The following is a 121,212-nucleotide window of genomic DNA, read 5'->3' as shown; positions in this document are numbered from 1 at the left end:
GCAGGCGGGTCCTTTCCCCCTCCTCGCCCCTGGTCCTCGTCGGGGTCCCCACGGGCTGCAAACTTGGTCCGGGTGCCAGACTGGAGGGACCGGCCCGAGCTTTGGAGACAGGCTCGGGTGCAGTCCTGCAGGGAGGGACCCCGCGCAGCACCCACACTCCTGGATTTGCACTCTGCTCCCCTCCACCGCCACCAGCGTGGTTCAGGGCAGGAGAGGCACAAGACAGAGGACCAGCAAGAAAGCAGCTATGACCAGCAGGAGAACTGCAAGGTTCTTGAGGTCCCAGAGATTCAGCCTGCGGGCCCTGGAGGGAGTGCCCCAGCTGAGACCTCCACAAGGCCATGTGCCACCGGCCCTGAGCAGGAGAGCCAGCCGGGCCAGCTGATCGGTCGAGCTTGGCAATGTGACACCGAGGGAGAGTGGGGTCACTTATGGGAGCCCCAAACGTGAGGCAGGGCTGAGCAGTTGTTCTTGCTGTAGGTGTGAGACCTGCCTCCCACACAGTGCCAGACCCTGGAGGCTCAGACCCACCCCGCCTCCAGACTACCGTGCCCTGCACGTAGCCAGCTCTGCTCGTCCTGGCTGTGAAGGGCCCCAGCACCCAACATCCCTGGGGTGGCCCCAACCCCTGGAAGTGTGTGGAATAACACAAGTGGGATGGCCACAAACACCCGCCACTGCAGGCCCACTTTTGCCATTGGGCTGGGTAGGCAAAGCTGCAGGAGGGACCTCACAGTGCTTGGGAGATCCCCATAAAAGAACTAAGAAAAGTGCATCCGATGAACCACAGGGACTAGAGAGAGTACAGCAGGGATTCTGTAGCCTTTCCTCTACACATGGCCAACCCGGATTCAACTCCCGGCATCCCGTAGGATCTCTGAGCCTGCCAGTAGTGATTCCTGAGCCCAGAGCCAGTAGTAACCGTGAGCATCATTTGGTGTGTGTGTGACCCCAAAACAAAACAAAACAAAAAATAGGGGCCGGAGAGATAGCATGGAGGTAAGGCGTTTGCCTTTCATGCAGAAGGACGGCAGTTCGAATCCGGGCATCCCATATGGTCCCCCGAGCCTGCCAGGAACGAGTGATTTCTGACCTGAGCGCTACCGGGTGTGATCCAAAAACCAAAAATAAATAAATAATAAAAATAACCCGGGATAGGGGCTCTGCAGCAAAGTCTCCTTCATCCTCCACGGACAGAAACGCTCCCTATTGCACCCCACACAACGAGATCCTTCAGTCCTGTCCTGGGACCGGTCCCAGGCACCCCAACAAAGTGTGACATCTCAGTCAGCGTGACGAGGGCAGCCTGGAAGGAACCCGCTTGCCTTTTCACAGAGACATTTGAGGACTCCAGGGCAGTGCCAGGGTTCAAACCAGGTCTGCGACCTCGGCCGAGCAGGAACTGCAGGGGAAGAACACGGGTGGGGGGAAGGAAATGACTCAAGTTGTGCAAGAGCCTGTGATTTTCGGTATGTGCTGAGTCAAGGGGGCCAGGAGGCACCCAGGAAGTCCCGCTCCCTAGGGTCCTTCCCTGACCGACCCAAGACACCCCATCCCCATGTAGTTGGGGTCATTCCCTCCTTGCCCACTGAAGAACTGTCTTTGGGTTCCTTTTTTGTTTCCTTCCCCACACAGGAAGTGAGCAAAGTTCTCTAACCAAATGCCTGGTCTTCAGTCGGTGAACATTGGGTCTATGGGCTCTATCCCCCACCAGGTAAACTCTGACCTCTGGCCCCACCAGATGCACTTTGACCTCTGGCCCCACATCCCACTAGGTGGGTTCTGAGCTACCCCACCATGCCCTGGAACAGAGACCCTTGTGTCTTCCTCCCTAGGCCCTCCTGCCCTTTTTGCTCCTCCATGTGTCCCCGGGGCTGGGAGTACCCTTGTGTCCTGCTCTGTTGGTGTACCTATCTGAGACCCTGGATTTGGGTGTAGCTACCTAAGACCCTCCCATTTCTGGGAGGGGTCTTGGGAACCAGATATTAGGTGTAACCTTACCTGCAAAACCCCGCCCATTCCTGGGAGGGGTCTTGGAATAGGTAGATAAACCCTGAAGCCAGGGAATTAAGGGTCTCTCTGGCCTGCTGCGCTCGCTGGCTTTAGGTTCTTTGCCTCTTTTGGTCTTTGACCAGGATGGAGGCCAAAGGAAGATGGCTGAATTATAAGATGCAGGGCTAAGAATGGCCGAATGCTTGAAAGGTTAGGAGATAGGCCACACACCTGTGGTGGTCAGGGCATGAATAAAGATGATGCTTCCTAATGCCTGCCTGTGAGTGAGTTCTATACCCGCCATTCACCTGGGCCTGAAACCTGCCGGCTGGATGGGGTTGCGGAACCACATGGCCTGGGATGGCAGAGAAAAATCCATCGCCATCCACCGCCATCCAGACCCATCGTTAATTATTCGATACTACACTGCTCTCTAGCACAGAGGCTTCCAGTGGGCTTGCCCAGAGGGGTGAGGTGGGGGTGGGAAATAGGAAGGGAGTGGTGGAGTTGGGGCGTCCGCCCAGAAGGGCTATCTGGGGCCTGGGCACCTTTCTATGGTGACCTGACCTGCCCCAAGAGTGGGCCTCCTGCTAGGATGGGGACTCCAGGTGCTGAGCTCCCCATTACAAGGAAGACCCAAGAGCCTAATCAATGCACCTATTGCTAGTTCAGGGGACCCTGATCTGCAGCAGACAGGAGGGACCAGCAGGGAGGGGAATCGAGGCACCCAGAGGCTGTCCAAAGCCCCTCAGTGCCTCCCCGTCTCTGCAGCCGTGGGACTTGGTTCCGGGCTCTGCCGCTATCCCTGAGCACGTTGGCAGCACCGACTCTGGGGACAGGACAGTGACCATTCCCACGGCCAAGCGGGGAGGAGGAGGCGGTGTGCGGCCTGGCCTGGGGCTCGGCTTGGCCGAGGGCTGCATTTCTCTTCCATGAGTTCAGTCCCTGGAGAACCGGGGCCTGGGGCCCGGCCAAGACACAGCTGCCGAGGCCAGGCCTGTAGACTGGCGGGAACCTGAGAACACGCCGCAGGTCGTCCCTCACACGCATTTCATTTCAGGGCCGGAGCAGTGGCCAGGCGGGAGCACAGGAAGCCGGCTCTTGAGCACCCTCTGAGCTTCGGCAGGTACCCGGCCGTCAGCTATGAGAAGCATGAGAAGCAGCTCCCATAGGCCCCAGTATTGCTCCTGCTCTGCTCCTGCCCGGCCTGCTCACCTGCACACGGCCACTCTGTGCCCACAACACGCTCATGCACGGAGCCTAGCCAGGCTGTCGCTGTCTGCAGGTTCTCAAAGTCGGCCACCAAAGGTCTCGATGGAAACCAGGTGCTGGAATAACAACATTCTTCCCTTCTGAGCTGGAGAAACTGCACAGGAGGGACGGTGCTTCCTGCGCATGCAACAGTTAGCGGTGCCCACACAACCCTCCCCCGCCACCTACACACACCCTGGACCATGTAAGGTCCCCTGAGCCTCGCCAAGGATCTCTCCTGAGCACAGAACCAGGGCCAGCCCTGGAGCACCGTTGGGTGTGGCCCAAGCCCAAAGCAAGCAAACAAACAACAAACATCTATTTGGTCAGCATTTTTTCTCTCTAGGAGTCCAGACAGTGGACGACCCATTTGGTCCCAGTCGCGCTGAGCAAGTCAGAACCTGGGCCATGCTGCTCCAGCCTGGCTCAGGGCCTTGGCCCCCCTGGGCACCTCAGACCCCTGAGGATGGCAGAGAACAGAGAATGGTCCTGTGGTTCCTGTCCTGCTGGGGAGGCCTGGACCACAGCAGGAGGCTCAGCAACAAACAAGGCAGGAAAACCAGGAGCATGGGGGCTGCCCAACTCAAGGAGACCCTAGACAGAGTGGGGACAGGATCCCTCCTTGGGGCAGTCAGGGACAGGACTCTGGGCTGTGGGAAACGCCAGGAGAAGCCCAGGAGGGGTGAGTGCCAGGGCACTGGGTGACAGGCACACAAGCAGCCAACAGGGTGGGAGGTCAGGGTTGCACACGGCCAAGTCCCATGGCGCAAAGGGTCTGGGAATGGATCCTGGGCTCAGTGCAGAGTGTGGGTGGAGAGGTGGGCGTTAGCTTCTGATCTAGCAGATCTTTCTGGAAGCCTGGGCAGGCCTCTGAGGACAGACTGGTCTCTTCCACGGCACCCCTGGCCTCCCCCCTCAGATGGGTTCTGGGTGCTGTCATGCCCCCAGGTGGTATGGATGGACCCTGGTCATCAGAGTATGGAAGGCTCTAGTTGGGAGTGCTGGAGTGAGCTGGCCAGCAGCTGGAGCAGAAAGTGGCCCCGGGGCCAGCCAGCCACACACACACACACACACACACACACACACACACACACACGGAACGCAGGTTCACACATGAGCATACACACATACATTGCTTGTGTGTGAGGTCTGGACTGTGTGTAAGGGAGGGAGGCCACAGTGGGCTTACCCCAAGGAGCACAGCAGAGGAACAGGAAGGACAGCTAGAGAGAAGATTGTCAGCAGGAATGGGAATGAGGGGTCGCCAGACCACCCAGGAGTGATTGGACCTTGAGGGCCGCACCTGAACAGCATCTCACCTCGGCCATACCCTGCGCCCCTCGGGACCACAAGGTTCCGATGGCATAAACTAGCCAGTCCCAGCGTCCTCCAAAGCTCTGGGCACGTGCTCTCTGTAGTGTTTTTTGCTTTAGGGCCTGCTTCTTTTTGGGGGAGGGTGTTGGGTCACACACGGCAGCCCTCAGGCGTTACTCCAGCTCTGCGCTCAGGAACCGCTTCTAACAGCTGGCCTTATGGGATGCCAGGAATCGAACCACTGTCCATCCATGGTTGGCAGTGTGCAAGGCAAATGCCTTACTGCTGTGCTATCGCACCCGCCCTAGGGCCTGCTTCTGAGATGGGAGCATTCCCCCTGGGTATGAAGTTTCACTGAAAGTCCCCGGAGACTGTGGACAATGAGGGCTGTCACAGTGCCAGGGGAAGGCAAGGGCTCCCTGACTCCGTCCCTTGGTCCTAGGCTGAGGCCTGACCTAACTGCGTTTCTCAGGCCCCGCCCATTCTCCTCCCTGGCCCTGACCCCCAGCAGACCCCTCCACTTGGCTCTGTGTCCCAAGGCTGCCCTCTGCTACTAGCATCAATGCCCAGCCTTGTCCGTGGGGCCTCCAGGTGGGGCTGGCCAATAGGAGGCGCCTGGCACAACATCAAACTGGGTATCGAACCTCCTCCCTCGCTCCACCCGTCTGTTGAGTGGTTTTCCCCCTGACCTCCTAGAGCGGGCAGAGGCGGGTGGGGAGTGGAAGGATGCATGGTGATAAATGGTTGCTTAAGGTGATGGTGATGGCGAAGGATTATGGTGGATGGTGGGAGAGGATGAATAAATCTGGCGGACAATTACGGTGGAATGAGATGGTGGTGGGTGGTGACAGAGATGGATAATCACGGCGGGTGGAGACAAATAATTGTGGTGGATGGTTGCAGTAGGGGTGATCATGGTGGGTAGTGAAGGTGGATAGTTAGTTACAGAGGACAGACCGGGACGGTGCTTCCAAGTGTCTCCGGGTGCAGCTTTCTCAGTCTGAGCCCTGTCTGCCAGCTTCTGGTTTGTTCCTCTCCCAGCACCAGGAAGGGGACCTCATCCCCTGCTGCCCACACCATACCGTACCGGCCTGTCCATCGGCCTTCCTCAGGCCCAGTTGTCCCTCTCCGGTTCTATGCTGACCCCAGCAACCCCGAGACACACACACACACACGCACACCCCATTCGGGGGTCTCTCTGACACCCTGTCATACAGGGGACCACGTTCCCGGCTTGTGGCTGAGAACGCTCTGCAGCTCAAGCCCAACCTTCCCTGCCTCGGAGTTGCAGAAACTCTTGGACCTCGTTTTGTCTTGCCAGATTCAGCTTCAAGACCACCTCTTCCAGGCAGCCTCCCCCTCCACGAGGCACACACGGACTGGTGCGTCTGCTGCCCAGGGGTCCTCCCCACCCAACCCACCCTTCTCCTCGGGCCAGGTTGGAAAGGTGCGCCAAGGAGCAGCACCAGTGAGCGATGGGGCAGGAGCTCAGGAGGACGCCCGGGTGGCAGCGTCCGAGAGGGTAGCAGTTGGGTGGGTGGGGTGGCTCCGAGTCCGAGTCCGGAGGAAGAAGAGGCCGGGCCGGGGCTCGGTTCAGCCCGACCAAGACGCGCCCGGATTGGCCGGAGAGGCGGCCGGGGCGCGCGTGACGGCGCCTTCGCATCCCCTGCGCGTCCCCGGGGCAACCGTTCGCGGACCCCGTCGCCTCGGCAACGGCCCTGGCTCCCGTCGGCCTCCTCCCGGGGCCCCACCGGTCTCCCGGGCAACAGCTGCCCGTCCTGGTCCCGCCATCAGCCCATCCCCCGTCCCCCTGGCAACCGTCGGCAGACCCCGGCCCCGGCCGCCCGGTCCTCCCGCGCCCCGGTGGGCTCCCTGCGTGGGCGCTGCTCGAAATGCAAAGCATGTCTCCCGCGGGACCCTCTCTGCGCGCGCTTTCTCCATGGCCTGCGCAGCCCTGCAAGTTAAGGGGACGCCACCGAGCCCTGGACCTCTCCGTCTGTCCCTGGAGGCACACTGGGCACCCAGGAAGGACCACAAGGCGTCTCCGAGGGGGGCTGGGGGCCCCCCTCCGAGAACCATCCCATTCTGAGAGTTCAAGTCCTGTCCCCCCAAACGGAGGATGCTGAGATCGGTGGGGCTTGGGGACCCACTGCCTCCCACCCCCATGTCCACCGCAGAAACCGGGGCTAACTTTGGAGAAGACTCCAGGGCCCTGAGATGTGGGCTTCAGACCCTCTGGGGCCAATCTGGGGGGCAGGAACCCCTCAGTCTGCGGCGCCCAGAGCTGGAACCTGAGACCATCAGCCCAGCAAGGAATGGACAACTTGACCTTCTGGGTTGACCTCTGAGACCATGAGGCCAGAGTCATGGGCAGGGAGGGAGGGGGCAAAGTCTGGCCCAACAGCTGCTCCTTGGGGGGATGTGGCCAGTGCACCCTTAACTGAGCTTTGCGGCCGTGTCCAGTGGAACATTCTAGGCCTGGAACACAGCCAGGGTGGACTTGGAAGCAGTTCTTTTCTTTTAATGAGGCCACAGGCAAGTTGGGATGTCGGGTGGGGTTGCCCAGAGCACCACCCGCCCCCTTAGCTAAAGCCTCAGTCTGGGGGATCTACGATGATGGGAGGGTGGGACTGGGGGACTGGGGTAGCTGATTTCCGTGGAAAAGGGGAAGGGGGCAGATGTTTGGCCTCTTCAGCTCCAGGAAAGGCACGTCAGTCCCCAAAGTCAGTGCATGTCTGTGCAAATCACATCCCTGGAGGCTGGAGCGACAGCACCGCAGGGAGGATGTTCCCCTCAAGTGAGGCCAGAAGACCCAGGTTGGATCCCCCCAGAATCCCATGTGGTTCCTCCCAGCCTGCCAGGAGTGATTCCTGGGAGCAGAGCCAGCAGTCAACTCGGAAGAGTGCTGGGTGTGGCCCCAAACAAACAAACAAACAAACAAATCTTGTCCCTGGGCAGGATAATGCCTCAGGGGCATGTGTGAGGGCAGCACAGAGCCACTGGTGGCCCCCAGGAGGACAATGCCAGGGGGTGGGCATGTGTGAGCAGCAGGATGATGCCCTGCTGGGCCCTAATCTATCAGGTCTTCCAGGAAGGCCCACATGTACTTGTGCATTTCCTGAGGGTGACTCTGGGGGATCCAGTGGCCTGCTCCGGGCAGCACGTGGGCCTGCAACCGGCCGGGCACGAAGCGGCTGCTAATGGCCTCCACCAGCCCCTTTTCCAGATAGGGATCGTCCTCACCCCACAGCAGCAGGGTGGGCATGGCCAGCTCCTGGGGCTCCAGGGGGACGTTCCTGTGTGGGTGAGAGGACGGGCGGAGTCTGTGCTGGTCCCCTCCCGAACTCTGCCCGTCCCGGGGTCTGGCCTCACCTGAAGAGGTTGCGGTAGTAGTTGAGGGGTCCCGTGAGACCGCCAGGCTGTGAGAAGTGGTACAGGAAGGCCTCCAGCTCGCAGTGGTTCAGGTACGGGATGCCCTTCTTGCGGTGACTGAGGGTGTTCCTGAGGATCTGGGCAGACGGCAGGGCTCGGGTGTCTGTGCCTGCTTGGACCCCCGAGTTCCCCTTCCCCCAGCCCGGCCCAGCCTCCCCATGACCCTGACCTGGAAGTCAGACATGGACAGTAACTTTTCGGGCAGCCAAGGAAGCTGGAACAGGAACATGTAATTGGAGCGGAAGAACTGGCGCCAGTGACGTAAGGTGTAGTCTGGGACGGAGGGACACACATGAGAGTTCTGGCACAATGCTTCTGGGTACTGGGCCCTGAGTCCAGAGAACAGGGGACCACCTGGCTCCGGGACATCCTAATCCCTCTCTGGGCACTACTCAGTGGGCATCGACTGAGCTATGCACAAGGGCAGCCCCGACGGAGAAACCGGAGCTATGGGTCACACACCCCCTGCCTGGAGGAGGCTGCCAGTCTACAGACAGGGACAGGCAGACGGGGACAAAAAACAAGGACAGAGACTGAGGAGAAGCCACAGAGCAAGAGTGGGTCAGGGGCTGGAGCGATAGCATAGCAGTAGAGTGTTTGCCTTGCACACAACCGACCCAGGATGGCCGGGTTCGATCCCCGGCATCCCATATGGACCCACAAGCCTGCCAGGAGCGATTTCTGAGTGTAGAGCCAGGACTAACCCCTGAGTGTCGCTGGCTGTGGCCCCCAAAAACAAGGAGAGTGGTACAGAGCAGAGGGCAGGGTAGTGATGGCTGGTCAGAGTGCAGTGCAGGAGGGAGAGCAGACAGGTAGTTCTGGCCAGTTTCTGCTCAGTTGTCTGTTTTCCTGCCTCAGCGTCCAGAGCCGGTCCCCAGAGAGGGGTGTTCATGCAGGACCCTTGCCCGCATGGCTGTCCCCTGTAGCCTGGCAGAGGGTTTGTGTGGCAGATCGGGGGCTACGCTGCCCACCGCAACGCACCTTGGTACACGGGCATCGGGGCGCCGCTGACCACCACCATGCGCTCCAGGAAAGACGGGAAGTAGACGGAGAAGTTCCAGGCGACCAGCGCGCCCCAGTCGTGCGCCACGAGGACGCACTTGGAGTAACCTGCGGGCAGTGCAGAGGGGCGTCAGTTGGGGTGGGGTGGGATCCCCTGGGAACTGGGGCCATCGGGGCTGCAGGGCCTGCGCGCACCCAGGCCCAGGATGATGTCTCGGACGTCGGCCGTCAGGACGTCCATGGTGTAGCAGTCCACGTCCTGCGGGGCGTCGGAGGGGCCGTAGCCCCGCATGTTCACGGCCACTACGTGGAAGCGGCGCTGGAACTCCCGGAGCTGGTAGCGCCAGCAGAACCTGTTGGGCCAGAGGGCGAGGTTGAGTCAGGGTCCCCAAGCCCACGGCTTATCCCCACACCCATCCAGGGGCCCGTGGCCACCCCACCTACCTGGCCCCAGGCCAGAAAGGAGGGGACTTCCCGGGAAGGGAAGGGATGAGGCCCGCAGACAGGGGCCCTCACGGAGGGCAGCGCCCAGGCCCGGGCCCCGCCTGCTCTGCCAGTACCCCCGGGCACCTACCAGTTCTCGGGGAAGCCGTGCAGAAAGAGCATGAGGGGTCCATTGCCCTGCCCGGCCGAGACGTAGTGCAGTCGCAGGCCCGAGCTCTGGGGGGAGGGCGGGCGGGAGGGGCAGCGCCTGAGACCCGCGGCCGGCCGGCGCACGCCTCCCCGGGCTTGCCCCGCGCGCACGCTCACCTGCAGCGCCAGGCTTCCGGGCTGGCCGAGCGCGGGGTCGCGGAGGCAGGCGGGCGGCGCGCGGTGCGGGCGGCCCAGGCAGCCGCGGCGAGGCCGGCACAGCACGTGGGCGAGCGCCACGCAGGCGTAGCCCAAGGCGGCCAGCACCGCCCCGCTCAGCACGGCCGTCCACAGCGCGAGCCGCAGCAGCGCCAGGGCGAAGCGCGAGGGCGCCAGCAGCGCCGTGACCACGGGCTCGGGCATGGCGATGGCCGCGGGGGGCTCGGCGGGAGACGCGGGGGCCTGTCCGGGGAGCCCGGCGCTCCCCTCGGCCGACGGGCCCGCCGTGCTGTCGGACGGGGCGGCGGGAAGCGCGCGGCGGCGGAAAGGCGGGCGACTCACCTGGACGCCGAGGAGCGACGAGCCGAGGCCGAGCTGGGCAGCCGCCGTCCCGGGGAAGCAGCGCGGGCTGGCAGGACCGCAGGCGCCGGGCCCGGGTCAGGGAGCCGCGAGGTGGGCGGGGCGTCGGGGCGGGGCTTCCGGGCAGGTGAAGCGCGCGATAGGCGGTGCTCGGGAGGTGGGCGGGACCTAGACCGATGTGAAGCCTACAATGGGCGGGGCGTCGGGGCGGGGGCGGGGCTTCTAGGTAGGTGAAGCGCGGGGGCGGGGCCGAGCCCTGTGTGATACCTACAATGGGCGGGGTGTCGGGGCTTCCGGGCAGGTGAAGCGCGCGATAGGCGGTGCTCGGGAGGTGGGCGGGGCCGAGACCTGCGTGAAACCTACAATGGGCGTGGCGTCGGGGACGGGAAACAAACGAGAGGCCGGACGCCGGGTGAGGCACGCCAGTGGGCGTGGCTTTTGCCGGGGGCGGGGCCTCCGCCCTAGCCAACACTCGATGAGCGGGGCCTGCCTGCAGGACGACGCCCCCCCCCCAAAAGAGGCCGGATTCGGAGTGCGGGCTGGGGGTGGAGCCTAGGGAGGCGGGACCTCGCCTGGAACGGGCCAATGAGCGCAGGGGCGGGGCCGTGCCTAATATGGCAGGCCAGGTCGGCCCGGAAGCGGGGGCGGGACGGAGGCGGCGGCAGCAGCGACAGCAGCAGCAGCAGCAGCAGCATCTTCCCGCAGCCGCCTTCCCGCGCCCTCCCCGCGCAGAGGGGTTGGCCGGGCGGCCTGAGCCTGGACCACGCGCCCGGAGCGCGGCCTCCTCCGGGGCTGCTGCCGGGGCCGCTCGCCCATCGGCTGGCTCATCCCCCCGGGCCCCGACCCCGGCGCCGTCCGGACCGTCCGCTGGGCTGCAACCAAAGGTCCCAACTCCTGGCGGGCGCCTGCGGGCTAGCTGCTCTGACCCGCCACCGGCCCTGCGTTCACGGCCGGTCTCTACGGGCTTTCTGCACGCAGCTCTCCCTCGGACCCGTCCAGTGAACCTGACTTGCGGTGTGGCTCGCCCAGGGTCCATGATCAAAGGAAGGTCAAGATAAAAAAAGGCAGGGGCCCGAGACAGCACAGCGGTAGGACGTTTGCTCTGCACGCAGCCCACCCGAACACATCCGAGTTTGATCCCCAGCATCCCATAAGGTTCCCCCCCCCCAACCTGCCAGGAGTGGTTTCTGAGCTCAGGGAGTAAACCCTCAGCGCTGCCGGGTGTGGCCCAAAACAACAAAACAAAAAGCAAAGAAATTGGAACAAGGATCTAGGATTACACCGGCGAGGTGATATCGTACACAGGTTTGTTCTCCTTTGGGTTTAGTTCTTTCTTTTTAATCTTTGGGCCACACACAGTCATCCTGTCTCCGAACTCGAACTCAGGAATTCCTCCTGGTGGTGCTCAGTAGACCATAGGGGATGCCGGAAATGGAACTCGCCTCTGCCACCTGCCCTTCCCACTCTAGCCCCAATCCCATTTTTCTCTTTCTTGTATTCAGAAAATGCTCCTGGTAGGCTCAGGACCCTATGAGATGCCAGCAACTGAACCGAGGTCTCTCCCTGGTCGGCAAGTGCCCTGCCGCTGTGCTATAGCTCCGGCTCCACCAAGCCCACTTTTCTTTTGGACAAGATCAGCTGAATTGGAGCTTTGGCTTCCTAACAGCAAGACCCTCTCCCTCCTCAGCTCTGACCTCAAACAAAAGGACTGCAGTCACAGGGCGATTATTGTAGATTCAGTACAAATGTTTATTTTTGCAATGAGAACTAAAAAAAAAAAAAACAAAAAACAAAAATGAAAACGAAAACACTTTAGTATTTAACTTAAAGTTTGTGAATTTCCTTCTACAAAGGTCTAGTGTTTAATACACATTTCAGAGTCACTGACATCATTATCGGCCAAGCGATCTGTGCAGTGGGCCAGGCACACCTTACTCTCCTGTAAGATTAATCCTGGGACTGTGGGTGGGGAGAAATGAGTCAATTCAAGTTATAATCACATCCATTTGCCTGCCAGGTAAGTAAGTGAGGGGCGGGGGGCAGGACCAATCCAACCATTTCTCCCCTGCTCACCAGCTCCACCTGGTCTGGGGACAGCTTCGCCACAGAACATGGAACCAAAATAACAGGGCAAGTGGAGTCATCAAACTGACAGAGCCTCAGACTTGGGAGCTGCCCAGAGGAAGCCAAGCAAATGAGTACCATGGTGGCAGCAACACCCGGGATGTCTTCAGTGCATTGTCAGGGAGGGTGTGGCAAAACCTGAGCTGGTACCCGCACCTTTCTGGTTGAACAAGGAATGGGTGTGTGGACAATGAACCATGTACATTGTGCGGGTGTCAAGGACACTCCCTGACACCCCCAGGCCCTTTGGGGCAGACACTGCCCAGCCTTGCTACAACAGAGGGGCCAGCTCATAGGCAGGGTAGTCAGCAGGTGGGTTTCTGGCAGGAAGGGACAGTGGGGCAAAGACACTTCCAAAGATCGGGTTAACCCTGAGCTTAAAATAAATCAAAGTTGGGGGAGGTGGGCACGGCTCAAAGGGAGCAGGGAGGGAGGAAAGGAAGAGGGGGCCAAGGAGAAGAATCCCGTCTGTGGAGTGGCCAGGCTCTGAGGGAAGAAAAGGGAACCTGGGACTCTACTCAGAGATGGTGGATGTGGGACAACAGGCAGTCCAAGGTCTGGGGTGGGGTGGTCCCCAAAGAAACGTCAGGGAGACGCCAGCATTACAAAAGAGAGATGTGTTTATTCCATGATCAGTACAGACAAAATGCATCTTCACCATCAAAAGTCACACCAGTGAGCAACTCCAGAGTATGGCCAACACTGAGGCACCAGCGTTGTGGGTGTGGGTTCTCATGGCACGGCTAACCTTGCTCAGGGCTCCGATTATAAAATTAAAAAACAAGGGGAGGTCATCTGGCTGGGGGGGGGGCACTGGTATGTGACCCCAGCACCCACCTAGGCCCTTTATTTCCTGGTTAAAAAAAAACACACAAAACTTAAAAACAGACCTGACGTTAAAGAACAAAGGCCAACAAATGGGGGTGGTGGAGAAAACAGTCTGGTTCATAATTAAAAATTAATAAAGTTCGAAACTGAGTAAAATATAGAGTCCCCCCACCCCCCATTTCGCATTTTGTTATTTTTGTGGGGTTTCCGAGTTTCTTTTTACACCAGTTTGGTGGAGCCCCCGACAGACGTCCAACAGAGATGCCCACTACGTTCACTACACAGGACAGCCACGCTCACATGAACCACGGCAGTGGCAGCCGCCGCCCCAGGAGGGGACGTCCCCATCAAACCTTTGCAGAGAGAAGCAGTGCCAACTTGTCTAGAAGAGTTAAAAATAAAAATAGTCCAACAACAAAAAATATATATATAGGGAAAAACGAAAAAGAAACAACAACAACAACAAAAAAACCCTACGAGCCAGAAACACAGGAAGGGAGGAACTGACTTTGGTTGGTGGCCGCTTCCCCGGGGGACCGGCCCACACGTGAGTCACCTCGCTCTGCACGGCCATGGACACACACCTCCACGGCACTATTCCCTTTTGCACAAGCGAACACTTACAGAGAGCGGCTCTCGATTAAAGGCTTGTGGGGAGGGCGGGGTGGGGCTGTTCAAGGCAAAGTCAGTGCCAGCGAGGGCTGGGCCGGTGGGGTCGTCCTCCTACGGGCGGGACGTTCACAGACGTCACTTTCTTGGGGATGGAAAACCAGTCGGGTGGCGGTGGCAGCATCCTGTGTACACTGGACATTTGGCGACGAGACGGGCCAGTCCCAGACGCCGGGTGCGGGCTGGGTCCGGCCGGCACTTGCTCTGAGCAGACGTCCGTGAGGGCGGCGGGTTGGAGGGACGTCTGCTGGCGGTAAGGCAGACAGGCTCCGCCGTCCCCGGCTGCCCGGCAGGCCTGCCCCGGGCACAGCATGCAGGAACGCCAGACCCGGACGTGGCCCTGGCCGCTGCTAACACTATGGACAGTCAACGCTTTGCCAGAAAACCAAAGTCCAAAGTCCTCAGAAAAGATTCTCCTCAAATATCGACAAGAGATCACTCTGGAAATTCATGTCAATCGTAGCTGCCATCTGGAGGGAACAGGAGGGAAGGAGTAAGGGGGACAGGTCTGGGCTCTGTTGCTAGCCCCACTTGTCCCCCAGGCGGGCCCCTTACGCACCGCCTCTCGGCGCCTCCGTTCCTGCTCCCGCTTCCGCGCCAGCTCCCGCTGCTGGTCCAGCATGGACTGGGGCTGGGAGCTCTGGGCCTGGGGCGCTGCCACGGCCGCTGCCTGCTGCTGCTGCTGCTGCTCCTGCCGCTGTTGCTGTTGTTCCTGTCGCCTGCGCACCTCCTCGTGAGCACGCCGGGCCTGCTCCAGCGCATCCTCGTCCTCTCGGCTCCTGGGCAGAGCAGTGAGGTCCCACATGAGACAGCCTGGTGGTGTGGGGCTGTGTCCACCCCTCGGGCCAGGACCCCTGCTCACCTCATACGCTCCTGCCGCAGCCGCTCCTTTTCCTTCTCGGCATGCTCGGCCTGGGCCTTCAGGGCCTTCTCCCTCTCCTCCTTCTCTCGGGCGGCACGGCGGAACTGCTCGAAGCTGTCGCTAGACGCCTTGGCGGTGGACGATGGGGTGGACGGGGGCTTCTGCACTAGACTGGCCCATGAGCCCATGTTCTTGATTTTCAGGTCCTGCGGCACAGAGCGGGGGCCAGTGAGGGGCCGGATGGGCGGGAGGCAAGGATGCGATTGGGGGCCGGGGGGCACTCTACCTTTTTGGGGGCAACTGGTGTCTTGGGCTCCTGTTTCTGCTTGTCCTTGTCAGAGGCCCCAGGAGGGGCTGCGTTCTGTTCAGGGGGGCGGATCACTGGCCTCCCGATATCCACGGGCTTCATCTCTGGCCCTGGAATACACAGACCCTGGGCCTGGGCTCCCCTCTCCCGAGGGTCCGCTGGCGGTTCAGGCCGGGGTCGGACACGGCACTCACGCTGGGGCAGGTGCACGGGGGCCTTGTTCTCGGGGTGCTTGGGGGGCTCTGGCCGCAGTGAGGGGCTGAAGGGCTCGCTGCGGACGACAGGCGAGTGGGTCTTCTCCTCCTTCACCGCCACCAGGGGCTGGGGCTGGACCACAGGTGCAGCACGCAGGTCCTGCGTGGGCACAGGCACCGCGGCAGGTGAGGTGGGCGGGCACCCCCGGCCCCGGCCCCGGCCCGCCCTGCCCTGTACCTGCTTTTTAGGCTGCACAGTTTGCTGAGGTGGTGACTGGTGAGTGAGGCCCTGGAAGGGCGGCATTTGGGGGGAATGTATCATCAGCGGGGAGGGGGCTTCTCGGAGGTGACCTAATGAAAGGAAGTGGAAGGAGCAGGTAAATGAGGGGCCCTCAGGACTCACCTGGAACCTGGGTGGCTCCCGCCCCTGTCCCAGGAGGTCGAGGGCCCCCAAGGGCTCTCGGGAGCTCTTGAGAGCAGCCTGTGCCAAACTGGGCCACAGAGTCGGCCAGTCCCCAACATCCACGTAGGTGCATCAATGTCGGACAAAACACCAATTTAAGTGTCACAGTGTCAGCGGCAGAGGCTGAGTGTCAACATCAACAAGTCCAGAGTCTGTGTCCCAAGGCACCCAGATTAGCGTCACAGCACAGGACCCTCAGGCCTGAGGTACCAACTGAGCTGCCTCAACCTCAGCCCCTCTGCTTGTGTCTGGCCACCTCCCGCGGAGGGGCTCGGGGTGTTGTGTGGCTTAGACCAGTTCCGGGATCAGAGGCAGGGACTCACCTGCCGAGTAGGGGTCCGACTTGTGGTGCCGAGGCGAGGGGTGGTGCTGGATGACCTGCTGCGGCTTGGCGGGCGGTGGTGGCTGCGGGCCGGGCGGCGGGTGTGGGGGCTGCGGGCCGGGCGGTGGTGGGGGCTGCTGGATGTGTGTGGGAAACGGCAGCCCCTGCAGGTGCACGGGTCGGGGAGGGGGCTGGTGCTGTGGCGGGGGTGGTGGCTGCGGCTGGGGGGGAGGTGGGGGCGGGAGCTGCTGCACAGAGGGGTGTGGTGGGGGCTGGGACTGCACCTTCACGGAAGGGAGCAGGGGGGCAGGCGGCTGCACCTTCTGCAGCTGCTGCAGGTACAGCTGCATCTGCATGGAGGTGAGGGGTGGGGCTGGCGGTTCCTCATCCTCCTGCAGCAGCACTTGGGGAGGCTGCGGGAGCAGGGGGGGCTGGGTCAGGGCTGGGGACACGGCTGGGGGCCGGGAGGGTTTGGGGGGCAGGGCAGCGGCTCGATTGCTGGGCCGCGACGGTTGTTGGGGCAGCGCGTTGTGCAAAGCTGCAATGAGGACTCGAGGTGAGTGAGGCCGGAGCCTTCCTTCCCGGCCCCTCCAGCCCTCCCCAGGGCCTCCCGTGGGCGGCCAGCACCCCCAACGATGCCACTGACCCAGACCTCAGCTGCCCCCCACCTGACTCCTGGAGGGGCCCTCTTCACATGCCAGGCTTGGCGCACTATCCTGGTACACGCGTGCAGGTGGTGCAGACGTGTGTGCACGAGTGTGTGTGGTGTATGTTATGTGCGACGCTCAAGATGTAGCCCTGGTCCTGCACTCAGGAATCAACGCTGGGTGGGCTTGAGGGATCATTTAGGGTGCTGGGTCAGAGGTGTGTGTGTGTGTGTGCGCGTGTGTGTGTGTGCGCGTGTGTGTGTGTTACACATACATGAGTAAATGTGCGTGTGCCGACATGTGCGTGCACCCATCTTCATGTGGCACCTCCTCTCCCTCCCTCCCTCTCCGGAGGCAGAGCACGCGCTCACCTGGCGGGGAGACCACCGCGTGCTGGTTGAGATGAGGCGGAGTGCTGTGCTCGGGCGCCGGGGGCAGGTGGGGGGGCAGCTCGGGTTGCGGCAGGTGCAGGATGGGCTGGGTGAAGTGGCTGATGGGGTCGAAGACACTGCCCGGGAGCTGGGGCTCGAGCACGGGCACCTGGGTAGCGATGAAGGGCGGCGGGGATGCCTTCAAGGTGGGCGCCGGCTGCGGTGGCAGGGAGGGCGGGGGCGGTGCTGGCGGCGGTGGCGCCTGCTGCTGTGGCGGTGGTGGCGGCGGCTGCTGCTGGGGAGCTGGGGCTGCTGCTGGCTGCTGGGGGGCTGCTGGGGGCTGCTGGGGTGCAGGGGGTGGGGCCGGCTGCATCTGCGGATGGTGGTGGTGGTGATGCTGGGGATGAGACAGGACACAGCGATGGCCCACGGGCTGCACCCACGGGGCCAGACCCAGGGAGCCCATCCTGGAGGTACACACCTACCTTCTTCTGCTCCCTCCCAGGGCGCCCCTTCTTTTTGGGCCTTGGAGCCATGTCTGCAGAGGAAGAAAGAAGGTGGTAAGGAGGGGAGGGGCGGTGAGCCAGAGCAAGGAAGAAAAGAGCGGGATGAGGACCCCTCCAATTCCACTGACGGCTAGTCCCTGGGGGCACCAGGTGCTGAGCTCTCGGCCCTCCAGGCTGCTTCACTAGGGTGACGCTTGCTACAATCATGTCTACTGACCCGACGAGCAGTGAGGCCCAGAGTTGATCACACTTGATCTGGGCCACGAGGCTCCAAAGGTACAAGGTGGTGCAACCCCCCCCACCCCCAGTACTGCCCTGGGGCCCATTTCAGCCCCCCCCACCTCCAAAGCAAAACGGGACCAAGATGGGTTGGGATCAAAGCCACTGGACAGGTGATCTTTGGGAAGGCTGTCCTGCACTAGGGAAGAGGGCAAGTGACCCTTGCCGGGATCTTGGGTCCTTTGGCCCAGTCACTGCTCATGTCTGCTTCTTACCCCCTCAGCCCACTCTAGGGATCATCTACCGGCCAGAAGCCCCTCATCAAATACCACCCCAGAAATGCCAGGAGCTTGGCGGTGGTGCCCACAGTGCCGGCTGGACTCACTGCCCCGACTGAGTTCCTGGCCAGGCACTGGCTCGCTTCTGGTGCTGGGGGTGACTTGGTTGCTTCAAAGTGAGGCCCCCCCCCCCCAGCCACATGCAGTGTGCACCAAAGGAAGGGAAGGGCCCTGTGTGCTCACCACTCCATGCAAGAGACAAGACAGTGACAGAGCACAGCAGCAAGACACAGCCCGTCCTCAGACACTGCACCAGGGACATGGGACCAAGCCCAGCCCGTCCCACATGGGGAGCCTGGAAGCTACGACCGCCGGGTGCCATGGACCTCTTGCAGGGTGAGCGCGAGACAAGGGATCTGGGGCACTTGGGACCAATGTGGCAGGGCTGCACAGACCAACTGTATCAGGGAGGACAGCCGAAGCTGAGAGCCCTCCAGGACGGGCTCCTTGCCCAGCAGTGCAAATGGCAGTGTGCGGTGGCCAGGGGTAGCTGCTGGCACGCCAGGCGCTGGGCAGGAAGCTGGGGCCAGGGTAGTCAGGGGAGGGAGAGAGAGGAAGGAGAGGGGGAAGTGAAAGGGGCAGAGATCAAGTGAAACAGAAAGGGAGAGGACGAGAGAGGGAGAAGGAGGGAGAGTGTGCAGATGTGAGTGGTGGGTGCCCGGGTGCCACTGTCTTGGAGGGTGGGTGGGGCTGGGGCTGCCGGAGCTGTGGCCTCCCCCTCCCCCAGGAACGAGGCCCGGCGGCCCTGAGCCCTCACTAGCTGCTCCAGGGGCTGTGAGCAGAAGGCGCTCCCACAAGCTTGTGTGGGACAAGGTGTGGTCCGAGACCAGGGTGCCGGAGAGGAGGGGACAGCCTCAGGAGACAAGACGGGGAGTGAGCGCACAGCTTGACACACCAGCCCAGACACCCCCACACAAAACTCTCTAGAAAGGGTTACATGAAGATGGCCTCGAGTACTATGTGATCTTTATTCCATGAAAATCTTGAACTCAACACAAATTTTGTCTTTACATAGGATGGTAATTGTACAAAGAATTAAAAAGTCTCGTAAGCTCTGATTAAAACACTGATTCCTCCCAGCCCCTCCCCACGTCCCGACTCAAGGAAGGAGAAGGCCGGAGAGGGAGTTCAGGCAGAGGTGTGGAACCCCTCCAATCCAGCTGACGGGGCCGGCCCCCACCTCGCCTCCTCAGACAAGCAGGTGCTGCTCCCTGCAGGGGCGCAGGTGACAGAGCGCAGCACAGTGCATGCAGCTCAAGGGCCGCCAGGGTCTCTGCTATAGCGAAGGAAGCCAGCCCACAGCAAGAAGGGAGTCCCTGACAGGGAAGTCTGGCCCACACACCAGAAGAGCCTCGGTGGGCGTGAAGCCCTCCAGTCCCGGCCGGGCCAACGTGTACCAGCCTGACCGCAGCCCCCAGTGTTTAGCAACTGGAGCCAGAAGCCGAGGACACGGGGCCTGAGTTCTCCAGTGTCACCGCAGGGGCGTGGGAGGCCTGGCTAGAGCCCACGCGCGGCCCGAGGAGCTGAGGGTGGCAGGCACCTTCCTCGAGCCTGCTTCCAGCTCTGGCGGACGGTCAGGCTTTTCTTAAGAAGCACACACAACTATACTTTTAAAAAAAAAAGCTCCCTACGACAGATGCATTTTCTCGGGGGGATTTTCACGTCAGGCAGTTTTTGCTGGGATGCTGGATTCATGACCAAAAAAGGGCCGACAGCTATGTTTCAAGAGAGAAAGCCTGCTGCCTGCTTGGGCCTCCCGTGGAGGGCCAGACGTGGGCAGGGCCCTCCATGGCCGCCCAAGGCCCAACCCGCTGGTGTAGAAACCACCCTGCCCGAGCAGTCTTTCCCCCATGGGACTCTAGGAGAGGCTGGTGGAGCTGGAAGGGCCCTGGCTGCCTGTGGACTGTGAGGACAGGGGAAGACTGGCCAGGGGGGCTGAAGACAGCCTCTGGCTCCTGGGTCTCCCAGGTCCCACAGGAGCCTCTCCGCAGCCCAGGAACGAGGGCTCCTCCTGGTGCGGTGGGAGCTCAAGGCTCTGGAGTCCCAGAGCAAGGGCCGGGGCGCAGCACCATGTGTGCGTGTGCAGGGATTGTCACAGCCATCCCCCGTGGGGAGGCGACCCACCCGGACCACCCCGACGGCCAGGGAGGCTGGGCAGGGCTGCCGCAGTCTTTATAGGGAGCTCGCGCCCGGCCAGGCAGCCTTCCCGGAGGCGGGACTAGGCGCGAGCGGCTGGACAGGACTAATCCCCCGGGACAGGCCCAGGGCTCTGAGCAATTCCATAACTTGATGGAGTCCTGTCCCTTTCACGGAGGAAAATGGACTTAAGCTATAGCTTGCTGGGAAGGAATCTGGAACTGAAGACGTTTTATTAAGAGTCCGTGTCCAATGATTAGGCGGGACCTACATAGAGGGAGAGAGAAACCAGTGTGAGAGAGATGGTGTGGAAGGCAGCCTTCAGTCAGTCACAAGAACAGAAGCAGACGAGACGAGCCAGCCTCCAGTGCCGACACAGGGTCCTGCCAGGGCGGGCGGACACACCGCGACCGAGAGGGGCTCTACACACGCGCACACCAAGACCCTGCAAGCCGCTGGCAGCTGTGTGTATCGAAGGCTTCTCCACCACAGACGCCTCAGCCCTTGAGACCAGGGCGTGTGGGGTCCACAGCTCCGCACTGACACCCGAGGAGCTGCTTCCCTATAGTGTGTGTGCGCGAGTAAGCATGATCTTGTGTGAATTTGAGTATGGGTGAAAGGGCGTCAGTGCGAGTGAGGGAATGGGGGTGGGGGGAGAGAGAAAATATGCTCGACAGAAAGAGGGAGAGCTCTCGCGTGGGTGTGTGGGTTGTCCCTTCCATGCAGGGTCCAAGGAAGGGGCTCTGCGTTCCTACCAGCCCAGCACAGATCCTCACCAGAAGGAAGAACCAGTCTTACACAAGGTTAGGGGTGTTGGAATCTCGAGGAGAAAGCGGCCCTTTCCTGGCAAGGCAGGCAGAGGCCCTTGCAGCTGCTCCCGTCCCCGGCCCCCAGCTCATGTGGGAAAAGCCCGCCCATCATGTTGGTCCCTGGGGAGGGAGTGGAGGCTGCCGGCCTGGGAAGAAGGTCTCAGGCCTCCACCCACTCTGCAGCTCAGCTCTGTCTGTCCGTCGGTCCTCCTCCCAGCATGCAACATTCCTCCCCCGACTCTGAAATGCAGCACCACATGCCGCAGGCCTGGGAAAGGAAGCTGCAGCCACAAATAGACCGTGTGCTGACCGCCCCAGCTCCAGGCACGGCCCTCCTGGGACTGCCCGGCCAGGCATCTGCTGACCCCAACCCTGAGTCAGTCACGCGGCTGGAGAGTTGGGAAAGCCGTCCTGTCTGCGGCACAGGCCCCATCCAGGGAGCCCAGGTACCACCCCAACTTCCGAAGGTTCATTTTGGGGTCTCGCCAGCAGGGATGCCCAGCTCCCATGCCCCAGCCATTCACTGATCAGCTCGAAGGGGCAGCATAGCATGCCCAGGAAGCCTGTATTCTCTGCCTGATCTAGAAACCCCCTCCGAGAGAGGAGGGGGGGAGAGGAGAGACAGAAGAGAGGAGAGAGGAGAGAAAGGAGAGAGAGAGAGAGAGAAAGGAGAGAGAGAGAGAGAGAGAGAGAGAGGGGGGGGGGGAAGAGAAAGAGAGAGGAAAGAGAGATGGCGGAGTCTAGAGAGAGAGAGAGAGATGGCGGAGTCTGAAAAGGCCTGGGCTGAAGTCCAGATGGAGCCACACAGAGGCAGAGGCAGCTCCAGTCGGGGGTGGGTTGGCCCTTCTGCCAGGGCAGTTGTTCCCAGGACTCTCAGATTACTTGTTGCACAATCTCTCCACTCTCTTTAAAGGGGAAACACATGAAAAAATAAAGAAAACAATCTGGGTGGCAGCAGAGAGAGCTACTGGGGAAGCCGTCAGGGCAGAGGGCTGAGGACAGCGGGAGCGGAGTGGTGGCACCGGGGCGAAGCACCCACGGGGCACCTCAGAGCAGCCCACTCAAGAACCCGGAGGCCCAATGCCGACCTACGGCTGGGCTGGCACTGAAAGGGAGAAAGAAGCCAGTGGCCAGCGGGAATGTCAATTGGACTCAAGAATACAGTCATTCACACCCTGCTGGAGGAAGTGGGCCCTGGCCAGCCCTTCCTGGTACCCCCTGCTGGCTGACTCAGGAAGGTGGGGGTGGGCAGAGCAGGCCTGTTTACCCCACCTGCAAGAGGAGCTGGACACACAGAGCTGCTGCGGCTCCTTAGTTCAGAACCACTGAGTGTGGAGCCCTGCAGTGGGTGTCCCCGAGTCTTGCTTAGAAGCGAACACCAGGACGGACAGGTCTGTGAGAACACGCCGGGAGTTTGCTGCCCACACCCCCCATGCCAGCACCACCCACAGTGCAGTCAATCCCAGCCTGTCCACCATGGTGTGCCCTGTTCTCCGCTTGCTCCCACCAGGCTCCCTCCACTCAGACAAAGGGACTGGCCCTGGGACAGAGGTGCCTGGAGGTTTCAGGGCCCAACAGGGTCAGGGTCAAGGTCAGGGCCCCCCCCCAGCCCATGACATTACCTAAGTACCCCACTGCTGCCATGCTGCGAGGGTGGGCCACAAGCCCAGCCCAGGACACGGCGCACATCGGTGTGTGTGACAAGGTGCTAGAGCGTGTCCTGACCTGTTTCTGAGTCTTCGCTGTCAGAGGAGCTGGACTCGCTGCTGCTCTCTGACTCCGAGGACGAGAAGCCCTTCATCTTGGAGGAGCCAGCCATCACGTCCACCTTCTCAGCTGCGAACAGAGCAGCAGGGCAGTGTCAAACCGGGCGCTGGTCATGGGGTTCCCTGTGCTCCTCCCTCCCCAGCCCCTGTCCCAGGCACCTGCAGGCTTCCTCTTCCTGCGCAGGCAGGAGGTGACGTATCGCTCCAGCTCACGCAGCGTGGACGGCTTCAGCGTCTCAAAGTCTATCTCGATCTCATCAGGGTTGGAGTTCTTGAGCGAGGGCTCACGGGACTGGATGATGTGCACCACGCGGCCCAGCTTCTCACCCGGCAGCTTGTTGATGTCCAGGCTGAGCTGCCGCTTCTCCTCGTACGACATGGGCTTGCACTTGTCCTCCTCCTCCGACTCATAAGCGGGTGGGGGCTTGCTCTTCGTGGGCGCCGGCTCCTTCTTGCTATGAAGGGACCGTGGGGCAGCGTCAGTGGGGGCCACACAAGTAGCTGGTTGCTCCCCCACCCCCCCATTCCCGGTTCTGGCGCCACAGACCTGGCGGTGCTATTGCTGCTGTTGTTTTTCTTCGTCTTTTTGGGTGGAAGCTCCTTGGCTTTGCTTTTCTTGCTCTCCTCCACCTCCTCTTTCTTTTTGTGCTTTTCTTTCTTCTTTTCCTTCTTGTCTTTCTCTTTTTTCTTTGGTTTGTTCTGCTGGGGCTGTGAGAGGGCCGCGAGCTGCTCGTGCACGGCTTTGAGCTGTGGAGTAGATACGAAGCCCATTACAAAGGGGCCTGCGTGCGCCCTGGCATCCAGGTGGGGCGCCACAGGGCCAGAGATGCCAAGGCCTGTGCCCCGCCCAGAGAAGGGCCAGCTTGCCCCCCCATGCCCCGCCTGCTCCAAGAGTGCCCTATCACCTGCTCTTGGAGTTCGGCCAGCCGCTGGGCACGCTCCTCTTCCGAGTCGTCAGTGGAGCTGTCACTGTCAGAGGAGCTGTCACTGCTGCTGTCGCTGGAGGAGGGGGGAGTCGCCACCTTTGTGGGAGGCGGCACCGCAGGGGAGGATACAGCCACCACAGGCTCCTCGGGCTCATCCGGCATCTTGGCAAAACGCATCTCGAACACATCCTGGGGTGGGGGGGGAAGCCGGGCCCAAGAGGGCTGCTCGGTACCTGGGCTGAGGGCCCGAATATGTCTGACGGGCGTGCCCCCATCCAGGTTAAGGGCATGATGCAAGGTGGCAGAGGGTACCTCAGGCTTTGTTCCCACGAGGGGGGGGGGAGATGGGCACACACGAAGGGCCAAAGGCCTGGCCTTCAAGGTTAACACAGACTCAGGTCAGGGCAGCATCCCACCAAGGCTGGGGTGGAACTCGAGGCCCACTGGCCAGGCAGCCCCTTGCATCTTGGTTACCCAGCCCAGTGGCTTCTCTGCAGCACTTCATCCTCCCAGCAAGGGTCAGAGAGCAGGAAGACAGAACCCAGGAAGGTGGCCAGAGAGCAGTCTGGACCATACAACCCAGCAAAGCCCTAGCTGAGGATCAGGCTAGGAGGGAGCCCTGAAGGAAGAAGAAGAACTGACCCAGTCTCAAGGACAGCCCCACTCCTCCTTCCTCTCTCCTCCCTCTGGTGACGGGAGAGTGTTTTGCTCCCCTGGCCCCAAGTCCCCCTATCTGAACGGAACCAATGTGCCATGAATGGTGCATAGCCTGCCTTAGGGAGCACCCAGCGGCATCTGTGGGGAGCATGCGTTTGTATCCACGCAGGAATGGGGCCTCTCAAGTGACCACAGGCCACCCCTCCTTCTGTATGACATGCAGCTCTAGGGACCATAATCAGCTGGACCTGGCCTTTAGAACTGACAGTAGGTAGTAAGACGGGGAAGTGGGTCCTATTCCACATGCCTCTGAGTAAGCCCCAGCCTCGAGGTACCACTGCCTGAGGAGAACGCCAGTCCCAGTATCTCACAGAGGAAAAAGGGTCAGGCCAGGAGAGCTCAGAAAGAAAAAAGAAACATGAGCTCACACGCAGACACTGTCTGCCTTACAGACAAGCCTGAAAATGCAAAAGCCTGCTGCACGGGCAGGGACACAGTGGCCACCCAGTGAAGGTGGGCCCCCTGATGGCGAGGACTCTGGGCCACCCTGGAGCTGACATGCATCAAGGCAGGGTGGTGACAACATCTCATGGCCTTTTCTGTATCTGGGGTGGCTCATTCCACCCCTAGGAGGAGATAAAGAAAAAAGAACAGGGGCTGGAGAGATAGCATGGAGGTAAGGTGTTTGCCTTTCATGCAGAAGGTCATAGGTTCGAATCCCAGCGCCCCAGATGGTCCCCCGAGCTTGCCAGGAGCGATTTCTGAGCATGGAGCCAGAAGTAACCCTGAGCACTGCTGGGTGTGACCCAAAACCAAAAAAAAAAAAAGAAACGTAAAAATGGCAGAAGGGATGCTAGAGAGAGTGCAGAGAAGAAGGCATTTGTCCTGCACAAGGCCAACCTGGGTTCCGTCAATGGCACAGCAGGGGTCCCGAGCCCCCCCTGAGCAGAGCTAGGAAGAAGTCCTGGACACTACTACTATTGGGTGTGGGCTAAAAACCCCAAAACTAAAACTAAAACAGGCAGACTATGAACATGCCTTCTTTATTTTCTTTTAAAATAAAGTAGCTCAATGGGGCCAGAGAGACAGCATGGAGGTAGGGAGTTTGCCTTGCATGCAGAAGGACGGTAGTTCGAATCCTGGTATCCCATATGGTCCCCCAAGCCTGCCAGGAGTGATTTCTGAGCGTAGGGCCAGGAGTAACTCCTGAGCGCTGCCGGGTGTGACACAAAAACCAAAAAGAAAAAAAAAAAGTAGCTCAAGATCGACAACTTTGGTGCTAGCAGTTAACTACTTCAAACTGCAAGCCAAAGAGCAAACATAGCTCAAGGGGAAGGTCCAAGGCAGGAGCCCGGGGATATACTGCCACCTGGTGGCCTCATCGGAGAATTGCAGTAAAATTGCAGAGCCTTACACAGGACCAAAGAATACAAGAAAAAAGTGAAACCCAGGAAACTAAGCAACCAGCAGTAGCCCAGTAGGAAGCCCTTCAGCCTGAGAGTGCATTTGGGTGACAGTGCTAATGTTAGAAATTAATCCCACTTGCCCCCCCCCCCCCTGAACTAAAGGCTGTTTCAGATCCAAATCTATAATGGGGCTGGGAAAAAAAGCAAACACCTTTCCACCCCTTCGGCCAGGGTTCTGCAAGTCCTCAGTACAGTGCAAGTAGCTCCCCCCAAATGACAATCTGGTCCCAAAAGAGGAAGGCCAGCCAGCCTATGCTAGAGCGGGTCCAAGTGACCCAGTCCATCATCACCCTTGAAAGCTCCTCACCTCCCCCAGTCACACCTTTCTGAACCCCAAAGCAGAAACAAGTGAGACAGATTGGGAATTTTCATCTTACATATGCTATAATGATAAAATAAAAGCAGCTGATAAAAGTACTAAACATTGACTTTATTATCCATTTTTAAATGTAAAGCTTTGTTCTTTGGGGTGTCAAAGATGGAACCCCCAGTTTTGGGACATGTAAGGCCTGTCCTCAGCCAAATGAGACACCCCAGGCCCTGGCTTTAGAAAAGTAGAGGCTGTATGTGTGTCGTCCCCCACCCCTCCCCCGGCAACGTAACAGCTTAAAAGCTCAGTCTGCAGCCCAGCCCTGTGCGTCAGCCTGGAGGGGGCAGCACTCCTTTAGGGAGTCTGGAGATGCCAGGGCAGGCTGGCAGGAAGGAAGGCAGGAAGATAGGCAGCCCCCTGCAGCCCAGAGGCCTAGGCAAAAAGCCAGGCCGTCAGGGATCTATCTGGTGGAGAAACAGTCTCCTGTCAGGTCAGCTCCCGAGCAGGCCCCAGTGGTTGCCTGTGAGTGCCCTGCCCCCTGGAGGAGAGACCAGGTCACAGCACAGGCACTCTTCTGGCCAGGAAGCCAAAGGGTGGGTGGACAGACAAGGGAGGCTCTTGATGGATGGCCTCAACCAAACCAGGGCCCCTGACTGAATTGTGACACTGATCCCCAGATCTAGTGACGAGAGTGGCCTTAGGTGCTGTTTCCCCAGAAGAAGGCTAGGAGTTGAGCAACTGTTCTGGAGGTGGGCAGAAGACCAACACCCAGGAACTGCAGGAACTGCCATGTTCCCACAGGGGCGGTGCCCAGGCCCTCCCTCACCTGCCACAGCAGCCCCCAGAACCTCACCTGGAGCTTTCGGGCCATGGCGACCACCTCATGGTCGGGGGGGTTGTACTTGTAGCAGTTGGAGAACATCAATCGGACATCAGCACCAAATTCCTGAGCGTCGCGGTACTCGCGGGCCTCCAGCTTCGACTGCAGAGACAGGCCAGGTCCCGGTGAGCTTGCACATGTCCCCGGGACACTCAGCAGGGGGTCTGAGCCTGTGTCACCATGCGTGGGAGCACACGTGGTATCTGCACGTGTCCCCGGGACCCTTCCCTGGGGGTCTGAGCGTGTATGGCAACTGTGCAGACGTGTTGCCTTCCCGTCCCTGAAGCAGGGACACCCCAAACCCCGTTCTCGGCCTTGGGGTTCCTCGCTCACTCCCAGTCATGAGAGCCGCAGAGAGAGGACTGGCACTTCTCTGGGCATGCAGGGACGCTGGCGCCTCAGTGGGCTCCGGCAACGGGACCAAGCTCACCTTGATGGTGCTCATGTCCATGGGGTGCTTGATGATGTCGCAGTAGTCGTGCAAGCCCAGCGCCTCCACGTCCACGGGCTTGTAGAAGGGCCAGGCGTAGGCTGCGTGCTTCTTGGCGAACATCTCCTTGAGGATGCCGCTGCAGCACCGGAGCTGCTCCGACACTTTGCTGCTCCTGTCCGGCACCGTGGGGTGCTGCTGGGAGTCCGGCGCCTCTTTCTTGGGAGCTTTCACAGGCCGGCTGCTCTCCCTCCGGGGGCCCAGTTTGGTGGTCTTGGGCTCTGGGGGCAGCAGGGGTGTCTCGTGAATAGGGTCGATGGTGGTGGGGGTGGTGGTGTCTGCTTTCCTCTTCACTCCTTTCTTTGTCTGAGGAAGAGCACAGGAGCGAGAGGTGAGGTGTGGAGGCAGCCCCGGGGGTCACAGCTGCCCTGCGAGACATCCGGAAGCAGGTCTGCTGCAGGCCGTGCTTGGCCGAGGTGCACCCAGGGTAACACCCCCCCCCCCCCCACCGCCAGCCTCTGGAGTGCTGGTCCCCAGTGGCCTCGTACCAAAGGGAAGGGGCAGGCCCAGCAAGGCTGCTCACCTTCAACAAAGGCTGTGGGGTGGCTGCAATGATGGGCGGGTGGCTCTGCACGGGCTGGGGAGCTGGAGCAGGTGCGGGTGGTGGCTGCGGGGGCACTGGTGGGGGCGTCTGCAGGGGCTGGGGTGGCACCACTGTCATGACGGGCGTCTGGACGATGAGGTCAGGAGTGACAGCGGTGGGGAAGGGGTGAGGCGTGGCCTGCACGGGCGGAGGGTTCTGCTGAGGGGCTTGGGTCTGCGGTGGTGTCGATGCTTGGGTCGTGTTCGGTACCGTAGAGATGCCAGGTTTTGCCGTCCCTATCACAGAAGGGACAGGGGGTGATACGAAGCCTGAACCATGTTGGCCAACTCTGGGGGCCTCGTGTGCACTGACATACCCCAAGACACAGCATCGACACAGAGGACGAGGCACCCCTAGGTGTTCAGTGTCCCAGCCTAAGCATTCTGCCATCTCAGTTCTGCCACCCACCCGCCCCAGTGCCAGTGCCAGGGGTCGGGCCCACGAGCTCATTGGAGTGGGACTCTTGTCCCACCACACACATTGGTTCACAATCACCACTGGCTCTAAGCAGGAGCAATGCTCAGATCCCCAAAGACCAGGAGACGAGGGCATCCCAACAGCCCTTCTGGGGACTGTCGTGGGGCTTGGGGCTTCTCCAGGAACGGAACAGACACGCAGAGGCAGCTGTTGGGGCTTCCTAGACATGTGCCAGTAGTGTGTGTGTGCAGAGCACGCTCAGGGTTGTGACTGTAGTGGTGGTGAGAAGACACCAGAAGACAGAAGAACAGTTGTGCTATGCTGAGCTGGGCTGAGTTTGGGCCAAAGTGTGGACCCTGTTTGCACATAAACACAAATGCAGGGGGCCAGAGTAATCGTAGAGGGGAGGGTGCTTGCGCTGCATATGGACAAGCTCAGGCTTGATCCCCAGCAATCCATATGGTCCCCTGAACATCATCAGGCCTGAGTCCTTTTGTTGGGGGGTGGGGATGAAGGGCCTTAGACCCAGCAGCGCTCAGGGGTCACTCCTGGCTCTGCACTCAGAAATAGCTCCTGGCAGGATCGGGGAACCATATGGGATGACGGGGATCGAATCCTGGGTTCTATGCTGGGTCAGACAGGGACAGCAAAACCAGTATGGCATTTGCTGTGCTATCACTCCAGCCCCCAAACAAACAAAAAATTAGGAAGAAACGGGCAGAGTAGCTGATACAGGAACTGGTTAGACCCAGGCACAGCTGCCTTCGTGGTCCTCAATTCAGCCCCAAACCCCGAGCATGGCCTGGGGAGATCACCTAAAGGAAAACCCCTTCAGAAAGAAATTGTGAAGACCGTGGACTGCAGGCAAAGACTCCAAACCCTGGAGAGCACTTTTTTCTTTCTGGCCCATGTTTAACTGGTAGTCCCCATGTGCCGAGGCCTGGGAAGGGTCCACAGGGCAGGCCACTCCTGAGCTCAGGGGCACTTTACCTGCTTCTTTCCGCCCACGGCCTCTTCCTTTCGCCTGCACTATCATAATCTCAGTTTCTTCTGTGGGCAGTTCATTGATTTTCTGCAAGAAGAGCTTTTCCAGAGCTTCTGCCATTAAGACTATGTCATCTCCAGGCTGAAGAAGAAACAGCTGTGTGAGTCGCAAAGTCCTTCCCGCTCTCAAGAAAGGCTGCGTCCACCAGAGGGTCAGTGCACTGCTAGCACGGCATCTCCCAACAAGGACGCAGGCAGCACTTGGACAAGGTCTGGCTCTGAGACCCACTTACCCCTCTCTTATCCCTCACTCCCAGGCAGCGGTCCCCACACTAGCCAGCCAGGCAACAGAGGAAGAACTACGCTTAATCACAGGTGTGGTCTGACCTGGCTTCAGGAGGCTACTTCCCCCTCCACAGTGAGGCAGGGGGTTGGCCTTGTCTTAGCATTCTGCAGCTCTATTCACAGGGACGCAAGCCCCTCCAACCCCCAACCCCAGCCAGGCCCCAGCTCTCACCTTGTTATAGATGTAACAATTTGTAAACATAGTGTTGAAGTCCTGGATACATTCCTGAGCATTCCAGTAATAGTTGTTTTCCAAGCGCTTCTTTATTGTTCCCATATCCATTGGCTGCTTGATGATCTTGTAGTAATCCTGCAGCACACAGTGAAACAGGCCAGGTCAGCACGGTCACCTCAGCCCTCATGGTAGACAGGCTGCAGCTTGCACCTAAGTCAGGCCACAGGCACCAACAAGCCCTAGCCAGAAAGAATCAGAGCACGGAAGGACCCTAAACACTAGGTGGCAACCCGAGAAGAGGGTGTCAAGCAAGCAACCCTCAACTCGGGGTACAGTGTGCTCTGACCTTCCAGAAAGCTGCCCACAGGCTGTTCTGATCCAACAGGGCCCACTGGTGAGTAGACTGCTTTCTCCCCACCATGAGACATACACCATGTTGGTAGGACCAACCCTCAGCCAGCACACAGCACCTTAGCAGTGGGTCCCCTACAGGGTCCTTACCCCTGCGCCCTTGAGGCCTCCTGGGGACATTTCTGTCTTTTTCTGGTTTTGGGGGTCACACCCAGGAGTGCTCAGAGGTTACTCCTGGCTCTGCAATCGGGAATCACTCCTTGTGGTCTCTCAGGGGACCCCTGAATTGAACCTAGATCAGCTGCATGCAAGGCCAATACCCCTACCCCAAGCCCCCTTTCTATGGCTCCAATCCTGGGCCATTTTCCTCTTGCACAAGCTCTGGCAGCAACCAGGATCCCTCAGCATCTACATGAAGCTAAACTATCAGGCTAACTGCCAAGCAAAGGGTCTGGATGACTTCCCAATCCCCCGGGGTTGCAGGCCCCAAATGACCTATTCTCAAGGCAGGGCCTAAGAGGCGGCACCAGGACCTTTGACACGGAGTCCTTTCCTCTAACCTAATACCTGCTCCTCTCTCCACTGCTTACCTGGCCCAGCTGCATAGATTTGTACAAATCACCACAGGAGGAGATACTGCAGGCAGGGCAGGGAGCAGCATACCAGACTGGGCCTAGAGACTCATCAGACCCCAGTCAAGTGGGAGCACAGAGGAGAGGCTGAATCGTGGTGACATCTACAGAATGGGGCACATGCCAACAGCCTGTGGACCCCTGTCAGTACTCCCGTGCCCAGGTCTGAGTGACACTCGTGTGAAATCTACACTCATGTAAGTTCCATGTCCCTTACATCCGTGTCCAGAGGCGCAAGGAGCGAGAAAAGGCAAGTACCAAGAAAAGGCAAGTACCGTATTTTCCGGCGTATAAGACAACCCCCTCATCTTACAGTTAAAAACATAGATTTAGGCCTTTATTCGCTGTATAAGACAGAACGTTCCTGTGCTGCAACTGTATGTACCACAGTGAGCCAATCACAAGCAAAGGTTCAAAGGTCATGCTGTAACAGACTTCCTCTCTGACTCTGGTCAATCCGAGCAGGCTTTGGGGACAGAACATTGTCTAATTTGTATGCATCAAAAGCCTGCTTGGATTGGCTGAGTTAGAGGCGGTCCGAGCAGCCTGGCAATGACTGGTGCAGGATCGAGTTGGAAAATTCGTTTTGTGGCAATATCCAGACAATTTTCGTTTAGCGACATATTGAAACGTTTTTTGGGATATACTCAGCATCTAAGACGACCCCCGATTTTCGGTTGACTTTTTTCGTTTCAAAAGTCGTCTTAGGGGCCAGAGAGATAGCATGGAGGCAAGGCGTTTGCATTTCATTCAGAAGGATTGGTTCGAATCCTGGGATCCCATAGGGTCCCCTGAGTCTGCCAGGAGCGATTTCTGAGTGTGGAGCCAGAAGTGAACCCAAAACAACAACAACAACAACAAAAGTTGTCTTATATGCTGGAAAACACAGTACAGACAGCAGAGAGCAGAGAAAGGAAACTATCACCACTGACCCAAAGGAGGGCAGCTCCCACCTGCCATCCTGAGCGGCAGACCCTCATTCTTGCCAAGAGGCACAACAGCCTCTGGTCCCGAGAGGACAGACACACCACACCACGGCTTCTCTCAGCTCTCCCTGCCTGTCCTTCGGACAAACCCATGTGCCTCACACGTGCTGCCCCCAGGAGGACAGACGCACCACGAGCCCTTCTTGGCCCTCCCTGCCTGTCCCTATCCCCGAACACATGTTGGCTATGTGCTGTCCCCTCAGTGCCAAGTAGCCTGACACAGTGGTTCCAGGTCCTCACCTTCTCACTCCCACGGGTGCCAACGTGGTGTCTACGCCTGTGCCACGCCTCCCTAAGGTCACCAACAGGAGGGTCAGGGTGGAATCCTGGTCTCTGTGCCCTCCCTCGCCTCCCTATGCAGGTCGCCTCCCTTGGCGCAGCTCAGCTCTCCCACTCATGGCTCTGGCTCTGTGCTACTCCCTCAGCCAGGGACCCTGCAGACAACCTGCAGACAAGCGCACAGTGACTCCCCGAGGCCCTTTCTGGAGCCCAGGCACACAGCAGAGCAACCTCGGAGAGACAGAGAGCACGAAGGCAAGGCGTTTGCCTTGCATGCAGAAGGACGTTGGTTCGAATCCCGGCATCCCAGGTGGTCCCTGAGCCTGCCAGGAGCGATTTCTGAGCGCAGAGCCAGGAGGAACCCCTGCGCACTGCCGGATGTGACCCGAAAACCGAAGGAGAAAAAAAAAAGACCACCCGTTGGCTATGCACTGAAGATAGCAAAGGATGACAGCTGGTGTGTCTGCTCCCAGGGAAATTAACAGGAGCAGGAGCCAGTCAGCAGCGCAGTCACAGTCACAAAGGCCTGGTCTGGCCTTGCCCAGCCAGTACCAGAGGAGAGCAGGCTCACAAGGGTCCCGGCCCCCAGCACCTGGCTTCGAGCTCACATCACTGAAAGCTCTCCAGCACTTTTCACCCTGGCCGCTTCCCCTCAGCTGCTTCTCCCTCTTTCCCTGTCTCCACGCACCACGGCTGCGGCAGATGTCCCCTGACCGCGGCCCAGACCCTTGTGAGCTACTCACAGGGAGGTTCAACTTGACGGCATCCACAGGCTGCTGGAAAGGCCAGGCGAACTGGTGTCTCCATAGCGTCTTGAGCACCACGCGGAGAAGGTACTGCAGCTGGTTGGTCTGCCTCTTGGGCTTGTTGGGGTTGGAGGTCTCTGGGGGCGGGGGGTTGGTGCTGGCGGCGTTCGCTGGCTGGGGTTGGGCCTGGGCCTGCGTTGTAGACATTTGGGTAGTTTCTAGTCCATCCCCCATTACTGGCAGATTTCTCAGTCTCGTCCCAGGGCCGCTCTCCGCAGACATGCTACTGCTCCCATCACATTCTTCACCAGGACTCTGCAGGGGGAAGAGGAGAGGCCATCAGAGACCAGCGTCAGAGGGTGCCGCTCCTGGGAGCACAGAGTCAAAACCAGGTTTACACAACACCCAGCAAGTGTGCAGACAGACAGACAGACAGACAGACTTCCCCCCCCCCCACGCTTCCACATCAGTTTCTGGGTCATTGACTAACACAAGCTTCCTCATTAATGCTCCTACAGAAAATGGCTGGTACCATGAAATGATTCACACTTTTTAGAGTTGGTTCCAGGGAAAGGGGTAGGATGAAAGGCTGTTCCGTACCTAAGCATCCTGTGTCACGACACTGCCCCATCAGGACCAGCAAATGGGATATCCCCAGCCTGTCTTACTGCCATACTGCTTGCCCTGTAGCAACATCAGCCCTGTTCTTCCTTCAGTGCAGAGCTGAGCCTCCCAACCCCCTGAACCCCAAGTGAAAACCTGTCTGCTCAAACATGTACTGACCATCTACCCGTACCCTTTCTGTGTGTGGCACTTCTGACTCTTCCCTACTGGCGAGGAAAAAAGGCTGCTAGCTCTCACCACCTAACACATCCCATCCAGGCAGAGCCCGGGCAAGTGCTCTGTACCTGACCCTTGGCCTTCTCTGTGGAGAATAGCATGTGTTGTGACAGAGTCATGTCCACGGCTGTCTTTGCTTCACAAACACAGGCTCCGAGACCCCACAGTCCCCCTGCAGGAGAGGCCCCAGTTTGCGGAGGCACAGGGGGCAGTTCCTCCTGCCCCTGCAAAGCTCCTGGACTCAGGAGATATCTCAGAGGGTGCAAGTGCATCTGTAGCAGGACTGTCTGAGGCTCTGAGTTTGAGCACTGGCTCATTCCCCCACAAGCTCCAAACTCTGTAATCTCACCCCTGGGAAGCGGGGCTGGCACAGGAAACGATCCAAATCCGTTTGATGAGGGTAAAACACATGTGCAGGCACCTTTCCACCTCATGGAGCAAGAGAGGAAGGCTGGCTTTGACCTCAGTATATTGGGGGGGGGGGGGGAAAGAACCACACCTGGTGACGCTCAGGGGGTTATTCCTGGCTATGCGCTCGGAAATCGCTAAAGGCCTGGGGGACCATATGGGACATCGGAGATAGAGCCCAGGTCCATCCTGGGTCAGCCGCAAGCAAGGCAAACACTCACTCTACTGCTGTGCTATTGCTCCGGTCCCAGACCTTAGTATTTTGGAGGAAATTAAAACCATCCCATGGGTGGCGGGACTGCAGGCAAAGGAGCTATCTGGAAACTCTTCCCACTTAGGTTGGTCTGTGACATGCGAAGCAGCAGCCAGTAGGGTGATCACCGGATAGCCCAACAGCCACCCCCCCACCGTTTCCAGGGCACCCCTGAGAAACTGGCCCCGTGGCACTCGTGAGAAAGCTGCTGCCCATTCATGCCACGGGCCTTGTCGGTGTCTCTTTTCAGTCAGCCCCAGAAGCATTAAAGCTAAATCTTCCCTTCTCACCCAATTCACACCCCCTGAACACTGCTCCAGGAGCCTGGCAAGAGGGCCCATCACCTCAAATGTGGCCCTGAGCTGGTGGAGAGCAGGTGCCGGTTAATGGAGAGGAGCACCCTTCCCACAGACAACTAAGAGTGAGATCTGAAGTGTCCCTAATGGGGCACACAGCAACAGGAGCTGGCCCTGGACAGTGGGATGGAAAGTGCAGGCCAAGGGGACCCCCCCCCCCCAGCAAGGAAGGGCACTGGGGACAAACAGCCCTCAAACCGCAACCAGGTCTGCCTGAGGAAGACCCTACACTAGGTCCCTGAAGTTACAGAATTCGGAATTCCAGGTGCCACTGGGAAAATCCGAGTAAGTGAGCAGGAAAATCCATGGTCCCGCACAGGTCATGGGGTGGGTGTGTAGGGGACTGTTTACATGAAATGCCACCCAGCTGAGATGAACTGAATCACAGACGGTGCCATCTGCCTTTCTGACAAGGTTGGGCACTTTCTGAAAGCAGTTGTGATGGCACCAAATCTACAAAGCAGAAGCTGGAAAAAAAATATATTTTTTTTATTTTTTGGGCCACACCCGGCATTGCTCAGGGGTTACTCCTGGCTGTCTGCTCAGAAATAGCTCCTGGCAGGCACGGGGGACCATATGGGACACCGGGATTCGAACCAACCACCTTAGGTCCTGGATCGGCTGCTTGCAAGACAAACGCCACTGTGCTATCTCTCCGGGCCCAGAAGCTGGAAAATTTTGGCAAGACTACAGTACACCGGATTAATTTCAACGCTGCTTTCCACGGCTCCTCCAAGGCTAAAAAAAATCTACATTCTCTTCTGGAGTCCATTTTAAAGCAAGTACTCTCACTCCCTCACCAGTACTCACCTTGACCCCTATCATCAGAAAATATCAGGTGCCGTGTATGTGGCACTAAGGGAGACATCCCCACAGTGCCAGGAAAAGCCACAGGACTGGGACTCTGGGTCTCCAGCTGCGACGCCAGGGGTCCACTGGGGGAGCCCACTAGAGCCTCCTGCATCTAACAGGTAAGTGAGAACCAAGTTAGCAGTCCCCAAGGAATAACAGGTGCTGCTCCCGACACACAAGCCCTCAGAGTGCGGGCAAGGGTCAGGAAGGAAGGAGGGAAGGTGGCCCGGCCATCCCAAGCAGCTCAGCATCCTCAGGCTTTACACGGGGCAGCAGCAGTAACATCCCCCTAAGCAGGAAACCCCGACTGAGCCTCACCGCAAAACAGAACAGTGAGTGGCTGGTCGAGAGGGATGTTGGCACTCTGAGCGAGCCCCACCTCGGCTCACAGGGGCACATGCAGGGACGGAGAGAGCAGCAAGGAGTGCCAGAGTGGCCCCCGACACCACACAGGGTTCCCTGAGTCCCCTAAACAAAGCGCAGAAGACTTGGGGCACGAGATATAGGGAAGGGTCAGAAAGACAGTCGGAAGGCCCTAGCCCTGCATGCAGCTGACCCGAGTTCCATCCTCAGCATCCCATAAGGTCCCCCGAGGAAACGATTGGGCAGAGCCTGCTTGCTCTGTGAGGCATGCAAGCTGTTGTACAAACATCCCTTTGGCTGAAGCCATTTTGCAGGAAAAAATGTGATGTAATAAAAGTAAATAATTTCTTAATCATGATAAGCAAAATGGAAAAAAAACGGGCTGGGCCAAATTTCTGAAACGCATTAAGAAGGCTGACATGCTAATGACCACGTGGGAGAATCTCTGAAGGGAAAGATGGAAATGATCAAGCCCATGTATTGTCACAGTATTGCAACCCACAGGTGCTGACAAACCAGACCAAATGCCATCACACTCTGTTTACAAAAACCCACTTATAGTAAAGGTGTGACAGAATGCGGACTGCATGGTGTATCAAAGATGGGCAATAAATCGGTATTTTAAAACGTAAAGACAAAACAAAACATCTTTGTAAGGTTTTGGGTCATACAACCAGCAATGCTCAGGGTCCGGACCATATGGGATGAGGGGGTCCAACTTGAGTCAGCCACATGAAGGCACGTGCCCTACACACTGCACCATCTTCCCACATCTTCCCAGCCCCAAAGTGAACAATTACTGATCAAGTCTTGATCGTGGCTATTGGAGAAAAAAATGCCTAAAACAAGTTACTCCTTTCCTCCATTCATGCAGTGAAATCTACAAGACTGCCACGAATTTGACTTTCTACCTTTTCATTCAGTACAGTGGGGAAGTCACTTAGGGGGGCATGCAAAGACTCCACATCCAGTCCACTGAGCACTGCCCACGAGCGATTGATCCCCAAGGGGAAGAGGCAGAGAGAAGGGGTGGGGGAAGAAGATGAGGGGCTGAAAGGGTTGGCTTTGGAATTACAGTACAGAAGGCAGGGCACTTGCTTTGCACAAAGCTGACCAAGTTTGGTCCCTGGCACCACATAGATGCCATCAGGACTGAGCTGTGAACATAAATCCAGGAGGTTTGGCCCCAAATCAAAATGAAAGCTTAAAGGGTAAAGGCATTTTGCTACCCTTGAGGGGGCTAGTCAACACTATGTTAGCAATGTTTTTTTAAAAATGGCATGGGGGAGGGGCTGGAGAGATAGCATGGAGGTAAGGCGTTTGCCTTTCATGCAGAAGTTCATCGGTTCGAATCCCGGCGTCCCATATGGTCCCCCGTGCCTGCCAGGAGCAATTTCTGAGCACGGAGCCAGGAGTAACCCTAACCCCTGAGCACTGCCGGGTGTGACCCAAAAACCACACACACACAAAAAAAAAAAAAGGCATGGGGGGACCGGAGTGACAGGTACAGCGGTTGGGCATTTGCCTTGCACGCAGCCAACCCAGGATAGACCTGGTTGGATTCCCAGCATCTGATACGGTCCCCCAAGTCTGCCAGGAGCGATTTCTGAGCACAGAGCCAGAAGTGACCTCTGAGTACCGGCAGGTGTGCCCCCCCCAAACAAACAAAAAAGGCATAAAAACAAGTACTTATGATAAAAGGACCACTTATTTATAAACACCCCCCCCCAAGCACCACCAGGTATGGCCTAAATAAACAAAAAAGTGAAAAACTAAGTTCAGTTCTTAGTAATTCAATGAACATCATCAACTGGCTTGCTGGCCTGTTTCAATGGCATTTAAAAGCACTTGACAGGGCGGAGGGGAGGAGGTTGGATGGTGGAGCACATGTCTAGTCGATGTGAGACCTTGAGTTCCAGACACTGTGGCTACACCCTGAGCATTTCTGGGGATGGTCCCTATGAAAAAAATAAAGGCAAAGGTACCTAAAACCACAGGACCCAGGTAAAAACCAGATTCAAGAAGTAATTCCCAAGGAAGTTCCCGAGCCTGGACTAAGGTCCTCCAGGGCTCCTCACAGCCAGGAGGTGGTGGCATGAGGCTCATGAGGTCACGAGGCTCCTCTCCAAAAGTGGCTTTGTGCAGAACTCAGAGCAGGTCTGCATTCCACCCAGCAGCTAGTACTGCCCTTGAGGAAGTGGCTGCATCAGGGTGGGGAGCGCTGTCTCCAGCAGATGGAGTGGGCAGAGCTCTGCGTCCAGCATACAATGAAGGGCATGAATGAGCTCTTTCACCCACCAAGGGCGAAGGGAAACTCACAACAGCACCATCTGCTGAGGGGAGAGAAAGGTCAAAGAACAGGCAGAGGCCTCAGCCCTCCAGTCTGGCAAGAGCCATACTCTGGGTCCCCTTGGTGCCGGGAGGTGCAGCCAGAACAAGAGAAGCCAAACAGCAGCTCTGGTCTGTTCCGGACAACCAAGTGCAGAATCATAGCAGGCATGTTTCAGCTCCCCACCAGGCTTCCACCAGGCTCAGACACAGGCACCCCCATACCACGGGTAGCATGGATGTTGGACACACTTGGCTGCAGGCCCGAGGGAGGACCCAAATGGCAAAGCAGACCCGCCTGCACTTGGCGCCTGTAGGAGGCACCAGGGAATGAATCAAGCCCAGGGCTTCCAAGGGCAGTTTGGCCACTGCGCTGGCAACACTCAAGAGCTTAATGGATGGAGTCAATGTTAAAATCCTAGTAGTGACCATTTCAATTCCCAGCAAAGCACAGCACTGGTCTCAGGCTCTGGCACTACCAGGGTGAGGCCCAGCCCTGAACTGGGATACCCCCTTGAGCACTAATGGGTGTAGCTCCTCCAACACCCTTGGGTGTGCCCCTCAAACCATACCAAAATAAAACCCAAAGTCGTAAAAGTGTTGGCTTCTGGTATTTTCTGTGCCTTCACTAAATCTTGTTACCATGTCAAAGCACTAAAATAGAATTTTCCCTTGAAGTTCACCAGTTGCCATAGAAATGGCATCAAAATGTCTTATACACTCAGAAGGAGGAAGGCACTGTACTGTGGGTGCAGAAAAGCCCTCTTTGATTCCAATTCAGAATGTGGTGAGAAGAGGATGCCAGCACATGTACGGCTCCCCAACTGGGTCCAGCCTCTGCCCTGCAGAGGCCACGAAGCTCACAGCACGTGCCTTTTTCCCACTGGGTTGTCCCTCCCCCATAGGAAAGTGACTTCCCTTTCCCTACTAGACCTGCAGGGGAAGCAAAGGCTACCACGGATTTCTACTACAGATTTCTACTATAAGGCTGAGAGTGGCCTTTATCAATAAAAAAAGGAGTGTACTGGAAGAGAGGTCCCAGCAGCATGGTGGCAGGCCTGAGGGCTGAGGTCCACAGAGGGTCACCTTGCTGTTCACACTGACAAGCATCCAGCAGGTATGTCCTGTGAACTCTGGGCCCACCCATGCCGGCATGTGCAAGGTGGTCCCAACGGAAAAACCAATGAGGGTCCACACAAGCCAACCCAAAGGAGTCAAGGGCATGTAGGTGCACCCGTCTTGTGAGGACTACTGGGGTCTAGGTGGAGATTTTTCTTAGTTCCTTTTCACTCCTGGGACTTTCACATGAGAGACTGCTTCATGGTCTCATTCCCTCACACACAGATCACAAAGAGGACATCATGTCTGCAAGGAACGCTCCTTCTGTTCTCTGGGCCTGTGGGTGCTCCTTCCACTCGGGACCAGCGTCACTCAGGAGAGGCTACACAGGAGAGCAAAGCGCCCTTTGCCCAATCACACGTCACCCGTGGAGCACTTGCAAAAGCCAGCAACTCTGACCAGAGCCCGACTATTCTGTCCACCTGACATGCACAGGCGACAGCACAAGGCGAAGCACAGCGCTCCTGCTACAGGAAGTGTGGTGCCCTCCTGACCAGACAGCCTCAGGCGACATGACACCTCCTCAGATCTCTCTCTGATGCCAATAAGTGGCCCTAGAAGCCCTCACTCCAAACCAAAGTGTGTGGGTTTTTGTATGCCATGACCCAGACCTTGAGAGGAAAGCAGCTTCCTGCGAAGACCTGGACTCATTCAAGGGCTCAAAGCCACCCTCACAGCAGCGCTGAAAGACCAGTGACAAGTAAACAGAAAACCCAGGACTAGCCAAGCCACAGAAGCTGGTGTAAATGCCACAGATAAAAGCAAACCTGAGGGGTTGGAACAATAGTGCAGTAGGCAGGGCGCTTGTCTTGTATGTGGCAGATCTAGGTCACTCCTTATAGTCTCTGAGCACCAACAGGAGTGACTCCTGAACACAGAGCCAGGAGTAACCCCTCAGCATTGTTGGGTGAGCCATGAGGCACTTGCTGAGCATGTGGCGAACTTGGGTTCAATCCCCAGCACCACATCAACCACCAAGGGAACAAAACACAAACCCCAAACACACGACTTTCCAGACAGAAGAGCCGTTGTTTAGAGGGTTCCAGACCACCTGAAGTACATGAGTCGGTGGCCCTGGTCAAGGCCGCCACACAGCCTGCAACGCTTGACAAGCCTGTTATCTTTGCCCCCCAGCACACGAGCTGGAAGCAGCCCAGGAGGAGCAGTTGGAAGGAACAAGAGCAGGAAATGACAGCTGGGGACTTGATAGCAGGCCAGGAGAGAGCGCATGTTTTACCAAGCAGAACACAACAGACAAGGTAACATCCACTGCCTTGGGTGGCCCTCATGGACTCCTCAGTCCTCACTGGGTGACATACAAATGTAGCACTGACCACGAACAAGGTCAGCACTCACACCATGCCCGTCAACCATGCTTCGCTACAAGGTTCCCACCAAATGATAGCCCAGGTGACCCTTCCACTGTGTCCCACATACACACTAGACCTTTAGCACCTGGCTTCTTTCTGCTCACCATGTCCGTAAGTGTTGAATAACAGCCCTGGATGGGACTGGATGGTGATGGGATGGAGATGCGAGAGTGAAAGCTTTCTCTGCCGGTCCAGGAGAAAACTCACGGGCAGTCAGGTTTCAGGAGATAACAGCTTTATTCAAAGCCCTAGCCAACATTTAAGCATGCTCTCTTCACCTTGCCCTGCGTCTTAACTTCTCTTTGCCACGTCTCCTCCGGCTCCTCCTTCCTCCATCTCCCTTACAGAATCTCTCCCAAATCTCCCAGTCAATCCCTTCCTGCCCCTGAAACAAACCTACCAAAGACCTCTCCCAGAAATGGGCTGGTCTTACTAGCAGGAAAGGTTACAAAGGAAGAAGGGGGTAACACGTAAGGTGATGGCATGCTGTAGAATGGACCAGAACCAGCTCTTTGTGTGTTGACTATCGCATGGTGTGGATATGCTACACTAGGTGTTGCCTCTCCAGCCCATGGACACTTGTCTTCACCTTTTGGTCACCGTGACTGCTGAGGTACTGGGGAAGGTGAGTTTGTTTTACCCCAAGGCCAGAAAGCTTCCTTTTCCAATAGCCAGCGGAAACAAATTTAGCACTTGTGACAGTCAGGATCCAACACCCCAGGTCCAAAGGATGCCACAGTCATGGCCTTTGAGTCACCCTGACTGGTGAGTAGCACTGTGACAGGATGGTGCAGAAAGAAATGGGAGCACATAGCCAGGCCTGCCCAACATCACCCCAAGAGCACGGCAGGCTTCTGGGCTCCCAGAACTCAGTGAAATCTGCTCACAGTGATTAGAGGCATCCAGGAAACCTTTGGGTCCCTCGGCAGATTCCCAAGGGCTGGAGACGGAGGCCACATGATCAGGATTTTCCAAAGTTCCCCAGGTGATGCTAATGTACGTGCCAAGACACTGAACCAAGGCACAGCGGAGAACAGTCATGTTAAGAGGGCAGTGTGCCAGGCCATACTACAGGGAATTGGGGAGCGCTCCCCGGCCACTCTTTTGTCACCTGAGGCACAAATATTTCTGTGTTGAGCCCAACCTGCCGACTTCAAGGCAGACTGCCACCTCTCTGGCCATGTGGCCCAGGGGAGGAAGTTGCTGGTCTCCAGGTGCACAGATGTAAGCAGCCGAGACACTGACTGCATGTGGCTTATCTGGCTCAGTGGGAGCACCTCATGCCGAGACTTCCTCTCTGGCCCAGAAGTCAGGGGAAATATGGTATTAGAGACTGCCACTAGCACTCAAAACTTGGCTACGATCCCAGGGCTAATTTCTGGGTGTGAAATTTCTCCTTTCCCACCGTTCTGACAGAAAAGTCTTCTCAACACACATGGGCGGGCAGTCAACCACTAAGACTGGCTTCATGTTCCAAGGTCTATCATGTCTGTTCCTGGGAATGTCTGGAGGGCTCCCAGGGAAGAATGTTGTCAATGACGGCTGGGTGCCAGGGCTAATCCAAAATGAACAGAATCACTGATCTCCTCAGAGCCCGGGGCTTAAGGCCTGGCTGACTTCCAAGATTCCTGGGATGCACAAAACCAGTGTGAGAGTTGAGTAGGAGCAAGAAAGTGAGTATGTACAGGATAGGGGAGCCTGGGGTTTGGGGCCCCGAGTGACAGAGCAGGCCCCAAAAGCCCACAGAGAACATGGAGCTAACAGTCTGTCTTCAAAAAGGGAAGAGATAAGCTGTAATCATTTCCCAATTGCTTCCATGTTCAGCATCATAACACCATTTCCTGCTATGTAGAATTTCCAAGTCAGTTACCAATTAGAGCTACTAGGAAGAAGACCAGGAACCTGCCACCACAGCAAAGAGTATCCTCTGAACTTTGTGGCCTGATCAGTCCCAGATGTGGTGTTCAGGCCACCCATCTCTCACAAAAATGCTCACTGAACACCCGGCTCCTTCCGTGAACTCACTAAGCAGTGGGGGATTCCAGCCTGCTCCTATCGCAGGATCTCCCTAGAGCAAAGGTACAGAAGCCTTCGCCTGGAGCCTAAGAGATAGCACAGTGGTAGGGCATTTGCTTTGCATGCTGCTGACCTGGGATAGACCTGGTTCGACTCCTAGCATCCCACATGGTTTCCCAAGCCTGCCAGGAGTGGTTTCTGAGCACAGAGCCAGGAATAACCTGAGTGCTGGATGGGGACCCCAAACAAACACAAAACCACACAAAAATCAGATGCCTTCCCCAAGGACCAGGAAGATCTGCTTGGAGAGGAGTGGTGGAACAGGAACAGAGGTGAGAAGGGAGTACGGATACGACCTACCTGTTTAGCGACCGCTCGCGTTTACAACCATCTCTTCACCGTCATGTTATTTTATTTTACATATCCTTTTTCCATCTTGTACACTCTACAGTACACTCCTGTGGCTTTTGGTGTTTTAATGTACCCACGTTACTAACTTTATGTTCTGTAATGCACTGCAGTCTGTGTGTACATTACACAACCTAAGCAAATTAAAACAAGTGGAAGTTTTCAGTTTGATCTTTCTCGTTACTTTCCTTATTCAGAATACTGTATGGTCAAGTACTATGCATATACTGTACTACTGTATACAGTACATGCAGTTCCTCCTTAACAACTTGGTTGTTAAGTGAGGAGTAACGGATGTCTTCCATCTTTGGGGAATGGGGAAGCATTACAAAAGCTCTATTGCCAGGGGCCGGAGAGATAGCATGGAGGTAGAGCGTTTGCCTTGTGTGCAGAAGGATGGTGGTTCGAACCCGGGCGTCCCATAGGGTCCCCGGAGCCTGCCAGGAGTGATTTCTGAGCATAGTAACCCCTGAGCGCTGCCGGATGTGACCCAAAAACAAAACCACCCAACCAACAAAAAAGCCCAGAAACAACAAAAAGCTCTATTACCAGCATGTGTCCTGCTGGAAGAGTAACTAAGAGGCATGGCAGTGCTGACAGTCAGACACCAGGTTAGGCAGTGCCAGAGCAAAATAGCTCCCCCATGCCTTGTTCGTGCAGGATGGGACACGGAACCCGAGACAGCACCCACTACTTAACTTGGACTTCACTAGTAAACCCTAAGAAGTGCATCCACTTGGATCCACAGATGCTGCAAGTGCAGCTGGACCATTCATTCCCAGTCTGAAATGTCGGTCAATTCTAAGCAGGACTCCAGTGACTCTGATGACCGTCAAGAATGCTTTCCTTGCCTTCTTTCGTTTCCCTCCACCACAAAGTAACCTGAGATCCCACCAGCTGCTGCCCAGCCTACTCCGACAGACATTAACTCTGCATTCTGTCTGTCCTCATGGATCCAATGAGTCTTTTCTCACTCTTCTTTCTTTTTCCTTCCTTTTTTTTTGCTTTATGGGCCACACACACCCAAAAGGGTGGCTCCTGTGCTAAGACAGGTCTCTGCATACCTTTGCATTTCCAGGTCACCCTTGGCTCACAGGGACTGGCTCACCAGTGCGATCTGTTTCTGGCCAGCAGGCCTCTGTACACCTGGGAGTAAAGGAAACAGTCATGTGGATATAGGCAGTGACAGGAAGGACCTATCAGTATTTCTCCAAGTGGCTGCTCCAGTTGCTTCTTCACTCTGGACTATGTGTAGTATTTAGTGTGAACCAAAGTGTTCTGCCAGTTCTGTGGCCAGGGAGGCAGCCGAGCGTTTAGGGGAGGATGAACGGGCCAGCACAGAAATCAGAGCCAGATGCCTGTGGGCTCTAAGGTCCTACAATGGAACCATCTGGCTGGTCGGAGCATGGCCAGGAGTGGTCCTCAGACACACCCCAAGCACTCTTTGGGAGCCCCACCAAGTTCTGTCGCTTTGTCAAATTCCAGGGAAGACTGTCGAAGGGCTTCCACAAAATTCACAGGAGTCACAGCTCGCGAACATGCTCCTCCCTCCAGAGGCAATCATGTCTCTAGTTGCCACATCCTACACAAGTCACGCTGCACAGAAATGCCAGCCCCCTCCAGATCTTCGCTGTCTGCTCACAGAAACACAAGCCATGTCTGCATGCATGGGCACTGCCGTCAGTGAGCAAATTCCTCTCAGGCCCTGCTGATATGTATCTGATCCCAGACCATGACTGCACCAAGTCCTGCACCTGGTCCACAACAGGCAAAAAATCCCAGTGGCCGATTTACCACAAGCCTCTAGCCCCGTTGGGGATTCACGGAGCCAGGTGTCACAATACCTGGCCTTGCTGGCAAGCAATATGTTCTAGGAGACACAAGTTTCCCAAGAGACTGTGTGCCTGGGGAACACGGGGAAGTTACTGAAGGTCTAGGTGTACAGGCCTGCTGGATTCCTACCCCAGAATACCTTGCTCCCTGTGCAGACTTTAGCACATACACCTGCAAGGCAAAACTCCTTTCTTTTGCAGAGAAAATAAGGGAGTCGTTTTGTAAGTTAAAAATTCATTAACTCACCTATGTTAAATTTGTTTGTTTTGGGGACACACCCAGTGGCACTCAGGGGTTACTTCTGGCTCTGCGCTCAGAAATTGCTCCTGGCAGGCTCAGGGGACCATAGGGGAAGCCGGGGATAGAACCCAAGTCTGTCCTGGAGTGGCCGTGTGCAAGGCAAACAAATGCTCTACAAATGCTCTACCGCTGTGCTCTCTCTCTCCAGCTCACCTATGCTAAAATTTGCAGAGTGGAACACATCGTGCCTGGCATGTTCTAACATGTGTGACAGCCCCCCAACATGCCGGGGTCTGAGAAACACCCCATTCACCAGGCCCAAACACTTCTAAACAAACACTGTACTCGAAGAGCTAGGTGAAGGAACCCCAGGACCAAAACAGAGTGAGGTAATGATTCAACTGTTGCCCAACCAGGAATGTCTACGACACAGCTGCACAGGTGGGAGAGATGAGCTATCCCTCAGAGGCTTCAACCAGGCACTAAGTTCTAGTTCATAGCACTGCTTTAGAAACTCAACAGAGGCCAGAGACACCGCACTGGGCTAAAACATGAGCCTTGCAAAGGGCTGACCCTAGTTCCATTCCCCTGCACCTCAGAGCCTCTGCAGGCATCGCAGGGTATGGCTAAAACTGTAACCTTCTCTCCTGTGAAGCCAAGTTAGCCCAAAGGAGACCCTGAAAGATGAGGCGAAGGGGCTGCGGGGGTCTAAAATAGAGATAGAATTTTAGATTTTCCCCCAAGTGGAGAGAGGCTTAAAGCACAAGAAACAGGGCCCGGAGGCCTTGCAAGCAGCCGATCCAGGACCAGGATCAAAGGTGGTTGGTTCGAATCCCAGTGTCCCATATGGTCCCCCGTGCCTGCCAGGAGCTATTTCTGAGAAGACAGCCAGGAGTAACCCCTGAGCAACGCCGGGTGTGGCCCAAAAACCAAAACCAAACCAAAAAAAAAAAAGGCACAAGAAACAAAACGACCCAACTCTACTGCAATGACACATTAAGACTTAATCATGTACTGTCCAGCTGGCTCACTGATTCAGTTCTGCTCACTTCACCATCCTCTCAACTAAATGTTTCTCAGAGACCCAAGGTCAATAGCTTGCTCAATAAGACCATTTACCACTACATAAAGACACACGAAAGTTTTCAGAATGACTAAGTGAGTGAAACCATGTAACGCACTAACAGTGTCCTTTTTTGTTTTTAGGCCACACCTGATGGTTCTCAAGGCTTCCTCCTGGCTCAAGGGACTTGACATGGTGCTGGGGATGGAACCCAAGTTGGCAGTGTACTATATCTGTGGCCCATGGAAAGCTTTTGCTTTTGCTTGTTTGGGTCACATCCGGCAGCACTCAAGGGTTTACTCCTAGCTCTGCCTTGTGGGATCACTCCTGACAGGATTCGGGAGACCATATGTAGTGCTGGAAATCTAAGCTGAATAGGGGTGTACAAGATAACCCCCCCACCCCCGTACTATGTCTTTGGCCCAAAGGAAAAAATGTTGTTTTTGGACTATACCTTGCAGTGCTTAGGGAGCCATGCTATGTCGGGGATCAAACCTGGTTGTCAAAGATTTCTAGCACCTTACCTGCTGTTTTATCTATTGCTCAGGCCTCCTTCCCAAAGAAAACCTTTAAAGTCAAATGAGGGTAGGGAATGTGGCTCAAGCAGTAACACACAGGCCTTGCATGGGGCAAAGCCCTGGTACCTCATGGGCCATCAAGCAATACTTGTGTGATCCCCACAACAATTAAGAAGCAAAACAAGGGGGCTGGAGAGATAGCATGGAGGTAAGGCGTTTGCCTTTCATGCAGGAGGTCATCGGTTCGAATCCCAGTGTCCCATATGGTCCCCCGTGCCTGCCAGGAGCAATTTCTGAGCATGGAGCCAGGAGTAACCCCTGAGCACTGCCGGGTGTGAGCCAAAAACCACAAAAAAAAAAAAAAAAAAAAAAAAAAAAAAAGAAGCAAAACAAGGGGAATGGGCATCAGTAAAATGAGTAAGGCATCTGTCTTGCATGCCTCTGACCTAAAAGACCTGGTTCAATCCTTGATATCATATGGTGTCCCAAAACCAAAACAAAGAATCAAACCCATAAACTTCCTCCCTTCGGGGCAGACTGCCTTTGTGCCAAACACAAGGTACTCTAAACCAGGGGTCTCAAACTCAATTTACCTAGGGGTTGCAGGAGGCAAAGTCAGGGTGATCCTTGAGTGCAAAGTCAGTAGTAAGCCTTGAACATTGGGAGGTGTGACCCAAACAACTAAAACAAAACAAAACAAAAAAAGATTCCTCTAGGGCAGGGCCACAAAATGTTGTATGGAGGGCCGAAAATGGCCCATGGGCGTGACTTTGAGACCACTGCAAACCTAAACCCCAAGTCTTTTTTGTTTGTTTTTGTTTTAGGGCAGGGGTCTCAAACTCAATTTACCTGGGGGCTGCAGGAGGCAAAGTTGGGGTGATCCTTGAGTGCAAAGTCAGTAGTAAGCCTTGAACATTGGGAGGTGTGACCCAAACAACTAAAACAAAACAAAAAAAGATTCCTCTAGGGCAGGGCCACAAAATGTGGGCAGGGGTTACTCCTCCTGGCTCTGTACTCATAAATCCCTCCTGGCAGGCTTGGGGGACCACCTGATGTTGGGATTCAAACCAGTCAGTCCTGGATTGGCCGCGTGCAGGGCAAATGTCCTACTGTGGTGCTATGCTATTGCTCCGGACCCAAGACATCAAACCACATTTTTTTTTTTTGGTTTTTGGGCCACAGGGTGATCAAACTGGGGTCTGTCCTAGGTCAGCGCATACAAGGCAAATGCCCTATGGCTCTAGCCGCGCAAGCCACCTCTTAACTACCCCACTGAATTGTGTTCATGTACATGGCTAGCAGTTGTAGGGGGCGCACACACCTCACTGACCACACCCGTGCAAGATTCAGGATAGGGCCTGATCGAACCATCCCAGCACAGCCAGAGGCAGAACCAAGTTTGCACATTTGCTTCAGGCAGGAAACTCCCCTTATAAGGTTCTCGATTTCAAGGAAGGAAGTGACTCCATCTGCAATGCTGAGCAGAAGATGGAACCCAAGGTCTCTGTTGTCCTACACCTGTAAAATCACTGCTTTTCCCTTTTACCCTTTCTGAGTTAATTAGCACAAGTTCCCGTAATTAATCAACCCTGATCCTCGGTGATATATGTTAAATTCTAGCTCATAAAAGTGGCAGAAAAGCAGCAAAGGTAGAAGCTTGGCTGGTCAGTTAGATCTAAGGAGCTGCTCAACAAGCGGAAACATGATTTTTCCAGTGACTCTGCCTCATTTCTTGAGCAAAAGTGCAAGCTGAGACCCCACAGAATGGCAGTCAAACCCCAGGAAACCAGCCAATCCTCGAGCCCCAGAATCACCGCCCCCCACAGTTTCAAATATGCTTATGCTTGACTACCAGGATGACTTCCACAGCCCCAAATCCTGCCTGAGAGGGCAATACACACCCCACAAGTTGGCGACCTGCCAGCTACCAAGCCACAATGAGACCAAATCTGAAAACTCTTGTGTGGTGCTCAGAGTCTGATTTAACAACTCTGGGGAGCCTGGACCAAGGATCCCTTAGCGTTAGCCCCTGAGACATGCACTACGGTGGTTGTGTTCATCAGACCCTTCAGGGTCAATGCCTAGAAAAAAGATCCTCCCTCCCCCCATCCCCAGTCCAGTGATACCTCTTCTCAGAGGGCTTGCTGCAGCAGCAGCATCTCGGTCCAAATGCCAGAGCCGTTGCCAGCTCCCATGGTCCACTGTGCTCATTCATCAATCTCTGTGGATAGCAGACTGTTTCCTTCCCAAAGGCATTTAGCAACTCCTGGCCTGGTGTACCCTGCCTGCACAGGAGCCCGCAGTTCTGTACAGAAGCCTCAGGCACAGCACTCAGCTAGCAAAGGACCTAGAAGGCCATATACTCAGTTCTCTAAGAGGAGTGTGACCAGAATACTCAGCACAATCTGGGGCGAACACAGGGGACAGCCCCACAGTTCAGATCCTTGACAGCAAATTCAACCTTATCGCTTCAGCACCAACAAACTGTAAGTAGAGACAAGCTCTGTCTCCAAGGAAATGCCACATGTTTGCCCAGAATCCGTGGTGGAAGTGAGCAGCAAGAGTCCCATGGTCCCAGCCACACTCACAAGCACCAAGGATGCTCCTGCTGCAGCCCAGCACTAATAGCCCCAATGTCCTCACAGAGAGCACGGATGATTCTCATGCAAAACCCAAAGGGTCAGTACAGAACAAGCTCCAAGCGAAGATTGCAAACTGCATTCCTGAGGCGGCAAAGAGAAACACGCAGATGAAGGTGGACTTCTTTTCAGATTCATCTATCAGCTTGATGTTTTCCAACTGTCAAACGAACACGAACGAACGAACGAACACACACACACACACACACACACACACACACACACACACACACACACACACACACACACCCACCCTTTTATAACTGAAAGGACATCAGGGTCAAGTCATTTTTAAATGATTATAAATGAAAACCTACACAACCAGTACCACCTTTTTAAGCCTATAGCACTCGGCATTCTCAGACAGTCTCCCATCCAAGTGCTAACCCTGCTTATCTTCCAAGATCAGACGAGATCGGGCGCGTTCAGGATGGTAAGGCCGTAAACAGCAGTACCATCTTTTATGAAATTCTTCAGTGCACTAAGACAGGTTTGTGTCCCTTAAGAATAGGAAGGGGATGGTGGTGGAGTGGTAGTACGGTGGGTAGGATGCTTGCTCTGCACATGGCCATCGGGTTCAATCCCCGGCACCATATACTCTGGCCGGGAATAAGCTCTAAACAGCCTGTGGTGTGGCCTCACAAAAAAACATAGAACAAGAGAGATAGCATGGAGGTAAGGTGTTTGCCTTTTATGCAGAAGAACGGTGGCTCGAATCCTGGCCTCCCATATGGTCCCCTGTGCCTGCCAGGGGCGATTTCTGAGCACAGAGCCAGGAGTAACCCCTGAGCGCTGCCGGGTGTGACCCAAAAAAAACAAAAACAAAAAAACACAGAACATAAAAGAAAATTGGCTAAGAGAACGAAAGTCATGCAGGCCTGAACATATGGCTGTAATCTAATGGAGCAGAGCAATGCACTTCAATCAACTCAACAGCAACAGTGAGTGAAAGAGTGGGGAAAACACTCATCAGCACATACAAGCTCAATATTCAACCTCTGGAGATGAGGGAAGAGCAAAAGCATTTTTAACGCACACTATTATTAGAATAGCTTTTTTCCTACCCTTGAACTACCCTGCTTCAATTCTAACAATATGAATCATTCCACTTCGTGGCATTGTATTTACTATTGCTCCCACGTGAGAGAGGGCTGTGGGAAGGGTGGGCAGGATGGCAGGATGCTTACCACCCAGTCCTCAAGAATGCTTACTCAAGAATGATGCTTGTGCTCCGGGCCCGCCTGCAGGTTCAAGAGCACAGAAGCCCTGGCGCAGAAAGCAGGTGTTAAGTCATAAATGGAAGGAATCAGGGTCAGGTCTCAGACTGCCAGCACAGGCTCGGGGTGTGGGGGTACCTCTGGTTGAGCTGTTTTCAGATTGACTCTGCAGAGACGTAGCTGGCTCCTCATCCTTGGAATATGGGGATCTCTCTGAATGATAAATTATCAGCCCTGGGAAGGCCTTAGATCGAGAACTCGTCACCACTGGGAAGGTACCTTTCCCCTCTTGGGGCATGTTCACGGGAGAACCTCTACAGTCTGTTATGTACAGCCCAGAGAGAGAAATGCAGGTAGATAGACCAGAGCAACATGAAACTGTTCAGAACGGAAAACATGTGCATCGATGTTTGGGTGAAGGGGGCGGCACATTCAGTCCAGAGAGGGGATGATCCACTAGAGGGTCACTTCAAACACCATCTCAGGTCCTTGTTCGAGTACTAGATGTAAAAATGCCCACATGCCTGGGGCCGGAGAGATAGCATGGAGGTAAGGCATTTGCCTTGCATGCAGAAGGACGGCGGTTCGAATCCTGGCATCCCCTATGGTTCCCCGAGCCTGCCAGGAGCGATTTCTGAGCACAGAGCCAGGAGTGGCCCCAGAGCACTGGCTGGTGTGACCCAAAAACTACCCCACCACACACAAAAAAAGCCCACATGCCACATTCCCAACCCCAGTTGAGAGGCTCTGAAGCAGGGTTGCCGTGAGAATAAATCAACCAAGACAGTCATGAGGGAGGGAAGTGTGGAGTCCAATGGCTTCTAGCCTCGTGATCTCCAGCCCCGCCAAACCTAAACCTCTCTTTATTAACTCTAAAGGGGAGGAGGTCAGACAAAAGTACCTATCAAGTCTAGATGGACTTTACATGTCAAAGGGATTGGTAAAAAGGCAAGAGGAAGCTGGGAAATGTCTCATCTTGGGGCAAAACAGTGTTCCAACACAAATCTACCTGCATCCATTATCACGGAAGGGCTAAAGAACTAACTCCCAGGCCAGACAGTCCTGTGACCAAGGGTTCCCTCAGACAAAACCCTTCCTCCACAGGCAGCACCCTTGCAAGGGAAGTGGGTATCTTGCGCCATTCTTTATCCCCGGAAGAGCACAGGCTCAAGTGAGGGGCCTGTACAGGGATCTTGAGAGGTCTGCAGGCACAGTAATAGACAACCCAAATGCCCAAGAACAGATGAGTGGTTAAAGAAACTATGGTACATCTACAATGGGACATCATACAGCTGTTAAGGGAATAAAATAGTCATTAAATTTACTTATTCCTGGGGCCGGAAAGGTGGAGCTAGAGGTAAGGTGTCTGCCTTGCAAGCGCTAGCGTAGGACGAACTTCGGTTCGATCCCCCGGCGTCCCATATGGTCCCCCCCAAGCCAGGAGCGATTTCTGAGCGCATAGCCAGGAGCAACCCCTGAGCGTCAAACAGGTGTGGCCCAAAAATAAAAAAAAAAAATTTACTTATTCTTGGATAGATATGGATGGACCGGCGTTCAACCCCCTGGCATCCCACACGGTCCCCCAAGCCAGGAGAAATTTCTGAGCCCATGGCCAGGAGTAACCCCTGAGCATCACCAGGTGTGGCCCCAAAATAAAAATAAACAAATAAAAGATAGTATGGTAATATCCAAAGATAAGAGAGATGAGGAGGAGGACCAGTCCATAGTAGAAAGCTTGCCACAAATAGTGGTGAATACAGTCAGGGTAGTGAAAGGTCCACCGTGAAATGATTGTTAGAACTGATTACTCAGGATCAAGTGATATGCATGGCACCCCTTTCATCAGCAATAGAGCAAACCAGTTCGGGGGGGGGGGGGGCGGGGAGAGGAAGAGGGAGGAAGAGGAGTGGGGGGAAGAGAGAGAGAGATCATGGAGGGAATGTGTTTGCCTTGCATGCAGAAGGATGGTGGTTCGAATCCCAGCATCCCATATGGTCCCCCGAGCGCAGCTGGGTGTGACCCCCCCCCCAAAAAAAAGGGAATAAATGTCTTCTGTTCCAGAGACAGAGGAGGGTGGAAGGGAGGCAAACTGGGGACACGGGTGATTGTAAACGTGCACTGGTGAAGGGTGGTGTACATTCTATGACTGAAACTCAACCACGAACAATTTTTTAAACAAGATGCTTAAATAATGTAATTATATTAAAAATATCTTTCCCGGGCCCGGAGAGATAGCACAGCGGTGTTTGCCTTGCAAGCAGCCGATCCAGGACCAAAGGTGGTTGGTTTGAATCCTGGTGTCCCATATGGTCCCCCGTGCCTGCCAGGAGCTATTTCTGAACAGACAGCCAGGAGTAACCCCTGAGCATCGCCGGGCGTGACCCAAAAACAAAACAAAACAAAGAAAATCTTCCCCTCTCTCTTCCTCCCCCCCTCCTTCTCCCTCCCTCCCTCCCTCCCTCCCTCCCTCCCTCCCTCCCTCCCTCCCTCCCTCTCTCTCTCCCTCTCTCTCTCTCTCTCTCTCTCTCTCTCACTCACACACAAGTTTTTGGGTCACACCCGGCAGTGCTCAGGAGTTCCTCCTGGCTCCACGCTCAGAAATTGCTCCCTGCAGGCTCGGGGGACCATAAGGGATGCCAGGATTCAAACCAATGACCTTCTGCATGAAAGGCAAATGCCTTACCTCCATGCTATCTCTCCGGCCCCTAAGTACTAGATTCTTAATCATTCTGAGCCCCTTTAAGGCTTAGGAACTCCTGGAACAGGGGTGGCGAACAGGATTTTGACCCTCACTCAAAATGGCAAAATGCAGTATGTGTTTAATATATTATTGCTAAAATTATATGCTTTCGTGTGAGTGTTTGTCTGTTTTGGCAGGTCACTGCGTGGTGTGGCTTTCTGACTCTCACAGTTTAAAATTTTGGCTCTTTGTGTCGAACTTGTTCGCCACCCCCGTCCTGGAATCACAGGAAAAGGATCTCCCTAGTGATGCTTACACTTGTTTTTGATTAAGGAAACCTGAGCGGCCTTTTAGTAATACCAGAGGAATGCCAAGCAGCAGATTTCAAATTCTGTATATAAACAGCTGAGCTAAGAGCAGACCAAGAAGACAGAGGAATCTAGCTCACAGAACAGGAGCATTCCTCAAGCTCACCACCTGGTCCCTTGAGCTGCCTCAATGACGGAGCCATTCCATTCTGTCACTTCCTGTAGACTTTTCTGAGGGCCAGATTGGCCCTAATCCCTGGTGGCCTGAGTCCTCGTGCCCACACAGGTGACCCTGAAGATTTGCGTTAGTCCTCTCCAAGCTCACAGCTGCCTCCATGCCTGTCACCTGGAAATAAACCAGGCCGTCTCCCACTTGACCTCAGCACCTTCACTCTTTTCTGGAGGAACGCACTCTAAGCAGATTTCAACCAATTCTGTTTTATGACCCACCACAGAAAATTCCTTTCTCCCTCTCTTGCGTTATACAAAATTCTGTGTTGCTTCCCATGGCAGTGCAATGCCCTCCTAGTAACGCAGCCAGCACAAGGCAAGGCAGCCAACCATTCAGTTGTTCCAGTGTCAGCAAGCAGGAGACTGAGGCGGTTAGCACTGAGGAAGACACTGTTTCGAAGGGCCCCATTTTTGGCAGTGTTTTCCATTATGCACATGGGCCAAGGACGGGCAGTATCCCCCTAGAGCAGTGGTCCTCAAACTAAGGCCCGCGGGCCACATATTGTATTTGTATCTGTTGTTTCTTCATTGCAAAAATAAGATATATGCAGTGTGCATAAGAATTCGTTCATAAGTTTTGTTTTTACTATAGTCAGACCCTCCAATGGTCTGAGGGACAGTGAACTGGCCCCCTGTTTAAAAAGTTTGAGGACCCCTGCTAGAGCCTTAACAACCAAGAAGAATGTGGTAAGAGGGGACGGAGAGGGAGCATGGAGGTAGGGCGTTTGCCTTGCATGCAGAAGGACGGTGGTTCAAATCCTGGCATCCCATATGGTCCCAGGAGCCTACCAGGAGCCATTTCTGAGCACAGAGCCAGGAGTGGCTGTCGGGTGTGACCCCCTCAAAAAAAGCCAAAACAAACAAACAAAAAGAATGTGCTAAAAAACAGCAGAAACTCTTCTTGCAACAAAACTATTGCAAGGTTCTGTAGAAACTCTGGATTCAGTTGGGCTCGAGCCCCCACTCAGACTTAGCACAGCAGACAAGATTAAAACTCTTTAATTATATTTGTTATTATACCCAGAGATCTAATAGAACGATTTCTTTCTTCTTCCTGGGCGGGCACACCAGGTGATGCTAGGGAGATGATAATGGGATGCCAGAGATCCAATTTGGGCTGGCCACGTGCAAGGCAAAGGCACAGCCCTCCAGCCTTCCTTTTCTTTAGAAAGAGCAGAACCTCTTAAGTCAAAGAGCTAGGAAGCAGTGTTGAGAATAAAGACCAAGTTGAGAATCAAAGCTCCTCCCTCCCCATCACAAGCTTTCTCCGAGTGGTACACCCGGAGTGCTCGCTCAGTTCCGAGGGAGGAGGGAGCACGAGGAAGAAATAGAACTGGAGATCAATGTGGCTCACCTGTTACTGAAAAGCACATCCAAGAATTAGACTTGGGCAAGTTATTCGATGAAATGGGTAAATGGTTAAAAACCATACCAAACCTTGGCACCCACAAAGGCCACGTAGTATCTAAACATTGTCACTTCACACACCAATGCATGGAAACCAAGGAGTTAGGAAATATGCTGGAATACATGCTGGTAACACTATCTTTTACCCCTGCAAACCCACTAAATTAATGTTACTGCCCAGTTTTAAAGATACAAAATTTAAGGCTGGAGTAATATAGTACAGTGGTAGGTCAATTGGTCTTGTCTGCAGCTGACCCGAGTTCGATCTCTGGCAGCACATATAGTACCTATGTATCATACCTATATGCCAGGATTGATCCCTGAACACTGCCGGGTGTGGACCCAAAACAACAGAAAAAAGTCAACCAAAAATCGGGGTCGTCTTAGACGCCGAGTATATCCCCCAAAAAAGTTTCAATATGCCGCTAAACGAAAACTGCCTGAATATTGCCACAAAACGAATTTTCCGGGGCCGGGTAGGTGGCGCTGGAGGTAAGGTGTCTGCCTTGCAAGCGCTAGCCAAGGAAGGACCGCGGTTCGATCCCCCGGCGTCCCATATGGTCCCCCTAAGCCAGGAGCGATTTCTGAGCACATAGCCAGGAGTAACCCCTGAGCGTCAAACGGGTGTGGCCCAAAAAAAACAAAAAAAAAAAAAAAAAAAAAAACTCCCCCAAAAAACCGAATTTTCCAACCCGATCCTGCACCAATAACTGCCAGGCTGCTCGAACCGCCTCTCTGACTCAGCCAATCCAAGCAGGCTTTTGATGCATGCAAATTAGACAATGTTCTGGACCCAAATCTACACTGTCAAAAGCCTGTTCAGATTGGCCACAGTCAGAGAGGAAGTCTATGACAGTATAACCTTTGAACCTTTGCTTGTTGTGACTGGCTCACTGTGGGACATACAGTTGCAACACAGGAACGAGGTCTGTCTGATACAGCGAATATAAGCCTAAACCTATGTTTAAACTGCAAAATTAGGGGGTCGTCTTATACGCCGGAAAATACGGTAGTTCTCTGGAGGCCAAAGAGCAGAAGCCAAGTGGGTGTCCTTCCCGCTGTCAGCCATCCCCAAGGCTTTCTCTCACCCCTGTGCTTTCCTTTTACAAAAACCCTTAGGACCAGAGCAATGGCACAAATGGTAAGGTGTCTGCCTTGCCCTCGATAGCCTAGGACAGATTCCCTGGAATCCCATATTGACTCCAAGCGAAGAGCAATTTCTGAGTGCATAGCCAGGAGTAACCCGACCGTTGTCACCGGGTGTGGCCCAAAACAAAACAAAACAAAACAACTAAAACCTCCTTAAAAGGTGCTCTAGAGTATAAGCTAGGATATCTGAGGTAGACTGTGACACAGGAGCACCTGATTCCTGTTTCTGTAAACAGCAGAGTCCTGCTCAGCATTCCAGTGTCTCTAGACAACTAGGACCACAGGTTCAGCCTGGAGAAGACGCCCCGAACCAGGACAGCTTTTCCTTAAGCACACAGCCACTCCAGCAGCCCGCACCTGAATACTACACAGCTCCCAATCCTCCTCCCACTCAGACCTATAAGCCAGCAGACCCCATTCTACAAAGAAGGAAACCGAGATTGTGGAACTAGCCTGAGGTCAAGGGCAAAGAGGGTGGGGCTAACTGATCCTGGGTGGTGGATTCCTTGGTTCTTCCTCTCCAGTAAATAGCTCCACCCAGCCCAGTAACCCAGCTTATCCAGCACAGTCCCGAACTTCCTACAGAAACAGGAAGTGTAAAGCTTTGGGCCAGCAAGCAGGATTGTTAGGGTAGAGGGAGAAAAATCAGACAACCCATACAAGGTGTACTAAACAGTCTTTAGTCCAAGAGTGTCTCAGATTTAGAGACTGAAGAGATAGCACAGCGGTAGGGCATTTGCCTTGCATGCAGAAGGACCGTGGTTCGAATCCCAACATCCCATATGGTCCCCTGAACCCCTGAGCGTAGAGCCGGGTGTGACCCAAAAACTAAAAAAGAGTACCTCAAATTTAATGTCCAGGGGCCGGAGAGATAGCATGGAGGTAAGGCATTTGCCTTTCATGCAGAGGGTCATTGGTTCAAATCCCGGTGTCCCATATGGTCCCCTGTGCCTGCCAGAAGCTATTTCTGAGCAGACAGCCAGGAGTAACCCCTGAGCACCGCTGGGTGTGACCTAAAAACCACCACCAAAAAAAAAAAAAAAAAAACCCACCAAAAAAAAAATTAATGTCCAGATCGGGCCAATTCTACAAGTTTCTGACAAGTCAAACACAGGAAAAGCAGGGCTGGATCTGGACGGCACACCTCCTGCTGGTGTGGTAACTGGCACCAACTGGTTCTTCAGGTTTATTCGGACCAGTCTCCTGCAAAAATTTGGGATCTCCTGACTGGTGGTCCAATCTTCCTGGGGACCAGAACCCTGGCATCCATATGTGATCACAATTCAAATGAGGCTAAGGGGCAGGAAAAATGTGGGAGATGCTGTGCTGCTGCTCTGAAGAATGTGTCCAGAGCTTCCTCCTCAAACTCTGCTACTGTCTGTCTTCACTGAAACCACCACCACCACCACCACCACCACCAAATAACCAGGTTTAACAGGAAAGAAACACTGGGTTAGCAGTCCCCATGCCATCCCATAGCCAATTTCCAGGGAGGGAGTTGAGGCAGGCTTCAAGTCTACTAATCCCATTATCACTGCTTTTGATCTGTTAGCAGATAAAAACAAATCCTCTCCAATCCCCACTATCAATCCCTTCCTCCAGCACCCCTACCTTCACTCACTGTACTGGACAGCATGGAAAGGCTCTGGAAGGTTCCTGGGCTTCCATGGGCCACCCAGCCAGGGCCTGCCTGCCTCAGGTGTTCATCCACCTCAGCTCTACATCTTCCCCACCAGCATTTCACTGGTCTTGAGAGGGCGCTGCCTGGGCTGAAAGACAGCTGGGTGAGGTCTGGAGGTCATGGGACGGAATGGAGACAGGGACCAACCTCCAGGAAGACAGTCCCCACAGGTTTAGGTAACTGGGCCTCCCACTGCAGGCCAGGAATTCTGAGACATGACTGATTCCAAGTCCAGGGAAATGAAGAAGGCTAAAGATAAAGAGCATGACCCTTCAGTCTACCTGAGCTCAGGCAAACCATGTTAAGACATAAGGCACTATCAAGCTGTGCCCAGAGGGGAAAAAGAGCCCTTTGGGGCCAGAGCGATAGTAGAGTGGTAGGGCATTTTGCCTTGCATGCAGCCAACCTGAAAGGGACCCAAGTTTGATCCCCGGCATCTCATAGAGTCCCCTGAGCCTGCCAGGAGTGATTTTTGAGTGCAGAGCCAGGTAGGTAACTCCTAAGCACCACTAGGTGTGGCCCAAAAAAACAAAAAAAAATCGAATAAAAATCATTAAAATTGAGCCCTTTCTAGAAAGTTCATTGATATCAAGTTTTCAAAAAAATGGTAAATTTAGATAGTCCCATTCCAGACAGGGAGAAAGAGGTTAAAATATATCATACTCAGGGGGACGGAGAGATGGCGGAGGTAGGACGTTTGCCTTGCATGCAGAAGGACAGTGGTTTGAATCCCGGCATCCCATGTGGTCCCCTGAGCCTGCCAGGAGCAATTTTTGAGCACAGAGCCAGGAGTAAGCCCTGAGCGTTGCCGGGCGTGACCCGAGAACAAACAACAAACAAACAAATCATACTCAAATGTTCAGAAATACTTAAGTTAAAATACAATTATTTGTTGTTTGGGGCTTTGAATCATCCAGAGGTGCTCACAGGGATCAAACCAGGATCTACAGCACTCAAGCAAAGTGCCTTTATCTCCTGCACTAGACAATAAAATAGAATATGCGGGAAAAGCAAAAGTTTAATGGCAGCATCACAACTGTTAGTTTCATGTAGGTAAAGACTAGGATAAAATGGGATTAGCTCGTGCAGTGGTAGGATGTTTGCCTTGCACGGCAGACCTAGGACAGATTCCCCTCCCCCCTCCCATATGGTCCCCAAAGCCAGGAGGGATTTCTGAGTGTCACCAGGTGTGGCCCAAAAGAAAATGGGATTATAGAGATAGCATGGAGGTAAGGCATTTACCTTTTATGCAGAAGGTCATTGGTTCAAATCCCGACATCCCCTGAGCACTGCCGGGTGTGACTCAAAAACCAAAAAAAAAAAAAAAAAAAAAAAAAAGATTATCTTAAGAAGTCTTCCTGAGGGACGAAGGCCTGGTTCAATTCCCAGGCCCCATCTCAGCACTTCCAGAAATTGAAAAATTGGATTAAGAGGTTTTTTAAACACCAACACCACTCTACTGTTTCCTATTTACCAAATTCTTTAAAATGACCAGAGTTCACCTCAGCAGTGTATGTGTTAAACTGGAATGGTAGAGAGGACCTTTGGGCAAAAGACAGGGAAATCCGTTAAGTGGGCCATATCTTTAGAAAAAAGTAAAAAAGAAATGATCGTGCCCTCCTTTAGCTTCAACCCTGCAATTTGAGTTGAAAGCACCATGGAAGGAACAGCAGGACTGCCCTTCAGGGTTCAGTCAAGAAGCAGACAGACGGCTGTTTTGCCCTGACTTTGACACTAGTGTCCCCCCCTTCATTTCTGCTGGCTGGGCTTCATCCCATGATTGATGATGGAACAGAATCATGCAACTGACTGGTAGGAGCCTGCTTGGACAGGGGAAGACGCAAATACTCTCTGGAGGGGGAGGGGGAGTGTAGGACTTAAGGCTCTTTGCTTTGTATGCAGTTGAACCTGGCACTTCATCGAGTCACTGGGCACTGCCAAGAGTGATCACCGATCATGTAAGGGTTGGCTTGAATACATTAAAAGAAAAAAAAAAGGTCTTGGGGCCCGGAGAGATAAGATAGCACAGCGGCGTTTGCCTTGCAAGCCGCTGATCCAGGACCAATTGTGGTTGGTTCGAATCCCGGTGTCCCATAGGGTCCCTCGTGCCTGCCAGGAGCTATTTCTGAGCAGACAGCCAGGAGGAACCCCTGAGAACCGCCAGGTGTGGACCCCCCCCCAAAAAAAAAGGTTACCCGGCCGGAGGTTCAAATCCCGGCATCCCAAATGGTCCCCCATGCCTGCCAGGAGCGATTTCTGACAGCAGAGCCAGGAGAAACCCCTGAGCACTGCCTGGTGTGACCCAAAAACCAAAAAAAGGGGGGGGGGGGCGCCTTTACAATGACAGTGGTACAAGTTTGGGACATATCTGCCAGCACTTCATACTGTCTTATTGGGGCAGGAGCAGTGGCGCAAGCGGCAAGCCATCTGCCTTGCCTGCACTAGCCTAGGACAGACTAGGGCTCGATCCCCCGGGGTCCCATATGGTCCCCCAAGCCAGGAGCGATTTCTGAGCGCATAGCCAGGAGTAACCCCTGAGTGTCACGGGGCGTGGCCAGAAAAAACAAAAACAAAAACAAAAAAAGTATTAAAAAAACAAACGGGTGGGGGGTAAAGACAGAGAGATAGAACAGGTCCCGACCTGTTCTTGCCATGCACACAGCAGTCCTGGGTTCCATCACTGGCATCACATATGGTCTCCCTGAGCACCAAGTGTCTAACCCTTAAACATCGCTGGGTAAATCAAATCATGGCCACACTCAGTCCCACCATTTTCTCATTCCTTCTACGTCAAGGTTTTCCTGCGCGCGCACCAACAAGTGGAGGTTGCCAGGTTCAATCCTCACAGAGCAAAGCAAGTGCCCTACTGCTGAGCTCCATCCCTGGCCTCAAGATTTTCTTTGTAAGCTCTCTGTAAATGTCAATGAAAATCAGTAGAGTTAAAAAGCAACTTTGCAAACTCCAATGGTTAGTAACCATGACCCAGCAAATATCCAAACAGCTAGGAACCAGAAATAGTGTCACATGTCCACAGTAAAAAGTGCACTTTCGGGGCTGGAGAGATAGCCCAACAGTGGGGCATTTGCCTTGCATGCAGCCGATCAAGGATGACCTATCAAATCCTGGCATCTTCTATGGTCCCAAGCCTGTCAGGAGTGATTTCTAAACGCAGAGCCAGGAGTAACCCCTGTACGCTGCCGCATGTGATCCCTCCCCCCAAATGTGTGCCCAGAGTGACGTTCCAGTGTATAAGGCGCTTGCGGTGGTCCCATATGGTTCCCGCCCCCACCCCATAAGGGGCGGTACTTGAATGAAGAGCCAGGAGTAATCCAAGAGCACCACCAACTACGGTCCAAAACAAAACCAAATAAAGTGTCCAAAGTCTACAGCAGTATCTGTCACAATACTAAGAAAATACAGAGGCTGGGAGAAATAGCACAGTGGTGGGGCGTTGGCCTTGCAAGCAGCCGATTCAGGAAGGAAGGTGGTGGTTTGAATCCTGGCATCCCAGAAGGTCCCCGTGCTTGCCAGAGGCAATTTCTGAGTGCAGAGCCAGGAATAACTAACCCCTGGGCGCAGCCGCAGCAGGTGAACCAAAAACAAAAAACAAAAATAAAATGTGGTCTATTTGTAGACTGGGATACCATTCAGTGACAAAGAATGAAGTACTGACTCAAGCCAGGGTATGAACCCTGAATATATATATATGTGTATACTTATATACACACACACATATATATCAAAGTGTTATGAGTGGACAGGAGGCCGGTTCCAACCCATCCCGAGCAGTACTAGAAGTGATCCCCAGTACTTGCTGAATATGTACCCCATCCCATAAGTAAAAACAAGTCAGAGTCAGTGGTAGAGTGCACAATACACAGGTAAAAGCCCAAGTTCCACAACCACACTGCAAACACACACACACACACACACAAAATCACTGTCACAGCACATTTGGTTTTCCCACACATACAGCAAGAGAACTGGTGAGTGAGACCAAGCCATTTCATGTGTATGGAATTAGAACTTCAGAAAGTACTTGGTGTTAAAAGATCTTTTTATTTGTTTGGGTGCCATAGGAGGGGTGGTGCAAGGGAAATCAGAGGTGCTCGGAAAGGAACTGAGGCGCTCTCGTCGTCAAGGCAAGAGCTACCACTGGACCACTCCCCCAGCCCTGAAGAAGCACCTTTTATCGATAATCCCAAATTTCATTGGGGGGGGGGTGCCTAGTGATAACAGGGAGTGTAGGGCCCTGGGCTTGATCTCCAGCACCCCGTAGGGTGGATGATGGCCCGCAGGAGTGATCTGAGAACAGAGCCTGGAGTGACCCAGCACTGCTGGGTGTGGCCCCAAATCAAAAACAACAAAACAAACACAAATTACCCAGGGCCAAAAGAACAGTTCCAAGGCAGAATTTTCCTTGCACGGGAGCCCATCCGTTTCAATCCTCAGCACTGTACCGGATCCCCAAAAACCTCTGAAACCTTCAGGAGCGAGCACAAAGCAGGAGGACGTGCTGAGCACTTTTTCGGGGTATGAAGCAAGCCCCATTCTCTCCCCAGAAAGTATAGCCACAGGCATTATGATTACCCAGTTTATCTCTTTTCCAATACATTTTACAGATCCGTGCCCCATACCGATCACCGCGTTTCAGAGTTAAGTAGAAAGCAATCCGTGGGCAATCTACAGGATAGCCTGCCCCTTCCAGCGCCGTTTGGATCAGTCTGTTGGGTGCAACTTCTAGGGACGATCCTGTTCTCGGTGGAAGTCTACCCGGTACTGATCGCTACTGAACAATTATGCCCGCTGCCTAGGGTGTTTTGTTCATTTAAGTCTTTTAAGAGAACTAGCAGTGTCTGGTGAAGGACGTGAACATGTCTCGCTCCACCTCCTGACTACGTCTCCGGTCTGTGGGTAACATTAGTGTATGCTCCCTAGCCTGAGGATACAGCAGAGAGGAAAAAGTAGCAAGGCCAAGGCAACAGAAACCCTGCCGTCGTGGGATGGACGGACGGGCAGTGAGAAAATGAGGGACTTCGTTTTTCAGCCACTGCAACCAGGAAGAAGCAGAAGGCCAGCGGGGCCAAGTGCCCGCAACGAGCACACGCAGCCCAGACTCGGTCCTGGGAGGCGCGCCTTGGAAGGCCGGCTTCCTCTCCCTTTCCCCTCGGGTCTGAACTGAAACGCGAAATCAGAACGAGGCCGCCCGCCCGTCCCTCGCTCCTATTCCGAGGTCCGGAGCGATCGGTTCTTTCTTTATTTTATTTTTTGCTCGGGCCGAACCAGTCCGTCTCACAGCCCTCCATGTCGGTCATTCAACAACCCGAATTGTGTAACAGGGGAAAAGAATGCGTTTCCCGGCCCGGTCCTCTCGGGGCCAGGAGAAAAAGAGAGAAGGCGAAGGCGCGATCCGGCACTGCAAGGCTCAACTCCCCGCCCGGGGAAGCCCAGCCTCGGCTCCTCGGGGTCTTCCGACCTCGTGGCGGTGTCCCCCAGGCTGGGCCGGGCAGGACGCGGGAGGCCGGCCGAGGCGCGCGGAGGGAGCCCGGCTCGGGCAAGGTCACCGCGGCAGGCGCCGCGCCGTTGACAGGCGCCGCAGGCCCGGCCCGGCCCGGCCCGATTCGCTGAATCACAAGCGGCCCGGGAGGGAGGGAGGGACGGACGGACGGACGAGGACGGGCCTGGCTCGCCCGAGGATCGCCGCCCGCCCGCGCGCTCACCCGGCCCGGCCCGGCCCGCCCAGCCCAGCGCGGGACCCGCCGCCGCCGCCGCCGCCGCCGCCGCCTCGCTCGACAAAATGGCGGCGGCAGGAAGTGGCCGAGGCTCCGCTCGCGGCGCTCCGCTCCCTGCGCCGCGCCGCCCCGCCCGGCCCGGCCCGGCCGCAGCCGCCCTTCCGCCAGGCCGCGCGGCCCCTCGGCCCCGGCCCCGGCCCCGCCGCTCCGCACTGCGGGGACGCCGCGCGCCCGGCTCAGACGCGGCCCAGGCCCGGCCCGGACGCCGCCCGCGCGAAGGGCACCGCGCCTCACCTGCACGCTAGGCCAGGCCGCACGCCGCCCGCCGCTCCCGGCCGCCGCCCTCGCCTCCCGCGCTCCGGGCCGCCGCCGCCCGCGCTCGCACGGCCCGCCGCTCGCCGCGGCCTCCGCCGGCCGCCGCCGCCGCCGCCGCCGCTCGGGCTCCGGGCTGCCGAGAGAACAAACAGCCGCCGCCGCCGCCGCCGCCGCCGCCTGCGCCCTGACGTCACCGCGCAGCGCGCACGCGCACGCGCCGCCCGCCCCGCCCCGCCCCGCCCCGCGACGGACGCAGGGAGGGAGGGAGGGAGGGACGCAGAGACGGAGGGACGGACGGACGGACGGAGGACGCACGCGCCGGCGGGCGGGCGGGCGGGCGGGCGCGCGGGGAGGCGGCCGGGGCGGGAGCGCGCGCACAGCCACGGCGGACGCCCGCTCCTCCCGCCGCACGGACCGCGGGCAGACTCTGAGTCGCCGCGCGAGGAGACGAGCGGGACGCCGGGCCAGCCTGGCGCGGCCCCACGGCCAGGCGAGGCGAGGCGAGGCGAGGCGAGGCGGCTCGGGCCGAGGACGGGCACACACGCCCGCCCGCCCACCCGGGTCCCGGCGCCCGGCGCCCCACGGGCCTCGGGCGGCGTCGGGCCCAGATCCGAGCGCTCAAGGCCGAGCGCGCCCGGCCCGGGCCGCGGGGTCCCCCTGGCGGCGAGAGGGGCCCGGCCTTCGCGAGCAGCGACGTCCGCCCGGCCCCGAAAGCGCACGACGCTGGCCCGGCTCCTCTTCTTTCCTTTCCCTGCGAGACCGCTGGCGCCGCAGGGGGCCGAGCCGAGGGGAGCCGACACGCCGAGCCCGCCCGCCCGTCCGCAGGGCCCCGCCGCGTGCCGCCGCGCTCCCCCGCCCCTGGCTCAGCTCTTGCTGTCGGAAAACCGCCGGCAATTTTCGGACGGGGAAGCGGCCTGCCCGGGCACAGGAGGCCGGTACTCGGGAGACGAGTGTTGGCACAGACGGACATGCCCGGACATCGGGAGGCGGCCTGTCCCCGGCCAAAAGCAACGCATCCGTGACCTGTTCCTTTTCCACGACTCCGTTCGGGAAAAGGCCGGCCAAGGGGCCAGGACGCCAACTCCGTGTCAGCGCTGGAGCCCCACGGCAGTGCCCTTCCAGTGCCACTAGAACGGCCCGAGTGTTTCTCCGCAGCATGACGCCTGACCCGTTCTGCACCCTTAGGTCTTACTGTGTAACTCTTGGCCGAGTCCGAGTCCTGAGCGTGGCAAGGCTTGGGGACCCCTCCCCCAAGACCATGCTAAAAAACTGGAATTAGGCTCCTACCCCTAAGATATTCTGCTTTGGGAACAGCAACAAGCATTGCCACGTTTTCCTCTTTTGGCATTTTGGGCCACACCCGGTAACGCTCAGGGGTTATTCCGACTATGCGCTCAGAAATCTTGGCTCCTGGCTTGGGGGAAGCTATATGGGACGCCGGGACATCGAACCGCGGCCCATCCTAGGTTAGCCACGTATAAGGCAAACCACCTACACCCTGGCCCCATTGCCAAGTTTTTCGGGGGAAGGGCTGTTTGGGCCACACCCAGTGACGCTGAGGGGTTACTCCTGCCTAGGCGCTCAGAAATCGTTCCTGACTTGGGCGACCTTATGACACGGTGGGGGGTCGAACCACAGTCCCTCCTAGACTAGAGCAGGCACAGCAGACACCTTACCACGTGTGTCACTGTTTCAGCCCCGTTGCCAGATTTCCTAATCCCACTTTTAACCGTGTAATGGCACTCTAGTGAAAGCTCGTCCCTAGGTATCTATTACAAACACGTGTTTGGTGCTTCCTCTTTGGGTTTCTTTGTGAATGGGATTAACTGGGAGCGATTAGTTTGTCAATGAGAAAGTGTCAGCTTCTTACCTCAAGTAGTTCTCAAAGAGAAAAGCTTGTTCCTTCCTATTACCAGAAATGGTCTCATTTTCTGTAGCTTGTATACTTCGTCTCTACACTCTGGGGGACAAGGTTTGATCTAGGTTTTGAAGTAAAAGGATTGGTATCACTTCATAAGGGATGAAGATGAAAGAACTTCATTTACATTTAGACAGACAGCAGAGTGGTAGGGCCTTTACCGTGTATGCAGCCAACCTGGGACTGACAGTGGTTCGAATCCCAGCATCCCAGATGGTCCCTGTGCTTGCCAGGGGCCATTTCTGAGCAGAGCCAGGAGGAGCCTGAGTGCCACTGGGTGTGATCCAAAAACAAAAAATTTAGATGTGGGCTGGAGAGATTGCACAGAGGTAGGGTGTTTGCCTTGTATGCAGCTGACTCAGGCGGTCCCCCGAGCCAGGAGTAACCCGAGTGTCACTGGGTGTGGGCCTCCCCCCAAAAGAGATGAACACGTGCCACCGGAGAGATAGCACAGTGATAGGGTGTTTGCGTACAGCCGATCCAGGACAGATGGTGGTTCAAATCCCGTCAGCCCATATGGTCCCTGGGCCTACAGGAGGGCTTTCTGAGCGCCACTGGATGTGACACCAAAACAAAACAACCAAAATGATAAGCACAAACATTCAGAGGCACCATTTTTTCTTATCCATTTTATTTTAGTTCTCTAAAATTTTAATTGCCACTGGATGTGACACCAAAACAAAACAACCAAAATGATAAGCACAAACATTCAGAGGCACCATTTTTTCTTATCCATTTTATTTTAGTTCTCTAAAATTTTAATTTTTCATAGATACTCATCTTCTATCTCCAATATGGCTACTTAAGCAGTGCCCATATCTTATTTTGATCCTATTTTAGCACCTGGTACACAGAAGATGCCATCAAATATTTCACGATATATTTTTTCAATTTCCCACTGGCTAGTGTTTCCCCGAATTTAACAATTCACAGATTTACAGGGAACCTTACCCAACAATATTTCGAAAGAGAAACTTCTCTAATTCTTTTGATTATACAAAAGTAGAACTGTGGCTATAACATGTTAGCTTTTCTCTCTCACAGATCCAGAAACTTCCAAACTAGTATGTATCGAACATGTTCATCAGATTGCATTTTTTTTAGATTGTATTCTTCTAGAGCAACTTAACATTAGTCTTCCATTCATGGAAGTGGCATCAAGTTTTCTTTTTAAAGATGTTTAAGTGGAAAAAAAATCAAAGGAAAAAATCTGAAATAATGCAGGTGAAAAATCAAAGGTTTTCCTTAAAAAGGATGTAAAGAAGATTCAGCAAGAGGAGAGATTTGCAAACTGTGCCTAGGCACTTTTCTCATTTTCCAGCGATAGGTGGCTGTGCTTCCTGATGTAGGAAATCAGCTTCCCAGTGAGAGCCAGCACCATGGAAATGAGATTCTGCTCTATCTAGAAAGGATCATAAGCCCCACGAACACTATAGAAGCCAGAGCACATTACCGGAACTTGGAACTTAAAAAAAAAGGGGGGGGGGATGAGGTCGAGGAGGAGGAATTTCACCAGTAACTTTGCTTTACCAGGCAGAAGTATCAAAATCTACCCAACATTTTTGCTCCAGTAGCAGAGTCTGGCAAAATCTCACAGCCGTTTGGGGGAATGTACAATTTCTGTAGCCTTCAAATTAAGGCAGAAAGCCACACCAATCTAAGATAAGCCTGTTTCTGAAAGAAGTGGTTGGGTCTTGCCAGCAAGGTTTTCAATATATTCTATTAAAACATTCTATTAATACCTTAGAAAACCAAAGAGCATTACATATAATACATCCCTTGAAACAGGGAAAGATCATTCTGTGGAAACGACATCTTTGGACTCTTCATCCAGTTGTTCTGCAGCTTCTGTGATGTCTGAGGCAGAAGTGACATCTGCGGCTGCATTTTCTACCTTTGCAACTGGGTTATCTGCTTCATCTCCAATCTGCACAGCCTTTGCTTCAGTATCCCTCTTCTCTTCTATGGGTTTGTCTGATTCTTGTGGCTCTTCTGGACAGGGACCACCACTGGCCCCTGCTGTGCCTGTGGCATTTTCCCCTTCAGCCTTGACTTCGCTCTGTTCTGGAGTGGATGATCCCTTCCCTTCTACTGCTCTCACGGCAGCCGTGATCACCTCAGCTAAGACTTCTGCAGCTACCTCCTCAGCTGTCTCTTCCTTTGCCTCCTCACCCACTAAGTTCTCATCTTCGATTTCTGGATCAGCACTTTCACTGGTAAAAGGGTCTTCACCCTGGCCAAAGAACAGGAATGCAGGTGAGTGCAGGATAAATCTATACTCAATGGTGAGCATACAATGATGGGGAAAGTTCAAGATAACTGTGTGTGTGTGGGGGGGGGTGCATGTAGAGAAGGGGCTGTCTCTTGGAAAAACAGTTCAAGAGCCTTTCCCAGCCACAGCACAAACCTTGAGATATTTTTCCAACATCTTTACGATATGTCTGTTGTTTAAAACACTCTTAGCCACATGCAAGCTTGCTTTCTTGAACTGTTCAGCAGCCAACTAGAAAGAGATACAAGAGAAAGTTTTAAAGACAGTCACACCTCAGGGGGCTGGAGCGATAGCACAGCAGGTAGGGCATTTGCCTTGCACATGGCTAACCCAGTTAATCTCTGGCATCCCATATGGTTGGTTCCTGAGCCTACCAGGAGCAATTTCTGAGGGCAAAGCGAGTAACTGGGTATGGCTCAAAAACCAAAACAACAACAACAAAGACAGGCACTTGAAGAAGCAAAGAGAACCTTCAGGCAGGCCTATGTAGAAAAGACTAAGCGTGAGAGAAGGCACTGCAGGCAATGGATTAGTTTGTCCTACCAAGGCTGGGAATGTAAGGATGAGACGGCTGAAGAACAGCAGCAGCAATGTAAACCCAGAAGGAAAAAAAAATCTTATTTTTCCTTTCTTGTGAGTCACACTGACTGTACAAGTTTAACAGCCATATGAAACCTTTTACCTGCTAAGCCAACCCGTTTATCTTGGTGCTTTTTCTGCAGATAGGTTTGCTCTCTAAGAACAGAGAAACTGAACCAGAGCTTCACACATGCACTGCTTTCCTTACCACTGGTGGCTACTTGTTGCCTGACTCTCCATGGCAGACCTGAGGCACTCTGAGATCCTAAGGTCTGCAAAGCTGACCCTGGTTCTGCTCTAAAGCTTGGGTTCCCCCAAGTCATTCTGCTTGAATGGAACCCAGAGTCAGCAGAGAAAACCCAGTTTTTCATTGACTGGGGTATTTATCTATTTGCTTGGGAGGTAACAATCACAGCCCAGGATAATTTCTCCTACTGTATTTCATCAATTCCAAGCTACACAGTCTCTTCTCAGTCCAAATGAGGACCAAAAAGATGTGACACTTGATAGGGTGTATCAAGAATCCCTAACTGCGTTGAGTGTTCCAAGTCCCACCCAGGCCAGGCAGGAGCTCACCCGGCGGTTGTGGTTGTGGTCCAGAGAGTGCAGGTGGCGCTGGAGGAGCTGAGGCTGTGCGGGAATCAGCATGTCACAGGCTAGGCAGTGAGCGGCCTCGATCTTCTTGAAAAAGTGCTCCTGGCCAATCCCTGTGGAAAACATGGAGTTGTCCGTCCTCCCGGGTCTCTAAGGGTTCTGCCCTCAATATCAAGCACCCTCCGTGGTTTTGTCATGGCAGAGAACTTCCCCTTCCTCACACCATATTCTCTGCAGCTCTTTGTGCCAAAGCAGCCTGGGCCAGAGCACGGCTCACCTTTGAAAGGATCTGGTTTCGGTCTTGTGCTTTCCTTATCTACCATTTCCTGGCGCCGCTTCTCAATTTTTTTATTCCTGTTTATGATGTATTCCTAGAGGGATTGAAGAGGGTAGCATGCATGAATATCTCTTCTGCACCAGGGGCAGCTCATTAAAAGAAGCTGACAGACCCGTGGTGGACAACAGCCTTCCTTGTCAGAATAACTCCCCCAGTACAATCAGTGAGAACTATAGGCCTTGAGCTCAGGGTCCTTGGGGACCTGTACGCTAGTACTCAGGGATAGAAAAGCAACCTTGACCAATTTATTTCCCACGTGGGACAGGCTGCTGTGGAGCCATCTGGAAGCATGGGGATGGACCAACAGGCCTTTACCTGGAGGAACTCCACTGTCTTATCAGGCAGTTTGGTACCAATAAAACGCAGCGTCTCTTTGTGGAATTTGCTTTGGAGATGATTCTGTATTTCTTCATCTTCAAAGCTACGGAACTTGCACACAGAACAGGCAAATTGAATCCTGGAGAGAAGGGGAAAAAAAAAGCTGTACACACCTAGCTTAGGGTGTGCAAGGCAAGATTAGTACAAGGCACGTGACTTGGGTTTGATCCCGGTATGATTCCCGGCCCCTCCAGGGTTGATCCCTGAGCGCAGAGCCAGTAGTAAACCCTGAACATATAGGGAGGAGTGTGCCACACACAATTTTCATTTCATCTCTGGTCAAAGCTGAAACAAACAGGTAAGAGCTATTTATGAACCAAGCCTCTTGGGGACCAGAGAAAGAACTCAATAGGCTAGAGCATACACTTTGAAGAAAGAGACTTAGGTCCAATTGTTGGTACCACATGGTTCCCAGGAAAAACATCAAAGGCAACCACACCCGCAACAACCCTCTGCATCCCACACCCCGTTATACCCCTCATCCTACCTCCCTAATAAATGCTAAGTCTAATAATAATGTAGGTTTTTGTTGTTCTATAAAAAAATTTGATGGTCGGGGGGTAGCGAGCGGGGGTGGGCACAAAAAAAAAATTGATGGTCAGGTCTTACTCCTGGCAGGGTTTGGAAAATCACACAGGTCACCTGAGATTGAACCCAGGTCAGCTGCATACTGGGCAAGTGCTTTTTACCCGCTGTATTATTGCTTCCTTCCATAAATGTGGTGGTGATTTTACTCGTTTATTTTTTGGCTACACCTAATGGGCTCTGAGACCTTACAGGATTCTGGGTATCAAATTCAAGTTGGCTAAATGCAAGGCAAGCACTTTACCTGCTGTACTTCCACTCTGGCCCCAAAAGGTCATTGTGTTCTTTCAGTCACAGGCAGCTATGTTCAGGGATCACACCCAATGGTGCTCAGGGATTGAAACTAGACTGGCCATGTGTAAGGCAAAAGTGCCTTTACCCCCCCCTATTTCTCCAGCCTTTATATATAATCTTTATATATAATCCCATTTCATCTTTATATAATTCCAATTAGAGAGACTAGATCGGTCAACTTTTGAAAACGTATTTCAGAAACTGGAGAGATAGTACAGCAAGTAGGGCATTTGCCCTGCACATGCCTGACCCGAGTTCAATCCTGGCATCTCATATGGTCCACCCCCTCCCCCCCACAAGCTCTGGCAAGAGATTCCTGAGTGCAGAGGCAGGAGTAACCCCTGAGCTAGTGTCAGGTTTGGTCTCTCCTCCCTCCATCCGCCAAAGAAATATTTAAATTTCTCTAGTATTTAGTTCTACTTTTTGGCTCCTAATGTCATTTTGCTACATCATTGGACTAGGCGAGAGGTACTGGGTAGTCATACCAACATCACTCATTTTCTCTTTTAGAGACAGAATTTCAATGGTGAGATTCACCGGTACACACAGCTCCAAGGGTGTCCACAACAGGACAGGGTATCCTCCACACACAGGCAACCCTTCTTCTGGGGACCTAAGAACCACAAAACCTGGGGTCCTGATTGTCTCCCGCTCGGCCCCCTCCCACCTGTCAGTTCCTCGGTCTCGCACTCTGTCTCGCCTTCTCTGCTTCTCTCTTTTCCTCTTCAGCTCATCATCCTCATCTTCCTTCTCTCCTGTAATGAGAAAATCCCTGTCAAGAATCTGAGGAGCCTGCAGAGGAGCTCAGCACTAGGGTCTCCATGGGAGCTACCTTGGCCCCCACGCCCTATGGTACCAATGGGCTGGTGAGAGGCTCCCTGCAGGATCCAGCCCCTGGGACCACTTTGCCCAAGCGAGTCCCCTTTTTCTGCCCCTGGCCTGATAAGGCTGGGATGGGTCCGGGACACAGCCCGCCATCCCTCTCACGAAGCCCACCTACTAAGCCCCCCTTCTTCCCTACCCTACCTTTCCAATCCAGTGCCCTACCATTGGGTCTTCCCCAATGTCACTTGAGAGAAATAATTCTCCCCAGAGAGAGGCAGCAGCTGGCAGCCATCAGAATCCAAATACACTGCCATGCCACCTTCCATCCCCCCTGTAGACGGTCATCAGCACTGTCCCGTCTGCCTCCTCTAACTAGGGCCTCAGCAGGTCTTACACTCCTTGCTGGCCCAAAGTCTAGCTTTGACTAACAAAAAACACCAATCTGGGCTCTCCCAGGGCTCCATGAGTAAGAACCCTCGAGAAGGTGGGTGGGGACCAGTCGGTCCTCCGCCTCCCACCCCTAAAAGGCCAGCACAGATGCTCCTCTGGGAGCCCGCAGCCCTGGTGTCCCAACAGAGGTGAGGCCAGGTCCCTGGAGCTCAGGGCCGGGCCAGACACTGGAAACAGGTTGGAAAAAGCATCTGAACTGAGCCCCTACCCCTGATGCCAGTCACGAGACCGTCCCACGAAGATGGCGACCGGCGTGCGCTGCTCAGAAGCCTCTCAAAAGGGCGTGTGGGATTTTTGGCAAGGTCACTGCCTGAAACTATTACTGCTGTTTAATAGCACAGTCATCCCGGGTAGGAAGCAGGACCTGCGCGCAATAAACATGTCACCTTGGCTTGACCCTACACCCACTGTCTGTCAGCTGCTAACTACTGTGGCACTGACACACCATTTCAAGTACTGGAAGGTGGGATGCCCCAAAAGGCTCTCCATGCCAGCGTACAAAAGGAGCAACAGCAAAGATACAGCCTCCACAACTTACATAAGCAAAGCCACTGGGAGCCACTGGGAGCTACCAAGAAACCAAGGGAGCGGGCAAAGAAGCAGGCTCTGTGGTGAGCTCAGGCTCACCATGCACCAGGCTGCTTTTCTGAGAGGCCTGACTCCTGAGAAGCCTAACCTGGTTTGTCCTTGCCAATGCTACAAACTCTTGGGTCCCCTGCTCTGGAACCAAAAAGACCTCCTGAGCAAGGCCTAACTGAGGATTTGGATGTGTTGGAGTTGGGCACCCAACAGGACTCCCCCACCCCCGACAGGCGTTTGTACCCTGCCCCAAGAAAATCAGTGTAGCCGTGGGCTGGTGTCTGAGAACCAAGATCAAGACACCCAGGAGGAAGCAGAATGGGGGCTGCAGTGGCCAGAGGGATTGAGAGAGCTTTGGAGAGGAGGGGCTGGGGGCACTTTCTCACTCCTTACTTCTCCCACAGTGGGCCGTTGGGACCCTCTGCAGCCCGCCTCCCAGAGACCAAAGTCCATGCTCCAGTCGCCATGCCAACCTGGGGTGAGACCATGGCTGAGGCCCTGCCATCCAGGCCCAGGGCTTGCTGTAATGGAGCCCATCTGGACAGGCAAACACAGGCAAGCTTAAAGACACTGAGCAATGCCTACCTCTCTGTTTCGCAGAGTCACAGAATTCCTCCTCCTGAAACAGGGCACAGAGGTCAGTCATGAGGCGGAGCTGACAGAATCTCCATAACCAGCCCGACTCCCTGCCAAAGTTACCAGACTTAAAACTAAGTGAACAGGAGCAAATGTGCGACCCAGCAAAGCTCAAGTTTCCCTTAGCCTGTCCTTTCAGTTCCCGCCTCAAACCAGGAATGCTAAGGCAGAGCCTCGCACAGCACTTATATATCCTAGCCCAGACTGATGACAATGGCAGAGGATGGCAGAGCCCTGCTCCTTGGGTGCTTGTACCAGGTCCGGGGCTTAAGCACTATCTCTTCCACAAGAGTTGGCTCACAAGGCTGCAGCCCACCAGATGTATAAGACTACAAGAATAAAGGAACAGCAGGGAATTGTCTTAGGAAGGAAAGGATCATTATAGGAAGGAAATCGCAAAAGCATAGTTTTCAAATCCACTTCGGAGAATTCTATTCTGGTAGCAGTCCGTGCCTCTGCGAAGGAAGGAATCACACCCAAATGACAAAGGACCAGTAAAAGGCAGACTTACGCCTCGGCATTCTTCATCTCCCGAACGGAAGTCAGCAGCTCCATCATCTGTCAGATAGAAAGGAAGAAAGTCAGCGTCCCTTGGGAGTGCTCATCCCCTTTTCATCATCCTACTTGCTGAAATATGCCATTCTCTTGACCCAGCATGTCCACCACTGTATGGAGAATGCACTTGACGCATCTGGTTCCCACTCAGTCTGCCGGTTCAACTTACCGTTGTCAGAGAAATCTCCATCGCTGTCAGCTCGTGCCTGCTTGGCATCCCGCTCCTCATACATCAGCAGCAGTTTCCGCTTCCTGCCCATGTTGTCCGGGCCAAAGTGCTCGAAACCCCTTCTCCGAGGCTACAGACACAAGCATATCCCAATGTACTCCTTACCCGGACCACTAAGGTACCCCGTACCCCAGTGAATAAATATAGAATGAAAAGGGCAGAAGAGAGCAGAGGCCAAATAAAGGTCTTTACAAAATTCAAAAGATAACAAGAGCTGAAACTAACATACATTCATGGAGCCAGAGCAACAGGACAGTGGATAGTCGGGCGCTGCCCTTGCACACAACTGGCCTGGGTTTGATCCCGGCATCCCATATGGTCCCCCAAGCACGGCCAAAGTGATCCCGAGTGCAGAGTAACCCCTTGAGCATCTCAGGGTTTGTCCCAAAATCAAAAATAAATAACTCCCCAACTTCATACTGAGCAGAAGCAGCTATGCCACTGAAAACCCTGTGTTGTCTACACCAGTAAGAATTACTCATAGTCAAGCCAAGAGTAAGAGCAGACGGGTGGTGACCATGGCAGGGGAGTAACTGGCTCACATGCCCATTCCTCACCGAGTTGATAAAATAGCTTGGTGGTGGGGAAGGTGACACGATCCCATACGCTTTCATTACAAATCAAATTATACAAATACGGGCCGGGGGAGATAGCACAGCGGCGTTTGCCTTGCAAGCAGCCGATCCAGGACCAAAGGTGGTTGGTTCGAATCCCGGTGTCCCATATGGTCCCCAGTGCCTGCCAGGAGCTATTTCTGAGCACAGAGCCAGGAGTGACCCCTGAGCACCGCTGAGTGTGACCCAAAAACCAAAAAGCAAAAAAAAAAAAAAAAATTATACAAATACACAGAATCTCAAGGCAAAATCTGATTCAATGGGAAAGAGAAGCACAGGTGGGCTAGAATTTAAGGACTTACCCGATCCCTCATCCGGGTCTGAGAACGGCCACATCCATAGGGCACAGGGTTATCAAACCCGCCTGGCCCCTGGACGCCCATCATATTGAAGTCAGGGGCCATGGGCTGATGAGAGAAGAGGGACGGTGGAGGCCGGCTGGGAGCAGGGCCTGGCGGGGCCCGGCCCCCCACATAGTTCATCTCTGTCCAGGGAGCAGGCAGGGGTTCTGAGGGGGCAGCCGAGGGGATAAAGGGATCACTGCGCATGAAGGTGCTGGCGTTGCTGCGGTCCTGGAAGCGGTTCTGACCCTGCCCCCGGCCCCGCATGTAGCCATCAAAGGAGTTGCGCTCTCGCACAGTGTCCCGGCAATCACCATACTGGCCATCAAAGCTGCCGTTGCGGTCAGAGCCCAGGTGGAAATCGAAGTCATAGTTGTAACCAGGGCGGTAAGAAGTGTGTTCAGGCAGACAGGGCCTGGATTCATAGGACTCGTACGACTGGAAGCGAAAGGAGCTGCAAGGAAAGCAGAAGCACCCCGTGTCCCGTGACCCAGCCAGTCTCCCACCATGCTGCTTCCCTGCATTTGGAATCCCAACCTGGGTCGCAGGTAACCCGCAGGTGCTCAGAAAACAAAGCAACCCAGGTGTCCCCGTGGAGGACCGCTGAATAGGTGCAGATGGAGCCCCTGACCTCAAGAACAAAGACCATCTACTAGGCCCGCGATAGCCAATCTATGGCATGCGTGCCAGCGGTGGCACACGAAGGCCTTGCAGCTGGCACGCAGAAAGGTCCGCAATTAAGATATGCGGCATGTGCCGCATAGTTTTAGGTACTACAATCTTGTTATTAAGGTTAATTGACGTGTTGGCACTTTTGAGGAAATTCTTTGGTTTTGTGTGGCAGTTTGGGCACTCGGGCTTAAAAAGGTTAGCCATCACTGTACTATAGGCTCTAGCCAAGGGGACCGGGAAAGTTGAGCCATGCCTCAAGTGCCACCCGTCAGGAAATCAGGACGCCCCCTACCCTACCCCAGCCTGGTGAACAGCACCCCTGAAGGAGGTCATGTCCATACTTACCCATCACGGTCCTGCATGCCTCCCCCACTGCTGTTCCCACCCCTGACTCCTTCTTTGGACATCATGTCCAAGCGCTGGTTGATCTTGGCAATGAGGGAGTCGGAGTTGTCGCTGCAGGACTCTGGACCATAAGAACTCATGTGCATGGGAGGGGCCCCAGGTGCCAGACCATCACTGGCCTTGGTTTCCCAGGTAGTTGGGCCATAGCTGTAGGTCGCTCCCGTAGTCATGTTCGTATTTTGGGCACCATAGTAGTTATAGTTTTCATAACCTGTTAGAGGGAGGATGAGCTAAGTTTGACTCTCGTAAGCCACAAAAGCAGGCTAAAATGAATCATCCAGAAAGGAGTACCCAGTGCCCAGAAGAGACCAGACCACAGGACCAAGTGCTGGAGCCAATGCTCCATATGTGTGGCTGCGAGTGTATTGCTAGGAGGTGGGCTCGGGTGGTGAGGTCTGGGCACTATGGTGGCAAAGGGCTTCTAAAACTCCTGAGAATTCCGAAGTAAAGAGAGCATTAATATGGCTTTTGGGCCAGTAAGATAGGTCTAGTATGGAAGATGCCAGTCTTGCATGCACCTGACCCTGGCTCAATCCCCAGCAACATATTTAGTTCCCAAGTACTGTTAGGAATGATCGGAGCATAGAGCCAAGAGTAAGCCTGGGGCATTGCCAAGGCATTGCCCATGCCTCTGGCCAATGGCTTATGCTATATTAATAAAGTGACTGCTAGAAGCACCTGAGGGATAGACAGGAACAGAGGCTGACTTGAACCATCATCCGGTGAGCTAGCTCATCAACAATGCTTATTTAAATGAGTTTCTGAAAAGATCCAAAGGATGAGCTCCAAGCGGGTAAGGGGTAGGGGGCTGATAAAACATGCAGTTCCCTGAACTCTATGCCCTAACCTTTGCACCTCTTCTGTTGAGTTGCCACAGATCTGCAATCGTTTGCAATAAAGAGGTTTCTATGAAAATAGTTCTCAATCAGGCGGAGTTATTCTAGCAAATGTCTGGAAATATTCGTTGGAAATTGTAGGACCCCCCCCCAATATTACTCAAATTAGAGCTGCATCTCAAAATCCTAGACTCGCCCTAACTTGCGTCCCACTCAAGCCTGAGGTAACAAGAGTTCTAGTGGTGAGTAAGGCGGCTATTACCAAGTTAAAATACATCTGTAGGGGCCAGAGCAATAGCACAGCAGTAGGGCGTTTGCCTTGCATGCAACCGATCGGGACAAGACCTGAGTTCAATCCCCAGCATCCCTTCTGGTCCCCCAAGCCTGCGAGGAATGATTTCTAAGCGCAGAGCCAGAAGTAAACAAAGCCCTGAGTACCGCCAGGTGTGACCCCCCCCCCAATACCCACATCTGTAGATCACAACTATTTCAATAAAATAAAAAACATTTTTTAAAAGAAGGCCGGAGAGATAGCTCAATGGTAGAGTATTTGTCTTGCACACTGCTCACCTGGGACGGACCTGGGTTCAATCCCCAGCATCCCATATGGTTCCCACCCCCCACCCCCAGAGCCTGGCAGAAGCAATTTCTTTTTTGTTTTGTTTTTTTGTTTTGGGGCCACACCCAGTGATACTCAGTGGTTACTCCTGGCTATAAGCTCAGAAATCACTCCTGGCTTGGGGGGATCATATGGGACGCCAGGGGATCAAATTTCAGTTTGTCCTAGGTTAGCCGTGTGCAAGTAAAACACCTTACCGCTTGCGCCACCGCTCTGGCCCTGCCAGGAGTGATTTGGGTGTAGAGCCAGAAGTAACTCCTGAGCACCACCAGGTGTGGCACACACACCCCAGCCCCAACAAAGATAAAACACAACATAGCCCTCAGCCTCCAGCAAGGAGCTGTTGAGTTAATCTGAGGTGGAAATGGGTCCTTGAGCACCCACAACCCCCTACAAAGACTTACCTTGCCAACTAGCCACACCAGCTCCATAGGCACCTGAGGAGATAAAATATACAGCATTATAGAATGACAGTCCCTGAGACAGTGAGGACATCTAGTACCTCGCTCCCATTTCTTCAGGACCAAGGTGGGCTCAAGCAGCCAGAGCTTAGCACCCTGGGCAGGTGCTATCCCTAGTATGAGAGATGAGCCCAAGGCCAACTGGGTCAGGTTGACTACATAACCCCTTTGAAGCACCTGGTTCTCACCAGAAGTCATGGTACAAAGGATCACTGGCAGAAGATCATGTCCCAGCTCAATTTTGCTTGGCAACATGATGAACCCAGCTGCACAGGGAAGGTTCTTGAGAAAGGTCCCAGGATGCCAGGCAAGTCTCCAGCCCAGCAAAATGTGGCCAGAAGACAAGACGGCACAGAGGGGAGACCAATCCTGGCCAATCTGCCAGGGACTGCATGACTTCCACAGCACCTGGGCAGCGCAGCTGCAGAGTAAACTGCAGGTTGGAGTAGCTTCTGGGGGGTCCCTGGAGTCATTATCTGGCCCCTGAGTTAAGTAAAAATGGACTTTACCTTAGGGTAAAGTTAAACCCTGACTGCAGAGAAGAGTAATCCAGTAACTCAGACAAAAGTAACTAAGCACTGCTGGGTGTGACCTCGAACCCCCAGCCCCAAAAGAAAAATGGATTTTTTGAGCCTGGGTACAGAGCCAAAAATCCTGAGCACCCGGGTGTGGCCCAAAGAAGAAACAGAAAAGAATGAATTTTAACAGCTGGACACCAGTAAATGTAATTGCCTAGCACCTGGCTGTCTCAAGACTGGATTGCAGGACCCAATGGTCCCTAGAACACCATCAGGAGTGATGCCTGAAGGCAAAGCCAGGTGTAAACTCTGAGCACCACCCACCCAGTGTGGCCCAAACAGAAACAAATAAAATAGGAGTTGACTGTTCTGAGAAGGTTTGAGAGTGGAAAACAATCCAAAGAATGTCATCAGACTGAGCACCATAGTGCCAGTTTTGTGCATGGCATCCAATGGTCCCGCCAGTGAGGACTGCCAGGTTGCTGCTGGAGGTTCCCAGTAATACGGAGAACCGTGGGTACAAGACCCCCAAATCCGCTGGAGCGAGGGCACCCGGCCGAGCAGGAAGCAGGAGCAGCCTCGGGGAGCAAACCCAAAAAAACCTCCGCCATCACAAAACCGTACTCAAAGTAAACCACTTGACTGCACTCGGGCGGAGCGTAGCCCCTGCACCGGCGAACACGCACCGTGGCCAGGGCCCGGGGCCGGTCGTGCCCTTCCACCCCACTTACCCTGGGCGTTGGCAGCTCCGGCACTCCAGGCCCCGTAGCCTGCAACAGAAACCGGGCGATGTGGGGGGCGCGCGGCAGCCGGGCCCAGCACGCCGAGGGGGGCCCCAGGGACCCGGACGGCCCCGCCGAGTTCCGCCAACACCCCCGGAGGCGCGCACGTGACCGCCGCCGTTGCAGCCCGGGCGGCGCGGGGCGGTCGGGCCGGCCCGGGACGCGGTCCTCGGCCCCGGCCCCGTCACCGAGAGGCCGAGGCGAGGCGAGGCGAGGCGAGGCGAGGCGAGGCGGGCCGGGCCGGGCCGCTCCCTCCCCAGGGCGCCCCCCGCAGCCGGCGGCCCCCGGCCAGGCCCGCCCCCGCCGCCATCTTGACGCCGGCCGCCCCGCAGCGCGGGGCCCGACCCGGCCCGACCCCTCCCGCCGCCGCCGCCGCCGCCGCTCCTCCGGCCCGGCCAGACCCGCCCGCGGCGCCCCGCAGCCCGCCCGCCCGCCCGCCCGCCCGCCGGCCCCTCGGCCTCGCTGCCAATCCGCAGGCGCCCGCCCCGAGCGACGGCGCCGTGGGCTGCGCGCGGCCGGCCGCCTCTCCGCCGGCCAAGCTGCAGGGGCCGCCGAGGCTCATCCCGCCCGCCCGCCCCGCGCCCCGCGCCCCGCACACCGACCTCCGTAGCCCTGCTCCATGTCTGCAGCGTGGCCCGCCAGCGGCCTCCTTTATGGCAGCCGCAGCACGCATGCGCCCGGCGCGTCTCACGCCGGCTCTACGAGACGGCGGTCGTGACGTCGCGGCCCCCGCGCGCCGTCATTGGCCGGCCCCGCCGCGGAGGGGCGGGGCGGGTTTCGCGCAGGCGCGGTCGTAGGCGTGCCAAGGGGGGGCGCCCGCCTCCGACGAGCGCATGCGCGCGCAGAGGCAGCCCAGCCTCCCGCCCGGGCCTGGCGCGGCGGAGGAAGCAAGCAGAGCCGCGGGACTCAGAAGCAGCTTTATTGGCGGCCGCCGCGATCGCGGCCTCGGCCGGCTCACGGCACACCCCCGCCGCCCTCCTCCTCGTCGTCCACGTCCAGGCCCGGGATGCCGCGGATCTGGCGCTGCAGCGCGCCGCCCAGCAGGGGCACGGCCTCCTCCTCGTCCTCGGGCGGCGGCGGCGGCGGCGGCGCGGCCCCGGGGGCTGGCTCTGGGGGCACGGGCGGCTGCGCCGAGGAGCCTTCGGCCGCCTCGTCCAGGGCGCCGCCCTCGGCCTCCTCCTGCTCCTTCTCCTCCTCGGGGCTGTCGGTGAACGGGTTCTCGCCCTGCGGGGAGGGGAGAGGCGGGAGGCGCAGCTCAGGACGGGCCGGGCAGGAGGCAGGCGGCAGGCCAGGCCAGGCCAGGCCAGGCGGGGCGCCCCGCGTCCCAGCTCACCTTCAGGTAGCGCTCCAGCTTGTTGCTGATGAGCTTGTTGTTCAGGATGCTGCGGGCCACCATGAGCGACGACTTCTTGGACTGCTCCATCATCAGCTGCGGGCAGGGCGGGCAGGCGGGCGGGTGGGGCTGGAAGAGCGCTCAGCACCCCGTCCAGTCCCCCACCCCGTTGCCACCCGGTTGCTGGCCAACGAGGCACGCTCTGAAGACGCCCCGCAGAGCTCGAGCCTGCCCAGAAAGACCCCACCAGGAAACCCAGGCGCCCACGGGCCCTGACTGTACTCAGGAGTAGGAAGCCCAGCACACCTGAACGTCCCCCCTAAAAGAAACCCAGGTTTCCTGAGTTCCCACAAAACAATGTACTGACAGGCCTTGTCTGAATACTAACGAAAATTATTCAGGCATCAAGAAAGTGAATCCACATGCGAGAACAATTTTGTGATTAATTAGTAGCAGTGATTCTGTAATTATGAAAGACTACGAATGATTATTTCCCTGTCTTTTCACTGACTTAAAAAATAGAAAAACTGGGCCCGGGGAGATAGCACAGCGGCGTTTGCCTTGCAAGCAGCCGATCCAGGACCAAAGGTGGTTGATTCGAATCCCGGTGTCCCATGTGGTCCCCCGTGCCTGCCAGGAGCTATTTCTGAGCAGACGGCCAGGAGGAACCCCTGAGCACCGCTGGGTGTGACTCAAAAACCAAAAAAAAAAAAAAAAAACTACTATAGGTATTTTTCAGCTGTAACTTGTAGAAATGTAAATCCGGAATATACCATAACTGTACCAAAGAAGCTTGGTAGGATATGAAGCCACACTGAGTACAAAAGTAACTACAAGAGGGCCGGAGAGATAGCTGTGACAGCAGTAGGGTATTTGCCTTGCATGTGGCCAAACCCGGATGGACCCAGGCTCGATTCCCAACACCCCAGGTGGTCTCCTGAGCCTGCCAGGAGGAATTTCTGAGAGCAGAGCAAAGAGAAATCCTGAGTGCCGCCAGGTGTGGACCCCCCCCCCCCAAAAAAAAAAAAGAAGAAGAAATGAAGGGTCAGAGATAGTACAGCAGTTCGGGTTCAATCCCAGCACCACCAGCAGTGTGATCAATCCGAGTTTCAAAAAGCCAGGTGTGTAAACCCTGAGCACTACAGAATGTGGCCCAAATAATCACTGGGGGGGAGTGGAGGGGACTCCTAGAGGGACTAGGGGGCTTGACTTGCACAGTGGTTGAATCAGTCTAATCTCCAGCACCACCAAGAATGATTCCTGAGCACTGCCTGGGTGGCCCCACCACATTTTCCTCTACTACAGAGTCTAGCTCAACATCAACTCTCATCATCTTGTTGTCTATAGGAGCAAACGGGGACCACTCCACCCAACCATATAAAGCAAACCCTGCCTGTGCCATGGCCCGTCTGGTGTCTGATCCGCATCTGTCCACAGGCCCAATGCTCCAGTCCAAATCAGATACCTTCTCTCAAGCCAGACTCCCATTTCCCACCCCTCCTCCTCTACTGTGCCACAACACTGTACGGAGAATTTGTGTTAACCCAGCAGCTCCTGGCAGTTTCTGAGGGGCAGGCGAGGGCCCTTAGGGCCAACCCTACATATGTATGGCCACTCACTCTGCGATTTCGGTTATGATCCATGGTCTTGAGGTGTTTCTGGATGATCCCAAACTGCATGGGAATGAAGAGGTCACAGGCTGCGCAATGAGCTGCCTCCACTTTTTTCACAAAATGCTCCATGGCAATTTCTGAGGGGAGAATGAGATGTCTAAAGTCCCGGGAACATTACCAAGCCTGTCACTTCCCAGTACCTGCTCGGAGAACCAGAGGAGACTGAGGCCCGGCAGCCCTGTTGTGTCTGTCTCTCACCTTGGGTCAGATCCTGGTCTCTGTAGATCTGCTGAATCAGACCATCAAGGTCTTCCACAGTCTTCCGCAGTTCCTCTGTCTTCTTGGTTTTATTGGTGACGTACTCCTAGCAGAAACAACATGGTCGGGGGGAGGGGATGCAGATGGCCTCGACAGTTGCACAAAAACATCCCGACAGCTCAAAAGCTCACCTGCAGGAAGTCAGCTGTCTGCTTGGGAAGTTTGGTGCCAACATACTTAAAGTGCTCCTTGTGGAACTTGCTGTCCAGGTGGCTAGCCATTTCCTCCTCGTAGAAAGTCCGGTATTTGCAGAGAGAGCACACAAACTGGATCCTGTTAAAGGAGGGGAAAGGAGGGCTAAGGCCCTGAGAATCTCAGGGAATAGTGCTGCCACATCACCCAACCCCGCTGCGAGCCTCAACAGGCCTCAGGTGCAGCCCCAGCAGGGGGACAGGCTGGGGAGCAGAAAGGGACATTCTGCAGTCCCTGCAGTGTTGGGGACAGGGAAGAGCTCTTCCTTCCTGGAGGCAGGAGGCGGAAGCCTTGGGGCAGCAGCAGCTGCAACAGGCTAGGAGTCGCTGGAGGTTGCTGGAGGGCCTCTCTGCCCAGGCTGGGCTTGGGAGCGAGTGCACTTGGCCCAGTGGGGAACTGGAAGGAAGGAGGCCCTGGCATGAACCAGGTGGCCCCAAGGTGCAGAGTGGAGTACGCAGTCCTGAGGCAAGGCCCGAAAGGTGCTGCATCTTCCTTCTGGGGCCTGGGGGAGTGACTGGCTCAGCCCCTCCTCTGCTCAGCTTGGGGATGGTGTCGGGAGGGACGGGGGCGAGCAGGCCCAGGCACCTGCTGCCTCGTCTTCCTCTTCCAAGAGACCAGTCTGAGCTGGAAGGAGGGCGCCCGGCCTGCCAGAGGGCAGCCTGGAGTCACCTGAGCGAGGTGCTCTGTCTGGGCCTGGCGTCCACAGCAGAAGCCTGGGGTCTGGGGCCTGGGCTGGAGCAGGCCGCCGTGGCAAGGGGCGGAGGAGGAGGCCAGCCGCCACCGAGGCCTCGGGGCGGGTCCCTACCTCTGCCGGACGTCCTTATCTGGGCCACGGGGTCAGCTTTGTCTGGAGAGCCCAGGGGCCAGGCGCCGGCGAGGCTGAGGAAGGTCCAGCAAGAGCAAGAGTCTGAGGCGGAGGAGGCAAGCGCCAGTGCGGGAGCCCTGAGGGCAGACAGACCCGACCAGGGGCGTGAAGGGCTCAGCCGCAAAGAGGCCCGGCCTGACAGGGCCGGCGGGCAGGGCAGAGGGCAGACCCGAGGCTGCCACAGCCCACAGATGCTGCCATCTCTCCTAGGCGTGGCGGCGGCCTCCTGGCAGCTAGCTGGGGTGGCACAGGCGCCTTGGACCTTGAGTCTCTGATGAGCTGGCCCCCTCCCGCGGGGGCATGAGGCCCCCAGTGCACCTCAGGGCTCGTGCGTGAAGTGACCTAGCGCCACGGCTTCAGGGCAACGGTGCTGAGCAGTGTCAGATCTCAGGTCAGATGCACACGGTCACGAGGCGGCCACAGTGGGACAGGGAATGAACCAGGCCTTGGGAGCTGGGCCTGGTGGGAAGCAGGGTCCATGCACGGCCGAGCAGGCGGTGGCTCCCGAGGGAGACCAGAGGGTGGCAAGGCGACAGAGCTATGGCGTGCTCTCCTGATGGCAGCCCCGAGTGAGGCAGAGGCATGGGGGTAGGGAAGCGGGTTACCTTTCCACCATCCGGTCTCGCTGCCGCTTCTTCTGCTTGTCCTGGCTCTTCTTGCCCACCTGCAACTTGCGTTTGGTCTGGCTACTCTCATCCTGAGTGCTCAGGGCCCCTGTGGGAACCAACGGCAGCCACTCAACTAGGCTCCAAGGGGGCAAGCCAAGCTGAAGGCCCGTGGTGGGTCACCTGCCATCTATTCCACAAGGTCTGCTCCAAGAGCAGCTGTCTGAGCAAGGCTTTGGCCAAGGGAGGGAGGGCTGGGCCACCACCATCAGGTCAGTTTTGGCCAAGGCCCTGAAGGGGGCCGGGTGTGACAGGGACATGCGCTGACCACATTGCTCTCCAGACACCCACGCTCTGCAGAGTGGGCCACAGGGAGGCTGGAAGGCAAAGAGAGGCCATCTTGGCAGGGTACTGGCATGAGTTCAGCAGGTCTGGACGGCAGGAGCAGGGAGGCTATGGCCAGGGCCTGAGAGGAGCTCCCTGGGGTCCAGAGCCCAAGCTCACATGGCCTTGCCCACCCCCCACGGGCACCGCAACAACAGTGGGTCGAGGCTGGATTTACTGTTAGGTACCTGCTGGCGCTCATCACTCGGGTGGGGGGACACGGACTCCCAACAGGGGCTGGAGAGGCGCTAAGGGAGAGGACACGCAAACCAGAGCCGTAAAAACTGCACCGAGGGTCTCAGCTCGGACACCAGCCACTGAGGACTCGGAACGGCACACTGCGAGGGACTGAGGAGGGCAGGAGGGATGCGGGGGCTCCCCTACTCTTGCTCCCTGCGTCCTCTAGAAGGCAGTGGCCACTGCCACCCCCAGGCTCCACCCTTGGGAAGCAGGGGACAGAGGGAGCAGGTGTCAGAGAACAAGAGCTCCCAGCCAGCACAGACCCAGCTCCTCAGAGGAGACCCCCAGCCAGACCCTTCCCAGTATGGAGGGGCACCTGGAAAAGCATCAGCACCATTACAAAGACTCACCCTTCTCGGCCTCGTCTTTGCCTTCTTCCTTTCCCTCCTCTCTCCCCTCCTCCTCGTCTCCTTCCTAGCACACAATATAGAGAACCAAAGGTCACATACCAGCACTGGTACTGCTGGGAGTGAGGCAGGCTGGCGCCCACGCACGCGCATACACACACACACACACACACACACGCACGCACACACGAGCACATGCGCAACTCCTCCCTCAAGAAAGAGCTGGAAACAGGCCTCTGGCTGGGCAGCCTACCATGGACCCTGAGCCTGTTCTCTCCACACAGGCACAGCCAATATCCCACCCTCCTGCACAGGGAGCCCAAGGACAGGCACTTACTGCTCTGGAACCCTTCTCAATAGCCTCAGCACCTTCCAGACCCTCTGCGGCTTCCCCCTCAGTGCCTTCATCTGGAAGAAAGAAGGGCAATCAGCCAGGCAACACCAGGGAGCAGAAACATGGCCATCATTGGGACCTCCTCTCACCATTATCTGAATCGCTGTTCTCTGAGCAGTCAGTCCGGGTGGCTTTGCTGTCCGGCTCATCCGGACTGCCACACTGCTTTCTCTTCTTCTTCTTGGTCTGACCCAGAAAGGGGACAATGTCAGGATAAATGGCTCTGGGTTCCCTATTTTACCTGGGGGGCCAAAAGAGAAGGAGCTTCCCACACTAACCCGGAAGTCAGCTGTGGTCCAGGTCTTCCAAGTCCGCCTCATCTGTTTCATGCCGTTGCCAAAGCCGAAGCCGAAGCGGGAGCCACCAGGGAAGGCAGACCCGCCGCGCATGCCCTGGAACATGCCATACTCAGGTATGATGTTCTGGGAGAACAGGGAGGGCAGCCGAGCCGCACCAGGCATGCACTGGCTCCGGGCACCCATGGGGTCATCCCACATGCGCCCATAGCCCGAGGCCATCGGCCGGCCACTCCGGGCATCCCTGGCCCAGCCCTGAGCCCGAGGGCCAAAGGTGTCGCCGCCTCGCATGCGGAACTGGTCTCTGTAGGCGTCATATTGGCCCTCATAGGCCATCTCCATCTCAGGGTCAAGCTCGCTGTAGTCGTAACCCGACCGGTATAGGTCACGCTCGCTCAGCATAGCCCTCGAGTCACAGGCCTCGTAGGAATCGTATCTGTGAAGAAAGGTGTTGAGTGTCATAGGAGCTACAGGCCCTCCGACTCTGTGCCTAGGCCCCTCTTGCCTCTGCCCGGTGCCCATCCCTGTCCGTCAGAGCAACCAGAGAAAGGCTTCTCAGGAACTTAACTCCAAAAACAGGAAAAGGTCTCTGGCCTGCATGTAGCCACACGCCAGCATGGGGACACTCAGGACAGATACTGGCACAGAGCAGTGTTCGAGGTACTCTCCCACTGTGCTCAGCCCAAGGGCCAGTTTCCCACAGTACAATCAAGCTAACACAGGCAGGAACCCCAAGATGGGCAGTCTTCTTAGCACTCCAGCCTTCGACTGCTTTCGGCAGTCAAGTTCTAAGCACTGTGACTGCCAAACTCAAGGATGAAATGTGCCCTACGGTCGCCCCTACTTTTGCTTACCACAAAGCCAGGAAAGCAAATCTGTTTTGAAAACATCTGCCCCTCACTGCCCTTGGGTATACCCCCATGCCCATCCCACCCCAGATACCCTGCCACAGCCTGTCAGTTCTTCATGGAACTCTCACTGGAGTCTAGGTGAGCGGAGTGAGGCTGAGGAATAGAGTAGGCATGTCTGGGAGACAGGCCCAGCTTCAGCACTTATACACTGGTGACGTACTCCTAGCAGAAACACCTGGTAGGACCTGACTGTGTGTCCCTTATGCACATCAAACACAACACCAGCTCCCCACAGGGACACCTCCAAGGTCACATAGGCTCAAGTTTTTCAGATACCGAAACAACCATGCAGCATTCGCACCTGGTCCTGTATGTGGAAGCTATCACGGTCACTATGTCAGCCACAAAGGCTCACCAACCCTGCACACACCGAACTCAATCTGTCCAGTCCGGGGGCCGGAGAGATAGCACAGGGGTTGGGCGTTTGCCTTAGATGCAGCTGACACAGGACAGACCTGGATCTATTCCCAGCATCCCATATGGTGGTCTTCATAGCCTGCCAGGAGCAATTTCTGAGTGCAGAATCCTGAGTGCCGGGATTAACCCCTGAGCAATTTCTGAGTGCAGAATCCTGAGTGCCAGGATTAACCCCTGAGCACTGCCGGGTGTGACCCCAAAACAAAAACAACAAAAGAAATCTGTCCAGTCCTGCCCAGAAACCATGCAGAACAGACACAATCCAGAGAGGAAGATGGAGGAGACTCAGAGCACATGGTACTGCTGAGAAAAACTATCCACAAAACATAGAGGAGCCTCAGACCAGGCTTCAGGCTGTGCCTCCTTCCATAACCAGGGGAAGCAAGCCACCAGGGTAGGGTCTTAGTAGTGGGACAATGAAGGGCAGAGGACCAGCAGAAGCCCCACCAGCTGCTTGAGGAGAAAGGCAGTACCAGGAGTGAACAGGGTGTTGCACAATCTCAGCCGAAGCCAGTGCTCTACTCACCTCTCTCCACCTGAGCCATGCACACCTCCTTGTAACATGTCTGTCTCCATGCGTGGGGCTGTGTCTAAGCGTGGGTTCATTCTGGACAAAACGGAATCGGCACTGGCACTACCCCCGGCACTTGGGTTCACATTCGTATCAGAGCCAGGCATGTCCCAAGTGTTTGAAGTGGCCATACCATACCCATAGTTGGTGGTGTTCTCCTGGCCATAACCATAGCCATAGCCATAATTCTCATAGCCTGCAACAAAGGAAAGGAAAGGAGACAGATGGTAGGGGCAGGGAAAGGACAGAGACAAAAGGGATTTCCTGTCACAGAAAAGTTGGGGACCCTAACCACTTTGTGAAAGAGTGCCCTATGAGAGAACAGCGGGCCACCAGGACAGTAGCTCCCCCCCCCACCCCGCCCAAAAAACATTTCCCTCTTCCTCCACCCTGGCTGAGATGGGCAGTGGCTGAAACACACAACCACAACCAGTCCATATCCAAGAGAGCAAAGTGTCATGGAAGTAATACTTGCCTCTGTTTGTGCCAGAGTTCCAAGTTCCATACCCTATAAAATAATAAGAGGGCAATGACATCCACATTCACTACAATACACTGGAGTTCAATCCAAAAGCAGAGGACAATTCCCAGCATCTGGCTGGTTACGGGAAGCCAAGCATCCCCTGAGAAGTCATGAGCTTTGGGGCATGTCATCAAGCATCCAGGCCACGTGCTGCCCTGGTAGCCGAGTTCCTGTTAAAGGAGCCCCTAGTTCTAATACTGCCAACCAGTAAGGTAAGTGAGTCCCAGATTCCGCCCATAAAGGAAACAGAATGAGAAGGGGAGCCAGGCTCCCAGCTAGGTACTGATGGAGGAAGAGAACAGATTCCAGCACTAAGAATGCTCTGTACAACTTTAGCAGAGCTCACCCCGCTCTGAACTCTCATCACTCAAATGGAAAAACAAGCCATCCAGAGAGAAAAACGAATCCCCCTAGTCCTTTGTCGAACGAGGGAAAAAAAAAAAATCACTGTGTTCCCCTAATAATCTACTTTAAGAAACAGTGGGGGCCGGAGAGATAGCATGGAGATAGGGTGTTTGCCTTGCATGCCAAAGGATGGTGGTTTGAATCTTGGCATCCCATATGGTTCCCTGAGCCTGCTAGTAGCGATTTCTTCTTCTTCTTCTTCTTCTTCTTTTTTTTTTTTTTTTTTTGGTTTTTGGGTCACACCTGCCCGCGCTCAGGGGTTACTCTTGACTCTACGTTCAGAAATCGCTCCTGGCAGGCTCAGGAAACCCTATGGGATGCCGGGATTCTAACCACCCACCTTCTACATGCAAGCCAAACGCCTTACCTCCATGTTATCTCTCTGGCCCCAAGGAGCGATTTCTGAGTGTAGAGCCAGGAGTAACCCCTGAGCGCTTCCAGGTATGATCCCAAAACCAAACCAAACCAAACCAAAACGAAACAAAGAAAAAAAAAAAAACAAAAAACAGAAGGGCCAGAGAGGTGGCGTAAGCAGCAAGGCGTCTATCTGCCTTGCAAGCACTAGCCTAGGAGCAATTTCTGAGTACACAGCTAGGAGTAACCCCTGAGTGTCACAGGGTGTGGCCCAAAAACCAAAAAAAAAACCCCACAAAACATAGAAATGAGTGTGCCGTGCACCCAAAACTACTACAAACACCCCCATCATTTCAGCGCGCACACACCCTGCCAGGTTGTTGGGGGAACACACTAATCTAAATAGTGACTATGTTCTAAATAATATTTAGAACTAGTTCTAAAAAAATTTAAATCAGTGACACTGATCTAAATAAACAGAATTCTATGTTCAAAGCAGAAAATAATACTCCTGATGATCTCAGGGTCCTATATGAAAAGCATGCATACAGCCCTGAGTCACTCTCCCACTCAGTTTTAAGATGATTCACTTAGAGCCTAAGCAGGGCATTTTCTAGGAACTAGCAAACAGATGTATATAAGCAGCAAAACAACTAGAATATCCTAGTCAATTTTGGGAAAAGAACAAACTGGAAGAATTCCTCACTTCAAAATTTAGTACATAACAATACAAAATGCAGACTAAAGATTTTTTTTTTCTTTTTTTGGTTCTTGGGCCACACCTGGAGGTGCTCAGGGGTTACTCCTGGCAGGCACGGGGGACCATATGGGACGCCGGGATTTGAACCAACCACCTTAGGTCTTGGATTGGCTGCTTGCAAAGCAAATGCCACTGTGCTATCTCTCTGGCCTCCAGACTAAAGAATTTTAATTTTTGTTTTTGTTTCTTGGGTCACACCTGGCAGCGCTCAGGGTTCCTTCTGGCTCTGCACTCAGAAATTACCCCTGGCAGGCACATGGGACCATATGGGATGCCGGGATTCAAACCACCGTCCTTCTGCATGAAAGGCAAATGCCTTACCTCCATGTTACCTCTCCAGCCCCTCATTTTATTTTTAATTTTTTCTTCTTTTTCTTTCTTTCTTTTGGGGTTGGGTGTTTGTGTCACACCCGGCTACGCTCAGGGGTTTCTTACTCCTGGCTCTGTGCTCAGAAATCACTCCTGGCAGGCTCGGGGGACCATATGGGATGCACAAGGCAAACACCCTACTCTCTCTCCGGCCCCTATTTTATTTTATTTACTTTTAATCTTTTTGTGGGGGAAGTGTCACACCCAGAAACGCTCAGGGGTTACTCCTGGCTCTGTGCTCAAAAATCACCCCTGGCAGGCACGGGGACCATATGGGATGCCGGAATTCAAACCTTCGGCCTTCTGCAAGCAAGGCAAACACACTACCTCCATGCTATCTCTCCGGCCCATAAAGAATTTTAATTGCATATCAACAGAACAAAACCAGAAACAACTGATTTTCAGTTGTGAAAAAAAAAAGTCTACAATAGTAACAACAGTAACTGTTCAACAATAGTAAATAAAATAATTAGTAAAAAAAATTTATAGGGGCCCGGAGAGATGGCACAGCGGTGTTTGCCTTGCAAACAGCCGATCCAGGACCAAAGGTGGTTGGTTCGAATCCCGGTGTCCCATATGGTCCCCCGTGCCTGCCAGGAGCTATTTCTGAGCAGACAGCCAGAAGTAACCCCTGAGCAATGCCGGGTGTGGCCCAAAAACTAAAAAAAAAAAAAAAAAAAAAATTATAGGAGTAACCCACACTGACCAACTATGACACACACCCCCAACAAGAAGAGATACAAACTAGTCACAGCCTAAGGGAAAATATTTATGATGCATGTCTGATAAAATGCTACAGCCAAACTAAGTAAAACCAAGGAAACATAATCAAAGAAGAGGCGAGAGTTTCAGATAATGTCCAATTCAAGGGGGCAAGTCAGGGGGACAGAATAAGAAGCAATGCAAACAAGTTGCCACACTTGTTATGATGGTATCTGGTGCCTCTTTCCACCATTTTAATGACACTTTAGGGTGCCAGGCAGTAGGTCACTTTAAGTGGCAAAGCACTTGTCCATGTGGGTGAGGCTCTGGCCCCTGGCCACTATGCAGCAGCTACACATACATAGAATCTGCCTTTCTCTCTCCAAGAACTAACTGCTAACTCAGAGAGCACATTTACACCCTCTGTGCAATGGCTCCCAAGGGAATCATACTGGGTAGGCTTTCCTTCCTCAGCCCTTGATAGTGTAATGATGACCCATCTAGCAACCAAGGCATTGTTCTTCACTCTAAAGAGGTTTCTAGGGCCAGAGCGATAGCACAGTGAGTAGGGTCTTGCACGGGGCCAAGGGGACCCAGGTTCGATCCCCAGCATGCCATATAATAACCTCAGCCTGGCAGGAGTGATTCCTGAGTTAAGAGCCAGGAGTAACCCCTGAGCACTGCCAGGTGTGGCCCAAAAATAAAATTAATAAAGAGGGTTTTGGCAGGGGCCGGAGAGATAGCATGGGGGTAAAGCGTTTGCCTTTCATGCAGGAGGTCATCGGTTCAAATCCCGGCGTCCCATATGGTCCCCCGTGCCTGCCAGGAGCAATTTCTGAGCCTGGAGCCAGGAATAACCCCTGAGCACTGCTGGGTGTGACCCAAAAACCACAAAAAAAAAAAAAAAAAAAAAGAGGGTTTTGGCATAAACCTTAGCTAGAAACATTAACCTTACCACTAGTTCTGGCTGCCCAAGCACAACCAAAGAATATCTCTGGAGCTTGATACTTCAGGATGGCTACTTCAGAATAGTTTAAGAGTTTCTGTCTACACAGGAAATGAAAGCGAAGGAATGTTCCCTCAGTCCTACAAATGACAAGCCTGCTAGCCTGAAATCTGACCATATTCCTAGGTGCCACAGACTGGCTCCGTCTCCTATACTGGGAGTCCCATGCACTCACTACACAGGACTAAGATAATTAATGGCAGGGCTTGTGTTCCAGACAATCTTTGGGCATGCCATGCCCATGGCCCTCCCAATCTTCAAAGGTCTTTTCTGAAGTCAGATCCTGCCACCAGCACTTCAATAAGATGTTAAAAGGTCAAAGACGCTGGAGACAGTACAGCAAGTAAGGTTGCCTTGCATCTAGCCAACCCAAGTTCAAACCCCAACACCTCCCTAAGCCCCACAAGGAGTGATCAAGGAGTGCAGGAGTGCAGAACCAGAAGCCCCGAACAACTCCAGATGTGACCCAGAAACCAAACCAAACCAACAAACAAATCCAAAGGAAGCAGCCCCGTACAGCCCAAAGCTGCCCCTCCTGAGCAACACAAACATTTTACTCACAACTGCCCCAAAAGGAACACACTCGTTATTCTAAAGCCAGCCATACCACACAATACATAGATGAGGTGACCACAAGCCAAAGGTAATTAGGACAAATCCTCAGCAGCTGGTTTCCAAGAGCCCACACTTACCATAATCACAGGTGGGCTGTGCACTGGTGTCCGAGTATGTTGACTGCAAAGTGGTTTCAGATCCCTGGACAAAGCCTAAATACAGAAAGTGTGGTTAGTTCCCACATGCAACGTGCATCAAGATGCCCTATAACTGATCTTCAGAGGAGGACTTGCAGGCCTCATTTGTAGAAAGCCAGCAAACCTCTAGCTTCCAACTCTATTTAAACCTCCACACATATTAGCTCAAAAAAGGGCACAGAGGCCAGAATGATAGCACAGCAATAGGGCGTTTGCTTGCATGCAGAAGGACGGTAGTTCGAATCCCGGCATCCCATATGGTCTCCAGAGCCTGCCAGGAGCGACTTCTGAGCGCAGAGCCAGGAGTAAGCCCTGAACAATGCCAAAAACCCAAAGCCCTTCTCCACCCCCCCAAAATAAAGATATTCTACTCAAATGTGGTACAAAGCTCATTTGAGATCGAGATTAACATCCGGGACCAGAGCGGTGGAGCAAGCGGTAAGACGTCTGCCTTGTACACGGTAGCCTAGGACGGACTACGGTTCGATTCCCCGGATTCCCATATGGTTCCCCAAGCCAGGAGTGATTTCTGAGCACATAGCCAGAAGAGTAACCCCTGAGCATCACCAGGTGTGTCCCAAAAACCAAAAAAAAAAAAAAAAGATTAATGTCCAAGAACATTTCTCTACAGTATCTGGTGCAAAATAGTGCTGAGGTACTAAAGCAATTAGTATAGCAGGTAAGGTGCTTGCCCTGCACGCAGAAGATTTGGATTCAATACCTGGCATCCCATATGGTTCTTTGAGCCCTGCCAGGAGTAATTCCTGAGCGCAGAGCTAGGAGTAACCGCTGAGCACTGCTGGGTGTGGCCCAAAAATAAATTAACAAAGAACAGTGATATACTACAGAGTTCAGAAGGGGTTCTCCAGAATATCTTTCTCTCAAACTAGAACTCACTAACACACCAAGCTCTCCAATGGTCCCCCAAAAAGAAGGGGAAGAACACAGAGACTGCTAGCAGGAAAGAAGAAACTATAGATCCCAGGACCCACTTTTTTCTCCATTTCCTTACAAGAGTCCCTCCAACGATCCAGAACTTCCCATGGGCCCGGAGAGATAGCACAGCGGCATTTGCCTTGCAAGCAGATGATCCAGGACCAAAGGTGGTTGGTTCGAATCCTGGTGTCCCATATGGTCCCCCGTGCCTGCCAGGAGCTATTTCTGAGCAGACAGCCATGAGTAACCCCTGAGCACCGCCGGGTGTGGCCCAAAAACCAAAAACCAAACCAAACCAAAGAAACAAAAACAGAACCTCCCAAGCACGTAATGTGTATCTATTGATTTATAATCCACAGAAAACAATGACAATTTTTCAGTTCGTTAACCTGTGGAAAGCCTCTCAGGTAGTAAAAGAAAAAGCACACACAACAACAGCTAATGTGTGAAAAGATTTTGCCCGTGACCACAGAGAATGAACCAGGGATTGAACAACCTAGTATACCTGGAGCCCAGAGTCAGTCTTATCGCAGAGAGCTTCAGGGATAAGGTCTCTTGGTATTTAGGACAAGGCTTTTTTTTTTTTTTTCCGTTTTACCCATATTTTGCTGGGCCTTTGCAAACAACAAATGCCACTCTCACACCGTTATCGCTTACTTTTCTTTAACTCTCATCCTTTTTAAAAAAGAAAATGTTTACTAAACTTTCTGCTGGTGCTTCAATGAATTCATTGTGTGTCAACGGTTTTCAAAAATATTCTTTCCTTTCTGTTCCATCTCTTTAGTTTTTCTTTCAATTTTCTATTTTTTAAAATGTTGCTTCTGGTCTTCCTAAAAATTCATTATTATCAGTTATGTCAACTATGTAATGCTTTTTCTTTCAATAAATTAACTTAAAAAATAAAAGAAAAAGAAAAAAGAAAATGCACACAGGGGCCGGAGCGGTGGCACAAGTGGTAGGGAAGTCTACTTTGCGCGCACCAGCGTAGGACAGATCGAGGTTCGACCTCCCCCTGCTCCCGCCGCGTCCCCCAAGCCAGAAGCGATTTCTGAGCGCATAGCCAAGTAACCCCTAAAGCATTACTGGTTGTGGCCCAAATACCAAAAAAAAGAAAAAGTACACAGCTGCTGCCTATCCACCGGTCTGTTTGCTAAGCAGCAGGGCAGGTGCAGCTCGGACGATGACCGAAGCTGGCCGACACAGGCACTCCAGCCCAGCAGAGGACTCAGAGCCAAGACCGAAGAGCGTCTCGGGGAGGGGGCCCTAAGCCTGCCCACGAAGCCTTCTGAGCTCCAGGGCAACTCCGCCTTGCTTCTGCGCTACCCAGGCTAACTTCTATCGCAGGTATTATCCCCAGGACGTGTGATGGTCCGAGAGGAAGCGAAGCACCTCCACCCCAGCCCAGTTCAGTCAGAACGCAGTCTCGTCTGGTTCCACTGGCCAAAGGGAGCAGTTCTGGGGGTAAGCCCAGAGTCACGTCTTGACCCTAGGAGGGTGTCAGGTCAGTCAGTCCGAGGGTCGTAGGGAGTCCTGCCGCACAGTCCCCGCAGCAGCTTGACATGTCACTGGCTCAACACCAACCCGGTTCCTGGCATTCATTCTGTCCTGTTTCTGAAAGGGGACTCGACTGTCCCTCCGAAGAACAGATGCAAAGGAACGCCGTGCCGTGGGCCAGGGCCGATAGGAGAGCAGACAGGGCCCTGGCCTTGCGGTGGCGACCTGGGCTGGATCCCCAGCACCCCCTAGGATCGGTCTCTCGATCTCCCAGGAGTGGTGCCCCCGGAGAAAGCCAAGGACGGGAAGTGGGGACCGGCACAAGAGAGCAGGCAAGGTGTGGGCACTCCGCGCCCCCACACCCGGAGTGGGCAGCCTGGCAGAGGCGTCGGGGGTGAGGAGGGGACGCGTCCTCCCGGGGGGAGCGGCCGGCGGGCAGAGCCGGAGCCAGGCGCGAGCGCCCCGAAACGGACGCCCGGCGGAGACGCAGGCCTCCCGCCCGCCCGCCCTCGGCCCGGCCTCGGCGCTCTCCGCACTCGGCCGCGGGAGACGCGGCCCCGACCCCCGAAGCGCCCTGGAGGCCCCGCAACGCTCGAGGCGCGGGCGCCGACCGAGCGACAGCCGCGGCGCCATCTTGGGCCGCTGAGGGGACCGGCCGTGCGTGTCCGCGCCTCGCCGCCGGGCGGCACCGACCGACGCGGGCCTGCAGCCGCCACCCCGCCCCGCAGCCCGGCCTCGGCCCGGCCCGGCCCCGCCAGGCCCACCTGTGTAGCTCATGGCGGCGGCGGCCGGAGCGACAGCCGGCCGGCTCGCGTCCTCGGCCGGAAAGCGGTGACGCGCGGCCGGGCTCCGCCGGCACCTCGGGCCGGCCCCGCCCCCCGCGCCCATTGGCCGGCGCCGCCGCCCAGCCGCGCGCCCATTGGCCGGCCGCGCCGACGGGGGGGGCTGCCAATCGCGCGGGGGCTCCGGCCGGGCCCCGCCTCCCGATAGTCGTAAACCCGCGGCCATTGGCTGAGGGTTCGGCGAAGGGGGCGCGTGCGCAGTCGGGCGCGGCCGGCTCTGGCGTCCTGGAGGCCACCCGGCGAGGCGGGCTGCTCCGGCCTCCCTTGGGCCGAGCGTCGCCACGTCCCCTGGCCACCGGCTCCCAGTCGGGGCACCGGGCAGCTCCTCGGGTGGAAACGCGGACTGAGCGCCCTGCAGGAGCTGGCGGGACCTAAGACGGAGGGGCTGGGTCCCGGGACTGCCCCGCGCACGTCACGTCGAGGCCGCGCAGCTCCCACAGCGGGCGGGGCCCGTCCGGCAAAGCGGCCGGCTTGGAGGGGCTGTGGGGCGGCACGGGTGCAGAAACCACCTCCACCCCAGCTCCAAGAGCCGAAGTGCCCTGGCACTCACTGCGGCTCCCCGAAGGGCTTGTGACGACTCACCGGGTTGCTCAGTCATGACTTCTCGACTTTTTTTTGTTTGTTTGTTTGTTTGGTCACACCCGGCAGTGCTCAGGGGTTACTCCTGGCTCCAGGCTCAGAAATTGCTCCTGGCAGGCACAGGGGACCATATGGGGCTCCGGGATTTGAACCGATGACCTCCTGCATGAAAGGCAAACGCCTTGCCTCCATGCTATCTCTCGGGCCCCGACTTCTAGACTTTTCCAAGTTTGGGTTCAGAGTGCGTTTGGGGAGGGCGCTTGGGGACGACCTCCTGGCTCGAGCTGATGATGCTCTAGGAGCCACATGCGGTGCTAGTTGAGGGTGGGGGTTGGCTGGGCCTGTGCTCGGCAGCACCTGACCTCCATCTCTCCTGCCCCTTTAAAACGTCTCGATGTCCTAGACACCTAGACCCGACTCCAATTCTGCACGTACACTCTGCACCGTCAGGACACGGCCTGTGTCAGTGCGAGGCTGCTGACTCCTGTCAACTGCGCTGGTGCTGCGGCATCTCCCACAGAGCAGACCCTTCTGGGAAATGCACCACACAGGGCATGGCCAGTGGGGCTGAATGAGGCAGCAAGGGCTTCCCGGGTGCCTCCATCAGCTAGCTCCTCGAGGAGCTGATTTAAATCACTGCTGTTTTATTTTGTTTTGTTTTGTTTGGGGGCTACACCTGGCTGTACACTCAGGAATCACTCCCGGCAGGCTCAGAGAACCCTATGGGATGCCGAGGATCAAACTCGGCTCAGCTGCGTGCAAGGCAAATGCCCACCCCACTGTGCTATCACGCTGGCCCCACCACCAGCGCGATTTTAAAAACAAATTCCTAGAACCAGACAAGTCACCCCACCCCACCCCCACACACCATACCTGCCTACAATGGGCAGATGTGCTGAGGCCTTAGCGGTGCCCGGCAAGATGCATATTTGTGCCCACCTCATGGTGGGACAGTACCCTTCTCGTCGGTGTTAGCTTGCCTACCCCAGAGTGTGTGGGGTTGGGGGTTCATGTCACTTAGCTAGGGCTCGTGAGGTTACCCCCGCTCCCCAGCTTTTGGCCGTGGGAGAGAAAAATACTGAGCGGACAAACTTTGTGTGATACGCAAGGAGCTGCCAACAACACCACTTTAAAAAAGAAAATCACACTTGCTGAGTCAGAAAATAATAGCAGCGTCTCCTGCTCCCCACCATGGGCCCACAGAGCTGGGTCTACCAATGGTTCCTGGAGGCTGAAGGCGAGTCGGCCCAGCAACGGTGGGCCCACCCTCCCAGTCCCAGTCCCCTGCACCAGCCCAAAAGCCCAGTGCTCCCGGGGCCCTTCTAGTCACACCAGCTCACGGGAAGGAGCTGCACTGCCAGCTAAGCCCTGTGTCCTCCTTTCACACCACCAAGGGGGCGCCCACACACGCCCCAGTGGGGCAGGCCCTCTGGTCAGCAACAGGCCAGCCAGCATGAGTCAGGGCTCCGGGCAGGGGCAGCTGGCTCCAGCCTGTGCGTTCGAAGGGAAACAAAGACGCAGGCGAGAGGGCTGCTTGCCCCAGGAAGTGTCCAGAAGAGAAATTTAATCTAATTTACAGACTTCTAGTACATCGATAACCAAAATGTGGCCACTGAGAAAAGTTAAAAGGTCAATCATCTCCTGGTGCCTAACCGGCCCAGGGTTGCAAAATAAAAAGATCAACGTTCCTTATTCTCTACACAAAAAATGCGTTTTTAAAAAAGTGACAGTCTAGGGAGCTATACATAGAAAGAAAGCAACAAAGAAGAGTGTGAGGAGGGCAGCGTGGGGGAGCCCCGCGCCCCCTCCCAGCCCGAGCCCGCAGGCAGGGCACTTGACCTGGCAGGGGGCAGCTGTCAGCGTTGAGCTTTTCCCACTGCAGAGCCTCCTAGGGATGGGGGGGGGCTGCCCAGCAAGGGGTTCGTGGCATCGTGGCTCAGTGGGGGGTGGGGGGCGGCCGGGCCTCCCCTGAGCAAGCACCGTGGCAGGATGAGGTCGCTGGACTTGGGAACTGGGAGGCTGGGCAGGTCCCAGGTCTCACGAGGTGTGTGCACGCTGGCAGGGAAGGTCCACAGGGGCAGGAGGGAACCAAGATGGGATCTTTGGGGTCTCTGCGAATGGCCACAGAGGGAGAGCGCAACCCCGCCCCCCACACCCGGCCGACCTCCTGGTTCACCCAGAAAGGCTCCGCCACCCAAGCCGGACCCTGCCACTGCCCCTGCGGAGCCAGAGGACACCCCCAGGCCCCAAGTCTTAGGCTGGGGGAGGGCACCCCGGCTGTAGTGTGCCCGGCCCCCCGTGGGGACGGCCGGTTTGAGGTTCTGGCTTGCTCCTTTGGAAACGGAAAAGAGAGAGGCAGGAGGGGGGCAGGGAGCGGATGGGCGGGCGGGGGCTGGAATGCTCCTGTTAGGGTGCCTCGGCAACGGCTGTCGGGGCCTGTGGACCGGGGGGCTCCTCGGGGGACACATCCGCTTTAGAGAAGCTCATCTCCAGGATGTGCCGCTGTAAGTGCCGCACCCACTCCTCCTGGATGGACAGCGGGCCCTGGAACTGCGCCTCACAGAACCTACGGGGACGAAGTGCATGCTAGCCTGGCAGCGGGTGCAGCTGCCCTTAGGGGACCCCACCGCCACAAGCTTGGCCTCAGTGGGTTCCATTCCTTCCCCCAGGACCCTGGGAACAAGTGATTTCTGGGCTCAGAGGGATCCCAGGCCCTACCCTCACAGGCACAGCTTGGCTAGCCCAAGCTCCGCTGAGGCTGTGACACACTCAGGGTCCCTGGAGTCTCTGCCTGGGAAGCCCCGAGAAGCCTGCAACCAGCCCGTGATGCTCAACTCCATGCCTGCCCAGTCAGCGCTTTGGACCCGGCCTCGGTGGAGGGCAAACGGGGGGCATGGGGGCCCATTTCAGGCTTACCTGCACTTGAGGGTGTAGATGTTGCCCACAAACTTGACGAGAGACGTCTGCGGGGGTCTCGGCACCAGGGAAGGGACTGGGCGGACCCGGGGAGGGGGCTGCCGGGCCTCCTCCAACTTCTGCTGCAGACCCCCGGTGTCATCTGTGCCCCTGGCCCCAGAGCCGTCTGTGGGACGGGCCTGCCGGCGCTCAAACTCTGTGGGGAAGTAGGAGGTGAGAGGCAGGGTAGGAGAGTGGGCAGACACGCACGGGGCGGACCCTACCCATATCACTCACTGTTGATGTTTTGCCGCTGGTGCTCCTCGGCCTTTATGGTGCCCGGGGGGCTGGAGGCCAGAGCCTGCTCGCTGCCGTCGGTGGCACGGCCCACCTCGAGCCCCGGCTCGCCACAGGCACCTCGCCCCACCAAAGCCAGGCCACCAGGGGCCAGCCCCAGGGCCGGCCTCTTGTCGCCATCCCGGCCATGGCCGGCACTACGGAACTTCTTGGTGAAGGGGCGGCCGCCCTGGATGTAGCTTCGATAGGCGCCCACCTTCTGGGGCCGGTGCTTGATCCACTCGCTCAGTGTCTCGATGGGAGAGCCGTTCACGCACCACTCGGTCACACCGAACTGCCGCAGGTGCGCCCGCGCGTGGCTGGCCAGTGCCTTGCGGTTCTCGAAGTACAGGCCGCACAGCTCGCAGCAGGCCTCGGTGGCTGCGGGCAGAGAGCACCGCTGAGCACAGGGGCCACGGGGAGCGAACAGGGGAACTGGGTCACCGGGCAGCAGGCTGGCCCCGCTGAGTGGCTTACCTGAGTGGGAGCCCTTGTCATGCAGCGCTTTGGCCTTGAAGGGCAGCTCAGTCTGGACGTATGTCTTGGCCTTCACCTCAGGGGGCAGGAGCCGGTCATCCTGCAGGGGCCGCTTGGTTGACATGGAGCCCAGGTAGCCCACGGTAGCCTTGCTACTGCTGAGGGGCGCCAAGACCAGCTCTCGGGGCAGGTGGCCGAGCCCGGCTGCCGGTCTGCCTGGCCGGCCCGCCATGGGCACCAGCGGCAGGACGGACTGCATGGGCCCCGGGGCCACGAGGTGGGGTCCGTCCTCCACCAGGGCCGGGGCCAGGTCTCCAGCCGGCGGCTCCTTCTTGATGAGGCACGGCTTGGTCTTTTTCTTGAGAATCTCGCGCAGCGTGTCGATGGGAGAGCCATTGACGGACCACTCGGTCACGCCCATCTGCCGCAGGTGCGAGCGCGCATGGCTCGACAGACCCTTGCGGTTCTCGAAGAACTCGCCACAGAACTCGCAGCGGATGTCACGCACCGGCTCAGCCCGGGATGCTGTGGGGCAGGAAGCAGCAGCTGCACAGGGAGCCCCAGCCACTCGCGTCAGGACTTCATCCCCCAATACCCTCATCTGCCTGTGTCCACAGGTTTGGGATGCCCCAAACGAGCCTACCCCACGCACCGGGCTCGGCTGCCCACACCCCCATCTCCTGCCACTCAGGACACTGAATGTGTCACTTTCCTTCTCAGAGCTGCCCCAGCTTCTTTCTCCAGAGAGGGACAGAATCTCCACCTGGCAGGGGCAGGAGGGCCCAGGGGTACTGGGCAGACCCGGCCAGCCTCCCCTGGGGCACAAGCAGACAACCCCACCCCACGCTCGGCAGATGCAAACAGAGACACAGACAGACACAGAGATACTGACATGCAGACACACGCACAGACACATATACAGATACAGCCACAGAGACACTGACAGACACACTTTCACAGTGACAGACAGACACATAGATGCAGGTACTGTCACACAGACACAGCTACAATCGCAAAGGTAAAGATGCAGTTGCACAGGCAGATACACTGCCAGTCACACAGATACAGGCAAACAGACATAGTCTCAGACACAGTTGCACAGGCATTTGCACAGGCCCACACAGCCTCAGAGACAGCCATACAGACTCAGTCGCACAGATACTATGGCAGTCACAGTCACACAGACACAAATGCAGACAATTGCACAGACACCAACGGAGATGCATATAGTCGGAGACAAAGGTAAGTCGTAAAGATACAAACACAAATGCACAGACACAAAGATACAGGCACAGACGCAGTTACAGATACAAGCAGTCACAAAGACACGCAGATACAGCTAGTTGTACAGACACAGACGAACGGACAGATGCAGACAGTCACAATGATGGACACACAGGCATGCACATATCAATGCAGGCACAAACACAGGAACAGATGCACAGACAGAGACACACAAGCACACAGCCCTCCTGGTTCTGTACATGGGAGACGAAGCAGATGTGCCTGGCACCTATCCAGACTCTCCCACGGACCACAGGCTTGAGTCCACAGACTTGGACGAAAGCTGAGGCCGCTGTCCCGGAGACACGGCCTGGCCCCATGGGCTCAGACCATGGAGACCCCCTCACCCTGGCCGTGCCTGGGGTCGATGCAGGCGAGGTGCCATCTCCTGCTGGGTCCCACTTACACAGGTTCAGCGGACTCAGGTCCTCTCGAGGCGCCGCCCAGGGGCTGTCAGAGGGGTGCTGCTCCCCATGCAGGAGCGTCTCTCGCTTGATCTCCACCCGCATCTGCTCGGGCTTCAGCTTCCTGCTGAGGGAGGGGGCCGCCAGGCCTGGGAACATCTTCCTGGCAGTGGGAGGAGGAGAGGCCGCGGGCGAGTGGCCCAGGGGGCTGCCCGGTGGCGGCGGCAACTTCTTGGCCAGAGGCGAGAGGTGCAGGTCTGCAGGGCTGCGAGCCTCCAGGACACCGCCGCTGCCCACCATCTTGGCCAGAGTTTTGGGGCTGTGGCCAGGTGGGTGGGGTCCCCCGGGCCGGGACTGGGTCCGTCTCTTGAGGATCTCGCGCAGGGTGTCGATGGGAGAGCCGTTGACGTACCACTCAGTCACGCCCATCTGCCGCAAGTGTGAGCGTGCATGGCTCGACAGGCCCTTGCGGTTCTCAAAGAACTCGCCACAGAACTCACAGCGGATGTCGCGTGCCGGCTCGGGTCCTGAGGCTGCAGCAGGAGGAGAGAGGGGTGGTCAGCACCACAGGCATCCAGGCGCCACCTTGCTGGAGCCCTGGCCACCGGGCCCGCATGGGGGAGCAGGGCGGGCGGGGGCCGAGGCACGACCCGAGGAAGCCCTCAGTGGGGCTAGCGCCGAGACCCCTGCCCAAGAAGGCAGGAGGCGACTGGCGGGCAGGATAAGGTGGGCCCCTCCCCCGTGGGGGCCTGGCCAGGACTGGCCCAGTCGGTGCCCACCAGGCTTTTGGGCGGGAGGAGCCCAGAGCCAGGCCGTCCACTCCTGGTCTCAGAGCGAGGGGGCAGGTGGGCCGCGCCCCCCGGGGAAGGGCGCCTGAGGTGGGGACCTACAGAGGGTGAGAGGAGGCAGCTCCACATCAGAGGCCCAGCAAGTGCCGGCAACGGCGGTGGCGGCCGAGAGCTGCTGTTTCCCGCGGGGGCCGGCCGCACCCACGCCGGTCGGCCGGGCCTGCTGGGCCGGGGCAGGGGGTGGGAGCAAGGAGGCTGCGCAGGCCGGGGGGCGGCCCAGCGGGGCCTTCCCGACGAGCCCGTGCAGCCGGCGTATAGGGGACCGCTTGGCGTCCGGGTCGTTGGCACCCAGGTGGCGCAGGTGGGCGCGGGCATGGCTGGACAGGCCCCTGCGGGTCTCAAACCAGGCACCACACAGCGGGCAATTCAGCCCTCGGCCCCCGGCACTGCCTACAGCTGCGAAGACAAAACACAGGGGTCGAGGCCACACCGGGGGTGGGGGCCAGACAGGTGCTGGGGGTACCTAGAATGGATGCTGGGGGGGCCTTGGACAGGTGCTAAGAACCTTGGAGAGAGGTTGGGGACCTGGAACAGGTGCTGGGGGGACTCTGGACAGGTGCTGAGGGAACCTCAGCAGAGGTTGGGGACATCGGATAGATGCTGGAGAATCTTGGACAGGTGCGAGAGGGGCATTGGACAGGGGCTGGGGACTTCAGGGGCCTCGCTGCAGGCCCACGCATCACGAGGGAAGTCAAGGCAGCCACTAAGGCCCCACAGGCCAGGAGCGCAGAAGAGAAGCAAGATGCAAGGAGCGGGTGGGGTCCCCTCGCCCCACCAGTTGGAACAACAAATGGGGCGACACAGCGGGGTGTGTCGAGTGGTGACTGGCGGGAGCGAAGAAGTGCGTGAGGAAGGGGCTGACAGCTACCTAGGAGTAAAGTGCTGGTGACAAGCTATGCAGGGGTGGGAATGAAGGGGGTCTGGTAGGGGTGAAAGGGGTGTGTAGGGAGTCGGAGCCTGCAACGTGGGGACCCTGATTGGTGATGGCGTGAAGGAATGTGGGAGGCCTGTAAGGGGATGCAGTGGGAGGCTGGCAGGGACGAGGGATTGCAGGGATCTAACGAGTATAACGGGATGCAGGGGAACTGGCAAGTGTGAGGGGTTAGGAAGGGCTGGCAGGTGTGAATGGGTGCGGGTGCAAAGGTGCCGGGAGGTTGGCAGGTATAACAGGCTGCAGGGGAGGCCTGGTGGGTGTGCGAAGGGCAGGGTCCATGCAGAAAGCAGGTGCGGGTAGGGGTGCAGCCCCAGGAGGGTCCATGTGCATTTGTGCAGGGGCCCCTCGGGGCACTAAGTATCAGCAGCTTCAGTGAATGGAACAGAAGCAACTTCGTGGAAAGACTAAGGACCACCATGGGGGCGAGGGGCCAGGCTCAGACCCAAAGGCCTTTGAGTTCACCCAATGGGCACTTTTCTCCCAGGAGTCCCTCCCATGCCCTACATCCACCCTTCTACCCAAAGGCTGCGATGCTAGGCCCAGGGCAGCTGGGTTGGGAGGAGGGGCCTCCAATAGGGAGGACGCCCCCTCCCTGTGCCCATCACATAGTGGGGTGCTGGGAGAATGCATCAGGGCCGGGTCAGGGAGCCGCCGCTGGGCCCAGGCCCGTCCACCCCCACGCAGGCCCACCCTGGCTCCCAGGACCCGCACTCACTGAGGTTCAGGGGCCCCTCGTCCTCAGACTGGGGCCACGGTGCCTTGGGGGAGCCCGGCCGGGAGCTCAGGGATAGCTGGGGGCTCTTGTCTTCAGGATTCTTGGGGTTGGGGGAGCCCGCCAGGGCCAGAGGCGCCTTCTTGAGGAGTGGGGAGCTGGGCGGGTGGCCCAGGCCCTTGGCGGAGAAGCCAGGCGGCGACTTGATGGCCTTGTTGATGGGGGGGGGCGTCCAGGGGCTTGGCCAGGGCGAGCAGGCCGGCCCGCGGAGCCCCGGCCACCATCTCCTTGGGCGAACTGGACTTCTTGGCCAAGCTGGGGGGCAGCCCGAGGGGGGCATCGGGCAGCCCCTTGTGCTTCACCAGCTCGTAGAGGAGGTCGATGGGGGCGCCACTGCTCTCCGACTCGGCCACCCCCAGCTGCCGCAGGTGCGAGCGCGCGTGGCTCGAGAGGCCCTTGCGCGTCTCAAAGCAGGCGCCGCACACCTCGCAGGTGGTCAGGCTGTGGGCTGGGGGCGAGACAAGGCCTTGAGGGCCCCACCCGTCGGGACCCCCCTGCAAGCGTCTCTCCCGGCCCCCCCCCACCCGCTCCCCGTCATCACCAGACTGCCCTGCTGCTGATGGAGGTGGACGGCACCTGTCTGAAGGAGGAGGCTGAGGCTCAGAGAGTCAGAGAGGAGGGGCAGCGGGTGGGGTTCAGCGCAGGGGGAGAGTGACCCTGCCAGCTACGCCAGCTCAGTTCCGGGGGTGAGGATGTGGGGTGAGGGATGCGGGCAGGGACCAGGCGCTACTGACAAACCGCAGCCGCATCTGCCAGCCCCGTGTCCGAGGACCTGAGCGGGGGTGAGGGGGTCAGGGCCAGGCCGACCTGCTCCCATCTCCTCGTGTCTCGGGGAGCCGGCAGAGGCTCAGCCCCCACGCACACTACGACCACAGAACACGACGCAGACAGTGAAGCTCCGAGGGGGGGAAGCGCGGGTCCGAGGGCCGGCCCCTGCGTCCCCAAACGACAGCCCTAACCGCTCCGGGGCGAGTGAGCGGCACCCAGTTCTGACCAAAGACAAGTGCTGGGGGGGTAGGGGGGCTGGCCCCTGGCTTGGCCAGCCACTCACCCTTGAGGTCCGGCAGCTCAGCCCTGCTGGCCACCTGCTCCAGGGGCCCCGGCACGGTCAGGCTCTTCCTGGGCAACGCGGCCACACCCAGGTCCACCGCCACCACCTCGCCTTCCTCTGGACCCACGCCTGTGAGGTCGAGGACACGGGTTCAGTGGCGGGCCAGAGTCTGGCCGGCAGCTCTGCAGCCCCTGGGCAGTGACAGGGATCTGGGGGCATAGTTTGAGAGACAGAGGGCGAGGAGGGGGAGTTATGGGGGCGATGAGAGACCTCAGGGGGTTGGATGTGGGTCTTGGAAAAAGAATCTAGGAAACTGCCCTTGACAGAGAGAGCAGGTGCAGCCAACGGGGGACCCACAGGCAGTGGGTGACAGCAAAGGGATGAAGTACAGGAACTGGGGAGAGCAAGAGCTTCTGTGATGAACTTCCGTTCCGGGCCAGAGGGCCGGGGTCGGTGGGGCAGGGGAGGTTGGGGGAGACGCGCACTTTTGGGAGAGGAACTCGGGGAGCCCGGGGCTGGGTTTGAAACCCCAGAAGGTTCGCACAGGGGCTTGGAATCTGGGCAGCCCCGAGAAGGAACGCGGAGGAAAGCGGGACAGTCCAGGGGCCTGGGGTTAGCGCAAGAAAGCCGTTCGGGGCCTGGTCCCTAAGTGGAAGGCCAGAGGGGCGGCCAGGCCCCCCACCCCGTCCATAAATCGGAGCAGCAGGACGGGAGACTTGGTCCCGAACTCGGGGGTCTCTGATCCAAGCAAGGCGGGAGGGGAGCAACCGGGGCCCGGCCCCTAAGCCGGAGTACCGGAGTACCGGACCCGGCGGGCAGTCGGGAGGTTGGAGCAGGTAGACCGAAGGGAACTGGGCGGCGGAGGAGCGGACCTCGGGCCCGTCCCGACATCCCGGTCCCGAACTCGGAGGAGTCGGAGCCGGGTGGGCCAGTCCGGAAGTTGGAGCGCGCACACAGGGAGGGAACTAGCGGGCGGCCTGGTCCGGGGCTCGGAGGAGCGGAACTCGGGCCGGGCCCGGCAGCTTAGGCGCAGGCAGCGGACGGGATCCGGAGCCGAGCTCCGAACGCCGGCCGGCCGGCCGGAGAGGGGCGCGGGCGTCCGCCTGTCAGGGGCGGCGCGGCCGGGCGGCGGGGGAGGGGAGAGGAGGGGAGGGGAGGGGAGGGGAGGGCCGGGGCGGGCGGGCGGGCGGGCGGGCGGGGGGCCCGCGGGGCCGGGTCGAGGCCGGGGTCGGGGTCGGGGCCTAGGCGGGCCGGCTCCCCCCACCCCGCGCGCCCGTCCGGACGCGGCGCAGCTTACCCGGCGCGGGCGCGGGAGCGGGCGCGGCCGCGGGCCCCGGCTCGGGCTCGGGCTCGGGCTCGGGCTCGGGCTCCGGCTCGGGCTCGGGGTCGGGCTCGGCCTGGGGCGCGTCCCGCGGCGGCGCGGGCGGCGCGGCGGGGCCCGCGCTCGGGCTCGGGGGTCCGGGCGGGGACGACCCCCGCCGCCGCGCGCTCCCGGCCGCCCCCCGCGCGCGGCCCCGCCGCCCGTCCGTCCGCTTTTGTCGCGCGGCCCTGGGCGCTGGACGCGGCCATCTTGGCTCCGGCGCACGCGGGCGCCGCCGCAGGCGAGAGCAGCCGAGCGCCGGGCGCGCCGCCCCACGCCCCACGCCCCACGCCCCACGCCCGCCCGCCGCCGGCCACGCCCTTCCCGGCCACGCCCCCGCGCCAGGCCGCGCGGCCGAGCGCCGAGCGCCGAGCGCCGTGCGGACTCCGAGCCGCGCGCACGGTGGGCTAGCCGGCCTGCGCGCCGAGACGCGCCCAGGCCGCCGGGCAGCCCACGGCCCACACGCGCCACTGCGCGCACGTCGGGGGCCCGCGGGCGCCGACCCCGACCCCGCACGCCGCGGCACCCGGACCCACGCGGGCAGACTCGCACACACGCGCGCGCCACCCTGGGGCCCTCGGAGGCTGGCCCGGGCTCGCACTGGGCCGACCCCGTGGCGGCCCGCCTCACCCGGGCTGGGTGGCGCGGAGGTCGCGAAGGGCCGCGCCCCGGACCTGCCGCCCGAGTCGGGCCAGGTGTCCCGGCCCCCGGCTGCAAAGAGCCCGGACCGCGCCCGCCCGGGGCGCGACGTCCGAGGGAAGGCCCGAGGCCAGCTGTCGGCCGGGGCCAGGAGATGCCCGACGGGACGCGCCCGCTCCCCAGCCAGCCGCCCAGGCCCGAGCAAGGCCGCGCTGCGGCGGACAGGGCCTGCGGGGCGACCTCCGGGGCCGGGGAGGGGACGCAGTGAGGGACGCGACGCTCGGCCCGGCCCGGCCGGTGCGCGCATCAGGGTCCCGGGGCTCGGGCCAGCCGTCGGAGGCTGCCATCCTCACGGCCGGGGCGGACGGGGCAGCGGAGGGGCGTGGCCTCCGTGAGAAAGGGGCGTGGCAGACACGGCGCGGCCGCGGGTGGGCGGGACCGACAGGTGGTAGGCGCGGGAAGGGGCGGGGCCTTCTCGGCGGATGGGCGAATCAAGCGGCGGTCCCGTCGCTGGTGGGCGGGGCCTCGCGAGTGGGAGCCGGGCGAGGGGCGTGTCCTGCACGGCGAGGGGCGGAGCCGGCCCGTCGCTACCCCGCCCCGTCCCCTGGTTCTGCGACCTCCGGCCAGTGGCCTAAGTTCTCTGAGCCTCAGTTTCCTCGGGGGCAAATCTGGGGGGATGCTGACAGCCCCGCTCCGGGGCATCCTAGGCTAGCGGGCCCCGAGACGCTTGCACGGGGCTTGCCCGGGCTGGTCCCCCTTCTCCCCGCCCCTACTCACCATCGCCGTAGGCCGGGCCCAGGTCCTCGGCCCAGCCGGCCGGGAAGGGCAGCGGCAGCGGCAGGCGGGGCCGGCGGCCGGGCAGGAGGGCCCCCGGGGAGCGCTCGGCCGCCGCCGACGTGGCCAGCAGCTCCTGCAGGATGCTGATGGGCGACACGGTGAGCTCCCAGTTGGTGATGCCGAAGTCGCGCAGGTGGGCGCGGGCGTGGCTGGACAGGCCGGCCCGAGTGTCGAAGCCCGCGCCGCAGAAGTCGCAGCGCATGAGGCTGAAGGTGCCGGGGTCGAAGTTGGCCACTGCAGCGGGACGGGGGAGAGGACAGCGGTGCTGGGAGGGGGGCCCTGCTCCGAGCAGGCTGCTCCCCGCTCCCCCTCCAGCTTTCTCTGGCTCGGTTCCTGGCTCACAGCCGCGGGGCCCACGCCCACGGGGCCCGGGAGGTGGGTCAGCGGGGCCCCGGCCTCGCGTCCCATCGCCGGCACAGCCCAAGTACAAGCCACTTGTCCTGGGGACAGCTTGGTCACGGGGAGCAACGATGGGGCCGCGCGGGGCTGTGCCACTCGCACCCCGTCCCCACCCAGGGCTGCAGATTCTGAGTGGTCAGTTCCACCCTCAGCCGTGCCCTCATCACGCCACGCACACCATCCTTGCACGGCCACTGCCCACCGGCGGTGCTGGCCTGGGAACTCGCAACCAGCGGAGACGGCGGGTCAGCAGGGGCTGGTGATGGGCCGGTGGCCGAGCCCCCTCCCACCCCATGCCCACACAGAGAACTCAGCTGAGAGGAGTGAGGTGCGTCTGCCCAAGCCTGGTCCCCGGCGCAGGGGTTCGGGTGTGCGGGCATTCAAGTGTGCAGGTGCTTGAGGGTTCGGGCTTGCAGTGTGCGGGTGTGCAGGTGTGCAGGCGTTCGATGTGCAGAGGTCCAGGCTGCAGGTCTTTGGCTGTTCTGGTGTTTGGGTGTGCGGGTGTGCATGGGGGCGCCCTACCTTTCTTCTTCTTCTTTTGCAGCGCGTAGCTGCGCTCGATGGCCTGCACCTCCTGGGCCGAGATGTAGTGGCGCCCGTTGTAGCTGACGCCAACGCGGTTCAGGTGGCCGCGCACGTGGTTGGCCAGACCGATGCCATTGTGGAAGCGGTCGGGGCAGTAGGGGCACCTCCGCTCCTCGGGCCTCAGCGCCGCCACGGGGTCCTCTCCCAGGAGGGCGTCCAGCCCCAGCGGGGTGTCCAGCAGCAGCAAGTCCAGTGGGTGGGCGGCCGCCAGCCCCCCCAGTGCCTCGGGGCCGTCCGGGGTGGGACGGAAACCCCCAGCCGCTAGCACCCGCGACCCCAACCTGGACAGCAGCACGACGGGCACGGCCCAGCAGAGCTGCTGCTGCTGCAGGGCAGAGGCCTCGGCGGCCCTCAGGACCTCCCTGAATGTCCACCAGAGCTCCAGCGCCGGCGGCGGGATGCGGCCGGGGCCCGAGGGCGAGAGGCAGAGGCCGGCGTTGGCAGAAATGTCTACTTCTGGGGCCAGCGGAGTGTCTCCCTCTTCCTCCTCTTCCTCCTCCTCGTCTTCCACTCCCTCCTCCCCCTCCTCTTCCTCTTCCTCCTCTTCCTCCTCACTCCAAGAGTAACTCCCGTCCCCCGGTGGGGCAGAGGGTGTACAGGAAGTGGAGGACAGGGGCAGCGGTGGCAGCTGAGGGCCCATCCAGCCCCGGGGCAGGCATCCCTGGTCCAGGTCCGTGCTGGGGCCGTACCCAGCTGGGCTGTCCTGCCACACGTGGCCCAGAAAGGGCCCCACAGGGTCAAAGTAGTGGTTGGTGGTGGACATGCGGCTGGGGTGCTCCCAGGCCAGCCCGCCATGGGCCAGTCTCACATGTCCTCTGAGCTCAGTCTCACTCGCCACTGGAAAGCTGCACCAGCCACAGGCCTGGAGGCCGAAGGACGAGGTAGCCGGTGCCTCCCCGGGGAGGGCGTCCAGGGCATCGTGAGGGCCCTGCAGCCTGGGCCCCCAGAGCATGCCGCTAGCGCCACTGCCACCGCCTGGCACCTGCTTTAGCTTCTGGATCTCCTCCAGGATCTTCTCACGGGAGGCTTGATGCAGCCGCCGGTGCTGCTGTAGCTCCCGAGGGTCGGCAAAGGCCCAGCCGCACTCGCTGCAGGCCAGCGGGGCCATGTGGGCAGGCGGCTCCTGGCCCGGGGCCCGGCGGTGCTGGCTCATGTGCTCAAGCAGGTGCTCCTTGTGTGGGAAGTAGATGCTGCACTCGAGGCAGGGGAACACGGCCGGCTGCTCCTCGTCCTCCTCGTCCTCATCCTGGCCAGCTGGCCCCTGGGCCACCCCGTCCAGGAGCCCGCACAGGTACGATCCCTCCAAGGACGCCGCCTCCGTGTTCATGGTCCAGCTCTGTGCAGCCTCCTCCAAGGCCTGCCCGGGCAGGCCCCACTCAGTCAGTCCCTCCAGGCCAGCCAGGTTCGGAGTGGCCTCTGCGACAGCCGTGGTCAGCGCGTCTCGGTCACCCGCTGACAGCAGCAGGGGCTGGATGGCGGGGGGAGGTGTGGCGGGGTGCAGGGGCCTGTCTTGGCCTGGCCAGCGGAGCCTGGGCTGGCCCTGGGGTGCCTTCCGGAACAGGGGGCCCTCCGGCAGCTCCTTCCTGGGCCTCATGATAGTGGCCCTGCCGTCCCTGTAATCGAGGGGCAGCGTGTCCTCCCAGGACCCCCCGCGGCCATCAGAGGAGCCAGGGAAATTTTTCCAGAGGTGGGGTGCTGGGGAACCCGGTTGCAAGTCGAGGCTGCAAAGAAGCGAGCGGCGGGGTCACAGGTTGAGGGGGTCTCAGCTGCCCTCCCCAAAGCCGAGTGGCTAACGGGACCCCCAGAGCAGCAGGGGCAGCTGGAGTGTCTCTAGAGGGGCTGGGGGAGAGTTGACTCTAAAGCACCGTCTGGTCCCACTAGAGCGACTGTGTCTGTCCCCAAACAGCTGCTCTCAGCATGAGCAAGGTGGGAGCCTCGGTTCCCCCGGAACCAGGACTCTGACGCAGCCTTGGGGAGCCACGCTGTTCCCGGAGTTCCTCCTGGACATTCTCACCCCAACAGCATCTGCCCATCACCCCCGAGCAGACCTGGCCCACACGGACTTGGGTTATATGTCCAGCATGCATCGCCTAAGGAACCCATCCGTGTGCCAGATAAGGAAACAGGCAGGCAAGTCTTGGGCCCCATGTCCCACTCCTGTAGTGGCGGTAATAAGAGGTGACTGTGTCCTTCTAAACTGATCAACCAGCTGCAGTGGTCAAGGGCCAGCATGCTGGGGAGGTACCTCAGTGTGCCCGGCAACGACAGTGATGGCCATCTCGGCCATCCTCTGTCCACACTTCCATTCCTCTGCCCATACTTGAATCCCTCTGTCCACACTGCCATCCCTCTGCCCATATTTGCATCCCTCTGTTCACACCACCATCCCTCTATCCACATTGCCATCCCAGTCATCCCTCTATCCATATTCCCATGCATCTATCCACACTCCCATCCCTCTGTCCATACTGCCATCCATCAGTCTACACTGCCATCCCTCTGTCCACAGTTCCCTCCCGACTATCCCTCTGTCCACACTCCCATTGGTCTGTCCACATTTCCATCTCTCTGTCCACACTGCCATCCATCTGTCCACACTGCCCAGCGCCCGAGTCTCCTGGCCTCACTAGCTTGCACTGCCCCCAGCCCTCCTCGCGCGGGGCCAGACTCACCAGAGCCGTCTCCGAAGGCGGGCAGGGCTGGCGTGGGGGAGGGCTTCGCAGAGGCTGGGGTGGGGCTGCCCGTCTGCAACAAAAAGGGGAGACCGTGAGGGGCGGCACCCCATTCCGGCTCCCCACACACCCCAGAGGCCATGGGCCTCTGCCGCCTGAGCCCCAAAAGTGGGTACAGGGGTGGGGTCCCGAGTGATTCGGGGACCCCTGCAGACAGGCCCCAGAGAGTGGGGCCACCTTTGGGCTCCCCTGACTCACGCCCGCCCCTGGGAAGCCCCCACACCCCCCAGTTCTTGCACGGGATCCCCCTCTGGATGCAGCAAAACACCTGCCCAGGTGAGCCCCTGAGACTCTCTGAGCCCCAAAACTCACATCTGCCCAAGTGAGCACCTAATTCTCTTCAATCCCTCTAAATTCACACCTGCTCAGGTGAACCCGAGACTCTCAATACCCCTGAACTCATCACGTCTGCCCAGGTAAGTCTTATTTCTTTATTTTTCTTTCTTTCTTTTTTGTTTTTTGGGCCACACCCAGTGACACTCGGGTTACTTCTGGCTCTGCGCTCAGAAATCACTCTGGCTCAGAGGACCATATGGGACGCTGGGGATTGAACCAGGGTCCGTCCTAGGTTAGCATGTACAGGCAAATGCCCTACCACTGTACCACCACTCTGGCCCCAGGTCTGATTTCTTTAAGTGGCCTCTTTGCACAACCTCTCAAAAAGTGTTAGACTGTCTGATTCTATTTTCTAGAGTTCCCCCCCACCCAGCTTCTGACTTCCTGGCCCCTGTCTGTCCATCCCATCGAGCCTCTCTCCTGGCCTGTCCGTCCGTCCCTCTGAGTCTCTCCTGGCCCGTCTATCTGTCCCCCTGAGCCTCTTCTGGCCCCGGATTCTCTGCCTCTCTGCCCCTCTCCCTTCATCCCCAGCATTGCTCACAGCTGCCATAGCCCCCTGTGTATGGCAGACACTATCCGCTGCTGCCAGGTGGTGGCACAATGCCCAGGAGAGCACTGGCTGCCCCTGCCTTCTCGGCCACTCTGGCCGCCACACTCAGAGCTTGCCTCCACCTGTGCCCCCTCCCTCCCATGGCCCTGTCTTCCAGCCATAGCCGCCAGCCCAGGGCCACCCCGTGGAGCCTGTCCTCACGGCTGGGGTCATGCGGCCTGATGCCCATCTCCAGGGAGTACTGCCAAGGGAATCCCCTAGCCTGGGGCTGCCAAAGTGGCCCCATCTGCCCAGCATTCCACGAAGTAGCGGGGCACGCAGACAGTGGGCACCATGCCCAGGACCTGGCAGTACAGCCGGGCCTGTGCACCAGCGCCCGCCACACACGCTCACCAGCCTCCTGCCCTGGCACCGGGGCATCCCAGCTGCCCCACCCCGACTACGGAGAACAAGATCGCCCCTCCAGGATTCCCAAGAGAACTAAGGGACATGCCGTGGACACACAGCGACCCGGATACCGGGAGGCCTGACTGTCACCACCGCTGCCGCCACCAAGGACCCTGCTGGCCACTGGAATGTGGAACGTGCCCAGGACACGCTGATTCTCACTGCAGGTGACGCTGGAGAAAGCGTCCGGGCAGGCCCCGAGTTCAAGGTAGTGAGAGTTTGTGGGGGGTGAACCCAGAGTCCCTGTGTCTTCGAGCTGTGGTCCCTCACTGGTCCATTCTGAGGTCCCCCAAGAGTGAGGACGGATGAGAGGCTGGTCCCACGGTGTCCATGAGCGTCTGGGGCCCACAGGGGACAGGGGAGCCGGTGTTGACCGAAAGCCTGGACTTGGCTGCAGACATGGGATACAGGTGTCCTTCCTGCCACCCTGCGGGTGAGGTATGACAGCAGCCGCTGAGATTCGGTGCTCAGAACTCTGGGGCATGGAGGGGAGGAGGCTGGCTTGCAGGCGGTCCCACGATGAGCTTTCAGGGCTCTGGTGCTTCCCGGGCATGGGCACTATTCCACCCACCAGGGCACAGGCTGGCATTAGTGCGGCATCTCTGCCCCCTGGAGGCTGACATGGGCAGAGCACACAGCGGATGCATCTCTGCCAAGTGGCCAGGCTGGGCACTCCGTGCAGATTTTTGAGTCTCACTCAGGTGTGGGTAGAGCAAGCCGAGAGGGGGCCAAGGGCCTGGCCAAGTTCCACCACAGGCCCCCGAGGTGACCAGGAGACTACAATTGAGACAAGCACAATAACTACTTGTTTTTTGTTTGTTTGTTTTGTTTTTTGGGCCACACCCAGCGTTGCTCAGGGGTTACTCCTGGCTGTCTGCTCAGAAATAGCTGCTGGCAGGCACGGGGGACCATATGGGACACCGGGATTCGAACCAACTACCTTTGGTTCTGGATCGGCTGCTTGCAAGGCAAACGCCGCTGTGCTATCTCTCCGGGCCCCACAATAACTACTTCTGAACCAGGTGAGGGACCCGGCCCTGAGGAGTACCCAGGATGAAGATCGGTGTGGCCCCGTACAGTGTACATCACTAGAGCCGGTGTGAGAGTGAGTGGCATCCAGGTGATGCCACCCCAGGACACTCAGGGCACATTCCAAGCTATTTTGGGGCTGTGTCCCATTGGGGCTGCCCCCTATAGGCCACCAGACCCTGATCCTTGCCAACACACACGTAGACACACCTCTAATCGTGCCTGTTCCCTCCTACCAACCCCCACACAAACATATACACACGGGGGAGGGTGTTTTCTGAAGGATTGTACAGGGGTCAGGGAGGTGAGCCCACAGCTGAAGTGCGGCGGGGCCACCTCAAGGTCCCAGGGGATCTGCCAAACATGGTGGGTGTGGCCCCCATCAAAGGTATTGGCACCAAAAAGATGATGGTTTGCAGGAAATGCCCAGGTGAGGACAAGAAGTGGTTCCGGCAGAAGACCCTCAGGTACCTGGCTCTGCCCTGCCCAGTCCTGCACTCCTGTCAGGCCCAGCCATGGAGATATTGGCCTCCACCCCAGCCATCTTTGTGACCACTGGGCTTGCTGCTCCTCAAATTCTTCTCAGAGCCCCGGTGTGGTCCTGCTGTGCCTTCAGACCCCCACTATCTCCCAAGCCAGCCCCTACAGATTGTGGGGTCCTCTTCCCGCTAGGTTCCCGGGGTCCTCCTCGGAAGGGGCCACAGTGATCTAAGCCTAGAAGAGGAGGGGGGTAGGAACGCTGGTGCCGTGGGGGCGAGAAGGGGTAAACCAAGTCACAGGAACATGGGAGTGTATCAGGGTCTCGGAGTCACGTCTCCTCGAGGCCCTCCGAGGGCCTGCTGGGAGCTGGGCAAACGAAGGGAAGGGAAGGGAAGGGAACGGACCTGGAACAGGTGGTCCGGGTGCTCAGGTAGCGCCGCCAGGGCACCCTGGGTGCGGGTGGGGGGACGGTGTCCGGGGGCCCGAGCAGAGAAGTTCTCCAGCCCCCCACCCCAGGCAGCGGGAGAGAGGCTCGGCCCTGGCCGGATGGCACCACGGGCCACTCTTACCGGAGAGGCCCCCTCGGCCGTCCAGAGGGTCCGGGGGCGCGTCCTTGGAGACGGGCGGGTACTGCGCGGGCCGGAAGAGGCTGCCGTCGCCCTCCAGCTCCTCCGGGCCCCCCTCCATGTCCGCCCCGGGGGCCAGGCCCGGCAGCCGCCCGGGGCCACAGGGCCGGTCGGGGGCCGCCAGCACGCCGGCCGGGGCACCGTCCATGGGGCCGGGGGGGGTCAGCGGGCCATCGCGGGCTGCGGGCGGAGAGGCGCTGCCTCAGTGTCGCCCCCTGCCACGCCGCCCCGCCCGGCCTCGGCCCCGCGCCCGCCCGCCCGCCACGCCTCCCAGCGCCGGGTCCGAGCGGGCAGCGGGCGGCGGAGGCCGGGGGCGGGGCCGGGCCCAGGGCAGGAATACCTCGGAGGTAGGCTGGCTCCCGGGAGGGAGGGAGCGCAGGAGCGCGCGTCCGCCTCCGGGGCGGCTCGGGCCTGGGGCGCTGCCGGGGTCCCGGCGGGGCCGCAACTTCGGGCACTTGGGCCGCCGGGCCGGGGGGCCGCGCACGCCCCCAGCCCGGGCCGCCGGGACGCGCCCGCCCGCCGCCCGCGCCCGCGCACCCCGGGGGGCGGCGGGGACCCCGGCGCGCGCCCTCGCCCGTGCCCCGCGGGAAGGGAGACCCCGCGGACGCGCCCAGGTGGGGGGGGCACCTGCCGGCCGCCCCGCCCCGCCCGCCCGCCGGACGCCGCCCGCCCTCACCGTGGGGGCGGCCCCGCCGGACGCGCGCCGGGGCTCGCGGCTGCGCTCGTCGCCGCTCCCGGGCCGGTGCCGCGGCCTCCGCCGCCGCCGCCGCCGCCGCCGCCCGGGGGACATTGTCCCTTTAAGGCCCCGCCCGCCCCGCCCCCCGGCGCGCGCCGTGACCTCAGCGCGACGGCCCCGCCGCGCCGCCATGATGGGGAGGTCGCCCCCCGCGCGCGCGCCCCGGGGGGCCGCGCCGGCGCCCGCCATCGCCATCTCGCCGCGATCGCGGAGGGCCCAGCCCGCGGGCCGCGGCACCGTGACAGCGCGCCGCCCGCCCCGCCCCGCCCCGCCCTCCCGAGCCCTGCACCGGCACCTGCAGCTCGCACTGGGGGGGGGCAGGCGCCCCCCACCGCCTCGCCCCAGCCCGCGAGCTCAGGCGCCCACCTCCGCGCCCTAGGCCGAGCTGGAGCCCCAGCGCTCTGTCCTCACCCATGGTGGCCGCACGCTGTCTCTTCCCGCCCACGGCCTGGCCACTTAGTGGGCGGCACGACCCATTCATTCCTGCGTCCGTCAACCGACCACCCTTCTGTCTGCCTGCCTACCCTCCCTCCATCCGACCATCACGGAGTCTCCCATCGATTCGTCCAAACACCCTCTCAACAAGCCCCGCTCACCCGCCCATCCATCAGCCACCCAGTACCCGCTTGTCCGTGAAACTAAGCCTGCAGTCACCCACTCACCCAAACACGCATCCATCTATCCATTCACCCACTCAAGCGTCCATCTATCTAGCCATTCACACTCTCAAGCACCCATCTCTCTTCACCCTTCTATCCATTCACACACTCAAACACCTATCTACCACTCAACACTCATCCATCCATTTATCCATCCGCGCACTCAAACACGCATCCTTTCATACTTTCATGCATCCACTCAACACACCCATCTGTACGTTAATCCATCCAAACATTTTCGTCATCTATCTATCCTTCCAGTCATCACCCACTCAACTCAACCCCAACGACCGCTTACTACTGCCTATCCACCTACCACCCAAAGGACACTTATTTCTATTGCAAACACACGCGTGTGTTACATACTCCATCCCAAACCCCAGATCTCCACCTACCCAAGCACCCTTCCACCCACCTATCCGTCTATACACCCACCCACCATCCACTCACCCTCTATCCATTCTCAACTCTTACCAGACCACACCCCACCTACCAGCCCGTCCACAAACTACCCGAGTTTAGGGTATCGTTTAGGCAATGACGCATCCATTCACCCACAGCCAACTTCCCAGGCATCCTTCCATTCCAGCTTGAGTTGTTGGTATCACTCCCGGGTAAGAGCCACAAGCAGAAGTCCTCTCTGTCTACTTGGTTACTGCTTCCCCACCACACAACCCAACCATCTCAGGAGACCCCGACCAATGCACTCATTGCATATAAAATCATGCGAGTCCATAAGCATTTACACGCCACAATCCAGGCCTCTCCCCTTTCCAGCTAACCACCGACCTAACTCCTCACCTACCAGAACAGACATCTTGCTAAATGCCAACAATATTTCTCTACCTCTCGTCCCGCCCCCCAATTGCTCTTCCATCCGTGCGCCCAAAACTCAAATGCCCACTCATTCTCCTCCTCGTAAGTCGGCCATCAGCACCTCTTCGCAAATCCTTCCTTCACCTGCTGCTTTAAGTCTCCTGGCTTTAAGGGAATTATGTGTGATCTGGGGTCCAGGGGTGGGTGGAGGTGGAGCTCTGGTTTCAGTGAGAAGCAGCGCTGGCCCTAACCATGAAAACTACTTGTACTTGTATGGAACACTTCAGACCAGCGTTCTTCAACCGCTAACCCGCGGACCACAGGTGCAGAGAGATTGGAAACCACACTGTCTGTTGCTTTGGTTGCGACCTCCGGTGTGTGGACAGCTATGCAGGACCGCTGCCAGCCTGCAGGGGTGACACGTGGCAGGACGCTGCCTTTAGGGATGAAACTTTTCCTGATCCATTTAACAGACACGGGAATCCAAGACTCGGGGAAGTCTTAAGAGCAACAAGGTCAGTGAAATTCTGCTCCAGCCTCCCCCCACCAGACCTGGGCAGCATTGGGGAGAGCGAAAGTTGAAGGCGAAATGCTTTCTGAGTCGCCTCTGTATGGGGCAACCAAGACACAAACACAAGCTTGAATTGCTCTGAAGTCAAAGATTTTTTTTTTCACTCTGCAACCTCGTGGACATCCAGTCTGATGGCCACCTACGACCTCTCTCCAGCCAGCCTGCGGGGAGGGGGGGGGGGGTAGGGAACCTCCTCGTTGGCTTTCTGCTCCGGGTCCCCGGACCCCTGGAGGCGGACAGGGCTGTTCAGGGGGTGTCGCCGTTGACGCAGGGTCCTCCGAGGGGCGTCGCTTGGCTTCTGGGGGGCCCTGCAGTCCCCGGGAGAAGCTTAAGGCTCTGCAGCGCCTCTCTCAGCTGCGTCTGCGCGTTCTCCACGTCGGCCAGGCGGCGCTCCTGGGGGACAGCAGCGTGAGGAGGGCAGACAACACATGCCCAGGAAGGGCCCCACCGCCCCGACTCCACCATCCCGGCTCCCAGCGCCCAGCTCCAGGTTCTTACCCAGCTTTCCCGCCTCGGGCCCTCCCAGTTCGGCGGGGCGTGCTCGGCTCGCAACCTGGAGGTCCCATGTCAGATCAGGGGTTAGGGGCCGACCAAGGGGGCAAGTGGCGGCCAGGGAGCGCGAAGGGGGACAGCGGGCAGGAGCTCGGGCCTGGACGCACTGAAAAGGGGCCCCCCGGGGTCCAGTGCCCGAGGAGCTAGGACCAAAAGGGGCGTGTCCGGCCAAGACGAGGCGGGGCCTGGCTCAGAAAGGGGCGTGTCCATCTTAGGCAAGACGGGGCAGAGGCTGAACCAAAAGGGGCGGGGCCTGGTCGAGAAGGGGCGTGTCCGGCCAAGACGGGGCGGGGCCTGACTCAGAAAGGGGCGTGTCCGGCCAAGACGAGGCGGGGCCTGGCTCAGAAAGGGGCGTGTCCATCTTGGGCAAGGCGGGGCTGGGCTAACCGGGGCCGAGGCTCCCAAGAGGCGCGGCTTGCGTGCAGGGCGGGCGGGGATTGGTCAGGGGCGGGGGCGGGCTCAGAAAGGGGGCGTGTCCATCTTGGGCAAGGCGGGGCCGGGCTAACCGGGGCAGAGGCTCCCAAGAGGCGCGGCTTGCGTGCAGGGCGGGCGGGGCTTGGTCGGGACCGGGGCGGGCTGACCTCTCCCCGAGCCTGGAGTCCAGGTCCTGCAGGCGGCCTCCAAGCTGCACCTGCTGCTCCGCCATGGCCCGGAGCTGGGTCCGCAGCGACTCCAGGAGGCCCGACATTGCCTTCTGCTCCTCACGCAGGGCGGCCACCTCGCACTGCAGCTCGGCCAGCTGCGAGGAAGGGACCGCTGTTACCCTCGCTGCAGGGGCCAAGGCCCAGTGTCCTCCTGCCTGCATGCGCTGAGTGTGTGCAGAGCAGGAAACGGAGGCCTGAAGAGCGGAGGCTCGCCGTGCTGCCGGCTCTCCACCCACCCGGCTTCCAGCCCGCTCCTCGGGGGCACCCACCTTGCCCACTGGCCGATGCGTGCCCGGGGCCTGGTCTTTGCCCCGCGGTGGGTCCAGCTGCCGCTGCCAGGGAACGGAGGACTTGCGAGGCAGCGAGGCCGAGGCCCGGGACCAAGGCCGGCCACGGGGTGCTGACCCTGCACGCACGGAGCCTTTGGGGAGCGGCCGGGGCCCGACGGATGGACGGCGGGCCAGGCGGCGGGCAGGGACACTCTGTGTGCGCTGCACCCGGGTGGGCCGCGACGGGTGGAGGTCGTCCGGCCGCCGCCAGGCCCGACAGCCCGCGCCATGGTCGTTGCGGAGGGACTGGCTTTTGGAGATGAGGGGACTGTGCTTGGGGAGGTCCCGGGGGAGCAGGAAGCCGGGTTTCTCCTTTGCATGGAAGCTGGGGGAGATGCAGGCGTTCAGACCCTGGATCTGACCTCCTTACAGCCTCCACTTGGGGAAACACCCCCGTGCCTGGCCAACCTCACCTGGACCCTTCTCTCATCCATGGCACCAGAGGCTTTTGTCCTCAAGTCTCAAACCCACCTTGTTTATTTTTGGGAAGGGGATACACCCATCAGTGCTCAGGAGTTACTCCTGGCTCTGAGCTCAGAAATCACTCAGCAGATTCTGGGGGCTCTATGGGATGCCGGGATTGAACCAGGGTCAATTGAACCACTCTCTGAGCTATCACTCCGGCCCCGAGATCCATTCTTGTCCCCAAATTCTATCACCTTAAAAATGGCCTTGGGGCCGGAACTACCTGCCCCAATTCTGACAGAGTCTCTCCTCGATACCTCTGCTTCTGCTGTCAGAAACCTCCTACACAACTACAGATGGCGGTTACCTGGCGTGCACCTGGACGGGGGGTGGAGGGAGGCGCAGGGGCACAGACACGGGGACAGGCCGGCCTTCCTCGATGGCCCTCAGGATGGTGGGCAGCGGCTCCAGACTCTCGCGGGTCGCCTGAGGAGGGAAGCCGGAGACTGAGCTAGCCACTGGAGCCACAGGCTCCCTG

General features: G+C 57.3%; 6 protein-coding genes across 11 annotated transcripts in view; all 6 read right to left on the bottom strand.

Moving 5' to 3' along the window:
- Positions 1 to 7,596: 7,596 nt before the first annotated feature.
- Positions 7,597 to 9,984, bottom strand: EPHX3 (epoxide hydrolase 3). The gene is made up of 7 exons (XM_049789280.1): positions 9,742 to 9,984; positions 9,566 to 9,651; positions 9,187 to 9,344; positions 8,971 to 9,099; positions 8,159 to 8,262; positions 7,930 to 8,066; positions 7,597 to 7,853 (listed from the first exon to the last, which is right to left on the bottom strand). The coding sequence occupies exons 1-7, from the start codon at positions 9,982 to 9,984 to the stop codon at positions 7,628 to 7,630; spliced, it is 1,083 nt and encodes a 360-aa protein (XP_049645237.1). The 3' UTR covers positions 7,597 to 7,627.
- Positions 9,985 to 12,866: 2,882 nt separating this feature from the next.
- BRD4 (bromodomain containing 4) lies at positions 12,867 to 33,240 on the bottom strand. Of its 4 annotated transcripts, XM_049787682.1 has the most exons (19): positions 32,926 to 33,240; positions 29,932 to 30,069; positions 29,421 to 29,556; positions 27,954 to 28,249; positions 27,371 to 27,736; positions 26,914 to 27,042; positions 23,607 to 23,816; positions 23,249 to 23,448; positions 22,861 to 23,156; positions 22,661 to 22,771; positions 17,413 to 17,465; positions 16,928 to 17,324; positions 15,911 to 16,447; positions 15,363 to 15,475; positions 15,125 to 15,284; positions 14,910 to 15,040; positions 14,624 to 14,829; positions 14,321 to 14,540; positions 12,867 to 14,231 (listed from the first exon to the last, which is right to left on the bottom strand). In XM_049787682.1, exons 1-19 carry the CDS (start codon positions 33,208 to 33,210, stop codon positions 14,163 to 14,165), a joined length of 4,053 nt encoding a protein of 1,350 aa, XP_049643639.1. In that variant the 5' UTR covers positions 33,211 to 33,240; the 3' UTR covers positions 12,867 to 14,162. The 4 variants fall into 4 exon arrangements, with proteins under 4 accessions (XP_049643639.1, XP_049643637.1, XP_049643638.1 ...); XM_049787680.1 differs by having other exon boundaries at positions 15,125 to 15,475; XM_049787681.1 differs by having other exon boundaries at positions 15,125 to 15,475; positions 16,928 to 17,300.
- A 33,681-nt stretch (positions 33,241 to 66,921) lies between these two features.
- AKAP8 (A-kinase anchoring protein 8) lies at positions 66,922 to 78,537 on the bottom strand. Its single transcript, XM_049787697.1, has 12 exons — positions 78,377 to 78,537; positions 76,458 to 76,728; positions 75,402 to 75,894; positions 74,426 to 74,555; positions 74,213 to 74,259; positions 73,651 to 73,684; positions 71,879 to 71,966; positions 70,270 to 70,411; positions 69,895 to 69,988; positions 69,600 to 69,730; positions 68,580 to 68,675; positions 66,922 to 68,405 (listed from the first exon to the last, which is right to left on the bottom strand). The coding sequence occupies exons 1-12, from the start codon at positions 78,465 to 78,467 to the stop codon at positions 67,968 to 67,970; spliced, it is 2,055 nt and encodes a 684-aa protein (XP_049643654.1). The 5' UTR covers positions 78,468 to 78,537; the 3' UTR covers positions 66,922 to 67,967.
- Positions 78,538 to 80,635: 2,098 nt separating this feature from the next.
- AKAP8L (A-kinase anchoring protein 8 like) lies at positions 80,636 to 96,381 on the bottom strand. 3 transcript variants are annotated; one of them, XM_049787701.1, is made up of 15 exons: positions 96,285 to 96,381; positions 93,031 to 93,105; positions 88,695 to 88,727; positions 88,358 to 88,415; positions 88,175 to 88,255; positions 86,303 to 86,756; positions 86,114 to 86,210; positions 85,968 to 86,038; positions 85,634 to 85,697; positions 84,660 to 84,768; positions 83,129 to 83,270; positions 82,938 to 83,043; positions 82,686 to 82,816; positions 81,067 to 81,162; positions 80,636 to 80,957 (listed from the first exon to the last, which is right to left on the bottom strand). In XM_049787701.1, exons 1-15 carry the CDS (start codon positions 96,295 to 96,297, stop codon positions 80,688 to 80,690), a joined length of 1,800 nt encoding a protein of 599 aa, XP_049643658.1. In that variant the 5' UTR covers positions 96,298 to 96,381; the 3' UTR covers positions 80,636 to 80,687. The 3 variants fall into 3 exon arrangements, with proteins under 3 accessions (XP_049643658.1, XP_049643657.1, XP_049643659.1); XM_049787700.1 differs by having other exon boundaries at positions 88,175 to 88,415; XM_049787702.1 differs by lacking the exons at positions 80,636 to 80,957; positions 81,067 to 81,162; positions 82,686 to 82,816 and adding an exon at positions 83,995 to 84,131 and having other exon boundaries at positions 88,175 to 88,415.
- Positions 96,382 to 99,122: 2,741 nt separating this feature from the next.
- WIZ (WIZ zinc finger) lies at positions 99,123 to 107,511 on the bottom strand. Its single transcript, XM_049787686.1, is given in 11 exon segments — positions 99,123 to 99,507; positions 99,858 to 100,053; positions 100,134 to 100,553; positions 100,650 to 101,174; positions 102,340 to 102,870; positions 103,228 to 103,581; positions 104,835 to 105,057; positions 105,059 to 105,339; positions 105,943 to 106,071; positions 107,240 to 107,417; positions 107,419 to 107,511. Coding segments are annotated over 11 exon segments (3,090 nt in total). The 3' UTR covers positions 99,123 to 99,347.
- An 11,331-nt stretch (positions 107,512 to 118,842) lies between these two features.
- The window catches only part of RASAL3 (RAS protein activator like 3), a 9,803-nt gene continuing 7,433 nt past the window's right edge, over positions 118,843 to 121,212 (bottom strand). The window contains exons 13-17 of the mRNA XM_049787687.1: positions 121,042 to 121,160; positions 120,210 to 120,594; positions 119,878 to 120,035; positions 119,243 to 119,297; positions 118,843 to 119,137 (exon numbers count right to left, since the gene is read on the bottom strand). Of these exons, the coding sequence (XP_049643644.1) occupies positions 118,991 to 119,137; positions 119,243 to 119,297; positions 119,878 to 120,035; positions 120,210 to 120,594; positions 121,042 to 121,160 (864 nt within the window). The 3' untranslated portion in view covers positions 118,843 to 118,990. The remainder of the gene's footprint in view (positions 119,138 to 119,242; positions 119,298 to 119,877; positions 120,036 to 120,209; positions 120,595 to 121,041; positions 121,161 to 121,212) is intronic.

This window comes from Suncus etruscus, chromosome 15, assembly GCF_024139225.1.
Source record: "Suncus etruscus isolate mSunEtr1 chromosome 15, mSunEtr1.pri.cur, whole genome shotgun sequence".
Classification (NCBI taxonomy): Eukaryota; Metazoa; Chordata; class Mammalia; order Eulipotyphla; family Soricidae; genus Suncus; species Suncus etruscus.
Note: the sequence above shows the minus strand (reverse complement) of the source record. Positions and strands in the feature narration are given on the sequence as shown.

Excerpts from the sequence above, each read along its gene's own strand:
- AKAP8L (XM_049787700.1), bottom strand. Across the intron at positions 88,728-93,030 it reads ACAGCCCACCTGTGATTATG|GGTATGGAACTTGGAACTCT; the intron begins GTAAGTGTGGGC and ends ATTATTTTATAG. Across the intron at positions 83,271-84,659 it reads CGAGACCGGATGGTGGAAAG|GATCCAGTTTGTGTGCTCTC; the intron begins GTAACCCGCTTC and ends CTCCTTTAACAG.
- BRD4 (XM_049787680.1), bottom strand. The coding sequence starts at position 33,210 with ATGTCTGCGGAGAGCGGCCCTGGGACGAGACTGAGAAATCTGCCAGTA. Across the intron at positions 16,448-16,927 it reads CGCGGTGGTCTCCCCGCCAG|CTTTGCACAACGCGCTGCCC; the intron begins GTGAGCGCGTGC and ends TCCTCATTGCAG. Across the intron at positions 14,830-14,909 it reads CACCAGTTGCCCCCAAAAAG|GACCTGAAAATCAAGAACAT; the intron begins GTAGAGTGCCCC and ends TCTGTGCCGCAG.
- EPHX3 (XM_049789280.1), bottom strand. The coding sequence starts at position 9,984 with ATGCCCGAGCCCGTGGTCACGGCGCTGCTGGCGCCCTCGCGCTTCGCC. Across the intron at positions 9,345-9,565 it reads CACGGCTTCCCCGAGAACTG|GTTCTGCTGGCGCTACCAGC; the intron begins GTAGGTGCCCGG and ends CTGGCCCAACAG. Across the intron at positions 9,100-9,186 it reads AGACATCATCCTGGGCCTGG|GTTACTCCAAGTGCGTCCTC; the intron begins GTGCGCGCAGGC and ends CACTGCCCGCAG.
- AKAP8 (XM_049787697.1), bottom strand. The coding sequence starts at position 78,467 with ATGTCCTCACTGTCTCAGGGACTGTCATTCTATAATGCTGTATATTTT. Across the intron at positions 75,895-76,457 it reads GGCATGCAGGACCGTGATGG|CTCCTTTCGCTTCCAGTCGT; the intron begins GTAAGTATGGAC and ends CTTTCCTTGCAG. Across the intron at positions 70,412-71,878 it reads CGAGACCGAGGAACTGACAG|GATTCAATTTGCCTGTTCTG; the intron begins GTGGGAGGGGGC and ends CCTTCTCTCCAG.